Here is a 122,124-nt window from a genome sequence, read left to right on the forward strand (position 1 = left end):
GAGACATGAGACTGTGTGTTTATACAGTAGTTATAACAGCATAACCACTAGCAGGTAGCCTAGCTACTACAACACACTGACAGAGAGACATGAGACAGTACCCTGTGTTTATACAGTAGTTATAACAGCATAACCACTAGCAGGTAGCCTAGCTACTACAACACACTGACAGAGAGACATGAGACAGTACCCTGTGTTTATACAGTAGTTATAACAGCATAACCACTAGCAGGTAGCCTAGCTACTACAACACACTGACAGAGAGACATGAGACTGTGTGTTTATACAGTAGTTATAACAGCATAACCACTAGCAGGTAGCCTAGCTACTACAACACACTGACAGAGAGACATGAGACAGTACCCTGTGTTTATACAGTAGTTATAACAGCATAACCACTAGCAGGTAGCCTTGCTACTACAACACACTGACAGAGAGATATGAGACGGTGTGTTTATACAGTAGTTATAACAGGCTTTTCCCTAGATGTCATGGGATTCTGTTTTGGTAGTTGGGATATTGGGGGTTCCTGATCTAAGTAGATACATTACTAATTCAAAGGCCCCTGTCCTTCCCAGATGGCAGGATACACAGGCCCCCACGGCATGCCCTCCATGACCAGTGGGATGTACCCTCCCCAGGCCTCCCACGATCCCCATGACACCTGGAACCACCACCGACAGCAGGACCTCCCCATGTGGTCCCCCAACATGGAGGTAAGGATCTGGGGATGGACCAGTGTTGTACACCTGGTGCTCCTAGTAACAAGATGGTAATGTAGTAGCGATTGAGGTTGGTGAGGGACAATGCACTGATTCTCTCTCTCTCAATCTCTCTTTTTCTCTCTTTCTTTCTTTTTATCTCTCTCCCAATTTCTCTCTCTCTCTCTTTCTCTCTCTTTCTCTCTCTTTCTCTCTCTTTCTCTCTCTTTCGCTCTCTCTCTCTCTCTCTCTCTCTCTCTCTCTCTCTCTCTCTCTCTCTCTCTGTGTCTGTCTGTCTCAGGACATGGGGGCTCTGGACATGCAGGTGATGGGTCAGGTTCTCCCCCCCCTCCTGATGGAGGAACAGCTGATGATGCAACAGCAGCAGATGGAGGAGGACCAGCGGTGGCTGGAGCAGGAGGAACGCTTCCTGGTAATAACACACACTATATATACATACACACATACCACACACACACACATACCCCACACACAGACACACTATATATACATACACCCATACCACACACACGCACTATATATACATACACACATACACATACCACATACACACATATACAAGCACACACACACACACTATATATACATACACACATACCACACACACAAACCACACACATACCACACACATACCACACACACACATAATCGTTGTACATACCTGCCTCCTGTAACCCCTCTGATAGTGATGCAGGAGATAACAGACTTGCCCCTTCATGTTCTGTTTTCAGGGTGTTTACTTACAACTGTAATGTCTGACACAAAGGTAGATCATCATTCCTTGGAAAGCCCTGTGTTAATTGTGCACAGATGTCGTACATTATGTTTTGCACTGGCTTCATACCCCTCAGTTATTTTAGTAGTACCGTATCATTATCTCTGAGATCTGTCCCAGAGCGCCTCAGTTCACTTCCTGGATCAGTTTTTACTTTCAATGGACAAAGACGTTTTCAGAGAAGAAAAGGGGAAACAAAAACCGTCGTCTTATGTTTTTCAGACCTTTGGCAAAGCTGTCAAGTTTTGTGTGTTCTCAAAGTTTTATAATGTGTGTGTGTGTGTGTGTGTGTGTGTGTGTGTGTGTGTGTGTGTGTGTGTGTGTGTGTGTGTGTGTGTGTGTGTGTGTGTGTGTGTGTGTGTGTGTGTGTGTGGGTGTGTGTGTGTGTGTGTGCGCGCGTGCGCATGGCTAAAGCAAATTCCTAGCTAATGATAGTTTTGTCCCTCCATGCGCTGTCAAGTATGGTAAACTTATTTTGACCCACAGTTGGTGAAAGCCAAATGATCTTTGCTGGAAAGCTGAGTAGGTTGTATGTAGTTTAGACCCGTAGACACATTTCATACAAGGGGAGGGACTACTAGAAGAAAGGAAGGAGAGAGATAGATAGGGAGGGAGAAAGAGACAGGGTGAGAGAGCGAGAGATAGAGACAGTGAGGGATAGATAGAGAGACAAAGAGGGAGACCGCTATCTGGCTGCATGTTCACTTTGTGTGAGACAGTCAGCGAGCCAGTCAGTCAGTAAGTCAGCGAGCCAGTCAGTCAGTAAGTCAGCGAGCCAGTCAGTCAGCGAGCCAGTCAGTCAGTGAGCCAAACCGTGTAAACAGGAGTAAAAGTGGGGAACCTCTCTCATCCTGTTGATGGAATTCCTAGCAGCTCGCTCCATGCTCTCCTCCCAGGCACTGAAACACCCAGCAGAGAACAGCAGTCCAAAGGATGCAGGTTTTCAAGTCCTGCCTCGGAAAACTGGTACAGCATTAGGGAAGGAGGGAGGGAAGGAGAGAGGAATGCCAGTAGTTTGGCAGGCAGCTGGCGTGAGACTGAAATTTTAATAAGTTAACGGGCAAAGCAGCAGCAGGAGTACATTTGCTGCGCTGCGGGATTCTAAGCTGTGTACATCTGTTCCTTCTGTGTTGAAGTGTTACAAAGATAAATAATTGAATGTGCCTACTACTGTAATGTTAAAATATATTAGCATACTAGAGAAAATATTAACATACTAGAAAAAATATTAACATACTAGAATTGATGCGCATCAAGAAATAACAGCGACAAGTGCACTGGAAAACCATTTAAAATAACTTTCGGTGCGTTACAGCGCATTAGATAAAGTCCCTCAGAAGATGTGGTTTTAGCTGCAATCTAATGTCGACTTAGCTTGTGGAAAACGGTATCGAGCTAGGTAAGGGTGTTACGCATGCGCAGTTGTTGGGTCTCGAGCTTTCTGCAAGTTGGATGAGCAGCGCATTTACCTCAGCAACAGAAAGTCACTTCAACGCCTAGCTAGCTTACATTAGCTGAAACCCTATATTACAATACAACACACACAAATAATAATGACGACTCCAAGGATCAAGTGGAGAATGTCTCATGTTACCATTTTGTCCTGTGTTTACGTAGCAGTGATTTGTATTTGTCATGATATTGTATATTAATTTAGATTTGATCTGACTGATTTGAATATCAGTGCATCAGATGTCATACCACTGTTATAGCAAAGTAATGTCCATTATCACTGTGATATAGAGAAATAAGGATTGTTTTCCACTTTGAAATCAGTCTGATCATTTGTTTGTTTGTTCGTTCGATCATTCATTTAACCTGCTGTGTCTCTCTCGGTCACAACCAGAAGCCGGATTCAAGGAATTCCAGAGGCAGCATTGACCGGGATGACTGCATCCTCCAAGGCCCAGTAAGTCTCCTCTTTCTACTTGGTTTTCCTGGATGGAATAACAGTCAACGCTATCTCCTTTTCTCTTTACCTCTCTCACAAATATGCAAAATACCTTGGGCTTTCACTCAAAAGAAGTTAAAGAGATTTTGTCTGGGGGGGGGGGGGGGGTCCCGTCAATGTCTGTGCTTGTTGTACCACTCCTAGCCTGGGGTTGTGTATGAGTTATACAGTGAGTCAGTGAGTATTACAGTGAGTCAGTCGTACAGTGGGAGAGAACACTCCCAGACAGCCTGTGTAGTAACTCTAGAGGCTCAAGTCAATCAAACCAGTATTTCTGTATTTACGCAGTAGTGCAGTATATTAGCAGGCAGAAATGTTTTCCTTACTGAATGGTTTTGTGGTAAAATAGCAACAGACAGATAGATGCTATAGGTTTTTAAAACACGACTTGGGCTCAGAGAGCTTCAACATATAAATGCATAATAGATACAGTGCATTCGGAAAGTATTCAGACCCCTATTTTTCCACATTTTGTTACGTTACAACCTTATTCCAAAATATATTAAATAAATACAAATTCCCATCAATCTACACGCAATACCCCATAATGACAAAGCATAAACAGGTTTTTAGAAAATTTTTCAAATGTATTCAAAATAGAAAACTGAAATACCTTATTTACATAAGTATTCAGACCCTTAGCTATGAAACTCAAAATTGAGCTCAGGTGCGACCTGTTTCTATTGATCATCCTCGAGATGTTTCTACAACTTGATTGTTGTCCAGCTGGGGTAAATTCAATTGATTGGACGTGATTTGGAAAGGCACACACCTGTCTATATAAGGTCTCACAGTTGACAGTGCATGTCAGAGCAAAAACCAAGCCATGAGGTCGAAGGAATTGTCCGAAGAGCTCCGAGACAGAATTGTGTCAAGGCACAGATCTGGGGAAGGGTACCAAATAATATCTGCAGCATTGAAGGGCCCCAAGAACACAGTGGCCTCCATCATTCTTAAATTAAGTTTGGAACCACCAAAACTCTTCCTAGAGCTGGCCGCCCAGCCAAACTGAGCAATCGGGGAAGAAGGGCTTTGGTCAGGGAGGTGACCAAGATCCTGATGGTCACTCTGACAGAGCTCCAGAGTTCCTCTGTGAAAATGGGAGAACCTTCCAGAAGGACAACCATCTCTGCAGCACTCCACGAATCAAGCCTTTATGGTAGAGTGGCCAGATGGAAGCCACTCCTCAGTAAAAGGCACATGACAGCCCGCTTGGAGTTTGCCAAAAGATACCTAAAGGACTCTCAGACCATGAGAAACAAGATTCTCTGGACTGATGAAACCAAGATTGAACTCTTTGGCCTGAATGCCAAACGTCACGTCTGGAGGAAACCTGGCATCATCCCTACGATGAAACATGGTGGTGGCTGCATCATGCTGTGGGAATGTTTTTCAGCGGCAGGGACTGGGAGACTAGTCAGGATCGAGGGAAAGATGAACAGAGCAAAGTACAGAGAGATCCTTGATGAAAACCTGCTCAAGAGCACTCAGGACCTCAGACTGGGGTGAAGGTTCACCTTCCAACAGGACAACGACCCTAAGTACACAGCCAAGACAACTCAAGAGTGGCATTCTCTGAATGTCCTTGAGTTGCCTAGCTAGAGCCCGGACTTGAACCCAATCTAACATCTCTGGAGAGACCTGAAAATAGCTGTGCAGCAACGCTCCCCATCCAACCTGACAGAACTTGAGAGGATCTGCAAAGAATGGGAGAAACTCCCCAAACACAGATGTGCCAAGCTTGTAGCTCCATACCCAAGAAGACTCGAGGTTGTAATCGCTGCCAATGGTGCTTCAACAAAGTACTGAGTAAAGGGTGTAAATCCTTATGTAATTGTGATAAAAAACATTTTTTTTCCAAAATGTGTAAAAAGTCAAGCGGTCTGAATACTTTCTGAATGCACTGTACATGCTTACTACATAGGCATTCCATAAGAAAGTTTTATGTATTTGTTTTAGCACTCTGGGGATTTACCTTCAACTGGAAAAGGGAAAGTCAAGGGGTTAACAGATTCACACAGATCATCTTGGGACCAACAATTGTAAATATATATTGATAATTTAAAAAAAGAGAATGGTTGAAGATTTTGTCTTTGCTCTTTGAATTCACATTAGGAAACCAACATGTTTACTGGGCTTAAAAGGAGAAGAAAAGAACACTGACTGATATGAAGGAATATCCATCTGTTCTCATGTATAGAATATATCATGTAGAACTATCTGAATATAGAATGTAGAACTGTTTGAACATAGAACGTAGAACTATTAGAACATAGAATGTAGAACTGTTAGAACATATAATGTAGAACTGTTAGAACATAGAATGTAGAACTATTAGAATGTAGAACTATTTGGACATAGAACGTAGAACTATTAGGACATAGAACTATTAGGACGTAGAACTATTAGGACATAGAATGTAGAACTATTAGAACATAGAATGTAGAACTGTTAGAATGTAGAACTATTAGAACATAGAATATAGAACTATTAGGACAATGAACGTAGAACTATTAGGACATAGAATGTAGAACTATTAGAACATAGAATGTAGAACTATGAGAACGTAGAATGCAGAACTATTAGGAGATAGAATGTGGAACTATTAGAACATAGAACTATTAGGACATAGAATGTAGAACTATTAGAACAGAGAATGTAGAACTATTTAATTTGTTCCCTGTCATTGCTCAGTATCATTACATTGAGCTGTATGGACAGCTGTGTTCTGAGCTGCATGGACCATTAGAAGGGTATAGCCCCAAACCAAACCCACTCTTAGTTTAAAACACCGCCCGCATTAATGCAGCAGCTCTCATGCAATCCACTCTATTTTACTGGGCAATTTGCAAAACCAAAATCTTGCTTCATGGCGAGATAACTGTCAGAATCTGTCTCCCTGATAATAATTATAGCCAGGCAGAGGATGAAGCCAAGGAGTGATGGATAGCCGTTTAGCATGTTGAGTTGATGCACAAAAATATTGAATACAACTCTCAATAACCTCTAGGCTATTCTGTAAACTTCAATCAGCAAGTGTTTTATTGACTTACATTTAAACAGGGAATACTGCATATGGTCTGTTCTACAGTTTGTTTTAGGGCTATCACAGTAAAGCAGAGATGTGTTTTTACTGTGGAACGCCATGTAAACTGGTGGTTGGCTGTGGTCCGGTTAGGTCTGTGTATCTAAGCAGCAGGAGTATTTTGAGTGTTGGTGGAGAGACCACAACAACACAGATGACACCAGAGAGACTGCTCACTGGGATGTTGTGGAAAAACACTGTTGGAAATGTGGAATGAATCCTGCTGGTTTATTTCAACTGCTTGTTTGTGTTTGTTTGTGCAGACAGGAAACCAGCACATATACCAACCCATAGGCAAACCAGGTAATGTCTCAGCCAATGTAATTACCTTACACGTATTGTTTTCACTGGTTCTCTGGCTCTAACTCTGACTGGCTCTAACTCTGACTGGCTCTGACTCTGACTGTCTCTGACTCTGACTGGCTCTGACTCTGACTGGCTCTAACTCTGACTGGCTCTAACTCTGACTCTGACTGGCTCTAACTCTGACTGGCTCTGACTAACTCTGACTGGCTCTGACTCTGACTGGCTCTGACTCTGACTGGCTCTAACTCTGACTGGCTCTGACTAACTCTGACTGGCTCTGACTCTGACTGGCTCTGACTCTGACTGGCTCTAACTCTGACTCTGACTGGCTCTAACTCTGACTGGCTCTGACTCTGACTGGCTCTGACTCTGACTGGCTCTAACTCTGACTGGCTCTGACTAACTCTGACTGGCTCTGACTCTGACTGGCTCTGACTCTGACTGGCTCTAACTCTGACTCTGACTGGCTCTAACTCTGACTGGCTCTGACTAACTCTGACTGGCTCTAACTTTGACTGGCTCTGACTAACTCTGACTGGCTCTAACTCTGACTGGCTCTAACTCTGACTGGCTCTAACTCTGACTCTAACTGGCTCTAACTCTGACTGGCTCTGACACCGACTCTAACTCTGACACCGACTCTAACTCTGACACCGACTCTAACTCTGACACCGACTCTAACTCTGACTGGCTCTAACTCTGACTGGCTCTAACTCTGACTGGCTCTAACTCTGACTCTGACTGGCTCTAACTCTGACTGGCTCTAACTCTAACTCTGACTCTGACTGGCTCTAACTCTAACTGGCTCTAACTCTAACTCTGACTCTGACTGGCTCTAACTCTAACTCTAACTCTAACTCTGACTCTGACTGGCTCTAACTCTGACTGGCTCTAACTCTGACTGGCTCTAACTCTGACTCTGACTGGCTCTAACTCTGACTGGCTCTAACTCTAACTCTGACTCTGACTGGCTCTAACTCTGACTGACTCTGACTAACTCTGACTCCCTCAACTGTTCTAGCACATTCCTCAACCATTTTAACTGCTAAACTATGTTGACAGGCTGACAATTTGACTATTTCTGCTAGGCCTGTGTTAGTTTATGTTGCCATAATAGTAGATATTTGATAGGAATTCAGTTGAATCTGTGAGAGTTTGATAAGGAATGCTACATTCCTGTGCATCTTCCATATAGTCATGCATTGGTTTTATTCCTTATGAAACTGATGATGGGTCCTTTGTCTCAACAGAACATGCATATATTGTACTATATGTTGTAGTTTAAGTATCTGTTTATTCTATTGTACTCAAGTATCTGATGGGTCCTTTGCCTCAACAGAACATGCAGCTCCACCAAAGAAACCTCCCCGTCCTGGAGCCCCCAGTCACCTGGGTAGTCTGGCCAGCCTGAACCCCGTGGACAGCTACAATGAGGGAGTGAAGGTAAGCTGATGCTCACATGTTTATTCTACCATATCTACCAATCAAACTTTACACGCATTCTACAACAATCCAGTGATTTGGCTTTATCGCTCAATTTAAGCCCACAGATTTACAACATGTCTCAAAGTTGTTTACATTTATTTGTAGTTATTGTGTTTTACTTTTTCATGTGCACTCCAAAACAAAGTGTTCATCCATCATTTTAAAGCTAGAATCCTTCATTGAAATGATAACAAAGTGGTTCACCCCACCTCTGTTTTGGTAAAAAGCTGAGGGATGGACCTGGAGAAATGTAACCACGTTCAAATTCATAGACAGAGCTGTGGATGCAAGGACTGACCATCCATGATATCAACATGATAGTTGTAACCATGTTTTGAGGCTAGACATTTACTTTGTTTACAAACATCAGAGTAAAACAAGTTCATATGCTGGGTTCTGATGAGGTACGACAGTTGAACTAAGCTCCTGAGACATTTACAAGTTATATTCTTCAACAATCAATGGGTATATACACTGAGTGGACAAAACATTAAGGACACCTTCCTAATATTGAGTTGCACCCCCTCCCTTTTGCCCTCAGAACAGCCTCAATTTGTCGGGGCATGGACTCTACAATGTGTCGAAAGCGTTCCACAGGGATGCTGGCCCATGTTGACTCCAATGTTTCCCACAGTTGTGTCAAGTTGGCTGGATGTCCTTTGGGTGGTGGACCATTCTTGATACACACAGGAAACTGTTGAGTGTGAAAAACCCAGCAGTGTTGCAGTTCTTGACACAAATCGGTGCGCCTGGCACCTACTACCATAACCATGTCTCAATTGTCTCAAGTCTTAAAAATCCTTCTTTAACCTGTCTCCTCCCCTTCATGAACACTGATTGAAGTGGATTTAACAGGTGACATCAATAAGGGAACATAGCTTTCACCTGGATTCACCTGGTCAGTCTATGTCATGGAAAGATCAGCTGTCCTTAATGTTTTGTACATTCAGTGTTTAATTAATTTATATGTGCAAAAATGGATGTTGCAATTAAGGATTCTATCTTTAAGCTGAGAAGTTCATGACTATGCATCTAAAACATGACTAACTGACCCCATTTCTGTTAGAACATTCCTACATGACTTTACCATGTTGGCCAGATCACAACGACTACCACTGTATTTCAACTACACAGACTTCCCCCTTTTTTATGACACCCAAAAGACCAGACATTTCACTATTTTCCCCAGTGATGGTTACTATGGCAACAGTCCGCTTGAGTTTCTCTGTGTCAGCATAGAGCATCCATGAGTGTTACCTTCCCTAAGTTATCCAAACTGTTAGCTCTGCTCTGCTACCACTGCCTTGGTGTCATTAGGTCTGCGTCACAAATGGCACACTATTCCCTAAATAGTGCACTACAGTACTTTTGACCAGAGTCCTATGGGCCCTGGTCAAAAGCAGTGCAATAAATAGGGAATAGGGGGCCTTTTGGGGTGCACCCTAAGCCTCAGCTAAAGCAGTCCCAGCTGTAGTTCACCCCCTCTCTCCTCCTTCCCCAAACACGCTCATAAATACCACATGATCGACCAGGCAGTTAGGCCTGCAATGCACCCTGGGAAGGAACACACTCTTTCCATTACACTGCCTTCTTACCATCAGCATGGAAAATGATTTAACAAGAGGAATACTCTATCTAATGTGGTTCCTTCTTCCTGAGAAAGAAGCCGACATGTAAACACTGACATGGACATTATCAGCCCATCATGACTGGAACTGAGATGGTCAGACTGGGCTATGATATGATGCATCACAAATGGATTCCTATTCCCTATATAGTGTACTGCTTTTGACCAGAGCCCCATAGGCCCTAGTGGTAAAACGTTTTGCACTATATAGGAAATAGGATGTAATTTGTGACGCTGTACTATCATGTACTCAGTACTGTGCTACCATGGCAACCTGTTCCCTGTTCTGATGAGGGAATTAGTGGGATTCATGCAAAAGATAAAAACAAGTCAAATAAAACACAAAGGCTACATTTACGCAGGCAGCCCAATTCTGATATTTTGCCAGTAATTGGTCTTTTGACCAATCAGATCAGATCCTTTGACAATAATTAGGTACCTTTTCAGAATTGGGCTGCCTGTATAAACACAGACAAAGTTTCATGCCCACAACATTTGAGTCACCACCTCTGTAGATATTTCGGTATTTACTCAACCAACCTCTCCAAAACCATATTTATTTGGATAAAACTTTGCTCTCTGGTGTTGTTCCGTGTATTGTTAATGCTTGTTGCATTAATATTTTCTCCCTCTTCTGTCCCTCTTGCCTCTGCCTTACTGTTGTTGAACTTAGCCCTGGCGGGTAAGAGAACACTGTGAATGTGTGTGTGAACGTTCGTGTGTGTGTGTCTCTGTAGACCTAATTTCTCACAGAATTGTCAATCAGTTGTTATTTGATGCTGAAAAAGCAGGCTATGGGTTGGGTTGTGTATTGGGGTGGGACAATGGAGTCCATCAGTATCTCTGGTAACAGTGAACTTCTAATGCATCATCTGATTTGGGGCGCTTTACAAATGGCACCCCATTCCCTATATAGTGTACTACTTTAGACCAGAGGGCCCTGGTCAGAAGTATAGTATATAAGAAATAGAGTGCCATTTGGGACTCAACCCGGTTCATTCACCTGTTACATTACATTTACATTTTAGTCATTTAGCAGACGCTCTTATCCAGAGCGACTTACAGTAGTGAATGCATACATTTTTCTTTTTTTTTTTTTTTTATTTTTTTTTTTTCTTTTTTTATTTTTTTATTATTTTTTTTTTTTTTTTGTACTGGCCCCCCGTGGGAATCGAACCCACAACCCTGGCGTTGCAAACACATGCTCTACCAACTGAGTCTGTTCACTGAACCACTTTAGCCTTCTCATCCTAATGCATTTCTTCCATTCACCGTACTGACACAACACCTCTTTACCATCGATAAAGTGGGTCATGTAGTGGGCCATATAGAGGTCTTATAGTGGGCCATGTAGAGGTCTTATAGTGGGCCATGTAGAGGTCTTATAGTGGGCCATGTAGAGGTCTTATAGAGGGCCATATAGAGGTCTTATAGAGGGCCATGTAGAGGTCTTATAGTGGGCCATGTAGAGGTCTTATAGTGGGCCATGTAGCAGTCTTATAGTGGGCCATGTAGTGGGCCATATAGAGGTCTTATAGTGGGCCATGTAGAGGTCTTATAGTGGGCCATAGTAGAGGTCTTATAGTGGGCCATGTAGAGGTCTTATAGTGGGCCATGTAGAGGTCTTATAGTGGGCCGTGTAGAGGTCTTATAGTGGGCCATGTAGAGGTCTTATAGTGGGCCATGTAGAGGTCTTATAGTGGGCCATGTAGAGGTCTTATAGTGGGTCGTATAGAGGTCTTATAGTGGGCCATGTAGAGGTATTATAGTGGGCCATGTAGTGGGCCATATAGAGGGCCATATAGAGGTCTTATAGTGGGCCATGTAGTGGGCCATATAGAGGTCTTATAGTGGGCCATATAGAGAACTTATAGTGGGCCATGTAGTGGGCCATATAGAGGTCGTATAGTGGGCCATGTAGTGGGCCATGTAGAGGTCTTATAGTGGGCCATGTAGTGGGCCATATATAGGTCTTGGGGCCACGTAGTGGGCCATATGGAGGTATTATGAGGGCCTGAGGGCCATGTAGAGGTATTATAGTGGGCCATGTAGTGGGCCTGAGGCTTGGGGCCCGTAGTGGGCCATGTAGTGGCTAGTGGCCTGTAGTGGGCCATATAGAGGTATTGTAGTGGGCCATATAGAGGTATTATAGTGGGCCATGTAGAGGTCTTATAGTGGGCCATGTAGTGGGCCATATAGAGGTACTTATAGTGGGCCATATAGAGGTCTTATAGTGGGCCATATAGAGGTCTTATAGTGGGCCATATAGAGGTCTTATAGTGGGCCATATAGAGGTATTAGTAGTAGGCGATATAGAGGTCTTATAGTGGGCCATGTAATGCTTGTGTATGTTCAGATCTGTGTTTGTGTGGCCATAATAATGTGTGTTTGTCTACAACATTGTTTCAAACAACCCTCTGAATCCTAAACGTAACACACTGACTTCTTCCTAAATGGGATCGTGCCTGCACTTTTGACATGATTTAGGATTAATGCTGAATTCCAAATAACTCCATTATAGAATGTATTGTTTATTCCAGATGCTGACATCTTCCTAACATAACCTCTAACCCTCTCTAGACCCGATGTACAATTTCAAGGATATATTTGACTTAATTTAGCCCCTGGTGTTTGTAGAAACTGTCGTTTCAAATTCCTTGGGTTTTTGTCATTGTGATTTACTACCATGAGTGACTGTGGTGTTGACTGACTGGTGATATATACTGCCATCTATTGGTGAGAGTTAAGAAATGCAAGGTTGAACACTATATGAAACATCTGACCCTCTGTGTTATTTCTCCTTCTCTGCTCACAGTGTATTTTTCTCCTTCATTCAGCTCCAGCCTCAGGAGATCAGCCCACCCCCCACTGCTAACCTGGACCGCTCTAATGACAAGGTCTATGAGAATGTCACAGGACTGGTGAAGGCTGTCATAGAGATGTCCAGTAGAATTCAGCCTGCGCCTCCCGAGGAATACGTGCCAATGGTCAAGGTAGGAGAGACACAGTGTTCATTATCTCCACATTCAATCATCAGGGTTCATTGTAGCAAAACCTTTATGTTTCGTTCTTTTTGGAAATGTTTTATCCTTACTGAACATGGCCCAGGGCTTTCTTCCTTGTGGTTCGTGGAGAGCATTTGACCTTTTTTTACCTTTAGCAGACGCTCTGATCCAGAGAGACTTACAGTAGTGAGTGCATACATTTTCATACTGGTCCCCCGTGGGAATCAAACCCACAACCCTGGCGTTGCGAGCACCATGTTCTACCAACTAAGCTACACAGGACAGAGCAGAGTTCTAGGATTGGTTCATATGAGTATATTTGTGTTTCAGGATGTGGGTCTGGCACTGAGGACACTCCTGGCCACAGTGGATGAAACAATCACGTTACTTCCAGCTAGCACACACAGAGAGGTACGTTAACCAGGCATGAGCTATTTCTGGTCCAGTACTATGTTAGTCCCCTCTGCCTTCTCTTATACAGGACATTTTGTTTTAATTAGTTATATAATACTGGAATATGTGCACCCTGTTCATTCTCTGAACCTATTTTTATTTTATCTGTCAATATATAATAATAATAATATTTGGAACATTTATGTTTTAATAAAGTACTATCTTATCTTAAAGGTGGAGATGGCCCAGAAGCTGTTGAACTCTGACCTGGCGGAGCTGATCAACAAGATGAAGCTGGCCCAGCAGTACGTCATGACCAGCCTGCAGCAGGACTACAAGAAACAGATGCTGACAGCCGCCCACGCCCTGGCTGTAGACGCCAAGAACCTTCTAGACGTCATCGACCAGAGCCGGCTCAGGATGTTGGGCCAGGCCCAGCCGCCACCTCACTAGTGCTGGGGGAGGAGGGTGTGGAGTGTGGGATGAACGGACTCAACTCAAAGCTTCTGGCTGAATGACTGTCTGGACAGATGGAAGCCATGTGGGGGCGCCCTTGGGTTTGTTCACCTGTTCTGTCATTTCTAATCAGTGATTACTTCAAGGAAGGGAGGAATGAGGAAGAATGCACTGTGAAGGAATTTGAATGGGGCACTGCTTCTACAGGACCGTCAGATGGACTGGACTCCATGTGCATCACCAGGCAGACTAGCGACCACCTCTGACCCTCACTCCCAACACACCACTACTTTTTATAGACTTGGAATCTTTGAAGAGTTATTTTATTTTATGCTGCACCGATTGTGTCGGCTGACTAACTGTGAATTCCTACAGTCCCAGATTTCATCTGAAGAAGAATCAGGAGGCACACTTCAGAAATTGCTCTCCCCAGAGGACATATGGGAGATGATGTGGACAACACAACTGAACTAGAACCTCTATTCTTTAGTAGACAGAACACTGAACTCCTCACACTACGTCTAACATGTCTGCGTCATTGTTAACACTTGTCACAAGCTCAATAGTGATTCATGGAGGATCACAAACACTGGGATATATTTTGTCTTGGCTCAGTCGGCCATCTTGTCAAATAGGAGAAAATAAAGGATGAAATAAAATGATGACAAAAAGACAAAGCTGTGACAGTGCTTTCCTGTGTTTACGAATGACAGCCAAAGCTGTGACAGTGCTTTCCTGTGTTTACGAATGACAGCCAAAGCTGAGACAGTGCTTTCCTGTGTTTACGAATGACAGCCAAAGGATGGTGTTAGCATGTCATTTATTTTCCTTAATGATGTTTAGCTGAATCTTTAATTTCTCTAATAGTTTAATAGATTTACATTCATATTTTAAACTTCGACATTTCATCAACACATGTTCCCATTTAGCACCAACAGGAATGAATGAATACATTAACGGGTCATCTCAGCAGTACTTCTCATACTAATCAGCTATTACATAAGTCTTATTCATAGCTTACTGACAAGTTACCATGCTTATCATTTAGGTCTATCTGTGATATTTGCTGAGAAGAGAGGGGACACCTATTGCAGTGTATTGACTGACTTTAACATGTACTTCAATCAGTTGAAAATGTAAAGTAATGATATTGTCACGATTCCCACCGACGGTGGGGCCCCCTCCTGCTCGGGTGGCGCTCGGCGGTCGTCGTCACCGGCCTATTAGCTGCCACCAATTCCCTTTTGCTTTTCCCCTTTTTTGATTTTGGACACCTGTGGTCAATTAGCCATTAGTGGGGCTATTTAGTTTAGCTGGCCCGCTCCTTGTTGTGCGGGATTGATTGTTGTATGTCGACTGTCTTGTTGTCGGCTTGGCATTGTCGCTGATTGTATTTATTCCCCTGTGCTTGGGAACTTTGTTTTTTTTCCTTCAAGTGTTATTAAAAACACCACTCCCTGTGTTCGTTGCTTCCTGCGCCTCATTCCTGCAAACGCGACGACCAAAGCCCTTACAGAATCCCGCACCATCTGAAAAGGCATGGAATCAGCGGGAGCAGCGGGCACTCCTCTGCCCTCGATGGAGGAACGCGTGCTCCACCACACGACGGTCCTACACCGCATCGGATCGGCAATGGACCAGATGATGGAGAGGATGGACCGATGGGAGAGAAGTGGTATCCTCTCCACCTCCCCCGATACAGCCATCTTCGCCTCCCACGACGTCTGGCTCTGGTGCGCTTCGTTTGGCGCTCCCAAGGGGCGGCGGCTGGGTGCCAGGGGTTTTTGCTCCAGCTTGAGCTGTACCTGGCCACCGTCAGACCTGCTCCCACGGGAGAGGAGAGCGTGAGTGCCCTCGTTTCCTGCCTGACGGGCCAAGCTCTGGAGTGGGCTAATGCGGTCTGGAACGGTCCAGACTCGGCGAGGGACCACTACCCAGAGTTCACCCGCCGCTTTCGGGGTGGAACGACAGGGCCCTCATAGACCACTACCGCTGCAGTCTCCGGGTGGACGTCCGCAGGGAGCTGGCCTGTCGGGACACAGCTCTGTCCCTGGACGAGCTGATAGACATGTCCATACGTCTGGACAATTTGCTGGCTGCCCGCGGGTGTTCGGAGAGGGTCCTGCCCGTTCCACCCCCGTGCACCCCCGCCCCTACCCCTATGGAGGTAGTTGAGGCCGTGCCAAGGGGCTCCGGAGGAGGTGGCTCCTCCTGCACCAGCTGTGGTCTGAGAGGACACACGGCCGACCGGTGCTGGAGGAGCCAGTCTGGGAGTCGAGAGGGCAGGCTTCTCGGTCACCTCAGGTGAGTCAGCACCAGATTCACCCAGAACCCCCTGTTGGTCACGTGTTTTTACCTGTTTTGTTTACTACATTTTTTCCCTCTTCCCAGCATAGGGCGCTAGTCGATTCAGGCGCAGCTGGGAACTTTATGGACCGTGGACTTGCCATTAAGCTGGGCATTCCTCGGGTGCCGATAGATTCCCCTTTCCCCGTGCACTCCCTAGATAGCCGACCATTAGGGTCAGGGCTAGTCAGGGAGTCTACGGTGCCACTGGACATGATAACGCAGGGGAATCGTAAGGAACGCATTATTTTTTTCCTTATTGATTCGCCTGCGTTTCCGGTGGTGCTGGGGGTCCCCTGGCTGGCTGGTCACAATCCCCGTATTTCGTGGAAACAGGGGGTTCTCCCGGGGTGGTCAGAGGAGTGTTCAGGGAGGTGTCTAGGAGTTTCCATAGGTGCCACTTCGGTGGAAAGTCCAGACCAGGTGTCCACCGTGCGCATTCCCCCCGAATACGCCGATTTGGCGATCGCTTTTTGTAAAAAGAGGGCGACTAAATTACCACCTCGTCGACAGGGGGATTGTGCGATAGATCTCCAGGTTAACGCTGCGCTTCCCAGGAGTCGCGTGTACCCCTTGTCACAGGAGGAGACGGCGGCTATGGAGACATATGTCACGGAATCCCTGGGACAGGGGTACATTCGGCCCTCCATCTCACCCGCTTCCTCGAGTTTCTTTTTTGTCAAGAAAAAGGAGGGAGGGCTGCATCCGTGCATTGATTACAGAGGTCTAAACGCTATCACGGTGGGGTTTAGTTACCCACTACCTCTCATCGCTACGGCAGTGGAATCATTTCACGGAGCACAGTTCTTCACAAAACTGGATCTCAGGAGCGCGTATAATCTGGTGCGTATCAAGAAGGGAGACGAGCGGAAAAACCGCCTTTAGTACCACATCAGGCCATTATGAGTACCTCGACATGCCGTATGGGTTAAAAAATGCTCCAGCCGTCTTTCAATCCATTGTTGACGAAATTCTCAGGGACCTGCACGGGCAGGGTGTGATTGTCTATATCGATGACATTCTGATATATTCTGCCACCCGCTCCGCGCATGTGTCCCTGGTGCGCAAGGTGCTTGGTAGACTGCTGGAGCATGACCTATACGTTAAGGCTGAGAAGTGTGAGTTTTCCAAACGAGCCGTCTCCTTTCTGGGTTATCGCATTTCCACCACGGGGGTGGTGATGGAGTGTGACCGCGTTAAGGCCGTGCATAATTGGCCGACTCCAACCACGGTGAAGGAAGTGCAGCGGTTCTTAGGCTTTGCCAATTACTACCGGAGGTTTATCCGGGGTTTTGGCCAGGTAGCGGCTCCCATTACCTCACTGCTGAAGGGGGGGCCGGTGCGTTTGCGATGGTCGACGGAGGCGGACGGAGCCTTCAAGAAGTTGAAGACGCTGTTCACCGACACACCCGTGTTGGCGCACCCGGACCCGTCTTTAGCGTTCATAGTGGAGGTGGATGCATCCGAGGCTGGGGTGGGTGCCGTGCTATCACAGCGCTCAGGTACGCCATCGAAACTCTGCCCCTGCGCTTTCTTTTCGAAGAAGCTCAGTTCGGCGGAGCGTAACTACGATGTGGGGGACAGGGAGTTGCTAGCGGTGGTCAAAGCCCTGAGGGTGTGGCGGCACTGGCTTGGGGGGGCTAAGCACCCCTTTCTCATCTGGACCGACCACCGAAACCTGGAGTACATCTGGGCAGCGAGGAGACTGAATCCACGTCAGGCGAGGTGGGCCATGTTCTTCGCCCGGTTTAGGTTTACCATCTCCTATGGACCGGGTTTCCTGAATACTAAAGCCAACGCGCTGTCCCATCTCTATGACACGGAGGACCGGCCCATCGATCCAACTCCCATCATTCCAGCGTCTAGGCTGGTAGCACCAGTGGTATGGGAGGTGGACGCGGACATCGAGCGGGCATTGGTGTTGGAACCTGCGCCTGCGCAGGTGCCCGTGGGGCGCATGTATGTGCCGCTCGGTGTTCGTGATCGTTTGATTCGGTGGGCGCACACGCTACCTACTGCGGGTCATCCTGGTGTGGCGAGGACAGTGCGGAGTCTAAGGGGGAAGTACTGGTGGCCCACCTTGGCTAAGGACGTGAGGTCCTATGTCTCTTCCTGTTCGGTGTGTGCCCAGAGTAAGGCTCCTAGGCATCTACCGAGAGGGAAGTTACTGCCCCTCCCCGTTCCACAACGACCATGGTCGCACCTGTCCATCGACTTCTTGACAGATCTTCCCCCCTCTCAGGGGAACACTGCGATTCTGGTGGTTGTGGATAGGTTCTCTAAGTCCTGCCGTCTCCTCCCATTGCCCGGTCTCCCTACGGCCCTGCAGACTGCGGAGGCCCTATTTACCCACGTCTTCCGGCACTACGGGGTGCCGGAGGACATTGTCTCTGATCGAGGTTCCCAGTTCACATCCAGGGTCTGGAGAGCGTTTATGGAGCGGCTGGGGGTCTCGGTCAGTTTGACCTCCGGTTATCACCCCGAGAGCAATGGGCAGGCGGATAGGGTGAACCAGGAGGTGGGCAGGTTCCTGAGGTCGTATTGCCAGGACCGGCCAGGGGAGTGGGCGAGGTATATTCCCTGGGCTGAATTAGCCCAGAACTCACTTCGCCACTCCTCTGCTAACATATCACCCTTTCAGTGTGTGTTAGGTTACCAGCCGGTCCTGGCACCATGGCACCAGAGCCAGACCGAGGCTCCTGCGGTGGAGGACTGGGTCCAGCACTCCAAGGAGACCTGGAGAGCCGTCCAGGACTCACTAAAGGAGGCCAGTGCGCGGCAGAAGAGGAGTGCTGACCGCCACCGCAGTGAGGCGCCCGTGTTTGCACCGGGAGACAGGGTCTGGCTCTCGACCCGGAACCTGCCCCTCCGCGTGCCCTGCCGGAAGCTGGGGCCGCAGTGTGTGGGGCCCTTCAAAGTCCTGAGGAGGATAAACGAGGTGTGTTATCGGTTGCAACTCCCTTCCTATTACCGTATTAACCCCTCGTTTCATGTGTCTCTCCTCAGGCCGGTGGTAGCGTGTCCCCTTCAAGAAGATGAGGTGCCGGAGGTCCCTCCGCCCCCTCTGGACATCGGGGGGTCCCCGGCGTACAGCATACGGGCCATTCTGGACTCGAGACGCCGGGCGAGGGGCCTGCAGTACCTCATGGACTGGGAGGGGTACGGCCCGGAGGAGAGGTGCTTGGTGCCGGCGGAGGACGTCTTGGACCCATCTATGTTGAGGGATTTCCACCACCTCCGTCCGGATCGCCCTGCGCCTTGCCCTCCGGGTCGACCTCGAGGCCGGTGTCGGCGCGCTGCGTGAACCGCGCGTCAGGAGGGGGGTACTGTCACGATTCCCACCGACGGTGGCGCCCCCTCCTGCTCGGGTGGCGCTCGGCGGTCGTCGTCACCGGCCTATTAGCTGCCACCGATTCCCTTTTGCTTTTCCCCTTTTTTGATTTTGGACACCTGTGGTCAATTAGCCATTAGTGGGGCTATTTAGTTTAGCTGGCCCGCTCCTTGTTGTGCGGGATTGATTGTTGTATGTCGACTGTCTTGTTGTCGGCTTGGCATTGTCGCTGATTGTATTTATTCCCCTGTGCTTGGGAACTTTGTTTTTTTTCCTTCAAGTGTTATTAAAAACACCACTCCCTGTGTTCATTGCTTCCTGCGCCTCATTCCTGCAAACGCGACTACCAAAGCCCTTATAGATATTGATCTGGATATTGAACTTGGCTACAGCCCGTTCCTAAGCTGTTCAACAAGGTGTATTATTCCTCCTGGTTTCCTCACCAGCTTTATCCTCAGTGGTCATGCAAGTGTCATGAGGCTCCAGGCATTGTTTTATGTTATGATTACAGTCAGCGTTGGAGGTGAGTGAACTGCATCAATAGCATCTCAGTGCATTGACTGAAATGACATATAAAAATGAAATGACAAACAAATGAATGAATGAATGAATAATGAATTCTCTGTGAAAAGGGATAGACTGAGTAGCAGAATAAAGAGAGAGTCTTTATGTTTCTTTCATGAGTTGGATGATCAACTGTAAAATCAATCTTTATTAATAAGAATTGCAATAATGAAGCTGGTCAGTTATGCACTCTGAGGTATATGGCTTATATAGTCAAACTATCTTATGCAAGCATATACAAAACATGTGATCTTGGTATGTGTCTCCCGACCCCTCCTGTCTCAGCCTTCAGTATTTATGCTGCAATAGTTTGTGTCGGGGGGCTAGGGTCAGTGTGTTATATCTGGAGTATTCCTCCTGTCTATCCTGTGTCCTGTGTGAATTTAAGTATGCTCTCTCTGTCACGTCCTGACCAGCAGATGGAGCTATTGTATTAGTTTTGGGGTCATGACGTGGCAGTTTTGTGTGTGTGAATGTTTGTGTTGGTGATTGGGACTTCCAATTGAAGGCAGGTGTGTTGAGTTGCCTTTGATTGGGAGTCCTATATAGGTGTGTGTGTTTTTTTCTTTGGGGTTGTGGGTGCTTTACTCCTTTTTTTGAATTAAAATATGAGCATCCATATTCCCGCTGCAGTTTGGTCTATTCAACACGGCTCTTTTGTGACAGAACTACCCACCACCAAAGGACCAAGCAGCGGAAGAGGAGGAAGCCACAGGAGGACTATTGGAAGCAGCGCGCTCGGGAGGAGATGGATTCCTGGTCGCTGGAAGTATTGGAGGAGAGGATTGACTGGACATGGGAGCAGTTGCGGGCCCACTGTGACAACCTGCCTGGGAGGCAGGTAGAACCCGAGAGGCAGCCCCAATAATTTTTTTGGGGGGGGCACAAGGGCTATTTGGCGGGGCAAGATTGGAGCCCCAGGCCAGCTCCCCATACCCTTGTAGGGCAGACTGGACAGGTCCCGTGCTTTGGGGTTGGGGCTGTGGTGAGGCCTGGGATTTTCAGGCTGGTAGGCACAGTACCAGCGCCCCGCATGTGCCAGGGTGAAGTAGGCATCGAGCCGGAAGGGGTGATACCAACCCTGCGCTCAAGACCGCCAGTGCGCCTCTACGGTCCGGTGTTTCCCGCCATACGCACTAGCATGGAGGTGCGTGTCTCCAGGCTGGCACGTCCAGTACCAGCCCCACGCATCAGGCGTCTAGTGCGTCAGCCCAGCCTCACCAGTCAAGAGTCACCTGAGCTGCCCGCCAGTCGAGAGTCACCTGAGCTGCCCGCCAGTCGAGAGTCGCCTGAGCTGCCCGCCAGTCGAGAGTCGCCTGAGCTGCCCGCCAGTCGAGAGTCGCCTGAGCTGCCGGCCAGTCGAGAGTCGCCTGAGCTGCCGGCCAGTCGAGAGTCGCCTGAGCTGCCGGCCAGTCGAGAGTCGCCTGAGCTGCCGGCCAGTCGAGAGTCGCCTGAGCTGCCGGCCAGTCGAGAGTCGCCTGAGCTGCCGGCCAGTCGAGAGTCGCCTGAGCTGCCGGCCAGTCGGGAGTCGCCTGAGCTGCCGGCCAGTCGGGAGTCGCCTGAGCTGCCGGCCAGTCGGGAGTCGCCTGAGCTGCCGGCCAGTCGGGAGTCGCCTGAGCCGCCGGCCAGTCGGGAGCCGCCTGAGCCGCCCGCCGGTCAGGAGCCGCCTGAGCCGCCCGCCGGTCAGGAGCCGCCTGAGCCGCCCGCCGGTCAGGAGCCGCCTGAGCCGCCCGCCGGTCAGGAGCCGCCAGAGCCGCCCGCCAGTCAGGAGCCGCCCGAGCGGCCCGACTTCCCGGAGCCGCCCGAGCGGCCCGACTTCCCGGAGCCGCCCGAGCGGCCCGACTGCCCGGAGCCGCCCGAGCGGCCCGACTGCCCGGAGCGGCCCGACTGCTCGGAGCTGCCCGGAGCGGCCCGACTGCCCGGAGCTGCCCGAGCGGCCCGACTGCCCGGAGCTGCCCGACTGCCCGGAGCGGCCCGACTGCCCGGAGCTGCCCGGAGCGGCCCGACTGCCCGGAGCTGCCCGAGCGGCCCGACTGCCCGGAGCTGCCAGAGCGGCCCGACTGCCCGGAGCTGCCCGAGCGGCCCGACTGCCCGGAGCGGCCCGACTGCCCGGAGCTGCCCGAGCGGCCCGCCTGTCCTCCGGCCCAGCCCGAGCGGCCCTCCTGTCCTCCGGCCCAGCCCGAGCGGCCCTCCTGTCCTCCGGCCCTGCCCGAGTGGTCCGTCTGCCAGGGTCAGCCCGAGTGGCCCGTCTGCCCGGCGCAGCTAGCGGCGCCACCAAAGTGGGCGACGCCGAAGGTGGAGCAAGGTCCACGTCCTGCACCTGAGCCATCTCCAGGATAGGTGGGTTGGGGAGGGAGGGTGTAGCACAGTGCCGTCGTTGACGGCAGCCACCCTCCCTTCCCTCCCTTATTGTTTAGGGGTTATTGTTTAATGGGTTTTTGTTGGGGATTTTTTTTGTTGTTGGTGTTTTCTGTTGGTAGGTGCATTCCGGGGTCTGCACCTTGAGGGGGGGTACTGTCACGTCCTGACCAGCAGATGGAGCTATTGTATTAGTTTTGGGGTCAGGACGTGGCAGTTTTGTGTGTGTGAATGTTTGTGTTGGTGATTGGGACTTCCAATTGAAGGCAGGTGTGTTGAGTTGCCTTTGATTGGGAGTCCTATATAGGTGTGTGTGTTTTTCTTTGGGGTTGTGGGTAGTTGTTCTTGCACTGCGTTTTTGTATGCCTGTAAGACTGTTCCTGTCGTGTGTATTGTTTTTCCAGTGGATGCTTTACTCCTTTTTTTTTATTAAAATATGAGCATCCATATTCCCGCTGCAGTTTGGTCTTTTCAACACGGCTCTTTTTGTGACACTCTCTAATTCTCTCTCTTTTTTCTTTCTTTCTTTCTTTCTTTCTTTCTTCTTCTTTCTTTCTTTCTTTCTTTCTTTCTTTCTTTCTTTCTTTTTCTACTCTCTGTTCATCATATATGCATAGTCACTTTAACCATATCTACATGTACATATTACCTCAATCAGCCTGACTAACCAGTGTCTGTCTGTAGCCTCGCTACTTCTATAGCCTCGCTACTGTATATAGCCTGTCTTTTTACTGTTGTTTTATTTCTTTACCTACCTATTGTTCACCTAATACCTTTTTTTCACACTATTGGTTAGAGCCTGTAAGTAAGCATTTCACTGTAAGGTCTACACCTGTTGTATTCAGCGCATGTGACAAATAAACTTTAATTTGATTTGATTTGAGATGCCAGGGCTTACCTCCTCCTAGCTGCCCATTGCACTGAGGCTAGGAAACACTGTCACCACCGATAAATCCATGATAATTGAGAATTTCAATAAGCATTTCTCTACGGCTGGCCACGCTTTCCTCCAGGCTACCCCAACCCTGGCCAACTGCTCCGCAACCCCTGCAGCTACTTGCCCTGCAGCTACTTGCCCAAGCCTCCACAGCTTCTCCTTCACCCAAATCCAGATAGCAGATGTTCTGAAAGAGCTGCAAAACCTGGACCCATACAAATCAGCTGGGCTAGACAATCTGGACCCTCTCTTTCTAAAATTATCCACCGCCATTGTTGCAACCCCTATTACCAGTCTATTCAACCTCTCTTTCGTATCGTCCGAGATTCCTAAAGATTGGAAAGCTGCCGTGGTCATCCCCCTCTTCAAAGGGGGTGACACTCTAGACCCAAACTGTTACAGACCTATTTCCATCCTGCCCTGCCTTTCTAAATTCTTCGAAAGCCAAGTTAACAAACAGATCACTGACCATTTCGAATCCCAACCTTACCTTCTCTGGTTTCCGAGCTGGTCACGGGTGCACCTCAGCCACGCTCTAAGGTACTAACCGCCATCAATAAAAGACAGTACTGTGCAGACGTCTTCATCGACCTGGCCAAGGCTTTCGACTCTGTCAATCACCGTATTCTTATCGGCAGACTCAACAGCCTTGGTTTCTCAAATGACTGCCTCTACTGGTTCACCAACTATTTCGCAGATAGATTTCAGTGTGTCAAATCAGAGGACCTGTTGTCCAGATCTGGCAGTCTCTATGGGGGTACCACAGGGTTCAATTCTCGGGCCGACTCTTTTCTCTGTATATATCAACGATGCCGCTCTTGCTGCGGGTGATTCCTTGATCCACCTCTACGCAGACGACACCATTCTGTATACATCTGGCCCTTCTTTGGACACTGTGCTAACAAACCTCCAAATGAGCTTCAATGCCATACAACACTCCCTCCGTGGCCTCCAACTGCTCTTAAACGCTAGTAAAACTAAATGCATGCTCTTCAACCGATCGCTGCCCGCACCTGCCCCCCGACTAGCATCACTACTCTGGACGGTTCTGACTTAGAATATGTGGACAACTACAAATACCTAGGTGTCTGGCTAGACTGTAAACTCTCCTTCCAGACTCACATTAAACATCTCCAATCCAAAATGAAATCTAGAATCGGCTTCCTATTTTGCAACAAAGCCTCCTTCACTCATGCTGCCAAACATACCCTCGTAAAACTGACTATCCTACCGATCCTCGACTTCGGCGATGTCATTTACAAAATAGCCTCCAACACTCTACTCAGCAAACTGGATGCAGTCTATCACAGTGTTTTGTCACCAAAGCCCCATATACCACCCACCACTGCGACCTGTATGCTCTCATCGGCTGACACCACCTGGCATGTACGTCCGGGATGACTGGGAGCTCACCCCTGGTGACGCACTGGGCCGTCCGCAGCACCCTCTGTAGGTCCTTCCGATCGAGGGTGATGTAGTTTATGAAAGTTTGATACCAGCTGCCCAGCATAGGGTAACCTGTCATCAACATCTGGCTCAGAGGAGCATTCCTTGGAGACGAGGCCAAACAATTTAAAGAGGCACTGCCATGCCTTCTTCAAGGCTGTTCTGGTGTGAGAGGACCATGTTAAGTCCTCAGTGATGTGGACACAGAGGAACTTGAAGCTCTTGACCCTCTTGGCTGCGTCCCTGTCGATGTAGATGGGGGGGGTGCACCCTCCCCCTGTTTCCTGCAGTTCACAATCAGCTCCTTGGTCTTGCTGATGTTGAGGGAGTGGTTGTTGTCCTGGCATCACACTGCGAGTTCTCTGACCTCCTCCATGTGGGCTGTCTCATTGCCGTTGGTGATCGGGCCTACCACTGTTGTGTCATGGAGTTGTGCGTGGCCACACAGTTGTGGGTAAACGGAGTACGGGGGGGCTAATCACACACCCCTGAGGGGCCTCCGTGTTGAGGATCAGCGAGGCAGATGTGTTGTTACCTACCCTTACCACCTGGGGGTGGCCGTCAGGAAGTCCAGGATCCAGTTGCAGAGGGAGGTGTTTAGTCCCAGGGTCCTTAGCTTGGTGATGAGCTTTGTGGGCACAATGGTGTTGAACGCTGAGCTGTAGTCAATGAACAGCATTCTCACATAGGTGTTCCTTTTGTCCAGGTGGGAAAGGGAAGTGTTTCCCGGGAGGATGGTGTTGTGAGTCATGACCAGTCTTTCAAAGCACTTCACGGCTTATGTATTAATATTATTATTATTATTAAAGAATGTTGTAAGGAGAAAAATGTATTTAATCCATTTTAGAATAAGGCTGTAAAGTAACAAAGGGCACTGCCTTCGGAAAGTATTCAGACCCCTTGACTTTTTCCACATTTTGTTACATTTCAGCCTAATTCTGAAATGGATTAAATCAAAAAATGTCCTCAGCAATCTACACACAACATCCCATGATGACAAAAAAGGTTTTTTAAAATTTTTTGCAAATGTATTAAAAATTAAAAACAGTAATACCTTATTTATAGTATTCAGACCCTTTGCCTATGAGACTTGAAATTGAGCTCAAGTGCATCCTGTTTCCATTGATTGGAGTCCACCTGTGGTAAATTCAATTGATTGGACATGATTTGGAAAGGCACACACCTGTCTATATACGGTCCCACAGTTGACAGTGCATGTCAGAGCAAAAACCAAGCCATGAGGTTGAAGGAATTGTCCATAGAGACAGGATTGTATCAAGGCACAGATCTGGGGAAGGTTACCGAAACATTTCTGCAGCATTGAAGGTCCCCAAGAACACAGTGGCTAACATAATTCTTAAATGGAAGAAGTTTGGAACCCCCAAGACTCTTCCTAGAGCTGGCAACCCAGCCAAACTGAGCAATCAGGGGAAAAGGGCCTTGGTCAGGGAGGTGACCAAGAACCCAATGGTCACTCTGACAGAGCTCTAGAGTACCTCTGTGGAGATGGGATAACCTTGTAGAAGGACAAGCATCTCTGCAGCACTCCACCAATCAGGCTTTTATGGTAGAGTGACCAGACGGAAGCCACTCCTCAGGAAAAGGCACACGACAGCCCGCTTGGAGTTTGCCAAAAGGTACCTAAAGGACTTTCAGACCATGAGAAACAAGTTTCTCTGGTCTGATGAATACAAGATTGAACTCTTTGGCCTGATGCCAAGCGTCACGTCTGGAGGAAACCTGGCACCATCCCTTTGGTGAAGCATGGTGGTGGCAGAATCATGCTGTGAGGATATTTTTCAGCGGCAGGGACTGGGAGGCTAGTCAGGATTGAGGCAAAGATTAACGTAGCAAATTACAGCGAGATCCTTGATGAAATCCTACTCCAGACCACTCAGGACCTCAGACCCTAAGCACACAGCCAAGACAACACAGGAGTGGCTTCGGGACAAGTCTCTGAATGTCCTTGAGTGGCCCAGCCAGAGCCTGGACTTATAATAGCTGTGCAGCAATGCTCCCCATCCAACCTGACAGAGCTTGAGGATCTGCAGAGAAGAATGGGAGAAACTCCCCAAATACAGGTGTGCCAAGCTTGTAGCATCATACCCAAGAAGACTTGAGGCTGTAATCGCTGCCAAAGGGGCTTCAACAAAGTACTGAGTAACGATTCTGAATACTTGTGTAAATGTGATATTTCTTTTTTTTTCAGCAAAAATGTATTAAAAACCTATTTTTGCTTTGTCATTATGTGGTATTGTGTGTAGATTGATGAGCAAAAATAACAACTTCATCAATTTTAGAACGAAGCTGTAACCTAACAACATTTTGAAGAAGTGAAGGGGCACGGTAAATACAAAGCCCACAGACCGCAATAACCTGCTACGTGTGGATAGTATGCATCCCCTTCCCCTCAAGAATGGTCTACCATATAGCCAGTTATGCAGAGTTAAACCAATCTGTGGCCACCAGTCAGATTTTGTCAGCAATGTTAAGAAAATTACAGATAAATTAAAAATGAGAGGCTATAAAGACAAAACTCTTCATGCTGCTGTGAATGAAAACCAAGAGAGGCATCGCAAAAAACTGAACCATAGAAGAAAAACAACGCAACAGTCTTTTGCACTAAGTACACCAAGGGTGTGGAGAAAATGAAAGCAATCCTGAAAATGCACTGGCATATTCTGTAATCAGACCAAAAATGTGCACACCTCTTCAAGGAGCCCCCACTGGTGGTCTAAGCGTGGTTGCAATATTAGAGATAGCTTGGTGAGATCTGACCTGCCCACTGAGCCCACTCAGACACTCTTGACACCCATTCCAAATGAGAACTACAAATGTGGCTCATGCGCACAGTGCAATAGCACTACAAAAACATCCTTTTTCAGACACCCATATACAGGTCGAAAAGATCCCTGTTAGGGGCATCATCTCATGCAAGACCAAGTGAGTAATCTATCTCATCAGCTGTTAATGTGTGAAAACTTACGTAGGACAAACGAATAGACAATTAAAACAAAGCATAGCTGAACAACGCAGCTCAATCAGGTGCAAGAACACTGACTATCCAGTAGGAGCTAACTTTATTGAAGCTAACCATCCAATCTCCTCAAATACACAGGCATTGAGCATGTTGCTCTACCAAGGAGAAGAGATAACATGGAGATCCTACTACTACAGAGGGAGGCCTACTGGATATCATATCTAAAAACATTGACACCTAGTGGTCTGAATATTGATTCTGATCTCAGTCCCTTCTTCTGAACAATTCTTCTCTCTTCTTTTTTCTTTTCTTCTCTCTTCTTTATGAAGGCTTATAAATGAATATATTCTTTCTACAGCTTATCAGCGTACACCCAATATGATCCCCCCGTTGATGATGCTTATTATGCATTATGGTTGAACCAAAAGATTACATGTAACAATGGTATAGAATCAGCTTGATCCCCTCTGTCGAAGACGCTTGGACCTTCTTTTTTTATATTTTCAGTGGTCTTGTTAACAAACACGCTCCCATAAAGAAAATGAGAATTAAAACAGGTTCAGCCCCTGGTTAGACCGTGATCTTGCAAAGTTACTCCACCTCAAGAATTGCATTTGGCGAAAGGCTCGGCACACGCATACTCAGGCTGACTGGCTATCGTTCAGTCAAATTAGAAATAAGTGCACTCAGGCTACCAGAAGGCCAAAGTTAGTTACTTTAAGGAGCAGTTCTCTCTCTGTGGGTCTAACCCCAAGAAGTTCTGGAAAACGGTTAAAGACCTGGAGAATAAACCCTCCTCCTCACAGCTGCCCATGTCCCTTAATGCTAATGATGTGGTTGTTACTGACAAGAAGCACATGGCTAAGCTCTTTAATCCCCACTTTATTAGGTCAGGATTCTTATTTGACTCAGCCATGCCTCCTTGCCCGTCCAACATTTTCTCATCTCACACCCCTTCTAATGCGACTATCCCCGATGCTTCTCCCTCTTTTTCCCCTGCCCCGCAACAAAGTTTCTCCCTGCAGGCAGTCACTGAGTCCAAGGTGCTAAAGGAGCTCCTTAAACTTGTCCCCAAAAAAACTTCTGGGTCAGATGGTTTAGACCCTTTCTTCTTTAAGGTTGCTGCCCCTACCATCGCCTAGCCTATCTCAATCCTTTTAACCTATCTTTCCTTTGGAGGTTCCCATTGCTTGGAAGGCAGCTACGGTTCATCCTTTATTTAAAGGGGGAGATCAAGCTGATCCTAACTGTTATAGGCCTATTTCTATTTTGCCCTGTTTATCAAAGGTTTTGGAAAAACTTGTCAATAATCAATTGACTGGTTTTCTTGATGTCTATAGTATTCTCTCGGGTATGCAATCTGATTTCCGCTCAGGTTATGGATGTCACTGCAACCTTAAAGGTCCTGAATCATGTCACCATTGCCCTTGATTCTAAGCAATATTGAGTTGTTATTTTTATTGACTTGACCAAAGCTTTTGATACGGTAGACCATTCCATTCTTGCGGGCCGGCTAAGGAGTATTGGTGTCTCTGAGGGGTCTTTGGGCTGGTTTGCTAACTACCCCTCTCAAAGAGTGCAGTGTATAAAGTCTAAAAATCTGCTGTCTCAGCCACTGCCTGTCACCAAGGGAGTATCCCAAGGCTCGATCCTAGGCCCCACACTCTCCTCAATTTACATCAACAAAATAGCTCAGGCAGTAGGAAGCTCTCTCATCCATTTATATGCAGATGACACAGTCTTACACTCAGCTGGCCCCTCCCCGGAGTTGATGCTAATATTATGTACAATAAATAGTTATGTTTCCATATGATAACAATAGCGTAATACACTGCTCAAAAAAATAAAGGGAACACTTAAACAACACAATGTAACTCCAAGTGTCCACTTAAGAAGCAACACTGATTGACAATAAATTTCACATGCTGTTCTGCAAGTGGAATAGACAACAGGTGGAAATTATAGGCAATAAGCAAGACACCCCCAATAAAGGAGTGGTTCTGCAGGTGGAGACCACAGACCACTTCTCAGTTCCTATGCTTCCTGGCTGATGTTTTGGTCACTTTTGAATGCTGGCGGTGCTTTCACTCTAGTGGTAGCATGAGACGGAGTCTACAACCCACACAAGTGGCTCAGGTAGTGCAGCTCATCCAGGATGGCACATCAATGCGAGCTGTGGCAAGAAGGTTTGCTGTGTCTGTCATCGTAGTGTCCAGAGCATGGAGGCGCTACCAGGAGACAGGCCAGTATATCAGGAGATGTGGAGGAGGCCGTAGGAGGGCAACAACCCAGCAGCAGGACCGCTACCTCCGCCTTTGTGCAAGGAGGAGCAGGAGAAGCACTGCCAGAGCCCTGCAAAATGACCTCCAGCAGGCCACAAATGTGCATGTGTCTGCTCAAACGGTCAGAAACAGACTCCATGAGGGTGGTATGAGGGCCCGACGTCCACAGGTGGGGGTTGTGCTTACAGCCCATCACCGTGCAGGACGTTTGGCATTTGCCAGAGAACACCAAGATTGGCAAATTCGCCACTGGCCCCCTGTGCTCTTCACAGATGAAAGCAGGTTCACACTGAGCACGTGACAGAGTCTGGAGACACCGTGGAGAACGTTCTGCTGCCTGTAACATCCTCCAGCATGACCGGTGTGGCGGTAGGTCAGTCATGGTGTGGGGTGGCATTTCTTTGGTGGGCCGCACAGCCCTTCATGTGCTCGCCAGAGGTAGCCTGACTGCCATTAGGTACCGAGATGAGATCCTCAGACCCCTTGTGAGACCATATGCTGGTGCGGTTGGCCCTGGGTTCCTCCTAATGCAAGACAATGCTAGACCTCATGTGGCTGGAGTGTGTCAGCAGTTCCTGCAAGAGGAAGGCATTGATGCTATGGACTGGCCCGCCCGTTCCCCAGACCTGAATCCAATTGAGCACATCTGGGACATCATGTCTCGCTCCATCCACCAACGCCACGTTGCACCACAGACTGTCCAGGAGTTGTGACTAGTGCAGTGTTACCTAGCTAGCTACTTAGTTGTCTTTGTCATAGCTTGATAATTGTTAGCTAGCCAGCCATCGAGGTTAGCTAGCCAGCTATTTCCGTCCCCTGCGACGCCATTTTTCCTAACCCAGCTAACTATTACCGACGAGCAGCATTGTTGAAACTAAATACACTACAAGGAACGTCTTGATTAGTGTTATGTTAGCTAGCTAGCTACAAAGTTGTTTTGTATCATGACAAGGTGTAGTACTGAAACTACCGAGGTTACCTAGCCAGCTACACGTTCAAAGTCAACAACGCAGCCACTGCTAGCTAGCCTACTCCACCAGCCAGCAGTACTGTATCATTTTAGTCAATAAGATTTTTGCAACGTAAGCTTAACTTCCTGAACATTCGAGACGTGTAGTCCACTTGTCATTCCAATCTCCTTTGCATTAGCGTAGCCTCTTCTGTAGCTTGTCTACTATTTGTCTGTCTATCCCTGTTCTCTCTCCTCTGCACAGGCCATACAAACGCTCCACACCGCGTGGCCGCTGCCACTCTAACCTGGTGGTCCCAGCGCGCACGACCCACGTGGAGTTCCAGGTCTCCGGCAGCCTCTGGAACTGCCGGTCTGCGGCCAACAAGGCTGAGTTCATCTCAGCCTATGCTACCCTCCAGTCCCTAGACTTCCTGGCGCTGACGGAAACATGGATTACCACAGATAACACTGCTACTCCTACTGCTCTCTCCTCGTCTGACTACGTGTTCTCGCATACCCCTAGAGCATCGAGCCAGCGGGGTGGTGGCACTGGAATCCTCATCTCTCCCAAGTGGACATTCTCTCTTTCTCCCCTGACCCATCTGTCTATCTCCTCATTTGAATTCCATGCTGTCACAGTTACCAGCCCTTTCAAGCTTAACATCCTTATCATTTATCGCCCTCCAGGTTCCCTTGGAGAGTTCATCAATGAGCTTGACGCCTTGATAAGTTCCTTTCCTGAGGATGGCTCACCTCTCACAGTTCTGGGTGACTTTAACCTCTCCACGTCTACCTTCGACTCATTCCTCTCTGCCTCCTTCTTTCCACTCCTCTCCTCTTTCGACCTCACCCTCTCACCTTCCCCCCCTACTCACAAGGCAGGCAATACGCTTGACCTCATCTTTACTAGATGCTGTTCTTCCACTAATCTCATTGCAACTCCCCTCCAAGTCTCCGACCACTACCTTGTATCCTTTTCCCTCTCGCTCTCATCCAACACTTCTCACTCTGCCCCTACTCGGATGGTATTGCGCCGTCCCAACCTTCGCTCTCTCTCTCCCGCTACTCTCTCCTCTTCCATCCTATCATCTCTTCCCTCTGCTCAAACCTTCTCCAACCTATCTCCTGATTCTGCCTCCTCAACCCTCCTCTCCTCCCTCTCTGCATCCTTTGATTTCCTCTGTCCCCTATCCTCCAGGCCGGCTCGGTCCTCCCCTCCTGCTCCGTGGCTCGACGACTCACAGAACAGGGCTCCGGGCAGCCGAGCGGAAATGGAGGAAAACTCGCCTCCCTGCGGACCTGGCATCCTTTCACTCCCTCCTCTCTACATTTTCCTCTTCTGTCTCTGCTGCTAAAGCCACTTTCTACCACTCTAAACTCCAAGCATCTGCCTCTAACCCTAGGAAGCTCTTTGCTACCTTCTCCTCCCTCCTTAATCCTCCTCCCCCTCCCCCCCCCCCCCCTCCCTGTCTGCGGATGACTTCGTCAACCATTTTGAAAAGAAGGTTGACGACATCCGATCCTCGTTTGCTAAGTCAAACGACACTGCTGGTCCTGCTCACACTGCCCTACCCTGTGCTTTGACCTCTTTCTCCCCTCTCTCTCCAGATGAAATCTTGCGTCTTGTGACGGCCGGCCGCCCAACAACCTGCCCACTTGACCCTATCCCCTCCTCTCTTCTCCAGACCATTTCCGGAGACCTTCTCCCCTACCTCACCTCGCTCATCAACTCATCCTTGACCGCTGGCTACGTCCCTTCCGTCTTCAAGAGAGCGAGAGTTGCACCCCTTCTGAAAAAACCTACACTCGATCCCTCCGATGTCAACAACTACAGACCAGTATCCCTTCTTTCCTTTCTCTCCAAAACTCTTGAACGCGCCGTCCTTGGCCAGCTCTCTTGCTATCTCTCTCAGAATGACCTTCTTGATCCTAATCAGTCAGGTTTCAAGACTGGGCATTCAACTGAGACTGCTCTTCTCTGGGTCACGGAGGCTCTCCGCACTGCTAAAGCTAACTCTCTCTCCTCTGCTCTCATCCTTCTAGACCTATCTGCTGCCTTTGATACCGTGAACCATCAGATCCTCCTCTCCACCCTCTCCGAGCTGGGCATCTCCGGCGCCGCCCACGCTTGGATTGCGTCCTACCTGACAGGTCGCTCCTACCAGGTGGCGTGGCGAGAATCTGTCTCCGCACCACGCGCTCTCACCACTGGTGTCCCCCAGGGCTCTGTTCTTGGCCCACTCCTATTCTCGCTATACACCAAGTCACTTGGCTCTGTCATATCCTCACATGGTCTCTCATATCATTGCTATGCAGATGACACACAATTAATCTTCTCCTTTCCCCCTTCTGACAACCAGGTGGCGAATCGCATCTCTGCATGTCTGGCAGACATATCAGTGTGGATGACGGATCACCACCTCAAGCTGAACCTCGGCAAGACGGAGCTGCTCTTCCTCCCGGGGAAGGACTGCCCGTTCCATGACCATCACGGTTGACAACTCCCTTGTGTCCTCCTCCCAGAGTGCTAAGAGCCTCGGCGTGACCCTGGACAACACCCTGTCGTTCTCCACCAACATCAAGGCGGTGACCCGATCCTGTAGGTTCATGCTCTACAACATTCGCAGAGTACGACCCTGCCTCACACAGGAAGCGGCGCAGGTCCTAATCCAGGCACTTGTCATCTCCCGTCTGGATTATTGCAACTCGCTGTTGGCTGGGCTCCCTGCCTGTGCCATTAAACCCCTACAACTCATCCAGAACGCCGCAGCCCGTCTGGTGTTCAACCTTCCCAAGTTCTCTCACGTCACCCCGCTCCTCCGCTCTCTCCACTGGCTTCCAGTCGAAGCCCGCATCCGCTACAAGACCATGGTGCTTGCCTACGGAGCTGTGAGGGGAACGGCACCTCCGTACCTTCAGGCTCTGATCAGGCCCTACACCCAAACAAGGGCACTCCGTTCATCCACCTCTGGCCTGCTCGCCTCCCTACCTCTGAGGAAGCACAGTTCCCGCTCAGCCCAGTCAAAACTGTTCGCTGCTCTGGCACCCCAATGGTGGAACAAGCTCCCTCACGACGCCAGGACAGCGGAGTCAATCACCACCTTCCGGAGACACCAGAAACCCCACCTCTTCAAGGAATACCTGGGATAGGATAAAGTAATCCTTCTACCCCCCCCTTAAAAGATTTAGATGCACTATTGTAAAGTGGTTGTTCCACTGGATATTATAAGGTAAATGCACCAACTTGTAAGTCGCTCTGGATAAGAGCGTCTGCTAAATGACTTAAATGTAAATGTAAATGAGTTGGCGGATGCTTTAGTCCAGTTCTGGGAGGAGATCCCTCAGGAGACCATCCGCCACCTCATCAGGAGCATGCCCAGGCGTTGTAGGGAGGTCATACAGGCACGTGGTGGCCACACACACTACTGAGCCTCATTTTGACTTGTTTTAAGGACATTACATCAAAGTTGGATCAGCCTGTAGTGTGGTTTTCCACTTTAATTTTGAGTGTGACTCCAAATCCAGACATCCATGGGTTGATAAATTGGATTTCCATTGATTATTTTTGTGTGATTTTGTTGTCAGCACATTCAACATTGTAAAGAAAAAAGTATTTAATAAGATTATTTATTTCATTCAGATCTAGGATGTGTTGTTTAAGTGTTCCCTTTATTTTTTTGAGCATTATATATTCCATATGCTGTAAACTATTGTCTTAACAGTTTTACTCAATTCATTCTTATCGACCTAATAATTATGACATACTCCTCACTATTGTCATTGGTTGCACTAATTGCACTGTTTGTCTACAAAACCTGGTTCAATCATTCATGGCATTAGTGTTTTACCCAGTAGATTACTGGGACTGTATTAGTATGGACTGTGCAACTCTGTGTTTTTAGAGCTTACAGTGTTTTCGCTGTTGGTCAGCACCTCTACACTAAATAATTGTCTTTGTGTGTATGCCAGCTAACGCTTTTCATTAGTCATGACAATGCAACAGAGAAACACATAAATCATTTAATTGTAATAATTTAATCAAAGAGGAAAGGCATTCCATAAACCCTGGTAGAAGGATGTGATTCAAAAACAGGCTACACTTCCTACTTCATTTTTAAAGACCTTACAGTATCTTCATTATTTAAAAGTACAGTTGATTCCTGATAAGTGCGCATTGTATAAGTGCAAAAAACTTCATTAGTGCATTGTAGCTCAATCGTCCCATTTCAAATACAGCCTGGATAGATACAGGTTATGGGCATGTTCCGGTTAGCTCTCACATATGACTGTCCAAAGCCATTGAATTTATCAGGAGTTCACTGTACTTCACGTTACTCCATCTTTTGTACATGTTTCTCATTCCCCCCCTTTAGCACCCATCTATACATGTACTTTTCTCAAACAGGAAGTAGAGGACTGAAAGAACAAGCAGAAAACAGTACAGCAAGGAGCTGACAACACTGCATTCTTGTGGACAATATGGAGCAGTGCAGGCAGAGTGGGCAGCTTTATGCTTCAGTAGGCTACATCCTGGTTATATCTGGTAACATGGAGCAGTGCAGGCAGAGTGGGCAGCTTTATGCTTCAGTAGGCTACATCCTGGTTATATCTGGTAACATGGAGCAGTGCAGGCAGGGCGAGGGGCAGCCTCCTTTTTCAAGTGTTAATGTCATGTCCACAAGTACAGTGAAATGCCTTTCTTGCAAGCCTCAAACCTAACAATGCAGTAATCAATATGCATCACTAAAAAAAAGGTTCATGCTTCTGTAGGCTACATACTGGCTATATACGGGTTGGTCAAACTTCTAACACATGGAAATATCAGTGGTTAATGATGAACAACACAGGGTTGACTAAAAATAAGCTGTATTCTCTACGAATTGTGAACTTTACTAAAGGCTTCTAATAAACCCTGATGCACCCTCAGAGAGCCTCCATGCTGTTTACAACCCCACCATGTGCAGGTATGTTTCCTTCATTCAACCATGTTTTCTGGTGATGACCTCAGTCATCATTGGGCTTTGAGTTTCCTGTGGTTGTGGTGGCATGATCCATACTCACGACATCTGGTCTTGTTCGTAGAGTAAAGCCTACAGGGGGTGGGGGGCAGATAGAGAAGTAAATGAATGAGATCACATGTTTGGTTAACTGTCAGAAACCAAACCCCTGATCATCCAGGTCAATAGATCACAGGAGGGCTCAGAATGATGAACAGTTAAATCATCTAATAACGAGTGACTATAGGGCTATATCCCCAATGGTACCCTATTCTCTAAAGTGCACTACTTTTGACCAGAGCCATTTGGGAATAGGGTGCAATTTGGGACGTAGTCTAGAGTATTTCAGGGTCACTGACGATAGCTGAACTATGTCCCACCCACCTCCTCTGGTAAAGGTAGAGGAGAAACAGAATCTCATCCCTGAAGCAGCCCAGCTGGTGGGATGGGTGTGTGCTGAAGACACAGGTGAAGGCATCGTTGACGAATGTATTGACTGCCTAAAGAGAAGGCACAAGAGTGCTTAATTCTAACTCTGAATGCACCCCCAATGAAACCCTATTCCCTACATAGTGCACTACTTTTGACCAGGGCCCATAGGATGCACTATGGAATAGAGGGCCATTTGGGATGCATATACAGTGTCAACGTGAAGAAGAACAGACAACTTGATGACACTTTAGATGGACTTTAGTTAAGCAACTGCTTATCGCTCCAACAACAATTAATTATACTATAAAACAGTTACTGTTGCTACTCACTTTATACATCAATACGTTCCATTGCAAATGGCCCACGGACTTCAACTGAAGAAGAACAAGAAAAGAAAGTGAAGATTTGTGCCAAAATAGAACATTTTACTCAGGGCCCATTATGCTCTAAATTAGGACAAAGTAGGACAAACCTTGAAGTTAATGAACAGCTGAGGAGCCATAGAGAGGAATCCAAAAGCATAAATCCCTGCAGGGGGAAGCCCAGTTTCAGTTGGAATTATTGATATTACCCACTAATACAAGTTGTAGGATCTTAATTTGACCTTTTGTCAAAGCAAAATAACTCTGCGGCAACATGATTTGAACATTTAGTCCATGTTGCTTGACTGGTGGTTAAGCTATTAGCTGGCCAAAAGTAGGCTATATGTAAAGTGCAATAACGTTAGTGTGGGTTTTCAGTAAATCACAAAGCTTATCTGCATTTGGCAGTGCAGGAAAATTCTATGCAACAAAAGTGATCAAATTAAGATCCTACATCTGTAGTGGCTAATAAAAAAAAAACATATTGGCCATGATGAAGTAGCCTTGTGAAACCAGCCTGATCTCTCGGTAAGTCACATTCTGTTTCACTTCACAGTACAACAAATAGTGAGTGCAGCGTTCAGTCTGCTTGACCAGGCTAGTGTTAAAGATCTATATAAAATATTGTATTTGTGTGATCAATTGATATTAAATTCAAAACATAACCCCCAAGGAGGCTTGATAGAGTATGTGTAAACTTACCACTGACAAGGCTGTTGATTAACCATGAATAGTAGCTGTCAAAATAAAATCTGAATATTAGATACGTTGATGATCAATGTCCTCATCAAACCTATTTATTTATATTTTAAATACAATTCAACTCCAGACTTGTCTTACTTTTTATACCTCAGGTACACCAGAGAGAAGATGGCTCCACTAATAGACAGAGGGTACACTAAATAAGACAGGCATTTCATTGCCTAGAAAATGGAGAACTGCATTAGAAAATACTTGTCTGCTTGATTTATGGTATTAGTGTTAAGAGGAACCAAACATACCACTAATTCAGCACTTACCTGTGTGTCATGTTGTATAGTCTTTCTCTCTGATTCATCAAATTTACCAACCTGAAGACAACCAGTTTCAAGGAATAATCCTGAATTTATACTACTGTTTGTTTTTAACGCTAAAATATACATTTTTTCCGATAACAGATTCTTAATTAAAATCAACATGTACTCATTGGCACACAACATGAATAAACCACTAGGAATAAACAATATATACACACATTTTTTAATACTTACATGAACTATGGACCTAGAGGTTCTCCACTGTAGCTGTATTTTGGAAACCTTTTTGACCTTCCATACCTACAGGTATGTAGAGAGGGAGAAGAAGGAATTCATGAGATCTGGTATGGTAACACTGAACCTTCTGCCATCCGCAGCTATGCTTGGCAAAAAGCATTGATTATTTGTATTGATATTCTAAATCCTTTCCAAACTGCTGACTCATGGCAGATACCTCAATTGTGGTTCCTATTCCAACAGGAATAAGACCTAGCAAGCTGCTTCGTTCCTCCAGCATTTTCAGGAGAATCACTATGGTGCTAAAGCATCTCCACAGCACTGGAACAGAACAGCATAGAGAAACAGATAGAGCTGGGTTAGTGCTGAGGTAGATGGGAGTAGATCAGTAGATTCGTGTGCTGCTGGAGGTAGTGTTTGTGGGCAGATGGTGGGATTATCCAGAGGCCTGCCTTGGATAACTATCTGTAGTAATGATACCCAAATCTGCACAAACACCACATATCTGTCCCAAATGGTATCCTATTCCCTATGTAGTGCACTACCATGGTCAAAAGTAATGCACTATAGAGGGAATAGGGTGCCATTTGGAACGCATTTCAAGCCTGACACCTCATCTTCCCTAACTCAGTTAGGAAATTGGCATGAAAACTTGGATGCATAAATAAGAAAATGAAATGCATTATTATAAAGATGTATTTTACTCCTCCCTCACTCGTACCTGTTTTGCGAGACATGCCCACCATGTTTTTCTTCTTCCTCCAAAAGCTTATGTCATTTTTAAAGGCCAGGAATTCAAATATGAACTGAAACATTAGACAAAGAAAACTGTAGATGGCTGACATGATTTGAAATGATCTTTGTGATAGAATTAATGAATTCTAATAGAATTAATGAATTCTAATAGAAAATCACTTACATGGAATGCAGTCACCAGGGTAGTCAATGCTAACAGGTACAAGTTGTTGTCCACAAGAACACCTTTGATTTCATCTATATTCACCTCAGTGAACCCTGTAATAAATGAAGCAAAAAAGTTATTTTACAAGAAGTTGACAAACGTATGTTATCTCTGTAGTTTAAAAGGAGGGCTAAAGTTTAGGACTAAAGTAATAAACTAACCAAAACGTTTCAGTGAAAACATTACATCCTGCATGTGGATCCAGAGACGGAATTGCCTCAGCGATAGGCCTTCGTAGGATATTGTAAGAGGTAGTTTGGTTGTGGAGCCGTTAATCTCCTACAAACACATGTTGTAAAAACAAGTATCCTCCAAGCCCTCTTTGTGAGGTATGTTTTAATGTTCTTGAAATTAGTGTTTATAACTGTAATATAATTTACAAGAAGAGTAACATCTCACCATCATGTCCTTTACCCTGACGCTGAGTTCATCAATGTGTAAAAGTGGGAGATATACCATCCTGTTTTCATCCTGAAATCTAAAACACGAGACAAAATATCTGAAATACAGAACATCAATATTTCTCACCATCTCTGTAGCTAGCTCTGCATAATGTGAGTGATGCTGTGCTATATAAGTGTATTTTAGGCCTTATAGCACACACCCACTCCCAAAATAAACACACTCACACAATACAACATTTTTATATGAGACTTACACTCTCATGTAGCGCCGGACATCACTTGGCAAGGCCCCTCTGTTGAAGGTGAAGTCCTCTGACATCATGTTTAGGGTTAGACGGGACCTCCAGTGAGAGATGGGTCTGTCTACTTCTCGAGGAGCAGTGGCAGCATGTTTCTGAGAAAACGCAAGACCAGGAGAAGCCATGAAAGAGATGATCAAATGGGTCAACCAAACAGAGGAGTTAAAGATGATCTTTTGCCAGTCCAGAATGAAACAGAGAAATTGTTTAGTTGTCTTACTTTGAGGACCTCTTTAGCAGAGCTGAGATTTCCTCTGGACATCATGTAGGTGCTGAGCTGGGCAACATGATGGACCTGCCGGTTATCTTGCAAGGGAGACACTCCAAACTTGTGTACATAAACCAATGTGTGCAGAGTCCCGTTGTTACGTGTTGCCAACGGCAGGGATACATTCACCACCCTTTAAATCAAGAAAAGCAATGGTGACAGGTGAGAGATATAGGCTTCTGTCCCAAATGACACCATAGTGTCTATATAGTGCACTACTTTAGATCAGGGACTATAGGGAATACAGTGCCATTTGGGATGCAGCCCATAACCTTATCTTTATACTGGACTAAAAGTGACATGCTATTTTTACGCCACATGACTGCAGATTTAAATGGGACTTCGGCCTACCTTTCAAATTTAGAATGTATGTCAAAGTCATCTATCTTGATGATGAGGTTGAGTTCACTGTGGTCAGGCCTCAAACTGGAGAAAATGCTGAGCTGTTAAAATAAATGAGACTTCGCAATGATTCAATTCAATTTATCTTTATGGGCTCTGAAAGACACTTCTTGTGCACCATGGTCACTAATTAAATTGTGATGCATGAATTATCTGACCAAATACAATAGCTAAAGATGATTAATTGTATTAAAAACCTACCCTAAATCTAGGGTTTCACTGCAGTATGTGTAAGATCAAGGCCACTATTTACCTGGAGACGGGGTCTTTCTGCAAGGTAGGAAGAAATGCAGTCTCCTTTACCTCTCTCACAAGGCTTGGTGTATACAAAGCCATAAATCACCCAGCAGGTGTGTGACATATACACGACGAACACCCCTAGTAATATTTTTGTCAGATAAGTCCTTTTGAATAGGTCCTTCGAACTCGTCGGCTTTGAATAGCACGAAGGGAACATACTGGTATGAAATGTAAAAATAAAAAACGACCAAAACGAATGATGGACATTGACAGCTAAAGCTAGGAGTATAGGACCACAAAAGTGTGTCAATGATATCATCAGAAAATATACAATTTGTCAAATCAGACGCATCACGCCGCTCGGCATCTTGTAAGCCAGAACTGTATCCAGGCGGCACGCGAAGACGCCTACGGTTCGGTGGTGGTGGTGTTGACGCGGATAACGCCTCCCCGTTCCGCGTCAGGTGAAATACAGGGTGACGATTGGGTGCCACAGTGGTAACCACAAGGTGAAAACACAACCCTCAATGTAATGTATCTTTTGAGCATAGGGAAATTACATTTCGTGGATAAATTGGAAAATATCGAGGGTGTTTTGTTTCTTCCCGAACATATACGGAAGTCTCAAGTAAAGTTTTCTTTCGTTGAACAACGTCATTGGTTGAAACTGATTCATCCTCTCGAGTTCAGGGTCATGCACGAGCACGTGTTACTGTAACACCAAAACACCCCGATGCCTGCTGGTTGTAGTTGCTCAGAGCTAGCTGTCCCTGTGTTACGGAGGAATAACGTATCTTGGATTTAGCTATACCAGCTGCAAGCCTATTGTTATTTGCTATTTTAATCACATATGGCACATTTTTGCGACTGTGCGACACGTTTAGAAGGTCGTTCGGGAGGCATGAGTTAGTCTGCTGCTAGCAGCATAAAAGTTTGTTCGCTAACGTTAGCAGTTAGCTACCTTGCTAGCTAGCGCATTGTTTGCGTGCTAACTAGCTAAATAAAGGGGGTACCTAGTTAGTTGTATAATTGAATGCATTCAACTGAAATGTGTCATCTGCATTTATCCCAACCCCTCTGAATCAGAGAGGTGTGGAGGGCTGCCTTAATCGACATCCACGTCTTCGGCGCCCGGGTAACAGTGGGTTAACTGCCTTGCTCAGGGGCAGAACGACTGATTTTTACCTTGTCAGCTCGGGGATTCGATCCAGCAACCGTGCTCACAAAATAGAATTTACCCGACTTTGGACTGAAACGGTTGTATGATTTTTCAGAACAAACCACTGTCTTTGTCCAGTGCTACGTAGCCAGCTGATAAGTTTACCAGCTACCTACCCTACGTTAGTGATTCAGTTCCAGATACAAGTGGAATAACCAGCAATGCAACTGATCAACTGGCTAGACTAACTAAGTAGCTAAAGAACTAAGGACACTTTGCTAAAATGCAGTGGTGGTGAACAAAGCAATGGAAGCTTGTTTCAAGTCGTTCACCATGGGTGGTCTTCGGAGATCTCTGGACATTAAATTTGGGGTCCTCACCGGCTGTTTGACCTGCAGAACAGTGAGTTGTTCCAGATCACCTATAAAATGCCAACTCTCCAAGCATCAGCCGGTGACGAGGGGGAAAGCAACACTGTTGCAATCATGTCCGCCTGGTAGGTGATGTAACATTTTTACTGTTATGGCTAGACCTAGCTGCACAAAGCTACTCCCGCCTCCAGTAGTTGATCTAGAGGTGTTGGGGAGACTACATAAATGTACTGGTGAAACCAGCACTTAGTAGTGTTGATGTTGTCGTTTCAATGAGCCAGGCAGAGGCAAAAAGCCTGATATGGACAGTGAAGGTGCAGAGATGGCAGGAGCAGTGGAATAGAGATACTATGGGCAGGCATTTATTCCAAATACAGAGGAAAGTTGGGGAGGACGTCAGGAAGGGACAGAAGAGAGGCTATTTTTACAAGATTAAGGGTGGGACACAACCAGTTGAATAAGACTTTAAATATGATAGGAAAGCATCCAACAGGAAAGTGTGGTTATTGCCAGGAAACAGAGACTGTTGAGCTTGCATTGCTACAGTGTGGGCAGTATCAGAGGGAAAGAGAGAGGCTGAGATCTAATATGAGGGAGAAGGGGAAACAGGAAGTTAGTTTAGAGTATATTGAGTAGAACGTCATTAGATATAGTCTCAAATATTTTCTATTTTTTAAGAGCAACGGGGCTGGCAAGTAGGATTTAGTTTCTCCCAGTCTCTGGCCCCCACTCCAGTACAGTAGTTGGCGGTAATGCATCATAACATTGGATGCCAACCGCCGATAAACCCCACCGAAAAAGAAGACCTAGCTGCAACACACATGTTGTTGTTGGCTAATGGATTATTATTTTTGTTTAATTGGCAGCATATTTAATTCGCCATAGAGGAACTGAGGCATCCCTCTCAAGTGTGGCTCCTGCTTTTGTTGTGGTAAGTGGCAAGTTTTAGTTGTGTCAATCATATCCAATTTGAAATTGTTATTCTAGTCTCTCCTAAATGTTATGTCTGTCAGCGGTATATGGGATATGATCAAATGTTTATCAACATTGACAATGCCAACATTCTATAAAAAGATTGCTTCTGCAAAATGCTAGAACAGAGAGAACCAATGTGTCAGTTCATTGTGACTACCTATATTGTTCACCTGAGGGAGTGTGTGGAATGTACCTACAAGTTCTACAGCAATATACTGGCAGTAGCTACAACTGTGCTCTTATGTCATAGATGAAATTTGACAAAGATGGAAATGTAACCTCATTTGGTAAGTATTGGAACATTTATTGTCCTCATTAGCTTGCCCATTATTTGCTTTTTTAAGTTTTCTGTTCTCACAAGGACTACATCGAAATGCAATTGTTTATTGTACTTTGTTACTGACAAGGTATTTGTCCTTCCTATAAGTTTTGAGTGTGACTTCTGACCCCTGGTCTGATTCCTATCTCAGAGAAGAAGAAGATGGAGCTGTATCATGAGCTGAGTCTGCAGGCCAGAGACCTCAGGTTCCAACACTTCACCAGCATCACCGCTAGGAACAACAACATCATCATTCGCATGGAGGTAGCTACGTACTGCTTCCCTGTGGCTCAGTTGGTAGAGCATGGTGTTTGCAACGCCAGCATGGTGTGTGCAACGCCAGGGTTGTGGGTTTGATTCCCACGGGGGGCCGGTATAAAAAATGTTTTTTTTAAATGCATGAAATGAAATGTATGCATTCACTACTGTAAGTCGCTCTGGATAAGAGCGTCTGCTAAATGACTAAAATGTAAAATGATGTAAATGTTTTTGTTTCGTGTTATAGCGTTATGCTGAAGGTACTGTCAGCTAAACTGCTGCGTTTGTCACCTGTCGTGACAGCTAGCCTCAAATTATCCTCTAACTTTTAGAGAATCCTATGATTAAAAAAACAAGTATAAAATCGCACACTAGTAAAAACAGGTGACCGAACTTGACTCGTTTTTGCACCTGAACAGAGTCTGTTCTTGTGTCTTCAGGCCTTGAAGGCAGTAGTGACCCCCAATAGCCTGTTGGTGTTGGATTTCCGAGGTCTGGGATTGGAGAGATGGCTGGTCCTGGAGTTGGCTCCACAGTTGAATGGGGATCATGGAGCTCTTGCCACTCATTCACTGCCATTTGAGTTCAGAGCCCTTGAAGCTATTCTGCAGCACAGGGTAAGACACACGCTACTCAATCACTCATTTACTATTCATTTATCACAACAATTGTTCACACTTTATTTATTTGGATAGTCACATATTGATGATCTACTCATGGTCATACTATCTGTTGATAAGCAACTGCTTGCTAGGGTTAGGGTAAGGGTTGAGTTCAGGGTTACGGATCAATCAATTACATTTATTTATAAATGTCACAAAGTGCTGTACAGAAACCCAGCCTAAAACCCCAAACAGCAAGCAATGCAGATGTAGTAACACGGTGGCTAGGAAAAACTCCCTAGAAAGGCAGGAACCTAGGAAGAAACCCAGAGAGGAACCAGCCTCTGAGGGGTGGCCAGTCCTCTTCTGGCTGTGCCGGGTGGAGATTAAAAGAGCACGTGGCCATTGAGGCCAGATTGTTCTTCAAGATGTTCAAACGTTCATAGATGACCAGCAGGGTCAAATAATGATCAGTGGTTGAAGAGGGTGCAACAGGTCAGTACCTCAGGATAAGGGTTAGTGGATAGTTAGTTGATATGTTGTTGACAGTTATTGAACATCTACAAACCATCTACTTGGGACTATCCAAATAAAGTGTCACCTGGTATTTGTTTATGCATGTATGTGTGTCTGTTTGTTTTGTGTATAGGTAAACACCCTTCAGGCTCGGCTGAATGAGGTTCACCCTGTCATCCTGGACATTCTAGAGTCTCTTGTGGATCCTAAACTACTCTCTGCAGATCGCAGCAAACTGCATATACTTCTTCAGAACAGAAAGAAGTGAGTGGAAAAGAAATTCCAGTCACATCATGATAAGGAGCGTTGCTGCTTTTGCATGTAACGTTTGGTTCATCTTATCAAGGCAGATCCTCTATTACGGGCATTGGCCAAGTAACTGAAAGGTTGCTGGTTTGAATCCGAGCTGACTACGTAAAAAATCTTAACCCTAATTGCTCCTGTAAGTCACTCTGGATATGAGCATCAGCTAAATGACTTAAATGTATTGTAGGTGTAGAAAAGATGAACACCTATGGTTATAGTTGGGCCATGGCTATTGTATGGATCTAGAAATCCTGCACGAGAAGGCGTGGCTGGTTTAGCTGTGTAGTCAATCTCATTCCCTTTCTCCATCCTGATTCGGGAGACTTCCAACCGGGATTTCTGGGAATTTGGGGGAAAGTTACCATAATTGTTCAACCCTAACTGTTTTCTGCCCAGCCTGTCAGAGCTGGAGACAGACATCAAGGTCTTCAAGGACAGTCTGCTGAAGATCCTAGACGAAGAGGAGATGATCGAGGAGCTTTGTGTCACCAAGTGGACGGATCCACGTGTGTTGTAAGTGAAATTTCAACATGCAGATTTTGTAGGCACATGGTACTTCATGAGATTATTTGTGTTCATTGTACACGTTTTTCATTATGGTGGGAGTGAGCTGACAACGGGAGGGTTGCTGGCATCAATCCGTCAAGGGTCACCCTTGATGTAAACCCCCTGAACTGCTCACTGGGCACGGCACTGTGGCTGCCTCGTGGTCCAGCCTTTAAAACCTAGTCTGTGTGTGTGTCTGAGGGGTTGGTACAGCAGAAGACACATTTCTCTCGTGTGGATGAATAAAGTATATATATATTTTTTCTTAAGAGTTGTTGGATGAAGGCTTTATTGGTCTCTCTTGTTGTTGTGTGTGTCTCTGGAGGCAGTGAGGAGAGCAGTCTGGGCATTGATCATGCTGAGGAGATGGAGCTTCTCCTGGAGAACTACTTCATGCAGGCTGAGGAGCTGGGCAACACGACCAGGGAGCTCAAGGGCCTGATAGACGACTCAGAGAGTGTTATCTTCATCAACCTGGACAGGTACTGACGACTAAACCCTGTCTGCATCCCTGTTTCCTATATAGTACAGTATGTTTGACCAGGGCCCATAGGCCTCAAAAGTAGTCCACTATGTAGGGAATAGGGCAGGGGTTCTCAAACCTTTTGGGCCCGGTAGCAAATTCATCAGGGACCCCCTCATAATCAGAACACAACTCGAGTGAGATAACAAATAGCATACAAAAAGTTTTACTATGACTTTGGCAGTGCGTGACCGGACGAACCAAGTCTCGGACCTGGGAAGGAACATTTTAAAGGCCCGTCTCTTGACATCAGGGAGAACATTTTGCAGTTTTCAAGCTAATATCCTGTAATTCTGCACATTTTGTCACGGGGAAGAGATTATTTTGTTGTTGCAGCTTTAAGAGACAAAACGTTAATGTTTTAAAGCTTCAATGAGTTGCAAATGTATAGTTGGTGGAGTACTGTGTATATCAATATCCCTGTGAGCCTCCCAGGCCCATATTGCCCAGGGTTAAAAACATACATTATAGATTAATAATATTATATTTGATTCTATTACACACTAAACTTATTTTATAGATCCCTTGGCCAAAATGAGTTTAACCTGTTAGTAATATTTAAGGGGGGGGCGCCAGTTATGCATCTCTGGTATAGTGTAATAGTCATGCTGCGTCCATACAAAATATGCTGGCAGAATTATCTAGCTAGACAACAACAAAAAAAATCAGTTTAAGTGTATTGCAGATTTAACTGGCTTTTGGTAGACTTAATTTGTCCTGATGTCGTTTTCTGTATTTCATGCTATCAGGGGAACTAGCCTATTTTTCCAACTGCTTAACATGGCATTTTTCTTTTCTCCTGTTGTTAATTGGCTTAAACAGCTCTCTGTTAGTCAGGCCTAGTTTGTTACCATCCCATTTCCCTCTGTCCCCATGGGCCTTGGCCCACCCAGTCACCGGAACGTGATGATGCGTCTGAACCTGCAGCTCACCATGGGGACCTTCTCTCTCTCGCTATTTGGCCTGATGGGCGTCGCCTTCGGGATGAACTTGGAATCCACGTTTGAGGAGGTTAATGATATGCATTGATGATAAAGCTTTAATCTTAGAAATTACACGTGAGACAATTTAACATTGAGTTTGTTAACCTGGCAACACATGCTCATTGTAAACTAGCCAGCTGCAGCAATGTTATATTGCTAAATGGCAGATGAACCTGAGGTGAAGGATGACTGGCTCAGTGTGTGGTCCATAGAGATATAACGCTAGATCGAACAGAGAGTTTTATCTATGGTGTCGTGTTTGTTCCCCCAGGACCCCAAGGTGTTCTGGCTGGTGACAGGCTTCATGTTCCTGGGTAGTGGACTAATCTGGAGGAGACTGCTCTCGTTCCTGGGTCGACATCTTGAGCCTACTGTCCCCCCACAGGTAATTGAATTGTTAATTTCATGATATATTTGGATAGAAATGAGTATCATCTGATGCATACTAGTGTGTAACGTGTATAAAGTCCCTGGGTACTGCATGTGTCTGACATCTTGATCATGCTTAAGCTCAGTTTTAAAATGTAGTTTTATTTATTTCACCTTTATTTAACCAGGTAGGCTAGTTGAGAACAAGTTCTCATTTGCAACTGCGACCTGGCCAAGATAAAGCATAGCAGTTCGACACATACAACAACACAGAGTGGAATGAACAAAACATACAGTCAATAATACAGTAGAAAAAACAAAACAAAAAGTCTATATACAGTGAGTGCAAATAAGGGAATTAAGGCAATAAATAGGCCATGGTGGTGAAGTAATTACAATATGGTAATTAAACACTGGAATGGTAGATGTGCAAGTAGAGATACTGGGGTGCAAAAGGAGCAAAATAAATAAATACAGTATGGGGATGAGGTAGATAGATGGGCTGTATACAGATGGGATATGAACAAGTGCAGTGATCTGTGAGCTGCTCTGACAGCTGGTGCTTAAAGCTTGTGAGGGCGATGGGAATCTCCAGCTTCAGTGATTTTTGCAGTTCGTTCCAGTCATTGGCAGCAGAGAACTGGAAGGAAAGGCGACCAAAGGAGGAATTGGCTTTTGGGGGTGACCAGTGAGATATACCTGCTGGAGCGTGTGCTACGAGTGGGTGCTGCTATGGTGACCAGCGAGCTGAGATAAGGCGGGGCTTTACCTAGCAGAGACTTGTAGATAACCTGTAGCCAGTGTGTTTGGCGACGAGTATGAAGCGAGGGCCAGCCAACGAGAGCGTATAGGTCGCAGTGGTGGGTAGTGGTGACAAAACGGATGGCACTGTGATAGACTGCATCCAGTTTGTTGAGTAGAGTGTTGAAGGCTATTTTATAGATGACATCGCCGAAGTTGAGGATCGGTAGGATGGTCAGTTTTACGAGGGTATGTTTGGCAGCATGAGTGAAGGATGCATTGTTGTGAAATAGGAAGCTGATTCTAGATTTAATTTTGGATTGGAGATGCTTAATGTGGGTCTGGAAGGAGAGTTTAGTCTAACAAGACACCTAGGTATTTGTTGTTATCCACGTATTCTAAGTCAGAGCCGTACAGAGTAGTGATGCTGGATGGGCGGGCAGGTGCGGGCAATGATCGGTTGAATAGCATGCATTTAGTTTTATTTGCGTTTAAGAGCAGTTGGAGCGTTTCGTCTTGAGATTATTCTGATCATTTCCATGACTTGTGTTGTTATAAAAACCCTCTTTCTCCTCCCTAGATCCCAACAGTTTGGAAGAGAAGCCAAATCAACTCAAAAGGAGGAGAGGTGAAGAGTGGACTAAGATGATAGTTCGTTGTTGCACCACCTCTCTGCTGAGGAATCTGAACTGTTTGACTGTTTTCATACTACAGTGAGATTTCTCTCGTTTACTGCAGAGGAATGTTTTTTTTCTTTTCATAATCTCAATATCAGTTTTTTGCAATTGGTTTAAGACTGTTGTAAGCAGTGTTCATGTATTTATTAGCATCCTGGATATATTGTTATAATGAAGCACACTGTATACCTCCAGCTGTATTCAAGGATACTGCACCAATTCTTACTGTCCAAAAACATACTCCCACTGTTCACCAAAACCACTGTTCAAATAGCTTTGACTGACTATACAACTAATAAATAAAGACATTGAGTACTGAGCAGTCTCAAACTTTGAAAGAACTAAAACCCAAGACATACTATATATACACAAAAGTATGTGGACACCCCTTCAAATTAGTTGAATCGGCTATTTCAGCCACACCCGTTGCTGACAGGTGTATAAAATCGAGTACACAGCCATGCAATCTACATAGACAAACATTGGCAGTAGAATAGCCTTACTGAAGGCACTGTCGTAGGATGCCCTGCTAGAGCTGCCCCGGTCATCTGTAAGTACTGTTATTGTGAAGTGGGAACATCTAGGAGCAACAACATCTCAGCCGCGAAGTGGTAGGCTACACAAGCTCGCAGAACGGTACCGCCGAGTGCTAAAGCGTGTTAAAACTGTCTGTCCTCGGTTGGAGCAGTCATTAGAGTTCCAACCTGCCTCTGGAAGCAATGTCAGCACAAGAACCGGTCGTCGGAAGCTTCATGAAATGGGTTTCCATGGCCGAGCAGCCGCACACAACCCTAAGATCACCATGCGCAATGCCAAGTGTCGGCTGGAGTGGTGTAAAGCCCACAGCCATTGGACTTTCGAGCAGTGGAAACGCGTTCTCTGGAATGATGAATCACGCTTCACCATGTGGTAGTTCGACAGACTAATCTGGGTTTGGCGGATGCCAGGAGAATGCTACCTGCCCGAATGCATAGTGCCAACTGTAACGTTTGGTGGAGGAGAAATAATAGTCTGGGGCTGTTTTTCATGGTTCGGACTAGGCCCCTTAGTTGCAGTGAAGGGAAATCTTAACGCAACAGCATACAATGACATTATAGACAATTCTGTGCTTCCAACTTTGTGGCAACAGTTTGGGGAAGGCCCTTTCCTGTTTCAGCATGACAATGCAGCTATTCACAAAGGTAGGTCCATACAGAAATGGTTTGTCGAGATCGGTGTGGAAGAACTTGACTGGCCTGCACAGAGCCCCGACCTCAACTCCCATCGAACATCTTTGGAATGAATTGGAACGCTGACTGCAAGCCAGGACTAATTGCCCAACATCAGTACCGGCCTCACTAATGGAAGCACGTCCTCGCAGCAATGTTCTAACTCAGCAGAAAAAGACACGTCCTCTCACTGTCAACTGAGGTTATTTTCAGCAAACTTAACATGTGTAAATATTTGTATGAACATAAGATTCCACAACTGAGACATAAAATTAACAAGTTCCACAGACATGTGACTAACAGAAATTGAATAATGTGTCCCTGGACAAAGTGTAGGGGTCAAAATCAAAAGTCAGTATTTGGTGTGGCCACCAGCTGCATTAAGTACTGCAGGGCATCTACTCCTCATGGACTGGTGCACCAGATAAGCCCGTTCTTGCTGTGAGATGTTACCCCTCTCTTTCACCAAGGCACCTGCAAGTTCCCGGGCATTTCTGGGGGGAATGGCCCTAGCCCTCACCCTCCGATCCAACAGCTCCCAGATGTGCTCAATGGGATTGAGATCCGGGCTCTTCGCTGGCCATGGCAGAACACTGACATTCCTGTCTTGCAGGAAATCGCGCACAAAAACGAGCAGTATGGCTGGTGGCATTGTCATACTGGAGGGCCATGTCAGGATGAGCCTGCAGGAAGGGTACCGCATGAGGGAGGAGGATGTCTTCCCTGTAACGCACAGCGTTGAGATTGCCTGCAATGACAACAAGCTCAGTCCGATGATGCTGTGACACACCGCCCCAGACCACAACGGACCCTCCACCTCCAAATCGATCCAGCTCCAGAGTACAGGCCTCGGTGTAACGCTCATTCCTTCGACGATAAATGCTAATCTGAACATCACCCCTGGTGAGACAAAACCACAACTCATCAGTGAAGAGCACTTTTTGCCAGTCCTGTCTGGTCCAGCGACGGTGGGTTTGTGCCCATAGGCGACATTGTTGCCGGTGATGTCTGGTGAGGACCTCCCTTACAACAGGCCTACAAGCCATCAGTTCAGCCTATTGCGGACAGTCTGAGCACTGATGGAGGGATTGTGCATTCCTGGTGTAACTCGGGCATTTGTTGTTGCCATCCTGTACCTGTCCCGCAGGTGTGATGTTCAGATGTACCGATAATGTGCAGGTGTTGTTACACGTGGTCTGCCACTGCAAGGACGATCAGCTGTCCGTCCTGTCTCTCTGTAGCGCTGTCTTAGGCGTCTCAGTTTGGACATTGCAATTTATTGCCCTGGCCACGTCTGCAGTCCTGATGCCTCCTTGCAGCATGCCTAAGGCACGTTCACGCAGATGAGCAGGGACCCTGGGCATCTTTCTTTTGGTGTTTTTCAGAGTCAGTAGAAAGGCTTCTTTAGTGTCCTAAGTTTTCATAACTGTGACCTTAATTGCCTAACATCTGTAAACTGTTAAAATGTTTAAAAAAATGTTGTCTTAACCGTTCCACAGGTGCATGTTCATTAATTGTTTATTGAACAAGCATGGGAAACAGTGTTTAAACCCTTGACCATGATGAAGATCTGTGAATTTATTTGGATTTTTACAAATTATCTTTGAAAGACAGGGTCCTGACAAAGGGATGTTTTTTTTTGCTCAGTTTAGTAGAAAGCCTTCCCAGAAGAGTGGAGGTTGTTATAGAAGCAAAGGAGGGACCAAGATTTTGGAATGAGATGTTTGAAGAGCTTTACTTTTGGTCATGTAGTGTAACTCAAGTTTTCATCCTCAGGTCCAACATAACTATTGTGCCATTCACATACAGTAATGTAGTATGTATTTATTAGTTGTATCATTCACAAAATGTTCACTGCCATGCTGTTTGTCATTACATTAAATCAAATAAAAATATAGGACAAAACAATTCACTACAAGAGAGACCTAAGACGACAACATAGCATGGCAGCAACACATATAAATAAGGAAAATATCTTCTAATGTCTCAATGTGATACCATAAGAGTCGAATGGAGGGTAAAATAGCCAATATGTCCATATGTGAAATATTTAATAATTCATAAAATAAAGTATCACATGTGGCATATTGGTAGGCCTTTTGGGTCAACACTAGTGGTGCGCGGGTCAGCTGTTTCTTCACCCGCAAGCAATTGCAAATAAACCATCTGTAACCGCCGGATTATATGTTATAAAGTGAGAATCTGAGGCCCGCACCCAACCCTAACCCGCAAATATAGAGAATGTGCTAGGCTATAGTCAGACTGCAGAGCGATATTTTGACAGGTGGTGCAGGATTTGTTTTTGCCTGATTTCGGTATTTATGCATATAATTTCCGACATTTTGGTTGGCTTCTGTCATATGTTACCTTAGAAGACTAAATAAACCTTTGCTCAACAGAATGTAATAGATCGATAGAATGAATGCTTCATTCTAGTTGACATCGGTAAAGTTCTCATCTTTCGCGGGGCAAAGAAGTTTATGGACTGGGGAGAAAATACAATAAAGCAACAACAAAAAACGGGAAGGTTTTTCTGTGCAAAATGTCCAGATGATATTAGTTTGACCGGTTGTAAGCCAAAAGTAAACTGTGAAAACGACCCAACGTGTTTCTGATAAGATTTTAGTTCGGCTTCGAAGCATATTTTATGTGGTTTAAATTGAAATCCTATCAGATTTTATGATGAAGACAGCGCCCAGATGGTATCTACAGTAACTGAGCACGGCACTCTCAAGATGCAGAACGAAATAAATAATATTTCTCCACTCCTGTTACCTAATCCACATTTTACCTTCATTTGGTGTATAATTTTACTGCAAGAAATGCTTAGTTCTGCATGAGTTAGGCTATTATTAAGGATATAGCCGTATTCGCACGGGACTAGTATTACTAGAGAACGTTGGTTAAGTATTTATTACCCCAGAATGTCGGTTATTCCACAGGACAATTAAGACAGGATTGGGTTTTTCCAAACTGCCCCTGTAATTCTCTCTTTTTTTTCCGTAAATTGACAGTTATGACGAAATCGTGGAGGTTTTTTTCTAGGCGTGGAGTTATTTAAAAAATACCAGATAACCTCAATGTAGCCTATAAAAATTAAAATTAGTTAAACATTTCTGGATTTTTTAAAGGTATTGTTTCTCTTTATTTAATCCGCGTGCCACTCACCTGCCCTTCAGCCACACGATATGTAATGACCCTAAACCCGTCCGCCCCGCAGATATAACCGCGGGACTGCGGGTTATGAGTCAACCCGCGCATCACTAATCTACACTAGTGGTTTTATGAATGTTGCTAATGTGTTATGTAGACGTGTATAAATCGTGAAATGTTTGCCTTATCATAACGCGGTATACTTATCAACTACAGCACTTAACATTGTAATGTTCACATAATTGACATGAACCGGTGGGGATGACTACTTTGACTCAACAACATCAGCCCAACATCACTCCTCAGAAGAATCAAGAAAATATCTCCTGTCAGATTACCTGCTGAAAGTATTAGTATGGCTGTATCTTAAATTGTCATTATGCAATTTCACACATCCTCTCTCCTAGCCTCGCTTCCTTCTCAACCATTTTGAAGGAGAAAATCCAAGTTCCCACTCCCAGACTTTCTCCTTCAACCGTATTGAAAAATCATGTCCAAGATCCCCCCCAGACCTTCTCCAATGCATTTTGAGATTAATCCAGAAAGAACCCTAATCATGCAGATTCCTTCATTCTATGATTTACTATTACTCATTATAGCTTTGCATACATTATACAATTGGACCTTCATTTGCCGGTCTTATCCAGGGTTTTGCCCTAGTACTACACAGCTGATTCAAATAACCAACTCATCATCCAGCTTTGATGATTTGTATCAGCTGTGTAGTGCTAGGGCAAAAAACTAAATGTGCACCCAATGGGGACCCTAGGACCCAGTTTGGGAAACCTTGGTCTAAACAGATAATGTTAGGACAGCGGTCATGTTATTCTGTGCCATTTGTGTGTCTTCAAACAACATTAACCTTTTTGATGCATCATAAAACATGCCTTTGAGCTGTTATGTATTATTTAATAAAATCTCAATTGCATGGACTTTGATAATAACATTGTCATTCAGGCACATAACTTGAGTGTACGTACGAATCAACTTTCCCCAACAGGGGGAAGCAAAACTGAACTAATCAGACAAAATATTAGATTCAATTTGCCACACTGTGAGCAAGGTATAATCAAAGTATTATTTACATGGTAAGCTTTATTTTGTTCCATGATCCATTATTACATTTGTATTCATATATTGATGTTTTATTTAAGTAAAGTCTATATCTAAGTCTATAGACAACAGTACATCTAAACCACTTGTCAAACTCATTCATTCCAAGGAGGGCCGAGTGTCTGCGGGTTTTCGCTCCTCCAATGTACTTGATTGATTGATGAATTAAGGTCACTAATTACTAAAGAACGCCACTCACCTGACTAGGTCTTAATTGAAAGCAAAACCCCAAAACCCGCAGACACTAGGCCCTCCATGGAATGTGTTTGACACCACTGATCTAAACATTTGAGTGGCGCCCTCTCATCTCAACTGATGTGAAAACAATAGGTTTAACCAGGGCTCCTCCCCAACCTTGTTCCCGGAGAGCTACCCTCCTGTACGTTTTTATTTCAACCCCAGTTGTTACTAACCTGATTCATTTTACCAACCAGCTCATTATTAGAATCAGTTGTGCTAGATTAGGGTTGGAGCGAAAACCTACAGGACGATAGCTCTCCAGGAACAGTGTTGGAGAGCCCTGGTTTAGACCTGTCACTGTATTGTGAGGTGTTATCCTACCCCGGATTTCTGCCTTGGTGTCAGAAGTGAGATAGGACTATCATATCCGGATGGTTCATAACCTGTGTAGGCATACTCTACTAGCCTATCATAACTCATTCACTTGTGGCTATGTCAAATTGTCAATTTAAATGATCACTGCACACTCAAGTAAATGACGCTTCTTTATGTTCCAAGTATCTGTCAACCAATTATAGAAGACGCTTTCCCAACTACCTTGTTTCCTCAATGAATGTTGCGTTCCAAGCTGGGCGCATCAGTACATGTAATAGCGCGTGCTTCCGCTTGTCCCTTTTCAGTAGAAAAGTACCAGGAAAAACGGGAAATAAACTATTTTATTCGGAGAGAAACATCGAGTGGGGAGGATCTAGCTTTGCTCGTGTTGGAATAATTCGATTGGGAGAGAGAGAGAGAGGTGTCTACAACTGTGAAGATAATTACATTTTTTGTTTGAGAGCTAGCTAATAGATCTATTTTTCGCCACGGTTTGTTCTTTCCAAAGGAATAATGACGAACACATGGATGCTATTGACTCTCGCGGTGGCGACCTGTTTTATAAGTGAAACGGTGAGTAAAGTTGTCAGGACAAGAAAAGTAATATTTAAAATGTTTTGTTAAACCTCTCGCGGTAAGGAGCTGCTGATATATTTTTTAAACGGGCTTTGGTTTCGATGTAGGCTATTTTGCATGCTTGTCTCACTCGCGTTCTTCATAACCTCTGCGAGTAATTTATCTGGCTACTTTTACAAGTAAAGAAGTCAATGTAAATATTGTTATTTATGTATTCCCCTCTTCTTTCCCTTGTGCACTTCCCATATGACTGAAGTCTTACCACATTGTGGCCCAAATGATAAGGATACCTTTTTACAGTTGCCCTTAAAAGTACGTGTATGATTCATATTTGTATAAAGCCAAATTCATTATCGCAGAGTTACTTTAGTTTGATTCCACAGTGGTCAAATATGATTTTCAAGAGGCGGTGTGGAACTACAGTCGTCTCTGTTCCTTGGTCAAAACAGATTAAATGGTTCCATTTAACCAGGCTGAGAACACAGGCATCTCAGTGTTGCCTTTTAACAAGTGTCCAATAACCTCCTGTTGAACAACTACTGAATTGTCCATCAGTGGAGTTAATGACACATTTTATAGGTTTGTATACTTTCCCTCTCCGTCTGCCACTACAGTAGACATGGCTCTATCATTGGCACGGTGATGCCGTTGCCTAACTAACAAGGCCATTGCTATGAAGCAGCAGTTTTGCACTTGGCTGCACGGAGCATCTGCGTTAATTAGCCCCAGCCTTCCAACCTGGATTGTTTTACAAACAAAACTCAATAAAGGGCCGTGATCTCTGATTTAAAGTGAATTGGGGGGTGCAGGGTTCTATAGTTGTAGTATTTGTGACGGTATCAACCTATGGGCATTCTACTAAAGTGAAGGTGGGTGAATGAATGAAGTTATTTTAGGGTGATGTGTTTAACTGTGGTGAAGGCTGCACGCCCCACGCTCCCCTCTAACATTAGGTCAGACTCCTCATTTAGAGCCTTTGATTGTATTTGGTCCATTCAGGATTTCAGACACCACCATCGCTCATCCCCTTCCATTTTTTCAGCACAAAACATAAACACCAGCTCTGAGAGGCAGCACTTTTCTCTAATTCATTACATCTTGGACCAGACTCTAACCTCCATCAGTATCCATCTTTTTGTTCATGTGGAAACAGAGAAACTATTGCTCTAGATTTATCTCAATATTAAACTGAGATGTCGACACATCATATCAGTCACTGAAAGTACTTCATGTACTATACCACTGTCACCATGATATCTGACCTGATTGGTATTAAAGTCAACAGTGAAGGAACATCTACTGTTTAGGTGGAAATGACATCACTTGTCATATCATCACCAGCGTTGTCATTGAAAGGGCTTCATACAGATGTACCACATCAAATACTAAGGCATGATTGGGAATAACTTCAACAGTATAGAAACATCTGGACTTGGATGTACTTAACTGTCTGTGATCAAGGCTCTAGAAATATGCATGGAAATCCTGAATGAGAAAAGTAATGAAATACTAGCCTGACAAATAGGATTTCTTGAGAGGATGGAAAATGGTCACATACCGCAGCTTCAGTACTGACTGCTACTCTCATTCCTCCCCTGCCTCAATTAGCTTAGCAAATGTGAAGTTCTCGGAGAGAACCTGGGGGTGGCTAGGCAGCAAGGCACTAGACGGCTGGGTTGTGAGAGGGGAAAACCTTGTGATGTACACACCGTCTGCTCTGTATCTATGAAGCCCTGAAGTTGTCAACTGGATAATGAAACTGTAGGTTGTTTGGCTCAGATCTGAAGGTCAATAATAAGAGATGTTAGTTTTCAACCTTTCTTGACAATTGTAGCCTATGCCTGAAGATTTAGTAAATGTTTGGACTTCTCTTTCTTTGTGGGGTTTGAATTGATTGTACATGGAATTGTGATCATTGCTACTCTGATCATACATCCTAGAGTGAAAGTTAACCTTAACGTAACATTTTCTAGAAGAGCGTGGACCGTGGTCAAACGCAAGATGTTCCATGACGGTGTATACTGACAGCTTGCTGTGGTGTTATGCCAGCCAACTTTGTTTACCCAGTTGAAAAGCATCAAAGAGAGAATACCCCTGTCTGCTCTTTGCTGATAGATGTGACTGGTACTAAATGTTCTTTGCCTTGCGTTACTTCCATATATGGCGATAACGCTTTCCCGAAAACAAAAACACCCACTCCAGATGTTTTTGTACTGTATGTATCTGGCAGATGTGCTCTCAATAGACATTAGTGTTATGTTTAGAGACCACTGAAGCTGTATGTGAGTCAGAGGTGACCGTCTGGATGTGAAAGACGGTGTGATTTGGATTCTGAATCCACATGTTCTATGTCCTCCTGACCCTCTTGGGTTAATTGATGCACAGAAGGACAGACTGACAAGCTGTGATAACGATATCAATGCGAAACAGGAACTAATTAGTTTTATTTCCTTTGGAACTGCAGTCTCACACAAGATCCTAAGTGGTGGTATTTTCTGTCTGACCTTAATTTGAGAATATTTTAAATACGTTTTTAAATGTTTCCTGTCAGCAGGAGGGAGGCCCTCCCCAGTGTTAGTCATGCATGCAGTACACAGGGTAGAGTATGTACTGTCGAACTGATCAGCGCTGACTGGATAGGGCTGGCCTGGGGGTCATGCAGCTTCACATGTAAGTGGAGCTGTGCTCCATTGGTATTTCTACTCATTTTCCCCAGCTCCCTTTGTCTCCTTCTCTCTCAACGGCTCTGTAAGAGCCTTTTATCTGTCCACCAAAGCTTGTCTGGAATTTTAAACATATTTGCAGTGTTGAGCTTGTTGCTGGGTCAAATACACAAGCATTTCAGTACACCTGCGATAACATCTGCTAAGTATGTGATAAATCAGAACTGATTTGAATACTTGTGGGGTTGAGCTTGTTGCTGGGTCAAATACTTGTGGGGTTGAGCTTGTTGCTGGGTCAAATACTTGTAGGGTTGTGGTTTGACAGCTTTGTTGATTGTCTTTTTTAAAAGGTCTGAGATTCTCCACTTCGGTCACTACCTCCCATCTGAAGAATCTGAATTCTATCACTTGTCACTTGGGTTGAATCAATTATTTATATTTTGCGACAATTTAATGGAGGGAAGTTTCTCACAGAGCCTGTGTTGATCTTTCAACACTGGGGATTATTTTTACTGAGGATTTTCTGTGTTTTTGTAGAACACTGCTAAGCATGTCGCAGATTGTCAAAGAATTTCAACAGTACACTTTTGGGATCCTTTTCTAGAGCCAGAGGGAGCCTGACTTGGCCCACAACTATCAGAACTGAAAAGAAAACACAAGTCAAGATTTATATTTTAGTCATTTAGCAGATGCTTTTATCCAGAATGACTTACAGGAACAATTAGGGTTAAGTGCCTTGCTCAAGGACACACCACAACATTTTTCACCTAGTCTGCTCAGGGATTTAAACCAACAACCTTTTGGCTAATGGCCCAATGCTCTTAGCCGCTAGGCTAGCTGTCGTCCTGAACTGCTGAGAGTGTATTTCCCCCCCCCTTCAGAACAGTTTCAATTTGTCAGGGCATGGACTCTACAAGGTGTCGAAAGTGTTCCACAAGGATGCTGGCCCATGTTTACTCCGATGCTTGACACAAGTGTGGGAAGCAAAGTTGGCTGGATGTGGTGGACCATTTTTGATACACATGGGAAACTGTTCAGCGTGGAAAAACCCAGCAGTGTTGCAGTTCTTGACACAATCAAACCAGTACGCCTGGCAACTACTACCATACCCCGTTCAAAGGCACTTCAATATTTTGTCTAGCCCATTCACCCTCTGAATGGCACACATACACAATCCATGTCTCAAGGCTTAAAAATTATTTTTTAAACCTGTATCCTCCCCTTCATCTACACTGATTGAAGTGGATTTAACATGCGGCATCAATAAGGGATCATAGATTTCACCTGGTCAGTCTGTGTCATGGAAAGAGCAGGTGTTCTTTCTGTTTTATAGTAATCTGTGTTAATAAAATAGTCTGTCCACATGAGATTCTTTTATAGTGATCTCTCTCAGGTACTCAGATGTCTGCTCTCATTTGGTACTGATGCCAGTTGTTCATGATCTAGTTGCTGATTGTTCTGACCCAGGTGTGGCGTATGGGCCAGCGGTCTGTCTCATGCTTCAGGACTAATTCTTCTGGCTCTTGAGTGACTGTAGTTGTAGATCTTCTTGGCATCATCAAGGCCTGAAGAACCTTTGCATAAAGAAGCATGTCATTAGTGTTGAACAGGAACATGAAGGGTATCAGATGTACTGTAACGATTGTAGTTTATACTTGGGACATAGGCCCCCATCCTCCTACTGGGATGCCAGAGCACTTTTATGTGAGGCATGTCATTACTTCTATTCATATGGTAATATTACAAGTCATATAGATTTACAGAATTTTACCTGGATATGGTCGCATCATGTTGACCTTCAGCGGGAATATGGGCTCAGTGTTTGGGTCATCAGCAAGGACTCTGGCCTTGGTGTCGGCAGCTGGCCTGCATCTCCCTCCCGACCAAATGCGCCCACGTCGACCATGGTGAAGCGGTACTTTGCATTGCGGACTGTCATCCGGACTATTGTGAAATATCCCTTGTAGTTGTAGTACTCGCTACCAGAGTTTGCTGGAGCTCGGATCTGAATATGTTTCCCTTCGACTGCTCCTACACAACTGATAATTCCAACGATCTCAAAACTCTCAGGCGATTTCGGCCCATTTTGCTACTGAGGGATAAGCAACAAAATCTGCCTTCGAGACATGCCAGATAGCCTGGCAAGCTTTGCTGACGATGGCACACTGTTTCCTAGCTTATAACTAGCATCAATGCTTTTTCTGTGTGCTGCCAATTGCCAAAAACATCAAAAAGTACTGAACATGTCTTCCCTTGTCAATGCTTTGCATAGGTCAGACTAGAGACATGTATTCTCAATTGTCCCCTCTTGTAGTGATCAGTGGACCAACATGCCATTTTCTCCCTCGTGAGAAATAAAAACAAACGACTAGTAAGAGCAGTTCAAGCTCTTCCAATTTGGAGGCAGACATGTTTGCTTTTGTAGCTAGTTAAATCCTGAAAGTAAATTTGTATCTGGAGTGTAGAGATATATATACTGCTCAAAAAAATAAAGGGAACACTTAAACAACACATCCTAGATCTGAATGAAAGAAGTAATCTTATTAAAGACTTTTCTTTACATAGTTGAATGTGCTGACAACAAAATCACACAAAAATAATCAATGGAAATCCAATTTATCAACCCATGGAGGTCTGGATTTGGAGTCACACTCAAAATTAAAGTGGAAAACCACACTACAGGCTGATACAACTTTGATGTAATGTCCTTAAAACAAGTCAAAATGAGGCTCAGTAGTGTGTGTGTGGCCTCCACGTGCCTGTATGACCTCCCTACAACGCCTGGGCATGCTCCTGATGAGGTGGCGGATGATCTCCTGAGGGATCTCCTCCCAGACCTGGACTAAAGCATCCGCCAACTCCTGGACAGTCTGTGGTGCAACGTGGCGTTGGTGGATGGAGCGAGACATGATGTCCCAGATGTTCTCAATTGGATTCAGGTCTGGGGAACGGGCGGGCCAGTCCATAGCATCAATGCCTTCCTCTTGCAGGAACTGCTGACACACTCCAGCCACATGAGGTCTAGCATCGTCTTGCATTAGGAGGAACCCAGGGCCAACCGCACCAGTATATGGTCTCACAAGGGGTCTGAGGATCTCATCTCCGTACCTAATGGCAGTCAGGCTACCTCTGGCGAGCACATGGAGGTCTGTGCGGCCCCCCCAAAGAAATGCCACCCCACACCATGACTGACCCACCGCCAAACCGGTCATGCTGGAGGATGTTGCAGGCAGCAGAACGTTCTCCGCGGCGTCTCCAGACTCTGTCAAGTCTGTCACGTGCTCAGTGTGAACCTGCTTTCATCTGTGAAGAGCACAGGGCGCCAGTGGCGAATTTGCCAATCTTGGTGTTCTCTGGCAAATGACAAACGTCCTGCACGGTGTTGGGCTGTAAGCACAACCCCCACCTGTGGACGTCGGGCCCTCATACCACCCTCATGGAGTCTGTTTCTGACCGTTTGAGCAGACACATGCACATTTGTGGCCTGCTGGAGGTCATTTTGCAGGGCTCTGGCAGTGCTTCTCCTGCTCCTTCTAGCACAAAGGTGGAGGTAGCGGTCCTGCTGCTGGGTTGTTGCCCTCCTACGGCCTCCTCCACGTCTCCTGATGTACTGGCCTGTCTCCTGGTAGCGCCTCCATGCTCTGGACACTACGCTGACAGACACAGCAAACCTTCTTGCCACAGCTCGCATTGATGTGCCATCCTGGATGAGCTGTACTACCTGAGCCACTTGTGTGGGTTGTAGACTCCGTCTCATTCAACAGTGACCAAAACATCAGCCAGGAAGCATAAGAACTGAGAAGTGGTCTGTGGTTACCACCTGCAGAACCACTCCTTTATTGGGGGTGTCTTGCTAATTGCCTATAATTTCCACCTGTTGTCTATTCCATTTGCACAACAGCATGTGACATTTATTGTCAATCAGTGTTGCTTCCTAAGTGGACAGTTTGATTTCACAGAAGTGTGATTGACTTGGAGTTACATTGTGTTGTTTAAGTGTTCCCTTTATTTTTTTGAGCAATATATATATATATATATCTCTATAATCAAATTATATTTTTAATTCTTAAAGTAGAGTTCAAAGCATAACACCAGACATGTTGCTAGCTAGTATTTGTAAACAGGCAATTACACGGGATCCAGAAGTTTTTAAATGTCGTCGCTAGCTAGAGTGAGTGTCTGGGCCCCTCATGACTCCACCTATGAACATGCATGTGATCTACGTACGTAAACAGTGCAGAGGCCTTAAAGCTGTGTGTTTGGTGGCATCACATCAAGGAATACCACAAACGGAGACAGATCCATAGCTTCTCTTTCTGACCAAGCCTGGGGTATAGTTTAAGAACTTGTGAAAAACTATAATTACCATTTGAGCCTGAATTTAGACAGTAATTGCTTAGTAATCCTGTCTTTTGAAGTGATTTCATGTGAAGACTCATTTGCTGTCAGCTGTTTTACTCTGGCATTAACAGAAAGATGCAATGAATTTCTCTCTGCTTTACATTAGCTAGATTTTGCACAACTGAACTTTGCTTTTCCTTAGCTACTCCTGAAACTCCCACTCATGTCCCCTGTTCATGTTTTGGCTCAGGTAATCCCTGGAATATGACAGGGTCAAACCGTGATTACCTGGATGGAAAACGGAGGCAGAAAATAATGGATTTTGTTATAAATGATTGGAAAGATTTTCTGTTCAACTCTTTCATGAACTCTTGCCACTGAAAGCTTCCTAGAATAATAAGATATCAAATTAGTCTTATCTATTGCAAAGTATTGTATTAGATGTTTTCCCATTTAGTATGTGCTGGACATAGTGGTCATTCCAGAGAGCTACTGCCTAAATCCTGCGATGCAGCTTTGATTGAATGTACTCCTTAACGTTTAAGGTTAGAGTTGAAGGAGTGTGGATCACCCAACCCTCACACAGGGTCCCACACCCCAGTAAACTACTTCATACTCGCACTACTGTAGTGTCCAAGGACCAAAGTTAATGTCTTTATTAATACAGGTAAGTATAAATGAACACATTTCGTGTTTACAATGATGACCTGTCCCAAGGCATAGACAGCAGTGAGAGAGGCTTGGAGTATAAGAAGCTCTGACAAGTAGTGGCAGCATCTCTCTCTCTTTGAAAGACCACACTTGACAAATTCATATTTTGTGCACACTGAAACTAGCACATGTAATCTCACCATCATTTGGTTGTCACTCTCTGATTATAATTTCATAACATGCACGACATCTCGTTCCTCCATTCAGGTACAGTCAATAAAACAAATATCCCCAGAATGTGTGACTCCAGTAAGTTCGCTCTCTGCCCCCCTCCAAGAAGACGTACAGTATTACTGGAAAACCCAGGCCAGTAGAATATCCCAGCCTCATAGCCCTAGTACAACACCTGTGTTTATTAAATCATATGAAGAATACCAGACATGCCTCTGGTCTGAATGGGCTGTATTCATCATGTTAGTCTCTGCAGCAGTTCTGGTGGAGCTCTGGCACTGTCTAGTAGTTAGTTAATGTACTTCCTGTGTACTCCTGAGGGGCTGCGAATGTCAGCAGCTGGTTGGACAGCTACTACATCGGCAAGGTCTCTATCCCAAATGGCACCCAGTTCCCTATGTAGTGCACTACTTTTGACCAGGGCCCATCAAAAGTAGTGCACTAAATAAGGAATAGAGAGCCATTTGGGACGTAGCCTAGAGCTGCTGTGCACTGCATGGAGCTGAGCCCTCGGCAGATGTGGGTTAATATTGTAACCCACACCTGTAACATCTGTGCTGCTTCCCAACACTGTGGAAGGAAGCTGGTTACTACAGAGCTCCTGTGCTGTTGGTCCACATGCTGGGTTATTGTCTTGGTAGACCTGTTTGGTTGCATTCATGGTGTTGCTGTCATTGGGTGATGCTGATAGACGGTATGTGTATATATATTTATGGTCAGTGTTGCTGGTAGCTTTGGATGTTATTTAATGTGTGAATGTAAGCAGCACAGAACGTCCTGTTTTCCTCTGGCTGTCCGACAGGACTTTCAAAGGAAATCCAATGTTTTTCATGTTGCGATTACATTCATATCAGGCAGTCATCCTAGATCTGCCTGGAATGTATTTTAAAAAGCCCCATAAGTCCAGTGTTAGTCATATCTTGGCAGGTTCCCTCTTTCCATCGTTACAGCTGACGACTATACCTGTGGAGGAGGGTGACATGATTAGCTGACATGTCCCCAGTATTTGTTGCTGTGATAGCCGCTAACAACAATACCTTAATGATTCAGACCTTTAGTAGGGGCTGGCTGACTGGGCTGTTTGGAAGGAGCTAGCTGGTGAGCAGAGGGAGAGAAGAGGGAGTATTTCCTTTTCAGTTGTAGACTTGGCACAGCCTGAAAGCCCAGTCCTGAGCTCCTCAGCTCCCTGCACAATACCTCACTTGTGCTGCTACTTTGGCCCAGGAATGTGAGGCTCACCTTCATGTGTCTGACAGCAGTTTGTTTTGGAATGAGAGATATTATTCACCACCACATCGTACTGCTGCAAACATCATTCTCTTATCGCCTCTTCGCTCTCCCCCTCTGAAGAGTTGAGGCAGCCCCATATGCTGTTGAAACCCCCATAAACCACTGCTTTAGATAGTCCGTTCTATTCACAAGATGTGAAAGTAATTGATCCTCACATCTTGAACAGTGTATTTTGTCAAGGCATGTTTGCTACGTGTGGGCTAGGTGCAAAAATGTTGTTCAGAAACTAATCATAAAGCATACTTTCGTGTGTTCATATCGGCCTCTGGAAAACAGAGCCTGACACAATCTTAGCCTGTTCTTAGATAAAGCCTAACCTAACACTACTATCTAATAAGAAAGTGAAATGCCGGCAGCATGAAAATACTGCCAGTTGTACTGTACTGGGGCCTGATCTGAGTCCTTGACTAATCCTGACCAACAAAGGGCATTGGAGGAAATAATCAGGGCTGTTTAATGTCTGGGAGTCTGTATTGATGTTGTACTTCATGATGTTGTACTTCATGATGCAGTGGCTGGTCATTCACACTGACTAGACTACTACTGTATGGTCACTGGCTGACCCTGAGAGTCTCCATCGTTCTCACAATGTTATACCTATTGGCTGTTTGGGGTCAACTTGACATTTGTCATAACACTTGTCTGCTTCAGAGGCTAAATCAGCTGAGTAGACCTGGGTCAAATACTTTTAAATACTGGGAAGTGTTTTCAGGGCTGGCAAATGGAAGTAGTGTACAGTAGGTATCAGTCACTCGTGACGCCAGTCCTACTCTTCATAGTGTACAGTAGGCATCAGTCACTCGTGACTCTAGTCCTACTCTTCATAGTGTACAGTAGGTATCAGTCACTCGTGACTCCAGTCCTACTCTTCATAGTGTACAGTAGGCATCAGTCACTCGTGACTCCAGTCCTACTCTTCATAGTGTACAGTAGGTATCAGTCACTCGTGACTCCAGTCCTACTCTTCATAGTGTACATAGGGTCTTCTAGGATTAGTCACCACTGAGCATTGACACGTCACAATAGAACGTAGTGTCAGAGGGGTCCGTTTTATCTTTTCTCCAATACTATTGGTCTATTACCATGTCAATCAACGCTTGAATAGAAACGTAGCTTACACTCTGGATTTTGATGCAGTCGCTAAAGTCCCATTTTAGTTTTCATTGCAGCCTGGTTTGAATGCCACGGTTATGCATAATGTGTACTAACACTTAAGTAGCACTATGTGGTCTTCTAGCATTAGTTGACATGGGAGCCCTTATATACGTTGTTATCCTGCATTACTTTGATCATGACTTCCTGTCTTATGTTCTGCCTGCTGCGTTCTCTATAGTATGTTGCATAGCAAACAAAAGATGATTCACTGTGTGTGACAGTTTGAAAGACCACTGGAGCACAACACAATGGCACACCAAAGATGTGTTTTTGTACAGATGACAATTATTTCCTAAAGGAAATGTTAGTCAGAGGTTGATATGAGTTTGTGGCTTCGAACTGTTTCCCTCAGTGATCCCAGTCAGAGGCCAAAAGGGAAGGTCTTTATCTAGCTGGGTATTCCCTCTTTTCAGCCAGAGCCATTGTTGTGCTCTTTGAAGCATCTGTCTCCTTCAGTGAGTCTGAAATGGCTTGTCTTCTTATTGTGTACTAGGCTCTGCTTCCTTTGAAGCAAGACTCCTTCCTTTTTCTTACATCATCCTTGTCTGTCCCTTTTTTCCCTCTCCTTCACGATCAAAGACCTGAAAATTGAACCAGGCTCCTTAGTGTCAACATTCATCAGCGGAGCAAAAAGGCAGACCTCGGTGTGTTTGTGTGCGCACACAGAGGGTTCATCCTTAGTACCTTTGTCAGACGTATTGCTTTTGTGGGGATTTTGGGAAGCACAATTGTGTGGAAACATCACACGTCTTGGTGAGTGTCAGTGGCTGTGCATGGTGATTTCCATGAGCCCTGACAGGCTAGTTGAAGAGGTGGCCACCAGGCTACTGTGGTGGGCCAGAGATCTAAAGGAATGCAGGGGGTTGGGAGGGAGGACTAGAAGGATCCAGGGTTCAGAGAGTCAGACTACATGGTTCCATCTGCTCTTCATTCTTCTGTTCACAATAACACTGCCTTGGGATTGGATGAGCCAGTCAGACAATAACACCTTCCTGTTTTAACCTGCTGTCCACATGCAGAGGAATTACAGGAAGACTGATTCTTTGGTTTCTTCTTCAGAACATGGGAAGATTTGATCCAGGCCTTCATAGCTTCTAAGTGGTATTTCAGGTAATGGGGAGGCTCATCATGAGACGCCTGCTTCTGTTCATTTGTTTGTTTCCCAGGGAACTGTGAGATTTAAAAAATTCTCCCAAAATATGTCTTGATTTTCTTAGCATTGTTCTTTGAAATTTGTTTTGCTCTTGCGCTTCTAATGCCTGTATAAAATAAACAGCATGGATATCCTCCACAGTGAAAAGTGTTTGTATAATCTTAAGGGCATCTACACTGGGAATAGTTTGTCATGTGATCACTTATTGAGTATTATTATGGGTCCTGGATGCTGATCAAGGGAAAGGGGGATACCTAGTCAGATGTACAACTGAAATGTGTCTTCCGCATTTAACCCAACCCCTCTGAATCAGAGGTAAACTGTGGTATATCAGACAATATACCATGGGTATGACGCAAACGCTCTTGTTTACTGTTCTATTTATGTGGAACTATTTTGTAATAGCAATAAGGCGTCTTGGGGGTTTGTGGTATATGGCCATCATGCTAAGGGCTGTATCCAGGCTGTACTCTGCATTACAGCGTTCATAGCCGTGGTATATTGGACACATACCACACCCCTCAGGCCTTATTGCCTAAATAGCATGTGAGTACCTGTAGAATTCAATTTATATGGTGGAGACACTTTTTCGTTCATCTCTTGTTCTCCATTCACAGACATTGATCTCGGCCCAGTCGGATTACCTGTATCTGGATGACCTATCAGGAGACTCCGTAGACGACGACGGTTACAACTCTGGCTCTGGGTCCGGTGATATGAGTAAGCAATGGTTACGTTCTTCTAAAATATTTCACCCTTATTTCCTAATGTCATTTACATAGCAACCTGATAACGCCTTGTTAAAAGTTATAGCTGTATGGAAAGCTATAATTGTACTGGCTCTACGAAGGTCCTAGACGGTGCACAGAAACCTTTTGACTTTGGTTAGACTACTAGGGCACACTGGTACTGCAGGATCACAATGGACCTACGGAGGCGGTGAAAGCACAGATGTTTCACATGCAGTCAACCAAGACTGTTAATTACCCAGCATATGTCATGTAGAGAGACGTTCAATAATGAATGAGTCATTATTTCATATACCCTAACCTGAAGTGCTACTGAACCATAGACTGGATAATGTACTGTACAAGAACACCCAAACATCTGGCTTGCAGTCTATTTCTGAGTCAGTATGGCAGTGGTTGTGACATTATTGGTCGACTCATAATGAAAAGTGCGTCAATCATTATTAGTGAATCCATTAGCACTGGCATTGTTGTGATTTGTTGTTTATCATGTTAGCCCTGCCTGCAAACCAAATTTCTCTTTGGGGTCAATACATTTTAGATTATTTTCCTCCTCAGCTATCGTTGAGGTCACTGAGCCAGTCAAAGTGAAAAGGGTGTTCGCCGCTCCTGAAGCAGAGCCAACCCAGGACTCTCTACCAGACCTTTCAACCACCGTGGAGATGTTTACATTCACTGACCTGAGCACAGAAATAGCTGAGACAGAAACAGAGACCGAAACAGAGGTATGCCTCTCTTTTTAACTGACTTTAGTGTGGGCTTTTGAGCCGGTAGTGTGGTTGTTTCATTTCACCTCGCACTGCTGGCATGGCAAGGACTTAATAGTATCCCTGTGGTTTTATAGTTGCTGTGAAAATCTAAATCTCTTTCTCCCTCTGTCTGTGTCAGGCCCAGGTCCCTGAACGGTCTCTGGACGTGACGGAGGAGACTGTTATCAGTAGTGAATCTCCTCCCAGCACCACCGGTGCTTCCGGGTTGCTGTACGAGGCAGACACACCCTACGATGTACATTCTGAAAACCTATTCCAGAGGACGGAGGTGCTAGCTGGTATGTTCTGGTGTTTATTTATTCAGGAGATCCTATTGACATTAACATCTCTTTTTTTCCGATTGAGACCTGAGCATAATGAAAGCAATAAAATATCATGAGACAACATATGTTAAACATCACACAAAAAAAGCGATATACGATAATGATTCATCAAAACGGTAATTTGAAATCTATCAGTTCGAATTGAAGAAATCATTTTTCAATACATCCCACTATCAGAGATTGGATCTGAAACATGGCCTCTGTCTTAAATTGGGTAACTCTAGACTTTGTTTTTATTGATTCTGAAAGCAGACTCTTTGTCTTGGCGTTTGATAGCAGAGGGAAGGAGACTGAGTCAAGCAACCAACAACACTTCGGGATTGTTTTACAATGAAAGCATGTTATGAATGAAGAGTATAATTGTGACTCCTGAGTCGGCTCCGTCTCATATTTGATTAGTCCATTGATCTTAACTGCAGTCTAGTGCATCAAAGTTATCAGGGTGCTTTTTCCCATTAATTTCTCAATGTGAGTTGTTGCCAAACATTTGATACAAAGCAATCATAGTTCCCTATTAATTGTTCATCCACGTTAACAGAAGGTAATGGGGTTACATTTACTTTGCATTTTAGTCATTTAGCAGATGGTCTTATCCGTCGACTTACAATTAGTGCATTCATCTTAATATAGCTAGGTGAGACAACACATCACAATCATATCATTAATCGGGTTGGGGTAATTACCTTGCCCCACGTAGAGGTCTATCATTTCTGATTTGACTGTTATTAACACTTTATCTTCTAGCAAGGTTCCACTGTTGTGTTGTCAACACCAATCACTTGTATTGAATTATTGATCAATAAGCATCTTCTGACGTGGTTCTTCTCCCCCCCCCCCCCCCCCCCCCCCCAGCGGTGATAGCTGGCGGGGTTATAGGTTTGCTGTTCGCCATCTTCCTCATCCTCCTCCTGGTCTACAGGATGAGGAAGAAGGACGAGGGGAGCTACGTCCTCGGAGAATGCAAGGCCCCTAGCTCAGCCTATCAGAAAGCCCCCACCAAGGAGTTCTATGCCTGAAACACAAGGACCGCCACTATGAGGAGAAACCTCTGGCGCAACATAAAGACGAAGGCTGTGTCCCAAATGGCACCCTATGCCCTCTATAGTGTACTTACTACTTTTAACCAGTATCTGTGCACCATATAGGGTGTCATTTGGGATGCATACAAAACATCTCATACAGCAGGGTCCTCCTCGCATGCTGTTGGTTGAAATGGTATGGAATGAGGAAGTGTTTCAAGGAGCTTTTTCATATAGCAAATATACTTTTCCTTAATGAGGCCAAACAGGGCTATTGTAAATGTTTCATGTTTTGGATCATTCGAACGGTTGGAGAATTTCCTTGTCATGTGAGAACGTGAAACGTATTCATAGATTGCCATGGACTACTTTCTAACTGTAGAGGTACATATTTGTAAGGAAGGAAACTTTTTTTTTAAAAAGGTCACTGAAATAAAAATGACAGAATATAATTGTCCTATAGCTTTTTGATTTTTATCATAGCATGTCCAAAGTTGTTTTTTTCATTAACTTATGTTTTTCATGTTGAGGTTATGTAATGTTTCTAGTCTCAAAGCAATCTGGTCTCCAATTTAACTTGGATGAAAAAAAGAAAAAAAAAGTGTTTTATTATTATGCTATTTTTCTGGTCATTGTGTGAAATGAATTACAGGATTCCATAACTACCCAATGTCATCTGGACAAAGCAAAGGACATTCTTTTCTAGTAAAACATTACTGATATAAAGCTGTGTTTACCAACTCCAGTTTCCAACAGTACACATTTTTGTTGTAGTCCCTGACAAACTTGCCTGATTCAATTTGAGGGCCTTGTTAAGTTGACAAGTTGAATCAGGTGAGTTTGTCTGGGTCTACAACAAGGTGTACTGTTGGATGTACTTGAGGCCTGGAGTTAAGAATCACTGATTTAAATAGTACTCTTAAGGGCAGGGGTGTGAAACTCATTCCACTGCAGGCCTAGTGTCTGGGGGTTTTTGTTTTTTCTTCTGAAGACCTAGACAACCTGGTGAGGTATTTTCTAATTAGGGACCTAAATTAATCAATCAAGTACAAGGGAGGAGTGAACCCACACACTCAGCCCTCGGTGGAATGAGTTTGACACGTGCTTTGAGGAGTGCATTATATCACAGGAGGTTGGTGGCACCTTAATTGGGAGAATGGGCTCATGGTAATGTATCAAACACATGGTTTCCAGGTGATCGATGCCATTCCCTTTACTCCGTTCTGGCTATTCTTATGAGCCGTTCTCCCTCAGCAGCCTCCACTGCTATATGTACTCTGTGTTCCTGTTACCCAAAATATAGAGGAACCTTTTCAGTAGGATTCACTATTAGGTCCATGAATTTTCTCTTCCGATCACAATAGTATGTCAAGACTTGGGTGTTTTTATAGACAAACCTGCAAAACTTTTCGGACCAATTTATGATATAAAAGCTGATTTTCACTTATATGCAGCTTTTAAATGATGACTTGCTAGATATGGGGAACTAATGCTAATGAACAGTCCTATGCGCTCAACTCTTTTCAGTTGACATTGTAATGACTTTAGTACCGTGATTTACTCTAGCCACAGATGGGACACCGGACGTCTCTAATATCCGTTTCAACTTTGACTGAAAATCTGTCAGATTCGAAAGTCCAGGGCGTTTTCCCAAATGGCATCCTAGAGCCATATGAACCCTGGTCAAAAGCAGTACACTAAATGGGAACTAGGGTGCTATTTGTGATGTATTCCCAGTGAACAGGACATGGTGTACCTTATTACTTATCTGTTCCCCCTCTTTAGCATCTGTGAAGAATTATGAATGTCTACTATAGAACAGAATGTTCCTCTTCCCTAAAAAAATAACTTAAGATCACTGGGTTGATGTGTTTATCTCATGGTACGTAATTATTGAATAAAGGTATTTATAGTAAGACTTTCCTTGGACTTGGAACAGTGTTTTTGCCATTTATCACATGTAACACAATCTCCCCATTTATTTTGTTACCTTTAGTCCTGACTATTCTAAAGGTAGACTCAGCGAAATTATGTAGATGCATAAAGTAAAACGGCATAGTGGGTCAATTTCCACAACTAAGAGCGTTCGAGCGCGAAGCTAAACTTCTCTGTTTTGGTCCCGTGGCTGCCACATTGTAAGAGCATTTTTACATTTACATTTTAGTCATTTAGCAGACACTTATCCAGAGCGACTTACAGTAGTGAATGCATACATCTCGTACATTTCCCCCCCCCATACTGGTCCCCCGTGGGAATCGAACCCACAACCCTGGCGTTGCAAAACACCATGCTCTACCAACTGAGTCACACGGGACCGTGAAGGGATCCCATGCACATGTGCAAATACTGTATGTGTGACTGAGAGCGAAATCTTGCTCATTTAAATATCTGCAGTGCTGCTTGTGCAACATTTCACTGACTACCTTTAAGTCAGTGGTGCATCTGTATAATGTCTGTACTATAATTTATATAATTTATATATATTACATATTAGAAATAATATGTTCAAGTATATTGATGTATATTCAAATGTTTTAAGCCTTTGAAGTGCCTACCATTCTGAAAGTCTTTTTATTTTTACTGTTTGGGACATAGGATGTCTTCTCAGTGGCATGATGAAGTAGTAGTCATGAATATAAGCACAGGATACTGATGGCAACTTGGTGTTACAAAAGCAGTGTTGTATGTTATGATGGGAGACACTACTGAATAAACAATGTGGCTTAATATTAAATAGTAATCAAATGTGATTTCTTCTCTCTGGGTTGGTTGTATTTCTGATAAGGCTCCAACATATTGTGTCTGTGTTCTTTGGAATGTTGACACTGTTACAAAGTAAATGTAAGAACTTGCAGCACAAATACCATATGTGATATCTCAGATTTCATGTGCAAGCTGAAATAAAATGTAAAAAATATAGATGTTGTTAGTTTGCGATCTCTGATCAAAACACTAAACAAACAGGCTGCTGTGAGCTAAATGTTTGCTCATGCCAAGTCATGCAGAAAGAAAAGCAAAATGTCCGCAGTAAACATCAAGGGTAGTAATTAGAGCAGACTACATTTAATATTTTTTTATCACAATTTGGTAAAGAAACAAAGCAAAATGGAATTGTCAACGAAAGTGAAAACGCATGGCTGTCCCTACTGAGTTGCCGTAGTCATTCAAATGTCACAAGTTATTTTGAAATTGATAAATAGCTAGAAGGAATAACATATTGTGAATTATTCCATCTGTCAAGACGGTCAGCAATTTACCAACTAACTCTAGAGGAAGGTTTGTTCTTTTTTATTGTGTCCTAATTTAAAAGTCCTTTCATGTTTCGCTAGTTAGGAATCACAACGACTGACATAACGTTAGCTATACGGATGCTTGTGGCTTGCTTCCTTGTTTTGCTATGCATTTCACTGCGTCAATTAGCCGAATAAACTCTATGACTGGTATGGATCGACGTCACATTTGTTTTAATAAAACGAAGAATGATTTGAGCACCCAAAGAATACCCTGCAATTACACGAAACAATGTCTCTGAAATCTGTAGTTATTGAAAAAAAAGCTCTAGTCTGCCCATACTTGTCTCCGCTATACCTCAATACGTTTCTGTTCACAGTAATGAAGTAAACACTGGCACGTGTAGCGTGCTGTCATATTTTAAGCAAATTAGGGAAATGTAGTGCAGTCTGTGCATTAGCGTAAATAGCCTGTTGTCACGAGAAAAGTATTTGTAAATAACCTTAATATGTTCTTGTCTGCCTCCAGATGCAGGGCCGGCAGATAAAACAATGTGGCCTTTTCTCACTGACTCTTTTGGCCACATTTCTCCATTGTAGCTGTTTGCCACACAGTACTGGTGGAAAGCCATTTCCAGAGACCGCTGAAGAAATTGCCAGCTATACAAAGGTAGCCAAGAGCATCATAGACTTGGCTGTGTATGGCAATGCCCAGAACCGCTCCTATGAGAGACTGGCAGACTTCACAGATACAATAGGGAACCGTGTCAGTGGCTCTAAGAACCTGGACCTGGCTATCAAGTACATGTTCAGTGCCCTGAGGAAGGATGGGCTGGAGAACGTACATCTAGAACCAGTGAAGATCCCACACTGGGTCAGGGGAGAGGAGAGCGCCATGATGCTACAGCCCCGGAACCACACCATGGCCATCCTTGGACTGGGCAGCAGTGTGGCTACACCCCAAGGAGGTAGGCCTATGGGCAATTCCATGGTAATGAAATTACGCTCAATATTTTTCACTTAAAAATGTATACCAAACAAAAACCATTGATTTCAAAGTTTAACAAACCATAGAACTCTATACACAAGGACTACTTTGAGCAATTTCCACTGAACATTTTACAAAAATAAATTTACAGGAAGAACTGTGCAGATACAAAGTTTGGTAACAGAATAAAACTGAGGGAGATTTTGACTAATTCTGTTACCAAACTTTGCATCTGTTTTCCAGTAAGTGTTATTTTTAGTTTTTTTACTGTGTGAATTGTTCAATGTAGTCATTGTGCATAGAGTTGTATAGTTTGTTAAACTTTTAAATCAATGGTTTTGGCGTCTCAGCGTAATTATGTTAACGTGGAACTGCCCCTATGTTCTGTAGCGATGAGTTGTATCACTCAAGCCTAGACAATGCTGATGGTGTTGCCACTACTTACTAGGCCCCAACTCAAGCCAAGGTGTAGACATTTAGATGAATCTTCGACTGGTGCACTGATGTATTTTTATATAACCATTATTTAACCAGGCAAGTCAGTTAACAACAAATTCTTATTTACAATGACGGCCTACCCCTGGCCAAACCCGAATGACGCTGGGCCAATTGTGCGCTGCCCTATGGGACTCCCAATCACAGCCGGTTGGGATACAGCCTGGATTCGAACCAGGGTGTCTGTAGTGACGCCTCAAGCACTGAGATGCAGTACCGTAGACCGTTGTGCCATGCATGTCACTTTTTTTGTTGCTTTCGGTCTCCTCTTCGGTTCAGGCATTGAAGCAGAGGTGCTGGTGGTGGAGTCTTTTGAGGAGCTGAAAAAAAGGCAGAAGGAAGCCATTGGGAAGATCGTGGTGTATAACCAGCCCTTTGTCAGCTAAGAGGAGACTGTGCAGTACAGGGAGATTGGGGCATCCAAGGCAGCTGAAGTAGGAGCTGTGGGCTACTCTCATCCGGTCCATCACACCCTTCTCCATCAACAGGTACTGGATGGGTCACAATGATCCAATGTATCCCTTCCCTTATAATGCCAATTAGTTGAATGCTTGACTAAGGCTGGGACTACATGTTGCCATCTCTCTTCCTGTCTAGTCTGACTGCATGTCATTTTTGTCCCACATTTCTAGCTATTTGTGTATTCCATATACTTGTATTCCTCTAGTACACCTTTCTATATTTTTTTAAATGTACTTTTTGAAGGTGTGTTATAAGTCATTTATGGGAATCAAAAAGTAGTACAGTGCCCTATTTCTGCTGATAATTTCTAACATGGGTCTCTCTGTGTTGCAGTCCTCACACAGGCTGGCAGGACTACCAGGAGGGAGTGCAGAAGATCCCTACCGCCTGTATCACAGTGGAAGACGCCATGATGATGGCCAGGATGGCTAAGCGAGGCCAGAGGATTGTGGTCAGACTCACCATGAACGCCCAGACCTTCCCTGATGCTGACTCCTTCAACACTGTGGCTGAGATCATCGGCAGCGAGCACCCAGAACAGGTAAGCTACGAGAAATGTCCTGTTGGGTCTAAACCGTTTGTATAAATTGCTACACCCTTCCTAGGCTACCTGGGGCAGCAGGTAGCCTAGTGGTTAGAGCGTTGGACTAGTAACCGAAAGGTTGCAAGATCAAATCTCTGAGCTGACAAGGTAAATAAATCTGTCGTTCTGCCCCTGAACAAGGCAGTTAACCCACTATTCCTAGGCCGTCCCGTAACTGACTTGCCTAGTTAAATAAAGGTCCATTTTTGTACAAATGTTTATTTGATCCGTGAAACGTTAAAGGGGATCCCATATAGATTATTTGTTGAATAGGGGATACTATTCCTTTCTCCTCCCCAAAAATAAATAATAACCACGCCTCTTCCTACTAGCACTGAATTTGCTGATGCCTACTTTGTAGAGGGAATGTGATGTGTTGTTGTCTCACCAAGCTTTCTTAAGATGAATTAGAGCTGGGCGATGAGGACAGAAATCCATAATGCGTTAAATTGCCTGAATTGATGCAATAAGGATTGATATAAGTTGATAACATTAATGTGCACCACAGTTTTATTCTTTTTCTTTTAGACTTCTACTACTAGTTGGATGGTTGTACCCATCAATTGTCCCATTACTACTACTAGTTGGATGGTTGTACCCATCAATTGTCCCATTACTACTACTAGTTGGATGGTTGTACCCATCAATTGTCCCATTACTACTACTACTAGTTGGATGGTTGTACCCATCAATTGTCCCATTACTACTACTACTAGTTGGGTGGTTGTCCCCATCAATTGTCCCATTACTACTACTACTACTAGTTGGGTGGTTGTACCCATCAATTGTCCCACTACTACTACTACTAGTTGGATGGTTGTACCCATCAATTGTCCCACTACTACTACTACTAGTTGGATGGTTGTACCCATCAATTGTCCCACTACTACTACTACTAGTTGGATGGTTGTACCCATCAATTGTCCCACTACTACTACTACTAGTTGGATGGTTGTACCCATCAATTGTCCCATTACTACTACTACTAGTAGTTGGATGGTTGTACCCATCAATTGTCCCATTACTACTACTACTAGTAGTTGGATGGTTGTACCCATCAATTGTCCCATTACTACTACTACTACTAGTTGGATGGTTGTACCCATCAATTGTCCCATTACTACTACTACTAGTAGTTGGATGGTTGTACCCATCAATTGTCCCATTACTACTACTACTAGTAGTTGGATGGTTGTACCCATCAATTGTCCCATTACTACTACTACTAGTAGTTGGATGGTTGTACCCATCAATTGTCCCATTACTACTACTAGTTGGATGGTTGTACCCATCAATTGTCCCATTACTACTACTAGTTGGATGGTTGTACCCATCAATTGTCCCATTACGAATCACCCATATTTGCAATCTTATTTAGTTTTGAACATTTTAAAATGTACTAAAAGGACCTCCCGAGTGGTGAGCGGTCTAAGGCGCTGCAGTGCTTGAGGCGTCACTACAGACCCGGGTTCGATCCCAGGCTGTCACAACCGTCCGTGACCGGGAGGCCCATAGGGCGGCGTACAATTGACCCAATGTCGTCTGGTTTAGGGGGAGGATTTGGCCCGGGGGGGCTTTACTTGGCTCATCTCGCTCTAGCAACTCCTTGTGGCGGGCCGGGCTCCTGCAGGCTGACCTCGGTTGTCAGTTGAACGGTGTTTCCTCCAACACATTGGTGCAGCTGGCTTCCGGGTTAAGAGGCGTGGTCTGGCGGGTCATGTTTCGGAGAACACATGACTCGACCATCGCCTCTCCTGAGCCCGTTGGGGATTTGAAGCGATGAGACAAGATTGAAAAAATTAGTAAATTATTATTAAAACATGTACTAACAGCATGGGGCTGCTTTTTGCTCTATGTGTAGAATTCCAATCCTCTCCCATTTTGCCATTTGTCACATCTGTTTCCCTTGTACATCCAGTCCAACAAATCCATAGACAAGGCATGACTTTCCCCCAACAGATGCACTGAGGTATGACCAGGACTAGGGTATTCTGTCAGAGGTAGGGAGGGAGCGGGTGACTAATTTCACATAGGTTTGACACATGCTCTGTGTGCGCTGTAAGGGCAGCGTGAAGGCCTGAATCTCCTCTCCCCTGGGAGCCAATTAGAAGGAAGGGACGGCAATGGGATGTCAGTCAGAGGAGGATCATTCTGTAAGGTTCTGTCCAGTTACACAGCATTTGTCCGAGCACACTGTGAGCCGTGTCCATGGAGTTTCTCATTAGTCATGACCAGACACTGCTTGTGTCGCTAATGTCACCTTATTCCCTATATAGTACACTACCGTTGACCAGGGTCCCTAGGGCTCTGATCAAAAGAGGTGCACTATGTAGGGAACGGGGTGCCATTTGGGATGAGACTACTGCCTGGACGAGGGTTCTTTGCGGAGATTTTCCATTTCATCCTGTCTCTGCTGTAGCTAACGCTCTTCTGTCTATCTAAGCTTCTGATCTGTTAGCAAGAGGGCTATGAATTTGTTCCAGTAGGATGTTTCTTTGTTTGATTTGACAAGGAGATTTGTCACATTCTGACAGTTTTGTCAGCATTAATCTATTCTGAAATGAGTACTACACCTAAGGGGATCCCTCATTGTATCTCATGTTCCCATTATTCAATCCCCTCAGATCTACAGGAGTGACTAGGGAGTAGGGGATGTACTAGGGGTTGATTTAGGAGTTTAGCACTAGCATCCTTCAACACTTCTATAGCAGATCCAGCCCTGTGAGGCTATTCTGTAGTCACTAGCATCCCTCAACACTTCTATAGCAGATCCAGCCCTGTGAGGCTATTCTGTAGTCACTAGCATCCCTCAACACTTCTATAACAGATCCAGCCCTCTGAGACTTTCGGTAGTGCCATGCCCTGTCAGTAATACTTTTCTTCGGTGCTCTCTCTGATTTAGAGGGGTTGGGTTAAATGCGGAAGACACATTTCAGTTGAAGGCATTCCGTTGTACAACTGACTAGGTCTCCCCCTTTCCCCCTTTCCTCTGTTTGAACTGGATCCCAGATTGCGTAAGGAGGAAGGAACGTAGCTGTAGCTCTCTCTGCTGACGTAAGAGACTCCTTGTCTTTAGTCTGCCTTTTCTGGGTTGTCATCTCTACAGAGGAAAAACACAACTGGGATCCCTAGGAAACACTGACACTATGGAACGTCATTCTGTGTAATAAACCTCACTTCCTATTATTCTCAACTTTGACTAGGCCAATAGAACACTTGGCTACATGGGGGAAACGGTATTTTATCTGTTCTCCGCTCTACTACAGGTCTTGTGTTGATGCGTCATTCTGTTCTGAAGAAGATATCATCTCTGTATGGAAGGTGACTCATTTAGCGAACGCAAAAACTGCTTTTACTTTTCTCTGGAAAGTCCCTAAGCCAAGCATTCCAATACCACGTTAATTGATTGAAACATTGTGACAGTAATCTTAGTATGAGTCACAGTGTCAGTACGCTGAGTGTGAGTGTTTTTTACTGTCTTTAGCTGCTGTGTGTCAGATGTCAATGATGCGTTAGCACAGCAGTGTGAGTCACTGGCTGTGTCCTGTCCTGACTCCGAGTCATCCAGTCATGGGGCAGGGAGGAGCACTCCAATCATGTGTTACTTGGTAATTGATGTCATCAATAAAAGATTCTAAAGAAGAGACCGTTCTGTTCTCTTAAAACAATTCAGAGTTCTGACCTACATTGCCTAATAAGTAAGTAGCCTTGGATGAGCCTTGGCTTTTGAGAGCCGTAACGGCTCATCTCCTGTTTCTGTAGTGAGGCAGCTTGATGTACTAGTACACCTGGACAGGACACTAGTCTATCTCCTGTTTCTGTAGTGAGGCAGCTTGATGTACCAGTACACCTGGACAGGACACTAGTCTAGCGCAGGGCCGGACCACCAATCTATCTCCTTAATGCTGAGTGCCAAGGAGAGATGCATTGGGTCCCAGTCTTTGATATGACTCGGTGGGGGATGGAACTCCCAACCTTCTAATCTCATGGCGGACACTCTAACCACTGAGTGGGTAAAAAGAACTAGGTCTTAACATTGACTTCTCAAGTCGTCTTATGTAGTTTACATGGAAGCTTAGATGAGCGTTGTCAAGGTGGAGCCCTCAAAAGGTCTTATGTAGCGTCTCCTCTCCCGACGAAGAGGAATAGAAACCTGTCTATGGTAGGGAGGGAGGGACACACTGTCCTCCAAAATATATTTGCTTTGGTTTGGGAGAACGTTCCCATTCTGTCCTGTAGTGTAAGTTGCATAACCTGTGTGAACTTTGCTGTTGACTGTGATTTGGTCTGTTCCATCATCAACAGTCTGTTTGATATAGTACACTACCGTTGACCAGTCTGTTTGATAGTTCCCTATATGGATATAACCTAGAATATGCAGGAAGGGCTAGTACAGATCTTGGGCTCCAGTGGTATTGCAGTGGAGGGCTTTATAATGGAGACATATATAAGGGAATTGTAGGCTTTGACTTTATTCCAGGAAAATCTGAGGCCTGTATAACATAACTTTTACCCATTCCTAATGCATGTGCAGACCCTCACGCACTTCAACCACACTTGTCTGGTCCACTTTACTTATTTGAGCCCACATGGCAGTCAAATGTGTTACTGAAGTAGTTAGCCTACATGGGTCTTTACAAGGTTAAAGAAGGATTCAGTCTGACTTTTCACTGTGTCACACAGCCAGGCCTGGTGCTGATAGTGATGGTGAGGACTGAGGATGTTCCTTCCCTCATTGTTCCACTACTCACGTCCCACAGACATGTGAGGTGACAGACGGACGCCTTCCTTCGTCTGCTGTAATTACAGAGGGAGAGGGACGTTCTCCTCCTCCGCAGTCTCTACCGACTCCACTGCCATGTTTAATCTGGCGGAGTTATCAGCTCTAGCTAGCTAAGCCCAGAGCAGAGCCAGAAGCCCTGTGGATATACCTTCCTTGGCTCGAGGGGAGAGCTAGGCAGTCGGCTGCAGGCGCGACTCGTCTACAAGTGTCAGGTTATCACAGAGAAGTCTTGGGTATATCCTGAGGAGATTGCTACTGAATCCCCATATACTCCATTCATCTCCTTCTGCCAGAAGCACTTTGCAGAAGGACAAGTAAAGGCCAATGACAGTTTAAAGCAATCAAATTGTAACTCATAAGATACGTTCACCTTACTGAGTCTTATCAGTAATAGATGTACGTGACTTACCTTTTGTTCCTTCAGTTTGACTTTTCTCAGACAGGCTGTTGTTTTTGTTTTTTGAGCTAGTTATCTGTTGTCCTTCAAGCCCATTTCCTCTGGAGTCTTTGAAGCAGGGGTTTCTGGGTCAGAGGAGTGGCTGTGCTGTAATGATGCGTGATGCCCATTACAATGCCACACACAGACTACACTAAAGCCTCTCCCTCCTCTTTCCTGCTTCCAGCCTCTCCCTTCCAGACACCCTCCCCCCCTCAGTTCAACAGAAAATTCTAATCTGTTCAGGTAGTAACTCCCTATTTCATACAAATGTCTCCCTGCTGAGCACGGCTCTGATCGCAGCCCTGCTTTCTCTCTCAACCCTACACACCAAGAACCCTGTATTCTCTTTACGGTGTTTGATGCTAAATGGGACTGAGCTTAACTTAACTCCCCTCCCACAGACACTCAACGCAGAATTTGACTGTCCTTATCTCCAATGCTTTAGAGATGCTTTTAACTTTCTAACAAATAAAGCAAATGCGGCCGTGTCAGCGGAAATTCACGGAGAGAAAGTTTAAAAGCAGAGAGAAAAGTCGGAGCCAAAAATATAACTAAATGAAGAGCTTCTGTCAGTAGTGCAGAATGTGCTCTGTCACACTGGAAAGCTCCATTCTGTTTTTATAAAATAAAACAATGTATGTGTATTTTTAAGACTGTCTTATAAAATAATTTTTTCCCCCCCGTTTTGGTTATTGTGGTCAGTTTTATTGAGGTTACGTCTAAGCATAATAGGTCACAGAATGAGCTTGATCCTTTGTTCTGAAGACCTGCCACATCTGTGCTTAGGTTCAGTGACCACACCTGGTCCGCTCATAGTTGGCTCCTCGCCCCACAGACACACGCTATCCATGAAGTGAATAGCTCCCCTTTGCTAAAATGTTTTATGCAGTGTTGCTAACTGTAGGCTATAAACATGCCTCATTCATTTCTCCTGATGTGGAGGCTACAGTGCTGTATGGCTGGGACTAGAAGTTGTTCTCCTCTATCTATTCCCAGTTTATGTAGCCTATTTGGATTCAGGAAGTAAACTTGAATAACAATTAAATATGTGAAAACTGCATTTATTTTCAATGACTTCTCAATAACCTGAGGAGTAGAAGCTATTTATTTCCATTTTTTTTCTCAATTTTTGAATTTTAAATTAAAATCACTTTTTGAATTGACTGCCTTCATTTTCAATTGATCCCAGCCCTGCTATTCACTTGCTCAGTCATTTGTCTTCTGACAAAATAGCCTTCAGAATGGTCTGTGTTGTGATTTCATCTGTCACTCAGGCGTTTCATGGACTCTTTTGTCCCGGCAGAACAAATCGATCCTCGGCTGCTCTCTCTCCTCAGTGTGAAGGCAGCAGTAGTTTGACTGGCACCACATTCAGACCAGAGTACAATTACCAGGATATATCAAGGCAATTATCTTCTCACTGACAGCTAAATGAAAGCTTTAGATTTAGACATTTAGCTGTGCTCTTTGCTGAGAATATATAATTATTCTATATACATGTTGGCCTAATATAATTATGTAACAAGACATGCATAGGCTATATTTTATTAAAACTAGATCCACTTTCCCTATATGGCCCAATGTACTACATTAAGAGTACCAGGTATTATTTGTCATGTAATTTTTTTTTTTCTCTAATAATAATAGTTGTCTGTGGCACACAGTATGGGACCTGTAGTAGAGATAATAGTAGGGAGGGTACCTCCATTCGTTGGCTAGGCTACATAGAAATGGAATCACTAGAATGGGAAGAGGTTCTATGTCCGTTCTAATGATTCCATTTCTTTGGTAGGCTACTGTCCTCTGGGACTCGCCCTGTCATAACCCTTCAATAACTCCACTGTGTTGAACAGCCTCTGTCCTGTCATAACCCCTCATTAACTCCACTGTGTTGAACGTCTTCTGCCCTGTCATAACCCCTCATTAACTCCACTGTGTTGAACGTCTTCTGCCCTGTCATAACCTGTCATTAACTCCACTGTGTTGAACGTCTTCTGCCCTGTCATAACCTGTCATTAACTCCACTGTGTTGAACAGCCTCTGTCCTGTCATAACCCCTCATTAACTCCACTGTGTTGAACGTCTTCTGCCCTGTCATAACCTGTCATTAACTCCACTGTGTTGAACGTCTTCTGCCCTGTCATAACCTGTCATTAACTCCACTGTGTTGAACAGCCTCTGCCTATCAATAATAGCCTTGATACTTTACTAGAAACTGCACAATATTAGCACAACTAGCGAGAATTGAGAGGCCACCTGTCTTTCAGAAATGACAAGCATGCCTCCTTGGGGGGTGTTTATGGATTCTAGGGATTTGTTCCAAAAGGTCATACCCTGCCCATCTGACACACTTCATTGCATGCTCCATCAAATCCTCAAAGTATTTGAAAAAGCAAATTTTTCTATGACCCTGGGTGTGCTTTCTACCTGCCTGTGGTATCCCTCCTCTCCTAGACATCCTAGTAACTGTAGATCTCTCCCTCGCTGCTGCCATCCGGGGTTTGTTCTGTTCTTGAGGGTGAGTCTGCCTCCTCAATGGCCTCATAATCCCTATGTAGTGCACTGCCTATGTGCCCTGGCCTAAAGTAGTGCAGTACATAGGGAAATGGGGTTTTATTTCTCCATCTTCATGGCTGCTGAGCCCAGACGCAGCACAGCCCCTCAGCATCACCATCCTCTCTTGTCCTTCAAGCCTATTTAGGTGCATCATGTGTTGGACGACTGGGTCTCGTCCCGAGGCCCGGTTCTCTGGTTTTAAATATTGATGTCTTTCTTACTGTAGAAAGAGGTTGTAAACCCCATGGGTGGGTTTAGCTGAGGTTGTAAACCCCATGGGTGGGTTTAGCTGAGGTTGTAAACCCCATGGGTGGGTTTAGCTGAGGTTGTAAACCCCATGGGTGGGTTTAGCTGAGGTTGTTGCTGGCTGCTGATTTGTGAGTCAGAGCATGTGATGGTTAGATTCCTGCATGAACCCATTCAACAAGCAGTTCAGAGGAGGAATGGACTTAGATGGATGTACAATGTGTATAAGTGTCTATAGGGTATGCCAAAACATTCAAGAGATGCTCAAAGTTGACCTATTTTGCAGACCCCACCATACCATGAGACCTCCATGTCTTCATCATTGGAAAAGATTAACGGTTGAGATTTAAAAGCCTTACAAACAAGGTTGTCAAACTATTTTGTCCAAGTTGGTTTGAGTGAGAAAGACACAGAAGAACCAATCAGTAAAAAAGCACATCCCCTTCATTTGTCAAAGCATTGTGCTGCCAACATCAAAATAGCCTTTCCAGACTCTGAAGACAGGAGGACTTGGAGTTTGGTGTCAGCCACACTAAGAATGACCCTCTGGATTTGCCTGGAAACTTTGGTGTTAGCTAGCTGGCATATACCTTGGCCATGTGCTTTAGCTGACATTGGTCTCTCTCCAGAGATGAGCAAATATTCACTGTGTCGGCTCTGAGTCGGCCTAGTCAGGTCCATGGAATGTGTTTTGCGTAACTCCAAGGAACGCATTTTTTATGAGCAAACATAACCTTTGGCTGGGTCTGCGTCACAAATGGCACCCTATTCCCTTTTATAGTGCACTACTTTTGACCAGGGCCAATAGAGATCTGGTCAAAAGTAGTGCACTATTTGGTGAATAGAGTGCTATTTGGGATTCAGCCTGGCTATTTCCTTAATGGGGTCGAGAGGAGCCTCTTCAATTATCAGTCAGCCTATTGGCTACCATTCTCTGTAGACAATGACACAGTGGTCACATCTATCAACTGTTGCTGTAAAAGTGATAAAAGCAAGTGCTGCCTGTGTATAAATTCCTTGTCTAGGCATTTGGAGGTTCATAGTAAATAGTAATATGTGCTCGACTCTTGGACTGAGCTGTGATTTAGGTTCCTCTGGTATCGGACCGAATGCCTTTTTCAGAGCCAGTCGGTTCTCACTTAGTAATGGCACTGAATCATCCAGAAAACCCTACAAGGGTGATGTCTTTTTTTTTGCCCAGAACCGTGTTTCTAAAGTTATGTACTGTAGATGAAGCATGAGATATGAGCCTTGAATGCAAATTAGTATCTTTTAGGTTTTTATTTATATATTTTTATGTCTTGCCTAATGTTTCCTCAGCTCCAACACTGAAGACCGGTGTGTTAAATTCACACCCCAAAACATCAACCTACAACATCAACCTACAAAGTCTGAGTAGCAGCTGTGATGTGTTGAGTAGCCCACTACATAAAGCCTAGCTCAGCGTCCTCGACTCTGCTTTAAAATGTCACATTTTATTATGACATCTCAATAATGTGAATTAAAGCCGTGCAATCACAAGGTTATAAAGGACAAGAGCCATACACATTACTGTGAAAGCAACTGCTGCTCTTATCTGTGGGCAGGAAATGAAACCGGTGGAATTGTTGACCTTATTTCCTGTCTTTCTTTGGCCTGTATGAATCATTTTGTCTCGAGGTCCAAGATCTGGTTTCAGACACAGATGACTAACATCAATGTCTCTTTATGGTTCCCTTCAGCTCAATTTCTTCTTGTGCCAATAATGCAGTCAGAGCTTGAATAAATAGGCCTCTGACCACTTAGTTGAGGAGCCACTAGTCATGACACATCAAGGCTGTAGTAGAACTTATACATGATACTGGATTACATGTAGAGCTTCTCTTTAGTCCCAATGCTTTACATTGGATGGGAATTTCACACTACAACACTGCTGTAAACTAGCCTAACAATTTAATTTGCATATTGAGTTGGCTACCACGTGGTATGAATGTGGGGAAATGGAAAAGCATTTGTTGTAGAATAAAAATTGAGCCCATGATGTGTCTCTCCATTGTCTCCATGATGTGCCCTGCCTGTGTTGGGCTGTCACCCATCAGCAGGCTGCAGATGCCCAGCGTCAAACCGACACAATGTGCAACTGCATCACTACTGTGGGGGGGAAATCGTATTCACTGCCTGTCAGTTCCTGGGGGCCGCAACAAATAAAATGCTTGCCAAACATAATGTAAATCACATTGCTACAAATAGATAAGGATGGAGATGGAAACCGAGAATACGACAGTTCTTTTGTGTTTCTTCCATTTGCGAATAATCGCAGCAACTGTTGTCACCTTCGCACCAAGCTGCTTAGCAATGGTCTTATAGCCCATTCCAGCCTTGTGTAGGTCTATAATCTTGTTCCTGACATCCTTGGAGAGCTCCTTGGTCTTGGCCATGGTGGAGAGTTTGGAATCTGATTGATTGCTTCTGTGGACAGGTGTCTTTTATACAGGTAACAAGCTGAGATTAGGAGCACTCCCTTTAAGAGTGTGCTCCTAATCTCAGCTCGTTACCTGTATAAAAGACACCTGGGAGCCAGAAATCTTTCTGATTGAGAGGGGGTCAAATACTTATTTCCCTCATTTAAAATGCAAGTCAATTTATAACATTTTTGACATGCGTTTTTCTGGATTTTTTGTTGTTGTTATTCCGTCTCTCCCTGTTCAAATAAACCTATCATTAAAATTATAGACTGATCATTTCTTTGTCAGTGGGCAAACGTACAAAATCAGCAGGGGATCAAATACTTTTTCCCTCACTGTACATTTCCATAGTGCGTCTTTAACCAAGCTGTGTTCAACTTTGAAATAGACTAAAGTTGTGGTTGCAGCAGCAGTCCTCAAGCACTGTAATGACTTGGCTTGCACGTTTGTTTTACACTTAACAATTAATAGAACCTAATTTATGGCTCATCTGAGCTGATCAGGCCATTTTGTTGTGTTGAACAAGAGGTGGCCTGTCTGTCCAAATCATTTGAATCTTATAGCAGTAGTTAGGCTAATCTCCCTCACTGCTCGTACTACCTGAACCATGCACCATCTGGAGTACTGGATGTTGAACCATGGCAGAGACGTTATACTAGTGATTAAAACCCCTGCCTTATTCTCATTAGTGGTATTAAACTGGAAGTGAAGTGCTAGCGTGACCCCATAATGTATTTCACAGGCTCAACTCACACTCAGTTATCCCTTGTGAACCTATGGCTTGTTCTCATCAAAGCATCGAGAAATGTGTTACAAAACGTCTGATTTGACTTTATATTCAGGGTGGCTGTTTATGACCCGAGAATATCTTTGGCTATATATGCAAAAATGGTTGTACCAATCACAGATTTAATCTGTTTAAACTGTTATTTAATCCCATGATTCTGTACCGCTCTACTGTGACAGTGATGCATTTCTATACAGTGACTTCGGAAAGTATTCAGACCCCTTGACTTTTTCCACATTTTGTTAAGTTACAGCCTTATTCTATAATGGATTAAATAGTTTTTTTCCCCCCTCATCAATCTACACACCCCATAATGACAGGTCTCTCCAGAGATGTTCGATCGGGTTCAAGTCCGGGCACTGGCTGAGCCACTCAAGGACATTCAAAGACTTGTCCTTGAAGCCACTCCTGCGTTGTCTTGGCTGTTTGCTTAGGGTCGTTGTCCTGTTGGAAGGTGAACCTTTGGCTCAGTCTGAGGTCCTGAGAACTCTGGAGCAGGTTTTCATCAAGGATCTCTCTGTACTTTGCTCCGTTAATCTTTCCCTCGATCCTGACTAGTCTCCCAGTCCCTGTAGTTCTGTCCTTGAGCTCTTCTTGTCTATTGATGATCTGTATTATGTTTTGTGTGGACTTTTGCAACAGCTAATGGGGATCCTAATAAAAAAAATAAACCTGCCGCTGAAAAACATCCTCACAGCATGATGCTGCCACCACCATGCTTCACCGTCCAAAGCGTTCAATCTTGGTTTTATCAGACCAGATAATCTTGTTTCTCATGGTTTGAGAGTCCTTTTGAGCGCACTCTCATGGTTTGAGAGTCCGCTTGGAGTTTGCCTTTTGGCAAACTCCAAGCGGGCTGTCGTGCCTTTTACTGGAGTGGCTTCCGTCTGACCACTCTACCATAAAGGCCTGATTGGTGGAGTGTTGTAGAGATTGTTCCAGAAGGACAACCATCTCCCATCTCCACAGAGGAACTCTAGAGCTCTGTCAGAGTGACCATAGGGTTCTTGGTCACCTCCCTGACCAAGGCCCTTCTCCCCCTTTTGCTCAGTTTGGCCGGGCGGCCAGCCCTAGCAAGAGTCTTGGTGGTTCAAAACTTACTCCATTTAAGAATGATGGAGGCCACTGTGTTCTTGGGGACCATCAATGCTGCCGAAATGTTTTGGTCCCCTTCCCCAGATCTGTGCCTCGACACAATTCTGTCTCGAAGCTCAAGGGACAATTCCTTCAACCTCATAGCTTGGTTTTTGCTCTGACATGCATTGTCAACTGTGGAACCTTATATAGACAGGTGTGTGTTTTTTTTTTTTCTTCTCCAAATCATGTCCAATCAATTGAATTTACCACAGGTGGACTCCAAGTTGTAGAAACATATCAAGGATGATCAATGGGAACAGGATGCACACATTTCTAAAACCCTTTTTTTGCATTATTATGGGGTGTTGTGTGTAAATTAATGAAGACATTTTTTTATTTAATCTATTTTAGAATAAGGCTGTAGCGTATCGAAATGTGGAAAAAGTCAAGAGGTCTGAATACTTTCCGAATGCACTGTATCTATGAAGCGTAACATACCTAAAGTAGATTGTGTGAGAGGTCCTGTGAAGGGCCAGAACAATTTAACAAGGCGTGTGGGAATCCCATTATTTACACTGCTAACCCCAGCAGACACCTCTACTCTGACTGCAACTGCTGGTGGGCTCTGCCTGCCAAAAATACCCAGAGAAGCTGCAATTAAAATGTGATTCATATGTTACACCTTTGTGCATGAAAGTTTGTTTAGCTAAAGTTGAATCTCTCCCCCACTTTAAAGTGCTTGCAGCCAGGGAAGTCCACGCAACTTTTTTCCCAGGCTTTGAACTTTGCGGCTTAAACAATGACGCGGCTAATATATGGATTTTTCCCGCTTTCAATTTTTTTTTCTCCAAAATCACATTCTGTGACATGCTCAGTTTTTTGGCGGCATGAAGCTTTCATTAGACCAATGAAATTGCCGAACGGGTTAAGGTCAAACAACTTTTTTGTTTACTGTTTAGATTAAATCGAACGCTGGAAGACGTTGGAAACAGCAGCGTGAGGATTTGACTCCGTGCAAAAAGACAACTAAAGCTTACTGCAAATTTTTTATTTTTAGTTACAAGCCGTGTTTCATTAAAGCCTGTGTAAAGTTCATTTGTTTCAATGTACCGGTAGGCATTATACATTATTACACATTATAGACATGTGCAGCTTATTTATGTTCAAAATCATTTAAAAATGTTTTAATTCAGTGGGTGCGGCTTATATTCAGGTGCGCTTAATAGTCCGGAAATTACGGTACACTGGGAATCAAGTTGAGGACTTTAGTTTCTCTGACAAACACTGAAGATTTTCACTTTAGTTTGGCTACACAATATAGGCCTAAGGGACCACACACACAACGCACCGAATGATGATCTGCCATTCATCTACTGTTCGGCGCGGTGTGTTTTAGGGACCACCCGCTGCTGTCTGTCTGCCGTTCGGCGCGCTGTGTTTTAGGGACCACCCGCTGCTGTCTGTCTGCCGTTCGGCGCGCTGTGTTTTAGGGACCACCCGCTGCTGTCTGTCTGCCGTTCGGCGCGGTGTGTTTTAGGGACCACCAGCTGCTGTCTGTCTGCCGTTCGTTGCGGTGTGTTTTAGGGACCACCCGCTGCTGTCTGTCTGCCGTTCGGCGCGGTGTGTTTTAGGGACCACCCGCTGCTGTCTGTCTGCCGTTCGGCGCGGTGTGTTTTTAGGGACCACCTAAGAATCGGATTGCAAATTATGGCCAGCACTCTGTTCAAAGCTGCTAAGTACTCTGGGCTGGCAAATGTTACCGGTGTGTCCGAGCCTTACGATGATGCTCTTCTGCTACACATGTCATATAGGCTACTGTTGTCTTGCTTACTCCTATATGGTTCATAAGGCCAGATTCCCAGACTCATAGTATAGATTACATATCAAGTTACCTGACATCGGCAAATGAGTCTGCGATAAGTGGCCTGAAGAGTGACATGTTTAATTTTACTTTGCTTAGTTTCTCTGCTTGGTATCCTGAATATGTTTTCATCAAAATCATCTCTGCTCAAACAAACCTTAAAGAAAATCAGAGTTCCCACAGTGCTCAGGATCAAGTAACCTTTGTTGTCTGTTGCCACAGCAACTATACCTGAGTTTGTTCCTGAATAATACAGAATAAACAGAAGAAGAAACCGGTCACAGGATTCTTATTTTCTTAGATGTAGGAAACCAAGGCTAATTCCTGGACATTGGAAGATATGTTGCACACAAGGAGGTTATTTCCTCTGTAATTTATCAAAACCTCTTCTTTCTCCTCCCTCTTTTCTGGCACTAATTTATTTTCTCGTCTGAAAGGTAGAAATACTGATTGGGTGTTTCAATGGCAGTAGCAATAGCAGGAGTAGTAGCACTAGCAATAGCAGTATAGTAGTGGCAGTAGCAGCAGTATAGTAGTGGCAGTAGCAGCAGTATAGTAGTGGCAGTAGCAGCAGTATAGTAGTGGCAGTAGCAGCAGTATAGTAGTGGCAGTAGCAGCAGTATAGTAGTGGCAGTAGCAGCAGTATAGTAGTAGTAGCAGCAGTATAGTAGTGGCAGTAGTAGCAGCAGTATAGTAGTAGCAGCAGTATAGTAGTGGCAGTAGCAGCAGTATAGTAGTGTTGTTGTAGCTGTAGTAGCAGCAGTATAGTGGTAGTAGCAGCAGTGTAGTAGTAGTAGTAGCAGCAGTAGTGGTAGTAGCGGTAGTAGCAGCAGTAAAGTAGTAGCAGCAGTGTTGTAATTGTAGTCGCTGTAGTAATAGTAGTGGTAGTAGCAGCATTATAGTAGTGGTGGTAGTAGCAGCAGTATTGTAGCGGTAGTAGCAGCAGTGTTGTGTGGCTGGCTGTAGTGGCAGTAGCGGTAGTAGCAGCAGTATAGTAGTGGTAGTAGCAGCAGTATAGTAGCAGTAGTGGTAGTAGCAGCAGCATAGTAGCAGTATAGTAGTGGCAGTAGCAGCAGTATAGTAGCAGCAGCAGTGTAGCAGCAGTATAGTAGCAGTAGTGGTAGTAGCAGAAGTATAGTAGCAGTATAGTAGTGGTAGTAGCAGCAGTATAGTAGCAGTATAGTAGCAGTAGTGGTTGTAGCGGTAGTAGCAGCAGTAAAGTAGTAGCTGTAGTGGCTGTAGTAGTAGCAGCAGTGTTGTAATTGTAGTGGCTGTAGTAATAGTAGTGGTAGTAGCAGCATTATAGTAGTGGTGGTAGTAGCAGCAGTATTGTAGCGGTAGTAGCAGCAGTGTTGTTGTGGCTGTAGTCATAGTAGTGGCAGTAGCGGTAGTAGCAGCAGTATAGTAGTGGCAGTAGCAGCAGTATAGTAGCAGTAGTGGTAGTAGCAGAAGTATAGTAGTGGCAGTAGCAGTATAGTAGTGGTAGTAGCAGCAGTATAGTAGCAGTAGTGGTAGTAGCAGAAGTATAGTAGCAGTATAGTAGTGGTAGTAGTAGCAGTATAGTAGCAGTAGTGGTAGTAGCAGCAGTATAGTAGTGGTAGTAGCAGCAGTATAGTAGTGGTAGTAGCAGCAGTATAGTAGTGGTAGTAGCAGCAGTATAGTAGTGGTAGTAGCAGCAGTATAGTAGTGGCAGTAGCAGCAGTATAGTAGCAGCAGCAGTGTAGCAGCAGTATAGTAGCAGTAGTGGTAGTAGCAGAAGTATAGTAGCAGTATAGTAGTGGTAGTAGCAGCAGTATAGTAGCAGTATAGTAGCAGTAGTGGTTGTAGCGGTAGTAGCAGCAGTAAAGTAGTAGCTGTAGTGGCTGTAGTAGTAGCAGCAGTGTTGTAATTGTAGTGGCTGTAGTAATAGTAGTGGTAGTAGCAGCATTATAGTAGTGGTGGTAGTAGCAGCAGTATTGTAGCGGTAGTAGCAGCAGTGTTGTTGTGGCTGTAGTCATAGTAGTGGCAGTAGCGGTAGTAGCAGCAGTATAGTAGTGGTAGTAGTAGCAGTATAGTAGCAGTAGTGGTAGTAGCAGCAGCATAGTAGCAGTATAGTAGTGGCAGTAGCAGCAGTATAGTAGCAGCAGTATAGTAGCAGCAGCAGTATAGTAGTGGTGGTAGCAGCAGTATAGTAGCAGTAGTGGTAGTAGCAGAAGTATAGTAGCAGTAGTGGTAGTAGCAGCAGTATAGTAGTGGTAGTAGCAGCAGTATAGTAGCAGTATAGTAGCAGTAGTGGTAGTAGCAGCAGTATAGTAGTGGCAGTAGCAGCAGTATAGTAGTGGCAGTAGCAGCAGTATAGCAGCAGTATAGTAGTGGCAGTAGCAGCAGTATAGTAGCAGTAGTGGTAGTAGCAGAAGTATAGTAGTGGCAGTAGCAGTATAGTAGTGGTAGTAGCAGCAGTATAGTAGCAGTAGTGGTAGTAGCAGAAGTATAGTAGCAGTATAGTAGTGGTAGTAGTAGCAGTATAGTAGCAGTAGTGGTAGTAGCAGCAGTATAGTAGTGGTAGTAGCAGCAGTATAGTAGTGGTAGTAGCAGCAGTATAGTAGTGGTAGTAGCAGCAGTATAGTAGTGGTAGTAGCAGCAGTATAGTAGTGGCAGTAGCAGCAGTATAGTAGCAGCAGCAGTGTAGCAGCAGTATAGTAGCAGTAGTGGTAGTAGCAGAAGTATAGTAGCAGTATAGTAGTGGTAGTAGCAGCAGTATAGTAGCAGTATAGTAGCAGTAGTGGTTGTAGCGGTAGTAGCAGCAGTAAAGTAGTAGCTGTAGTGGCTGTAGTAGTAGCAGCAGTGTTGTAATTGTAGTGGCTGTAGTAATAGTAGTGGTAGTAGCAGCATTATAGTAGTGGTGGTAGTAGCAGCAGTATTGTAGCGGTAGTAGCAGCAGTGTTGTTGTGGCTGTAGTCATAGTAGTGGCAGTAGCGGTAGTAGCAGCAGTATAGTAGTGGTAGTAGTAGCAGTATAGTAGCAGTAGTGGTAGTAGCAGCAGCATAGTAGCAGTATAGTAGTGGCAGTAGCAGCAGTATAGTAGCAGCAGTATAGTAGCAGCAGCAGTATAGTAGTGGTGGTAGCAGCAGTATAGTAGCAGTAGTGGTAGTAGCAGAAGTATAGTAGCAGTAGTGGTAGTAGCAGCAGTATAGTAGTGGTAGTAGCAGCAGTATAGTAGCAGTATAGTAGCAGTAGTGGTAGTAGCAGCAGTATAGTAGTGGCAGTAGCAGCAGTATAGTAGTGGCAGTAGCAGCAGTATAGCAGCAGTATAGTAGTGGCAGTAGCAGCAGTATAGTAGCAGTAGTGGTAGTAGCAGAAGTATAGTAGTGGCAGTAGCAGTATAGTAGTGGTAGTAGCAGCAGTATAGTAGCAGTAGTGGTAGTAGCAGAAGTATAGTAGCAGTATAGTAGTGGTAGTAGTAGCAGTATAGTAGCAGTAGTGGTAGTAGCAGCAGTATAGTAGTGGTAGTAGCAGCAGTATAGTAGTGGTAGTAGCAGCAGTATAGCAGCAGTATAGTAGTGGCAGTAGCAGCAGTATAGCAGCAGTATAGTAGTGGCAGTAGCAGCAGTATAGTAGTGGCAGTAGCAGCAGTATAGTAGTGGCAGTAGCAGCAGTATAGTAGTGGCAGTAGCAGCAGTATAGTAGTGGCAGTAGCAGCAGTATAGTAGCAGTATAGTAGTGGTAGTAGCAGCAGTATAGTAGCAATAGTGGTAGTAGCAGCAGTATAGTAGTAGTTGTTGTAGCTGTAGTAGTAGTAGTAGTAGTAGCAGCAGTACAGTAGTGGTGGTAGTAGTATAGTAGTGGCAGCAGCAGGATGTGAGGGCAATAGTGTGTAGTTCATCATAACTCACAAATGGAGAAGACGATGGGTAGATATGATTTATCTGACTTATTGTAGATATATTTTAGACTGTTCACTGGGGAAATTCCTCAGCTTAGATTTCGAGGCTCTTCTCTTTTTGAATTTGTCAGAGTATGAAAACTATTTTCAAAGGAGAAAGTGTGTTCCATTTTGATTTAGCCTAAACTTTAAACCTTGGTGTGTGAAGGTCCTGATACATCAGCTTCCATGATTAGTCTGAAGGGTTTTCTGACGGCATGCGTCCGTTGGCATGGTAACCAAGCCAACTTTGAGGTATTGGTAAAAACGAATAAATGTACTTCAGGGAAAAGATATTAGGCCTATGCATTTGATTTCCTGCTCTAGTTTTGGGAGTTCATTTTTGGGAAAAACCAGCAGTGCAAAGTGGTAAAGGTTATTAATGTTGAAGAGGATCATATTTACTCATCATAATTGAGGGGTTTGGGACTCATTCTGCCAGTCCTAGTTTACTCGTCATCATCGAGGGGTTTGGGACTCATTCTGCCAGTCCTAGTTTACTCGTCATCATCGAGGGGTTTGGGACTCATTCTGCCAGTCCTAGTTTACTCGTCATCATCGAGGGGTTTGGGACTCATTCTGCCAGTCCTAGTTTACTCGTCATCATCGAGGGGTTTGGGACTCATTCTGCCAGTCCTAGTTTACTCGTCATCATCGAGGGGTTTGGGACTCATTCTGCCAGTCCTAGTTTACTCGTCATCATCGAGGGGTTTGGGACTCATTCTGCCAGTCCTAGTTTACTCGTCATCATCGAGGGGTTTGGGACTCATTCTGCCAGTCCTAGTTTACTCGTCATCATCGAGGGGTTTGGGACTCATTCTGCCAGTCCTAGTTTACTCGTCATCATCGAGGGGTTTGGGACTCATTCTGCCAGTCCTAGTTTACTCGTCATCATCGAGGGGTTTGGGACTCATTCTGCCAGTCCTAGTTTACTCGTCATCATCGAGGGGTTTGGGACTCATTCTGCCAGTCCTAGTTTACTCGTCATCATCGAGGGGTTTGGGACTCATTCTGCCAGTCCTAGTTTACTCGTCATCATCGAGGGGTTTGGGACTCATTCTGCCAGTCCTAGTTTACTCGTCATCATCGAGGGGTTTGGGACTCATTCTGCCAGTCCTAGTTTACTCGTCATCATCGAGGGGTTTGGGACTCATTCTGCCAGTCCTAGTTTACTCGTCATCATCGAGGGGTTTGGGACTCATTCTGCCAGTCCTAGTTTACTCGTCATCATCGAGGGGTTTGGGACTCATTCTGCCAGTCCTAGTTTACTCGTCATCATCGAGGGGTTTGGGACTCATTCTGCCAGTCCTAGTTTACTCGTCATCATCGAGGGGTTTGGGACTCATTCTGCCAGTCCTAGTTTACTCGTCATCATCGAGGGGTTTGGGACTCACACTCAGGCCTAGTTTCTTTTGATTGGTATTTAACTCATTCAACTATTTAGTGGCGTAACAATGGGAGCTGTTGAATCATGTCCTATTGGAGGTCATTCTGGTTATTTTTAGCCACGATCAGTGAGTCTACAGTATATTCCCACCAAAATCCATACCAATGACTCTGCATACTCCTGTGTTGTCTCTTGGACAAGAGACGGGTTGAAGACTTGAAGTCCTCTTCATGGAAGAAGGAGATATTTTTAACACATGGCACACACTGAGTGATGGGGGGTAGTTTGGTTTATTTTCAGCGTCTACACATAAAGCTCACCCCCATCGGCCCCCCTCCTCCCTCTCTGTATGGCACACTCCCATGTCTACCGACGACAGACTACATCTGGAAAAGTTTGTTCTCAAACTTATTTTTCTCTTCTGACCATTGTGAAGTGAATAATATTTTTGCAGACTTTTTTGTTTCTTTATATTTATGTTGTGAACACCTTTGACGTTCTCCTTAGACATTTGACTACATTTCGCTACACATTTCACCACACCCGCAATAACATCTGCTAAACATGTGTATGTGACCAATAACATTTGATTTGATATCCCATAAAGCTCTGGGGAAAAGGAGGGCACTAGATACCCTATTCCCTACAGTATCATTTGGGATGCACACTGAGTAGGATGCTGACTGTTGAACCCCTATGTAGCTACACTACATTGTAGTACCAGACAGCCACGGGTGAAATATTGCATTCTTTAGCTTGGAATGTCCAGTTCACCATTCTTCCTTTGAAACCTGTGGCCTATAATGACTGTACTGATCTCCAGTATGTAACGTATTACAGAGCCCAGGTCTGCTAGCCCTCATTCACGTGGTGCTACGGTGTTTTTTGTTTTAACACCTTTGGCATCCTCCTTTGACATTTTATCATTAGTAGGATCCTACTGGTTGTTGACCCCTCCGTAGCTATTGGCTACAGTACATTGTTGTCCAAGAGAACCGAGGGTGAAACCTGGACTTTCCGGTTCATCACTCTTGCTTTGAAACCAAACCTCTGTCTGACCTACACTATAATGAATGATTGTATTGATCATCCATGTAACTTAGTAGTGATCTCAGCTAGGGCTGGGAATTGCCAGGGACCTCACGATACGATATTATCACCATACTTAGGTACCAATACGATACGTGTTGCGGTTCTATATGTATTGCGATTCGATACTGTGATTTTATTGTGATTCGATGTTCCAGACATATTGCTCACCATACTGTATGTCTGCTGCTGAGGGACAAGAGAGAGCCATGAGAAAACAAGTTTTGATCAGTCATGAAAATAAAAGTGCTGAAAACAAATTGGCTCCCTATTTAAAAAGAAGATGGAGAACAAGCTATGAAGGAAAAATAGCTTTTGGTGCAGGTACCGCCAACTAGAGCAAAAATAATATTGTCGATACGATGTAGCATAAAAAATATGTCGGTAACTATCTAATTTTTTTTTTTTTTTTTTTTTTCTCTCATCACTAATCCTAGGTATGCTGTCTGTCCCCCCCCCCTTCAGGTGGTGCTGCTCAGTGGTCATCTGGACAGCTGGGATGTGGGCCAGGGGGCCATGGATGATGGTGGTGGAGCGCTCATCTCCTGGGAGGCCCTGTCTCTGCTTAAAGACCTGGGTAAGAACCTGGGAGGCCCTGTCTCTGTTTTAAAGACCTGGGTAAGAACCTGGGAGAACCCTGTCTCTGCTTAAAGACCTGGGTAAGAACCTGGGAGGCCCTGTCTCTGCTTAAAGACCTGGGTAAGAACCTGGGAGGCCCTGTCTCTGTTTAAAGACCTGGGTAAGAACCTGGGAGAACCCTGTCTCTGCTTAAAGACCTGGGTAAGAACCTGGGAGAACCCTGTCTCTGCTTAAAGACCTGGGTAAGAACCTGGGAGGCCCTGTCTCTGCTTAAAGACCTGGGTAAGAACCTGGGAGGCCCTGTCTCTGTTTAAAGACCTGGGTAAGAACCTGGGAGAACCCTGTCTCTGTTTAAAGACCTGGGTAAGAACCTGGGAGGCCTTGTCTCTGCTTAAAGACCTGGGTAAGAACCTGGGAGGCCCTGTCTCTGCTTAAAGACCTGGGTCAACACCAGAGCCTGGGAGACCCTGTCTGTGCTTAAAGACCTAGGTCAGAACCAGAACCTGGGATGCCCTGTCTCTGTCTAAAGATCTGGGTCAGAATCTTGGAGACCCTGTCTCTGCTTAAAGACCTAGGTCAGAACCAGAACTTGGGAGACCCTGTCTGTGCTTAAAGACCTAGGTCAGAACCAGAACCTGGGAGGCCCTGTCTCTGTCTAAAGATCTGGGTCAGAACCTGGGAGTCTCTGCTTAAAGACCTGGGTCAGAACCAGAACCTGGGAGATCCTACTGTTCTCAGCTCACACCCTCTTTGTCCCAAATGGCACCCTATCCCCTACTTATACTAACTACGTTTGACCAGGGCCCCTAGTCAAAAGCAGTCCACTATATAGGAAAGGGAGTGCCATTTAGGATCTAGACTATGTATCTGGAACATAATCCACTATCTCTGAAGCTCTTATTGACATTAGCCTCAAAAAAAGATTTGAGTTTTGTATCGAGTCTATTGGCATCTTTTGAAGCTGTTTTGTGATCAGGGGCCGTATGTATCAAGGGTCTCGGAGTAGGAGTGCTGATTTACGATCAATCAGTTTTGCCTTTTACATCACTATGAATAAGATAACATGGACAGGAGAGACCTGATCCTAGATCAGCACTCCTGGTGACGCGCACTTGAAAATGCATTTAAACTGCGGTCTGCTGACTCATCAAATATAGCAATTAGCATGGCTTACTTCATTCTTTTTCTGGTCATTGTTGACTTAATTACTTATTACTTTTTCCACATGAAGTGTAATTAGACATGTAAAGTAGACCACCGAGCTGTTTGTGCTCTCTGACTGAAAGCCTTAACGTTGACTTGAGAGAATATTTCCTTTTTCCACTAATGTTGCAATGGAAAGTATGTCATTCCCATTGAATATGTGAAGACATTTTAATGTCTGGACAATAATAACCAGTCGCTGCTTTATTGTTCATTCTTGCGGATGGATGGATGCATAGTAAAGTACTTGGCTGAAATATGCTCAACTTTGCCCACTATTAAAGTAGTGGACCTATCATCAATGAAACTTTTAGTCAAGATGAAGCCACGGAGCAATAATTGGTCCCTTGGGCTTTGTTCAGCTATGTCCCAAATGGCACCTTATTCCCTATATAGTCCAGTACTGTTCACCAGGGCCCAACAGTAGTGCACTACATAGAGAATAGGTTGCCATTTGGGCCTCAACCCCAGACATGCCACTGATGTCAGATGAGGGTGTAGGCTACAGAGTTATATTAGAGAACCTCTATAGGAAGCGAGTGGCCTGCTGTCCTTTGTAGCCCACATAAAGTAGTAGCCTCGGGGGGTGGTGGGGGTCACTTCTAGAATAACACACAGGCTGAAACCCGACTCAGATAAGTTGTCTCTGGAAGTCTTCTCTATGAATGGGGCTCATCATTGCAGTGAATGTAGGAAATATTGACTAGGGTCTGGTGAATAGGAATGTTCTGCTGAATATATGGAATATTAAACAGCCCAAGGGTTGGTGAGGAAAAGGGAATCCATTTGTTGTAAAGATCTTTTTATATTGCTGCTTTGTTGAAATGGTTGTGGCCCATGTATGAATTGTGATTGTGTGTCCAGGTCTGCGTCCCAGAAGAACCCTCCGGACAGTGCTGTGGTCTGCAGAGGAGCAGGGAGGGGTTGGAGCGCAACAGTACTTCCAGCTTCACAAGGTACCTTTCTACCATGGTGCATCTTGTTGGCTTTTTACTGCCGATTTAACTTGTCCACTCTCACCATTATCCTCCTATCATACAGTACATCGTATAGCCCTCAATCTCAACTCTGGACCTGAAAGCCAGTTCCACTGCTTTGTTTCATTTTTCGCCTCTAATCAGGGACTGATTTAGACCTGCAAATGAGCAGGCTGTGGATCTCGTAGGGTCGGAGTTGACTAGAAATGTCCTATAAGCTCCTTTTTTGGCTAGATTTAAGACTCTGTTCTCTCAGCTTTAGATTCTTACACACACACAGGGGTCCACTGGGTAGAGGGGTAGAGGATGTCATACAAACCATTGAAACAGCACAACTATTATGTGGTCGTTCTTACATTTTCAATCGTTGGTTCCAGTCTCCTTCAGATTGTGTGCGTACCAGTAATAGCATTTTATTATCAATAGCTGATGGCTTTTCATCTACATCAGCTTGTTCTTTGCCAGTCAACATGTGGTAGAAACTGGCTTCATTCGGAGCGGTACACAGAAATGTAAACTGTTGTCAGATCTACTGAAGGAGAGCCACTGGGATGTAGGGCACTGCACAGATTGTTTAAGTCAGAATGGAGCCGAGACCACACTGTAACTGAATAGCAGCATTCTGGGAGCGTGGTGGTTTCTGTGCCTTCTAATGTGAACGCAGTCAGAATGGCCAGAGGTTAGAGGGGAGCAGAGGGTTCACATCCTGACTCTGACCAGAGGCCCACCTTCTCCCTGGCCTGCACTACATCAGTGGTATTCAATCTTTTTCAGCAGGGACCCCATTTTTTTTCCACCAGAATTTCTGGGGACCCCTTTTTTTCGCTCTAATTTCTCGTGACCCCACCCCAAAAATTATGACAAAATAAAAAAAATTGGTACATTTCGATTCTTACATCAACAAATAACCTTCAATTCATTACACTTTCATCTCTTATCAAATTGAAAAGAAACCAATAAATACATTTACTCAATAAAATGTTATTTATCTAATTGTCTTTCTGAAAACTGTTTGTATATTGTCCCCTACAATAATCTGTTCTTTAAATGTTTGTTTCCGCTCCCCCGACTTTGAATACCACTGTCTTAGATCCAGTCCAGCTGGCCCTGTATTCAGACTTTTGCAGCAAACGTTCCCGGTCATGTTTATCAAAGAGGATTGCATTGACTGCATTGACTATCATGGAGTTGATGTTTCTATTCCACTTTGTGGGACATTCTATGCGCTCTCCCTTGCAGAAGCGTATTTGTCCGCTAGTGTCTGAATGGGGGGTGATGGTCTTTTCCCCCTCCTCTCACATCCTGGTAAAGCTTTTTAGCTCAAACGCTGGCCAAATAAATCAACAGCCAGAAGAGATGAATGTACAAATGTATTTCTCTGTGTGTTGGGTGTGTGGTGTGCGTTTTGGCACAAAATGGTTGTCATGCATCACCCCAGAGTGCTACACATTTGTGGTTGATGAGGGGAGTTTCCCACCTTACTATATATTTGTATTAATTATGGATCCCCATTAGTTCCTACCAAGGCAGCAGCTATTCTTCCTGGGGTCCAGCAAAATTATAAAAGTTATACAATATAAAGCGCTTTCAGCACTAGAAAAGCACTATATAAATCCAATCGATGATTATTTACGATTGTATACCTGTTCTGCTGTCCCCCAGGTGAACATCTCTAACTTTAACCTAGTGATGGAGTCTGACCTGGGTACCTTCAGCCCCTTGGGGCTGCAGTTCACAGGCTCAGCCCAGGCCCGGGCTGTCATGGCTGAGGTGATGAAGCTACTGAAGCCCATCAACACCACCACCCTGGAGGAACACGGAGAGGGAATTGATATAGAGATGTGGATGGATGCCGGCGTGCCAGGTGTGTAGACTCTTCTGTTGTCTGTCTGAGTCAGTAGGAGCCAGGTGTGTAGACTCTTCTGTTGTCTGTCTGAGTCAGTAGGAGCCAGGTGTGTAGACTCTTCTGTTGTCTGTCTGAGTCAGTAGGAGCCAGGTGTGTAGACTACCTTTTTTATTTGTGTCTGTCTGGGAGATAAGCTGAGGAGGCTTCCTCGTAGTCTACTTGACTCTTGTTCCACCTGTGTCTCTGTGACCTTTGTCAAATTAACAAGCCATGTTCCCCTTCTGCAGAAGTGTTTCTGACCTTTTTAAAGAGGAAGTATCACATTATTTCTAGACCAATTGAACATTCAGTTCCACATTGTCTCTGTGGTCATTTTTGTGGAATTGATCAGTTTCTCAAATAACGTTTATATAGAAGTGAAATATGCCCTGTACTCCGATTTAAAAATAACTAGCGTTGCTACAGTATGTAGGCAACCAAATCATTTGGTATGACAGGGAAGAGGAAGTGTATTATGAAACACATCCCCACTACCGTATTTGGGGAGGGAGGGAGGGAGGGAGGGAGGGAGGGAGGGAGGGAGGGAGGGAGGGAGGGAGGGAGAATCAAAAATGTGTTAACTCTAACACAGTTGTTTTGTGATCCCTTAAAGCTGATGTGGAGATAAACAATGAAGCTCATTAGGAACCGGGAGAGGATGTTTTAGAATTCATAACGTGTCTCAGAGTAGGCTAGATGTGCTGATCTAGGATCAGGTCCCTCACCGTCCCATCCATATAATTGTATTCATTATGAGCGAAACAGGCCCAGACCTCTACAGTAATCTAATGTTGATCAGTCCAGCTAATAGACGAGTCTTTGACTGTCCTCAGCCTTACCCAGACACAGTGTAACCACACCTGTATAAAGACTTGTTCTAACAGATCAGCCTTCTACTGTAAAGGAACTGTTTCAGCAATGACATCACCTTATCTCAGTGGAAAAGTAACTATTCTGGGTGGATGAATGGTGTAACCAAGAGAGGGGCTGTTCACTGTGAGGGTTCATCAAGCCACAATGTTAAACAAATGAATCACCAGACCAGCTGTCCAAACACCTCACTCTCATTTCACAAAATGGCAAAAAGTCCCAAATGGCCCCCTATTCCCCATATAGTGCACTACTTTTGAACAGGACCCGTATGTCTCTGGTCAAAAGTAGTACACTATGTAGGGAATAGGGTGTCATTTGGGATTGACACTAAATGTAATGCAGCTCCATCCAATGACCTTTCACTACACACATTCCTTCATTTTTCCAGAGTGAAAATGTTGTTGCTTTTTCTCTCTGTTACAGTGGATTTGGGAACATGGTTGAGACTACAGTTGCTTCCCACATCAGTACCACCAGAGCCAGTCTCCTAGCATTGTCTCCCTATTTCACTTCTGGATTGTCCTTACAAATCAACATAAAGGGGAAAGGACATAACAGGATCTCTGTCAGGAAGAATACAAGACAGAAGGCTAGATGTTTAACAGTCTCTCTATCAGGTAGAATACAAGACAGAAGGCTAGATGTTTAACAGTCTCTCTATCAGGTAGAATACAAGACAGAAGGCTAGATGTTTAACAGTCTCTCTATCAGGTAGAATACAAGACAGAAGGCTAGATGTTTAACAGTCTCTCTATCAGGTAGAATACAAGACAGAAGGCTAGATGTTTAACAGTCTCTCTATCAGGTAGAATACAAGACAGAAGGCTAGATGTTTAACAGGACATAAGTCTCTGTCTATCAGGTAGAATACAAGACAGAAAGCTAGATGTTTAACAGGACATAAGTCTCTGTTAGGAAGAATACAAGACAGAAAGCTAGATGTTTAACAGTCTCTCTATCAGGTAGAATACAAGACAGAATGCTAGATGTTTAACAGGACATAAGTCTCTGTTAGGAAGAATACAAGACAGAAAGCTAGATGTTTAACAGTCTCTCTATCAGGTAGAATACAAGACAGAAAGCTAGATGTTTAACAGCTCTCTCGGTGATCGCAGGCTGAGACAGCTACAGAGACAGACAGAGCTAGATGTTTAACAGGACATAAGTCTCTCTCTATCAGGAAGAATACAAGACAGAAAGCTAGATGTTTAACAGAACATTAGATTTCTTCCTAGCAGTACCTTGGGAATGTTAGTGTCAGGAAGGGCTGCTGCATCGTGCTGTTTCCAAATGGAAACTGTACAGGGACCGGATTGCCAAGCTAAACGCTAACTGCTACCAGATGCACTTCTACTGCTCTGGTTCCCCCTGCTCATACTTACATTCACTTGCAAAAGAAATGGGAAAGCATAACATAATGGGTTTGTAATGAACTCTGGGTTTAGCTTTGTCAACAGTGATCATGGTGAGAATGTGATTTGATTAGAATCTCATTGTCTCTTTAGAAGTTAGAATACAGTAGTATGCACTGCACATTTAATCAGTCATAATGGTACGTTCAAGGACTCAGAGACACACAAACCAACCAACCAACCAACCAACGTTAATACATTGATGTAAGTGACTCCTTACCGGTTTCGTTCTGTCTGTCCTCCAGGAGCCAGCCTGCACGTTGCAGACAGTAGATACTTCTGGTTCCACCACACCAACGGGGACACCATGTCTGTTCAGAGCCCCATAGAAATGAACCTGTGTTCGGCCCTGTGGGCGGTGGTGGCCTACGTAGTGGCTGACCTGGAGGAGATGCTGCCCAGGTAGTCCACTAGGACTGTCCTGCATCCCAAACGGCACCCTATCCCCTGTATAGTTTTGGGAGAAGAATGCACTATAGGGAATATGGTGCCATTAAAAATGCTTAACTGAGCATTTCTTTTTGAGTGATTGTATGTTTTTATGTTGTTTGTCCTCCAGAAGGGCTTCCTGCAGTAACCTCTCTGTGAAATTATACCCCAGTCTGGTTAAGTGGCTAAAGAAGAATTGTGTGTATAAACCACACAATGTACAAAATGGAATTAAGTGTTTGGCATATTTGCAGTCTATATTTGTTTTTAATAATGAACGCATATGTACTGCATGTTTCATGTTGACTGTCATATCTAATCTGCCAATAAAGCTGTGCATTTCTTAGACCATGGTACATGTGTATTTTGACTGCCTCATTCATAGATGGAAGAGACTAAGGGGGACTTTTCTGGCAAACAGCCCAATTAGACCAAATCTAAAACTTGACCTTTAACCTAACCTTGACCAACATTCAACATTCGTGTGCTGGTCAGGCTCTTAGTTTTTTCCGTGCTTGGGAAGTTTAGACACAGGAAGTGATGGGGGGGGGGGGGGTCTGGTGCCAGACTGGCCTGGTGACAGACAGGATAAACCTGGTTTACAAGGTGATATCTTTATGACTTCCCTCTTCTCACCAGACTGGGCTATTCTATACTGAACAAAAATATAAACATGTAAAGTCTTGGTCCCATGTTTCATGAGCTGAAATGAAAGATCCCTGAATTGTACCATACACACAAAAAGCTTATCTCATATTTGTGCACAAATTTGTTTACAACCCTTTTAGTGAACATTTCTCCTTTGCCAAGAAAATCTATCCACCTGACAGGTATGGCATATCAAGAAGCTGATTAAACCGCATGATCATTACACAGGTGCACCTTGTGCTGGGGACAATAAAAGGCCACTCTAAAATGTGCTGTTTTGTCACATAACACAATGTCACAGATGTCTCAAGTTTTGAGGGAGCATGCAATTGGCATGCTGACTGCAGGAATGTCGACCAGAGCTGTTGCCAGAGAATGTCATCTTTATTTCTCTACCATAAGCTGCCTCTGTTGTCGTCTTAGAGATTTTGGCAGAATGTCCAACCAGCCTCACAACCGCAGACCACATGTAACCACGCCAACCCAGGAGCCTCCACACCCGGCTTCTTCACCTGCGGGATCGTCTGAGACCAGCCACCCGGACAGCTGATGAAACTGTGTTTGCACAACCGAATAATTTCTGCACAAACTGTCAGAAACCGTCTCAGGGAAGCTCATCTGCGTGCTCGTTCCCTCCCACGGTCTTGACCTGACTGCAGTTCGGAGTCGTTTTTATTTATTTTTATTTCACCTTTAATTAACCAGGTAGGCTAGTTGAGAACAAGTTCTCATTTGCAACTGCGACCTGCCCAAGATAAAGCAAAGTAGTTTGACACATACAATAATACAGTGGAAAATCTATATACAGCATGTGCAAATGTGGTAGGATAAGAGAGGTAAGGCAATAAATAGTAACTGACTTCGGTGGGCAAATGCTCACCTTTGATGGCCACTGGCACGCTGGAGAAGTGTGCTCTTCACAGATGAATCCCGGTTTCAACTGTACCGGGAAGATGGTGTATATGGTGTTGTGTGAGCGAGCGGTTTGTGAACAGAGTGCCCCGTTGTGTATGTGGGGTTATGGTATGGGCAGGCATAAGCTATGGACAACGAACTTAAATGCATTTTATCGATGGCAATTTGAATGCACACAGATCCTGTGATGAGATCCTGAGGCCCATTGTCGTATAATTCATCCTCCGCCATCACGTTTCAGCATGATAATGCACCGCCCCATGTTGCAAGGATCTGTACACAATTCCTGGAAGCAGAAAATGTCCTAGTTCTTCCATGGCCTACATACTCACCAGACATGTCACCCATTGAGCATATTTGGGATTCTCTGGATCGACATGTATGACAGACAGCGTGTTCCAATATCCACCAACTCCACACAGACATTGAAGAGGAGTGGGACAACATTCCACAGGCCACAATCAACAGCCTGATCAACTCTATGCAAAGGAGATGTCGCGCTGCATGAGGCAAATGGTGGTCAAACCAGATGCTGGCTGGTTTTCTGATCCACTTTAAAAAAAAAAGTATCTGACCAACAACTGCATATCTGTATTCCCAGTCATGTGAAATCCATAGATTAGGGCCTAATTCATTTATTTACCAGACCAGACTATTATAGATGTCTCTCCTCTCACCAGACCAGACTATTATAGATGTCTCTCCTCTCACCAGACCAGACTATTATAGATGTCTCTCCTCTCACCAGACCAGACTATTATAGATGTCTCTCCTCTCACCAGACCAGACTATTATAGATGTCTCTTCTCTCACCAGACCAGACTATTATAGATGTCTCTCCTCTCACCAGACCAGACTATTATAGATGTCAGGGGGCAATTCATTCCTTTTAGTCCATCAATCCATGTAGGAGATGGAGACAGATGTATTTATTTAGTTCTGTTTGTATACGGTGTGTGTTAACATTTTTACTTTGGTCAGTGTCCCCAGCTGGGCCAAGCCTGGTTAGCATTGGTACCAGACTTCTCTCTCTCCTCTTTTTCTCTTCAAGTCACATAACCGCCAGGCATCAAATAGGACTTTTTAATGAGTATGGGGAATGTTTGAGGCGTCGTGCTGGGAGAGCCCTACAGTGTGCTCCTAACGTTGAGCCCGCTGATGGATCTGTTCTAGATAGGAGAGGATAGCCAGCTGTGATGGGACTCCCATTCCTCAATGGTACACCACTTCCTGCTACAGACACAGCAAATGACTTTACAAGATCACCATCTTATAGTGAAGACTATGACCCAGGGGAAATGATATGGCTTCAGTTTGATGTCTTAATACTACGGAGGTCACTCAACATGTCTCTGTCAGTATTTTATTGGTCCACACAGGGTAGCAGAATGGTCAGTATTACTCTCTTTATAGATACCTTGTACATTGCATTTGATGTCACTGGTGAGCTAAGTGAAACAACAAATTGTGCTTTTTAATTTCTATCAAAATAGGTCTTATTTCTATGACAACTTCAAAACACTCATCAGTGGAATTTTCTCTAGCCATTACACATGCAATATATCAAGACGTCGTTGTTGTCTGGTGGCGTCTTGCTGTCTCTCTCCACTATAATGTTCCTCTCATGTGGAGAACATCCTGTGGTATCAGCCTAGTAGACCAGTGTTTGTTCCCTTCAGAGAGTAACACAACCTCCCATACAGCTCCTCCTCTCTTCCTCTCCTCCTCTCTTCCTCTCCTCCTCTCCTCCTCTCTTCCTCTCTTCTTCTCTTCCTCTCTTCCTCTCTTCCTCTCCTCCTCTCCTCCTCTCCTCCTCTCTTCCTCTCCTCCTCTCTTCCTCTCTTCCTCTCCTCCTCTCTTCCTCTCTTACTCTCCTCCCTTCCTCTCCTCCTCTCTTCCTCTCCTCCTCTCTTCCGGTTATTACTACATCTTGGCAGCTCCAGACCAGACCAGGACCCCATGAAAGCACTAGCATTTATCGGTCTTATTCTACAAAGGAAACCAAAGACTTGGAAGAACTAATCTCCATGTTGACTGAACATCAGCCAGACATTTCAGAACCGTTCCTCTGTATATGATGTAGATCTATAGAGACGACTGTTTATGGTCAGTGTGAGTAATACAGCTACTGCTAATTCAGTTGCAAACATTTTTACCAAACAGAGTGTGTGTCCAAAATAGCACCCCATTCCCTATGTAGTTTACTATATAGGGAATAGGGTGCCATTTGGGATGCAACAGAGATTGCGACAAAGACGTAAACCAGGGGTGTCAAACATGCATTGGGTAAAAATAAAAACGAACTCAATATACTTTAAAATGACTAAAACCAAATGGAATGTGTATACATGATAATGGAGCTACATTCATACTGTCCAGCTCACTGATAATCACTACATTCATATACAGTATCTTGACTGTGTCCAGCTCACTGATAATCACTACATTCATATACAGTATCTTGACTGTGTCCAGCTCACTGATAATCACTACATTCATATACAGTATCTTGACTGTGTCCAGCTCACTAATAATCACTACATTCATACAGTATCTTGACTGTGTTCAGCTCACTGATAATCACTACATTCATACAGTATCTTGACTGTGTCCAGCTCACTGATAATCACTACATTCATACAGTATCTTGACTGTGTCCAGCTCACTGATAATCACTACATTCATACAGTATCTTGACTGTGTCCAGCTCACTGATAATCACTACATTCATATACAGCATCTTGACTGTGTTCAGCTCACTGATAATCACTACATTCATACAGTATCTTGACTGTGTCCAGCTCACTAATAATCACTACATTCATACAGTATCTTGACTGTGTCCAGCTCACTGATAATCAGTACATTCATATACAGCATCTTGACTGTGTCCAGCTCACTAATAATCACTACATTCATATACAGTATCTTGACTGTGTCCAGCTCACTAATAATCACTACATTCATACAGTATCTTGACTGTGTCCAGCTCACTGATAATCACTACATTCATATACACTATCTTGACTGTGTCCAGCTCACTAATAATCACTACATTCATACAGTATCTTGACCGTGTCCAGCTCACTGATAATCAGTACATTCATATACAGCATCTTGACTGTGTCCAGCTCACTAATAATCACTACATTCATACAGTATCTTGACTGTGTCCAGCTCACTGATAATCATCCAAATGGAAGCTAGACAGTCGGGGAGCATCGGAAATTTAAAAAAAAAAACGTTTTTGTGCAAATTTTGACAATGAGGAAGTATAACACATGTTCAGTGCGGCCCTCCAGACCTCGTTGAAGACCGAATGCGGCCCCCGGGGCAAAATGAGTTTGACACCCCTGCCGTAAACACTGAGCATGCTTCAGGCATGGAAGCTTATCTCCCTAACTAGTCAGGGGAAAGGTATTTGGAGTCGACCTAGCGAGAGGAGAGCAGCTGGAAGCTTTTACTCCAGTTAGAGCATGTCAGCACCACCAGTGATGTCAGGATTTGTCAGTCAACCAGAGGGAGTGATTTTGAAAACAGAGGCGACCCACTTACACACTGACTCACAGACAGGTTGATTCCTAAATTGCATCCTATTCCCTATATAGTACAGTAGTGCACTATATAGGGAATAAGGTGCAATTTGGTACACAGACACACTGTGTACTTCTGGGTAATACAACATTGCATTTCCATGTTGTGTAATAGGGAAGCTAGGAGGTGAAGAAGCCTCCTGACGTATTAGTTAGTAGAGGGCTAGGTCTCCTGTTATACCCTAAGGCTTTCAGATCATCCTGTTGATTAATCACAGCAATAAAGCCATGTGGGGGAAAGCCCCTGATCTAGTGGGTTCTTTCCCAAGTATTGGAGGGGGATTTGTTAGAATCTTATGAGAACATTAGTTATCATATTTAATTGATCTGTCCTGTCCAGAAACAAAACAATGTACAATAAAATGTATTGTTGTCCAACTGTACGTAGCCTCTAGTCAAGTACATACTAGTGCTTAGCTTTCATTATTCTCATCCAGGGTCTCTATTTAACCTTCAGCCTTTAGATATTGATACCTTACCCTTTGCACACCAGATTATGTGCCTCGGAGAGATACATAGGATAGAAGCCACCTGAATAGAAAGCACCTGAATAGAGCTACATAGGATAGAACCCACCTGAATAGAGCTACGCAAGACAGAAGGCACCTGAATAGAGCTACGTAGGACAGAAGGTACCTGGTGAGAGCTACATAGGACAGAAGGCATCTGAATAGAGCTATGTAGGATAGAAGCCACCTGAATAGAGCTACGTAGGATAGAAGCCACCTGAAGAGAATCAACAAGTAGTGAAAGCAGCCTCAGGGCTCTGCAGAATATGAGGAAAACAGCATACCAAATGTACATGTTAGTAGATGCTCTTATCCATAGCAACTTACAGTAGTGAGTGCATACTTTTTCATACTGGTCCCCCGTGGGAATCGAACCCACAACCCTGACATTGCAAGCACCATGCTCTACCAACTGAGCCACAGGGGACCCTATTCCCAATTTAAAGAACCTGTTAAATCTTACCCTCCATTAACTGGTAGAACAGAATATGTAGAGGACTGGTTAAATCTCACCCTCCATTAACTGGTAGAACAGAATATGTAGAGGACTGGTTAAATCTCACCCTCCATTAACTGGTAGAACAGAATATGTAGGGGACTGGTTAAATCTCACCCTCCATTAACTGGTAGAACAGAATATGTAGAGGACTGGTTAAATCTCACCCTCCATTAACTGGTAGAACAGAATATGTAGGGGACTGGTTAAATCTCACCCTCCATTAACTGGTAGAACAGAATATGTAGGGGACTGGTTAAATCTCACCCTCCATTAACTGGTAGAACAGAATATGTAGGGGACTGGTTAAATCTCACCCTCCATTAACTGGTAGAACAGAATATGTAGAGGACTGGTTAAATCTCACCCTCCATTAACTGGTAGAACAGAATATGTAGGGGACTGGTTAAATCTCACCCTCCATTAACTGGTAGAACAGAATATGTAGGGGACTGGTTAAATCTCACCCTCCATTAACTGGTAGAACAGAATATGTAGAGGACTGGTTAAATCTCACCCTCCATTAACTGGTAGAACAGAATATGTAGAGGACTGGTTAAATCTCACCCTCCATTAACTGGTAGAACAGAATATGTAGGGGACTGGTTAAATCTCACCCTCCATTAACTGGTAGAACAGAATATGTAGAGGACTGGTTAAATCTCACCCTCCATTAACTGGTAGAACAGAATATGTAGAGGACTGGTTAAATCTCACCCTCCATTAACTGGTAGAACAGAATATGTAGGGGACTGGTTGAACTAAGAGCCTAAATGCATTGTTATGTAGATGGGTAGTCCTCTACTGGATGGAATGGAGACCAGATTGCGGAATGAGTGGAATTGTCTAGACAGGATTATCATTGGGCAGACAGACAGTGAAACACCTCCGGTATGTTTAGGTCAGTGTCAGTGGAGATGTTAAGGATGGCAGTTAGACGGGTCATGTTTCCGCCTGCACCTCTCCCGAGCCCGTCGGGGAGTTGCAGTAAAGAGACAAGATTGAAATTAGGGGGGAAAAAAGTAATAATAATGATGTCATAAAAGCATTGTAAATGTAGAACCAGTCAGATTTTGTGAAATAGTTGGTCCCACATGAGTGAACTTACTGCACAACAATACAAGTATTGGAACAGGCAGCAAACAGTCAGTTTGAAGGTTGAACCTCACACAAAAACTACTACAGAAGTCATCTGACAGATTATCTTTCCTCCCCCAGAGTGTTATGACTTGGGGGTTTTACAATAACACTTTACAAAGGAGACGCTGGCCTGCAGATAATGCCTCTAAAGCGTTGCTGTTTTGACATGGTAGGAAGAGAGGAAAGGAAAACAAAAGAGGAAAGCACAAAGCAGTCGGACTGCAGAAATGAAGTGACTGATGGTGGTAAAGATCCTAAAGCTGCATCTAATTCCCCTGAGCACCGCCAGATATCAGAGAACGGACCCAGACTCCAGGCCCACAGACCGACTCAGTGAAGACCAGAAAAAATAACCATCAAGAGCAGGAAATTAAATGAGGAATGGCTGTGAATGGATGTAAAATTTACTTGTGAAAAGGTTCTAGTTCTGTCCTCTTAATCACTACATTAGTCAATGTCAGACCTTCACTGGAAACACACAGACACTCAGTGGAGAACTGGCACTTGGAGCCAGGGGTAAAGATTGTGTGACTCTGATGCCCTGTTGAGCCCTGGCATGCATAGCCATGTGGTTTCAGAAAGGTTGCATTTTCCACCCCACAAGGAGAGGGTGAGAAAACAAACAATCCATGAGGACTTTCCCTGTGCCCGTTGGAATGATGTCAGAGCTGGGATCCATTCCATTCCTGTCAGTTGAATTGGACATAGGACTTCTGCTTCCTTTGAGTGCAACTCCATGTCTAAATTGCCTGGAATTTAGATGCAATTGACCCCAATTCATGTATTTTTCTGTCACGAGGGTCATTAAGCAGGAGACGAACATGTTAAAAGGATAAAGGAAACTCAATATATAATTGAACATGAATACAATTCTTTATCCACTGTCTTTTCAAGGCTCTGAATAATGATGAAATGAGGGCAACGTCTTTTTTCCTTGTGTTTACATGAAACAAACCAAGAGTTAGGATAACATGTTGGGGCTTGTTGATATGTCTGCAATGTAAACAGACCAGACAGACATGTCTAACAGTCACTTCCTTTTAATTATAGCACCAGTTCAGTCTGTGTATATGTTACGTACATCCCTTGGAAGAAACTGTCTGAAAGGGTTTGCATAATTCATAGAAAGAAAAATGATCTCTATGCTGATGCAACCCTGAGCAAGACTGAAAGGATGATATTACTGTCTGTCTGGGCTCATTGTTTGTCTGATAATGTTTACTGATGTTATGTCGCTGACCTCTTAAATAGATGTTGCTCTAGTAGTGATGTTTAACTCGAGCTGTAGCAAATATCTCAGCCAACACCTTTAATACATAGAGATCATTTAACAGTAAAAGTCATTGTTCGTTCAAACGGCGGGGGGTTGCAATGTATATGTTATTTGTCATATATCAGATAATTGACACAGAATTTTTCAGAACAATATTGCCCTTTCAATTTGGGAAGTGGGTTATGCTATTTATCTTGATTGAGCTTCTGTGGTCATATTATCTGTGGTCACATTATCTGTGGTCACATTCTGGAATTCAATAGCATCATGTAAATGGTGGAGGTTCTGTGTGTTTCCAACAGAGAGACTGAGGTTGAGATGGAATGTTCATAATGGAATTTTCATTTATTTACCCAAGATTCTAGTTCCAGCATGTAGCCCACAAGTACCCTCACAAGCCACAATGATGTGGGAGCTAGATGCAGGCTGGCCTCATTACTGTGCTGTTGGCCCAGAAATAATATACAGTATGTTTAGCAAAAACACTGCTTCTTCACTTCTCTGGGAAAACAAACACCACAGCAGCACTGAGACAAAGTAAGAGCAGAAGTCCCCGGGCAAAGATAAGACTGCTTTATAAACGACTGGTGTTAGCTGCTGTCAACGGTAGAAACACAATGGATCTGTCCCAAATGGCACCCTATTCCCTTTTATAGTGCACTACTTTAGACCAGGGCCCTCGAGCTCTGGTCAAAAGTAGTGCACTATATAGGGAGTATGGTGCCATTTGGGACGCACATAATTTGTATATTACTCTATTTAAACTATATATATATATATATATATATATATATATATATATATATATATATATATATATATATATATATAAATATATCACCTTTATTTAACCAAGTAGGCCAGTTGAGAACAAGTTCTCATTTCCAACTGCGACCTGGCCAAGATAAAGCAAAGCAGTGCGACACAAACAACAACACAGAGTTACACATGAAATAAATAAACGTACAGTCAATAAACACAATAGAAAAAGTCTATATACAGTGTGTGCAAATGGTGTGAGGAGGTAAGGCAATAAATAAGCCATAGTAGCGAAGTAATTACAATTTAGCAAATGAACACTGGAGTGATAGATGTGCAGATGATGATGTGCAAGTAGAAATGCTGGTGTGCAAAAGAGCAGAAAAGTAAATAAAAACAATATGGGGATGAGGTAGGTAGTTGGATGGGCTATTTACAGATGGGCTGTGTACAGTTGCAGCGATCGGTAAGCTGCTCAGATAGCTGATGCTTAAAGTTAGTGAGGGAGATTTAAGTCTCTAACTTCAGCGATTTTTGTAATTCGTTGCAGTCATTAGCAGCAGAGAACTGGAAGGAAAGGCGGCCAAAGAAAGTGTTGGCTTTGGGGATGACCAGTGAGATATACCTGCTGGAGCGCGTGCTACGGGTGGGTGTTGCTATGGTGACCAGTGACCTGAGATAAGGCAGAGCTTTACCCAGCAAAGACTTACAGATGACCTGGAGTCAGTGGGTCTGGCGACGAATATGTAGCAAGGGCCAGCCGACGAGAGCATACAAGTCGCAGTGGTGGGTGGTATATGGGGCTTTGGTGACAAAACGGATGGCACTGTGATAGACTGCATCCAATTTGCTGAGCAGAGTGTTGGAGGCTATTTTGTAAATGACATCGCCGAAGTCAAGGATCGGTAGGATAGTCAGTTTTACGAGGGTATGTTTGGCAGCGTGAGTGAAGGAGGCTTTGTTGCGAAATAGGAAGCCTATTCTAGATTTAATTTTGGAATGGAGATGCTTAATGTGAGTCTGGAAGGAGAGTTTACAGTCTAACCAGACACCTAGGTATTTGTAGTTGTCCACATATTCTAAGTCAGAACCGTCCAGAGCAGTGATGCTAGTCAGGCGGGCAGGTGCGGGCAGCGATCGGTTGAAAAGCATGCATTTAGTTTTGGCTACTCTCCAGTCGTCTACACTTTTACAGACCGCATGGTTTGTTGTTTGCGTCTGTACCGCAACCCATCTATTGTGTGGCTGTGATGCAGTGCTCTACAAACAAGACTCCATCTAGTCCTGAGCAATATCTGTGTTATTGTGTACACATTGTCCCATTGGTTTTAGTTCCTGTGTTGTCAGTGTAGAGGTAAGGTATGGGCTCAGTTTCAAATGGCACCCTATTCACTATGTAGTGTACTACTTTTGACCAGGGCCCAGTCCACTTTGAAGAACTGTTTTGTATATATTTTTTTATTTTACATTTGACTTTTTCCCCTCTAAGAGAGTATCTAGAACCTTAAACTGTTCTTTGGCTGTCCCCAAAAGAGAACCCTTTGAAGAACCCTTTTTGGTTCCAGGTAGAACCCTTTCCACATAGGGTTCTACATGGAATCCAAAAGGGTTCTACCTGGAACCTACAAGGGTTCTTCAAAGGGTTCTATTTTAGGGACAGACAAAGAACCCTTTTAGGTTCTAGATAGCACTTTTCTTTCTAAGAGTGTAGTGGCACCATTATGGACCAATAGGATGCCATTTGGGACACAAGCACAGAAACATGGTCAGAGACATAAACCTGTGGTCAGGAAGGTAGCTGTATGAGATGTGACAGTGTTGTTGGCTGGATTGAAAGTAGGCTGTTGCTCTTTATCAGGACTCCTGAGCTGACGGATTGGAAAGCCATCAATAGAGACACTTATTGCCCAGGAGCTGTGCTAGGCACAGGACCAGCAAGCTCAGTTAAAAGTACCAATATCACATTTACAGGAAGGAAATGGGGAAAAAGAGAAATAGAGGGAGAGATTAAGGAGAGAGAACATCTACAGCTAACCATGAAATATGGTGACGTTACTGTGCAGTTCAGCTGTTCTGTATTTTCCAGTTTGTAGCAGAGCCATACACCGTGTAGAGATATACAGGTAACTGCCAACATAAAGGAAACACTTGAGACAATGAGGGAAAGCAGCAAAGTATATTGAAAGCAGGTGCTTCCACACAGGTGTGGTTCCTGAGTTAATTAAGCAATTAACATCCCATCATGCTTAGGGTCATGTATAAAAATGCCCAGTTGCCCATTACATTGGGGTTAGTGCTATCCGGAATCCTTGGGACGTCTCTACCCTAAACCCTAACCTGAACCCCTGCCCTTACCATAACCCTTACATAACCCTAACCCCTACCCTAAACCCTAACCTTAACCCCTACCCTTACCATAACCCTTAACTAACCCTAACTCCTACCCTAAACCCTAAACTTAACCCCTACCCTTACCATAACCCTAACCCTTACCTAACCCTAAACTTAACCCCTACCCTTACCATAACCATAACCCTTACCTAACCCTAACTCCTACCCTAAACCCTAACCTTAACCCCTACCCTTACCATAACCTTTACCTAACCCTAACCCCAACCTTTACCTAACCCTAACCCCTACCCTTACCATAACATAACCCTAACCCCTACCCTAAACCCTAAACTTAACCCCTACCCTTACCATAACCATAACCCTTACCTAACCCTAACTCCTACCCTAAACCCTAAACTTAACCCCTATCCTTACCATAACCCTTACCTAACACTAACTTTAATCATTATTAACATTATTTTGGCTGCCATGGCTAGAAGGTAAAACAAGGGAAATGCTAGTGGGGAAATTTCCCGTGTCCCCATGAGGATAAAGGCTATTTTAAACTTAGGGTTTAGCGTTATTAGGGTAAGAATTAGGGTTAGGGTTAGAATTAGGGTCAGGGGTTAATGTAAGGGTTAGGTTTAGGGTTAGGGGTTAGGGTTACCGGTTAAGGTAAGGGTTAGGTTAAAGGTTAGGGAAAATAGGATTGTGAATGGAAATCAATTTTAGATCTCCACGAGGACAGAAGGACAAAACGTGTGTGTGTCGTCTGTGTCTGTGTGCGTGCAGGACTTTCTTGTGAAAAAGAGGAACAGTGTGTAATGTCTGAGTAGTTAGCTGAGAATTGTTTCTCAGGAATCAAAACTTTCAAAAATGCCTGGCTTTATTTTCTGCAATGTGAGCACATAGCTACAGCAGGTTCCATGTTGCTTGTGTAAGCATTGTGTTCAAACTACACCGCTCAAAAAAATAAAGGGAACACTAAAATAACACATCCTAGATCTGAATGAATTAAATAATCTTATTAAATACTTTTTCCTTTACATAGTTGAATGTGCTGACAACAAAATCACACAAAAATAAATCAATGGAAATCCAATTTATCAACCCATGGAGGTCTGGATTTGGAGTCACACTCAAAATTAAAGTGGAAAACCACACTACAGGCTGATCCAACTTTGATGTAATGTCCTTAAAACAAGTCAAAATGAGGCTCAGTAGTGTGTGTGGCCTCCACGTGCCTGTATGACCTCCCTACAACGCCTGGGCATGCTCCTGATGAGGTGGCGGATGGTCTCCTGAGGGATCTCCTCCCAGACCTGGACTAAAGCATCCGCCAACTCCTGGACAGTCTGTGGTGCAACGTGGCGTTGGTGGATGGAGCGAGACATGATGTCCCAGATGTGCTCAATTGGATTCAGGTCTGGGGAACGGGCGGGCCAGTCCATAGCATCAATGCCTTCCTCTTGCAGGAACTGCTGACACACTCCAGCCACATGAGGTCTAGCATTGTCTTGCATGAGGAGGAACCCAGGGCCAACCGCACCAGCATATGGTCTCAGAAGGGGTCTGAGGATCTCATCTCGGTACCTAATGGCAGTCAGGCTACCTCTGGCGAGCACATGGAGGGCTGTGCGGCCCCCCAAAGAAATGCCACCCCACACCATGACTGACCCACCGCCAAACCGGTCATGCTGGAGGATGTTGCAGGCAGCAGAACGTTCTCCACGGCGTCTCCAGACTCTGTCACGTCTGTCACATGTGCTCAGTGTGAACCTGCTTTCATCTGTGAAGAGCACAGGGCGCCAGTGGCGAATTTGCCAATCTTGGTGTTCTCTGGCAAATGCCAAACGTCCTGCACGGTGTTGGGCTGTAAGCACAACCCCCACCTGTGGACGTCGGGCCCTCATACCACCCTCATGGAGTCTGTTTCTGACCGTTTGAGCAGACACATGCACATTTGTGGCCTGCTGGAGGTCATTTTGCAGGGCTCTGGCAGTACTCCTCCTGCTCCTCCTTGCACAAAGGCGGAGGTAGCGGTCCTGCTGCTGGGTTGTTGCCATCCTACGGCCTCCTCCACGTCTCCTGATGTACTGGCCTGTCTCCTGGTAGCGCCTCCATGCTCTGGACACTACACTGACAGACATAGCAAACCTTCTTGCCACAGCTCGCATTGATGTGCCATCCTGGATGATCTGCACTACCTGAGCCACTTGTGTGGGTTGTAGACTCCGTCTCATGCTACCACTAGAGTGAAAGCACCGCCAGCATTCAAAAGTGACCAAAACATCAGCCAGGAAGCATAGGAACTGAGAAGTGGTCTGTGGTCACCACCTGTAGAACCACTCCTTTATTGGGGGTGTCTTGCTAATTGCCTATAATTTCCACCTGTTGTCTATTCCATTTGCACAACAGCATCTGAAATGTATTGTCAATCAGTGTTGCTTCCTAAGTGGACAGTTTGATTTCACAGAAGTGTGATTGACTTGGAGTTACATTGTATTGTTTAAGTGTTCCCTTTATTTTTTTGAGCAGTGTACATACAGTATTTGATCCCCTGCTGATTTTGTACATTTGCCCACAAACAAAGAAATGATCAGTCTATAATTTTAATGGTAGGTTTATTTGAACAGTGAGAGACAGAATAACAACAAACAAATCCAGAAAAACGCCCTTTAAGAGTGTGCTCCTAATCTCAGCTCATTACCTGTATAAAAGACACCTGGGAGCCAGAAATCTTTCTGATTGAGAGGGGGTCAAATACTTATTTCCCTCATTAAAATGCAAATCAATTTATAACATTTTTGACATGCGTTTTTCAGGATTTTTTTGTTGTTATTCTGTCTCTCACTGTTCAAATAAACCTACCATTAAAATTATAGACTGATCATTTCTTTGTCAGTGAGCATACGTACAAAATCAGCAGGGGATCAAAAACTTTTTCCCCTCACTGTAAATGGCATTTCTAAATGGCATTGTGCTTTGCTGTGCTGGGCATTACTCCCCACACCTCCCCTTCACATTAAACGTCAAAATACAATTTTTTAAGACAAAGTATTTTCATGCTCACCTCACAAACTATTTGATTTGCGTCTAAAAGGAACTAAGGAGCCTCTTGAAGACTAGATGGTGCAATTCAATGGGTCTATAAGGATCTTTTCCTGTCAGAAATACAACCCACTGGGCACACACTGAGGTTGAATCAACATTGTATCCACGTCATTTCGTTGAACCAACTTGGAATAGACGTTGAATTGACATCTGTACCCAGTTGGAAGCCTCTATATTGACTTAATATTCTGCTTTAATCTCCTTTATGCAAATATCTCATACAATCCCTTTAGATTGTCCTGAGCTGAAGCTTTTTATATGTTAATGCATCTGACTCATCTTTTTCCTCCTCTCTCTCAACTCTGTCTCTCTTCGCTCTCTCTCTCTCTCTCTCTCTCTCTCGCTCTCTAGTTTCTTCCTCCCCTATGCATTGAACTATTCATCAGTGCTCTCTTTCTTTACATTGTTTTTATTAGTTGAAGCCTGAAGGGTCTACTTTGTGAGGGCAGATGTATACTGAACAGAAATATAAATGCAACATGTAAAGTGTTGGTCCCATGTTTCATGAGCTGAAATAAAAGATCCCAGAAATATTTCATTAACACAAAAAGCTTAATTCTCTCAAATGTTGTGCACACATTTCTTTACATCTCTGTTAGTATTTCTCCTTTCCCAAGATAATCCATCCTCCTGGCAGGTGTGGCATATCAAGAAGCTGATTAAACAGCATGATCATTACACAGGTGCACCTTGTGATGGGGACAAAAGGCCACTCTAAAATGTGCAGTTTTGTCTCACAACACAATGCCACAGATGTCTCAAGTTTTGAGACAGCGTGCAATTGGCATGCTGACTGCAGGAATGTCCACCAGAACTGTTGCCAGATAATTTAATGTTAATTTCTCTACCAAAAGCATCCTCCAACGTTGTTTTAGAGAATTGGGCAGTACGTCTAACCGGCCTCACAACCGCAGACCACGTGTAACCACGCCAGACCAGGATCTCCACATCTGGTTTATTATCCTGCGAGATTGTCTGAGACCAGCCACCGGGACAGCTGATGAAACTGAGGAGTATTTCTGTCTGTAATAAAGCCCATTCTGATTGGCTGGGCCTGGCTCCCATTCCCACCCATGGCTGCGCCCCTACCCAGTCATGTGAAATCCATAGATAAGGGCCTAATGAAATGATTTAAATTGACTGATTTCCTTATATGAACTGTAACTGTAAAATTGTTGCAAGTTGTGTTTATATTTTTGTTCAGTATATATATTCATGAGGTTTTTCTTCCTGTAATTATTGTAGGATAATCTTGTATTTTTAAGTATAGTATATGTATATATTGTAAAGAGTTATCTTACTGTTTTATCTCCTCTCTGTGAAGGCCTCAGCTCAACATTCCTCTTCTTCAGTCTTTACAATATAATAAGTATTGGATCGTCATCTAGTGGACAGTTACCGTATTTATTCTAATCATTCCTAAATTGGTCACCATCTAGTGGACAGTTACAGTATTGACTCTAATTTTCCCTCAGTTGGTCAGCCTAGGGGGATATGAAGCCATCACCAGGGGGATATGAAGCCATCACTAGGGGGATATGAAGCAATCACTAGGGGCATATGAAGCCATCACTAGGGACATATAAAGCCATCACTAGGGACATATGAAGCCATCACTAGGGACATATGAAGCCATCACTATGGGGATATGAAGCCATCCCTAGGGACATATGAAGCCATCACTAGGGACATATAAAGCCATCACTAGGGACATATGAAGCCATCACTATGGGGATATGAAGCCATCCCTAGGGACATATGAAGCCATCACTAGGGACATATAAAGCCATCACTAGGGACATATGAAGCCATCACAGTGTTTTCTGCTCTTCAGTTCTTACATTCTGAATGATACACTTCCTTTATGGATGAACAACTTCTCACCATCTCCTTGTTGCTTCATTTGACCCTCTCAACAAGGGTGACTTCATTCACAAATAGTTCACGCTAAATCTAAAGTCTGATTCATTCAATCAAGTGAAACACACACACCCTTTCCAAAACAAACTATACAGAGTGAGACACACTGGTTGCCAAGCCTGGAGGACATGAGAATCATTTGTGGTGGTGTTTGGTGTGTTCTGAGTCTGCACACTGTGTTCACACAATGTTACTGCAGTCACTGCTCTCCTGATGATAGTTTAGTAACGCCTGTGTTACTGTAACAATAACAATGCAGGGAGGCCTTTCTCATCATTTCATGTAGACCTACATTGCTACTCCATGGATTCCCGTAGCTGTAGCCCATGGGTAGGCAACCCTGGTCCTGGAGTGCCGCTGCCACTTCATGTTTTTGATTTAACCAACCAGGTGTGTAGAATTTAGGCAATCACTGAACTGATCAATTAGCTAAGTAGCTCAGTGTGGTGCCTGGTTGGAACAGTGTTGACTACCCCTGCAGTAGCCAAACACCTACCTCACCAATGTCCTGATTTGAACATTATCACTGTCACTTAACTCGAAAGTGTTTCGAACAAACAGCACTATCGGTCTCTAGACAAATGTGTGTACTGTATTTATACACTGGAGTCATTTAAAGTGTGAACTTGGAGTCCAGTTCCAAGTTTGGCTTTGGCACATACCACTCAGTGACACAGGGTTTCATTCTAGAACTAAAACGTTGAGGAGGAAAGAGCCGAGCCTCTCTGAGACTCCACTGTGGCTGTCTGTGGCAGGAGAGTAAGGAGCATAGCAGGGTCTATGAGCCAAATGGGTGAAAGAGCAGCTTTCTGACAACAACCCCAGCATGGTCACTAGAATGAGGACATAGAAAAAGTCAGCTTCTGCTCCATCCTTCTACACCCCCTCTTCAGTCCTGAAGTCTAGCAGGAGTCTTTAGATTGATTCCTACACCTCCTTTTCAGTAATGAAGTCTAGCAGGAGTCTTTAGATTGATTCCTACACCTCCTTTTCAGTCCTGAAGTCTAGCAGGAGTTTTTAGTTTGATTCCTACACCTCCTCTTCAGTCCTGAAGTCTAGCAGGAGTCTTTAGATTGATTCCTACACCTCCTATTTAGTCCTGAAGTCTAGCAGGAGTCTTTAGATTGATTCCTACACCTCCTCTTCAGTCCTGAAGTCTAGCAGGAGTCTTTAGTTTGATTCCTACACCTCCTCTTCAGTCCTGAAGTCTAGCAGGAGTCTTTAGATTGATTCCTACACCTCCTCTTTAGTCCTGAAGTCTAGCAGGAGTCTTTAGTTTGATTCCTACACCTCCTCTTCAGTCCTGAAGTCTAGCAGGAGTCTTAAGATTGATTCCTACACCTCCTCTTCAGTCCTGAAGTCTAGCAGGAGGCTTTAGTTTGATTCCTACACCTCCTCTTCAGTCCTGAAGTCTAGCAGGAGGCTTTAGTTTGATTCCTACACCTCCTCTTCAGTCCTGAAGTCTAGCAGGAGTCTTTAGTTTGATTCCTACACCTCCTCTTCAGTCCTGAAGTCTAGCAGGAGTCTTTAGACTGATTCCTACACCTCCTCTTCAGTCCTGAAGTCTAGCAGGAGTCTTTAGATTGATTCCTACACCTCCTCTTCAGTCCTGAAGTCTAGCAGGAGGCTTTAGTTTGATTCCTACACCTCCTCTTCAGTCCTGAAGTCTAGCAGGAGTCTTTAGTTTGATTCCTACACCTCCTCTTCAGTCCTGAAGTCTAGCAGGAGTCTTTAGACTGATTCCTACACCTCCTCTTCAGTCCTGAAGTCTAGCAGGAGTCTTTAGATTGATTCCTACACCTCCTCTTCAGTCCTGAAGTCTAGCA

At 44.4% G+C, this 122,124-nt stretch overlaps 5 protein-coding genes across 16 annotated transcripts in view; 4 read left to right on the top strand and 1 right to left on the bottom strand.

Moving 5' to 3' along the window:
- The window catches only part of LOC106606028 (focal adhesion kinase 1), a 136,673-nt gene extending 122,191 nt beyond the window's left edge, over window positions 1–14,482 (top strand). For all 10 annotated transcript variants that reach the window (XM_082959895.1, XM_082959896.1, XM_082959892.1 and 7 more), the window contains 8 exons: window positions 579–716; window positions 1,003–1,134; window positions 3,344–3,406; window positions 6,797–6,836; window positions 8,179–8,282; window positions 12,789–12,944; window positions 13,287–13,367; window positions 13,584–14,482. In XM_082959895.1, the coding sequence (XP_082816021.1) occupies window positions 579–716; window positions 1,003–1,134; window positions 3,344–3,406; window positions 6,797–6,836; window positions 8,179–8,282; window positions 12,789–12,944; window positions 13,287–13,367; window positions 13,584–13,802 (933 nt within the window). In that variant the 3' untranslated portion in view covers window positions 13,803–14,482. The remainder of the gene's footprint in view (window positions 1–578; window positions 717–1,002; window positions 1,135–3,343; window positions 3,407–6,796; window positions 6,837–8,178; window positions 8,283–12,788; window positions 12,945–13,286; window positions 13,368–13,583) is intronic.
- Window positions 14,483–35,006: 20,524 nt separating this feature from the next.
- LOC106606059 (lipid scramblase CLPTM1L) lies at window positions 35,007–41,237 on the bottom strand. 2 transcript variants are annotated; one of them, XM_045697771.2, is made up of 17 exons: window positions 40,633–41,237; window positions 40,329–40,420; window positions 39,930–40,110; window positions 39,665–39,804; window positions 39,406–39,484; window positions 39,168–39,285; window positions 38,965–39,059; window positions 38,767–38,851; window positions 38,263–38,366; window positions 38,043–38,108; window positions 37,812–37,862; window positions 37,633–37,715; window positions 37,495–37,529; window positions 36,903–36,958; window positions 36,760–36,804; window positions 36,383–36,498; window positions 35,007–36,091 (listed from the first exon to the last, which is right to left on the bottom strand). In XM_045697771.2, exons 1-17 carry the CDS (start codon window positions 40,936–40,938, stop codon window positions 36,013–36,015), a joined length of 1,731 nt encoding a protein of 576 aa, XP_045553727.1. In that variant the 5' UTR covers window positions 40,939–41,237; the 3' UTR covers window positions 35,007–36,012. The 2 variants fall into 2 exon arrangements, with proteins under 2 accessions (XP_045553727.1, XP_045553736.1); XM_045697780.2 differs by lacking the exon at window positions 36,383–36,498.
- Window positions 41,235–49,283, top strand: LOC106595277 (magnesium transporter MRS2 homolog, mitochondrial). 2 transcript variants are annotated; one of them, XM_045697797.2, is made up of 11 exons: window positions 41,235–42,274; window positions 43,016–43,080; window positions 43,375–43,411; window positions 43,595–43,707; window positions 44,142–44,318; window positions 44,953–45,083; window positions 45,522–45,638; window positions 46,001–46,153; window positions 47,088–47,205; window positions 47,449–47,562; window positions 48,868–49,283. In XM_045697797.2, the coding sequence occupies exons 1-11, from the start codon at window positions 42,085–42,087 to the stop codon at window positions 48,934–48,936; spliced, it is 1,284 nt and encodes a 427-aa protein (XP_045553753.1). In that variant the 5' UTR covers window positions 41,235–42,084; the 3' UTR covers window positions 48,937–49,283. The 2 variants fall into 2 exon arrangements, with proteins under 2 accessions (XP_045553753.1, XP_045553762.1); XM_045697806.2 differs by having other exon boundaries at window positions 41,235–42,180.
- A 5,609-nt stretch (window positions 49,284–54,892) lies between these two features.
- LOC106606033 (syndecan-2) lies at window positions 54,893–72,648 on the top strand. Its single transcript, XM_082959913.1, has 5 exons — window positions 54,893–55,566; window positions 67,671–67,773; window positions 68,361–68,527; window positions 68,691–68,850; window positions 69,748–72,648. Exons 1-5 carry the CDS (start codon window positions 55,507–55,509, stop codon window positions 69,909–69,911), a joined length of 654 nt encoding a protein of 217 aa, XP_082816039.1. The 5' UTR covers window positions 54,893–55,506; the 3' UTR covers window positions 69,912–72,648.
- A 387-nt stretch (window positions 72,649–73,035) lies between these two features.
- Window positions 73,036–103,956, top strand: LOC106606032 (carboxypeptidase Q). Its single transcript, XM_082959911.1, is given in 9 exon segments — window positions 73,036–73,190; window positions 73,674–74,112; window positions 74,907–75,073; window positions 75,075–75,115; window positions 75,423–75,630; window positions 96,708–96,819; window positions 98,889–98,980; window positions 100,664–100,865; window positions 103,417–103,956. Coding segments are annotated over 8 exon segments (1,422 nt in total). The 5' UTR covers window positions 73,036–73,190; the 3' UTR covers window positions 103,578–103,956.
- Window positions 103,957–122,124: the final 18,168 nt, after the last annotated feature.

The sequence above is a fragment of the Salmo salar genome, chromosome 02 (genome assembly GCF_965601325.2).
Source record: "Salmo salar chromosome 02, fSalSal1, whole genome shotgun sequence".
In the NCBI taxonomy this organism is placed as follows: Eukaryota; Metazoa; Chordata; class Actinopteri; order Salmoniformes; family Salmonidae; genus Salmo; species Salmo salar.

Excerpts from the sequence above, each read along its gene's own strand:
- LOC106606059 (XM_045697771.2), bottom strand. The coding sequence starts at position 40,938 with ATGATATCATTGACACACTTTTGTGGTCCTATACTCCTAGCTTTAGCT. Across the intron at positions 39,805-39,929 it reads CTGCTAAAGAGGTCCTCAAA|AAACATGCTGCCACTGCTCC; the intron begins GTAAGACAACTA and ends GCGTTTTCTCAG. Across the intron at positions 37,530-37,632 it reads GTGTACCTGAGGTATAAAAA|CTACTATTCATGGTTAATCA; the intron begins GTAAGACAAGTC and ends TTATTTTGACAG.
- LOC106595277 (XM_045697797.2), top strand. The coding sequence starts at position 42,085 with ATGGAAGCTTGTTTCAAGTCGTTCACCATGGGTGGTCTTCGGAGATCT. Across the intron at positions 44,319-44,952 it reads AAGCTATTCTGCAGCACAGG|GTAAACACCCTTCAGGCTCG; the intron begins GTAAGACACACG and ends TTTTGTGTATAG. Across the intron at positions 45,084-45,521 it reads CTTCTTCAGAACAGAAAGAA|CCTGTCAGAGCTGGAGACAG; the intron begins GTGAGTGGAAAA and ends TTTTCTGCCCAG.
- LOC106606033 (XM_082959913.1), top strand. The coding sequence starts at position 55,507 with ATGACGAACACATGGATGCTATTGACTCTCGCGGTGGCGACCTGTTTT. Across the intron at positions 67,774-68,360 it reads CTCTGGGTCCGGTGATATGA|CTATCGTTGAGGTCACTGAG; the intron begins GTAAGCAATGGT and ends TTTCCTCCTCAG. Across the intron at positions 68,528-68,690 it reads AAACAGAGACCGAAACAGAG|GCCCAGGTCCCTGAACGGTC; the intron begins GTATGCCTCTCT and ends TGTCTGTGTCAG.